Source organism: Phyllobates terribilis, unplaced genomic scaffold (assembly GCF_046119375.1).
Source record: "Phyllobates terribilis strain yellow unplaced genomic scaffold, ASM4611937v1 Scaffold_33__1_contigs__length_13283291, whole genome shotgun sequence".
Taxonomy (NCBI): domain Eukaryota; kingdom Metazoa; phylum Chordata; class Amphibia; order Anura; family Dendrobatidae; genus Phyllobates; species Phyllobates terribilis.
The window spans coordinates 5663626-5807804 of record NW_027362793.1 but is presented as its reverse complement, the minus strand read 5'-3'; positions in this window follow the sequence as shown (position 1 = coordinate 5807804).

Genomic DNA, 144179 nt, shown 5'->3' with positions numbered 1-144179 from the left:
GCTCTTGCTAAATCTTAGTAGTAATGAGGCACCTTCCTCTCAGACACACCAGGTGTTTATAAACCCAGGACAGGGAGCTAATTAGCCAGGTGAAGGTAGCCGCTGGGTCCTAGAGACAGCCAGCCTCTAAGAAGATGTCTGTGATGCCAAACATAGAGATCTCCTGCAACCAACTGCAGGGCGACTGTCACCTCTGACCAACCCGTGACACAAACAGTGTAATTAACAGTGTATTAATTAAACCCAATTGCAAAAATAAATATTTTTTATCCTAAAATACATACATTTATATAAAAAATATCATTTTAAAATAAATAAAAAAAATTGAAAATAAGATTCATTATGTTATAAGAAACCTAAAGGTAAAAAATACCATAAGTCTTAGCTTACCGATGAAATGATAAAATATGTGCTCACCATATTTGCCAGGATTGAATTTGTCTGCTTATATAGTTTATTATTGAAAAATATCTAGAATAATAAATGACAAAATGAATTAATCAAGTCCCTCCTGGAAACTTCCCTGAGGTTCTTATTAATCCAGAGTCTATTCTGTAAACATCATCTTTTATTTTTTACAATTTCGGTCATTATTTCTATATATCAAGAGATTTAACAATTAAATCTTATGGTCTCTTTTACAATATATATATATATCCTTCCTCTTGTGTTAGGGTCGTGACCGACCCGTTTTAGGTTTTAAATGCATACTAGTGTTGAGCGAGCACTAAAATGCTTGGGTGCTCGAAGCTCGGGCCGAGCTCACTGTGATACTCGGGTGCTCGACCCGAGCAACGAGCCCAATGTTAGTCTATGGGAGACCCGAACATTTTTGCGGCGGCTCCCCCGGCAGTCTGTAGAAAGCCTAAAAAGTGCCCAAAACAATAGTGACAGTGCTCAAATGACATGGGGACAGCATGGGGATCGCCCCTAGAAGAATTTCTGACCTCCAGGTCACTGCTGTCAACAACGTGGTCAGAGGTATTAAGCCACTTTTACAGGCTCACAATAAAACGTTCAAAAACTAAAGTGAAAGTGCTTTCCTGTGAAATATGTTAACCCCTTAACGACCATGGGTCTTTCTGTTTTTGTGTTTTCCTTTTTTGCTCCCTTTCTTCCCAGAGCCAGAACTTTTTTAATTTTCGTTCAATATGGCCATGTGAGGGCTTATTTTTTGCGGGACGAGTTGTACTTTTAAACACCATCACTGGTTTTACCATATCGTGTGCTGGAAAGTGGGAAAAAAATTCCAAGTGCAGTGAAACTGCAAAAAAAATGCAATTCCACAGTTGTTTTTTGGGTCCTTTTTTTACCACGTTCACAGATTGCTAAAACTGACCTGCCATCATTATTTTCCTGGTCGTTATGAGTTCATAGACACCAAACATGTATAGGTTCTTTTTTATTTAAGTGGTGAAAAAAAAATCCAAAGCTTGCTAAAAAAAACAAAAAAAATGACGCCATTTTCCGAGACCCTTAGCTTCTCCATTTTTCGGGATCTGGGGCCAGGTGAGGGCTTATTTTTTGCGTGCCGGGCTGACGTTTTTATTGATACCATTTTGGGGTAGATCCGATGTTTTGATCGCCCGTTATTGCATTTTATTGCAAAGTTGTAGCGACCAAAAAAACAATTCGAGCGTTTAAAATTTTTTTCTCATTACGCCGTTTACTGATTGTATTAATTCTTCTTTTATATTGATAGATCGGGCAATTCTGAACGCGGCGATACCAAATATGTGTATGTGTTTTTTTTTTTATATATATATATATTTTATTTTGAATGGGGCGAAAGGGGGGTGACTTAAACTTTTATATATTTTTTTATTTTTTTATTTTTTTAAAAACTTTTTTTTTACACTTTCTGCTTGCTTCTATAGTCTCCAGAGGAGACTAGAAGCAGCAGTTGTCTGATTGCTTCTACTGCATACAAGCGATGAGCAGATCGCTTGTATGCCTTAGTTGGGCAGCGAACGGTGACCTCTGCTGCTACCGTGTTCAGATGGGAATTTTTTTAAGAGTTCTTCAGCAAGGGCATTCTGGTACTGCTCCATTTTTGTAGACCTCTCCATCTCAGGAATAAGAGAGTGAAAGTTCTCCTTGTAGAGGGGGTCTAAAAGTGTCATCAACCAGTAATGACTGTCACCCAACATTTTGACAATGCGAGGGTCACGGTTAAGGCAGCGTAACATAAAGTCAGCCATGGGTGCCAGACTGGTAACGGGCAAGACTTCCCTGTCCTCACCAAGATGACGACTGATAGTGTTGAGCAATCACTAAAATGCTCGGGTGCTCGAAGCTCGGGCCGAGCTTACCGTGATACTCGGGTGCTCGACCCAAGCAACGAGCCCAATGTTAGTCTACGAGAGACCCGAGCATTTTTGCGGCAGCACACCCGGCAGTCTGTAGAAAGCCTAAAAAGTGCCCAAAACGATAGTGACAGTGCTCAAAAGACATGGGGGCAGCATGGGGATCGCCCCTGGAAGCATTTCTGACCCCCAGGTCACTGCTGTCAACAACGTGGTCAGAGGTATTAAGCCACTTTTGCGGGCTCACAATAAAACGTTCAAAAACGAAACTGAAACGGTTTTCCTGTGAAATATGTTAAGGAATTTACTTTCCAGGGTAAAAACTTCTGTATAAGGTAAAATAAATAACCAAAAACAAAAATACTCCTCCACACCTTGGGCTATGTTCACAAGTAGCATTTTTCATGCGTTTTTGCACTTTTGTATTGCTTTCAACCGTGACAAATGAGTTCACCGGGAAATGTCATTTTAACATTTTACAACCTTATCTGGCCATGTGCTGTGTGACACATGCATACAGTGCTGAAAAGACAAGGGATCAGCATGGGGAAGACCCCAGGAAGCATCTCTGACCCCCAGGTCACTGTCTAAAAGTGTGCCCATCAGAAGTGATCCTTGCCGCATCAGAAGATGCACACTTGCAACTATCCCCGTGCAAGTCCTTGTCCCAGGGCAGTGTTCAATTGTACCTCCCCCATTCCTTGCAATGCAAGCGAAAATATGCAGCCAACCACCCACCCACCCGCAGGCTGCAATACCATACTGCTAGCTTTCACTTGAAATGGGGCCTTTTAGTTTGGAGGAGGCCGAAGCTGGCCACTACCTCATGGCCGCTTCAGCAGCGAGGTATCCACACTCTGTCCCCAGCCGCCCGGCGGCCGGGTGTCCACGCTCGGTTCCCAGCCGCCAGGTGGCGGCCAGGTGTCCATACTCGGTCCCCAGCCGCCCTGATTTCAACTGTCACCTTCCCCCACACTTTTCTTAGCCTGGCCTGCTTTAGGGCAGCATTGGACGAGCCCACCAGAGAACCAGACTCCTCCGGTGGGCCCTGGCTTCTCCATCAGGGGAGTTGAGAGTGCCTAGGTGAGGAGCATGATGATGATGATAGAAGTTAGCATCTGCTTTGTTTTCTTGGAATGCAAGCGCATGTATGTAGTAGCGGCTAGGCCTGAGGTGGTCCGCGTTTTGGCGCATATCCTACCTCCTCCGAGGATTGCTGGATGTTTTCCTGCTACTATCCCAGTTCTATGACTACCGTTAAATCAAAGCTTCAAGTGATAAATGATGGATGAGGTGGTGGCAAAGGAGGAAGAGCAGGAGGAACAGGGACCATTCACATCAATATCAGGCCAGTCAACCACACATGTCTTGTAGGATATGTTTCTGTACCAAAAGGAGCGATTCAGCTACACAGTTATAAGGCATACAGTGAATGCAATGCCTACCAATAATTTCGAGGCACTCCAATGCCCCTTGGAAGTGACATGGAGGTCAGAGGGCCTTAACTAAACCGTTTTTTCCATTTATAGCAACTGGGTCTCCTGTACACTGTTGGCCTAAGCAGGGAATGGAAGGCTTTCCAAAAATTATTAGGAACTGCAATGCCTCTTACAAGAGCCATGTGTGGCACCTCAGGGGTCTGGTCACCACAGTAATAGAGATATTACGTCGGAGAGCAAGTGGGAGGTTTCCTGGTCAGGTTCCCTTAAACATGCAACATCCTCCTGCCCCAGTCCTGGGAGGGGAGAATTCTGCCCTTATAAACTGGATCTGGGGCGGGGTTGAGTGAGTCAGAGAACAGTCAGAGTCAGAGTGAGAGCAAGGGAAATTAACAGCAAGGAGCTCTGTAGGAGCTAGGAGCTAAAGACCAGGGGCTGGAAGCTGAGCAGAGCTCGCCCTGGCAGAAGACAATAGGAACCGGACACAGGAGTCCGAAGCTGTGAGGACTTATATATCCAGCAGCAGAAACCAGCCAGCAGGGGATTTCAGGTCCTCTGGCCATAGAAGCCCGGAGGCTCAGTCACAAGCAAGGGACCAGCACCGCCGTCGTGGAGCGGAGGCTAACAGAAGGCCCCAAGTCACCAGCCATACGGGTGAGCACTACACAGTACACTCAGGGACGTGGGCTACTTCTACCCGCTTACAGCAAGGTAGCCAGGAAGAGTGCAGACAGACGGGGAGGCCTACAACTCCACCTGGCCAGGGGAACTCCTGCTTGCTCACAGACTGACCAGGCCTCTTATGCTAGCCAGTACTCCCGGGAGGGTCTACCTTATAATCATCAGTAAAGACCCTGAACTGCACTGCAAAGACTCTGAGTCGTTCCTGCTGCGCTCGTGCACCATCACCCCCATCATCCACACTCACTGCCCTGAGGCTATACTCCTCCCGAGGGGAGTTATCCCATTCTATGCTGCGCACACAACACCAGCCTCAGCCTTCTGCCTCGCAGCGGTGGTACTCCCTGACCGCAATCCACGGGTGGCACAGTAGGACAATTAACCTCAAAACCTAAGAAAGACTGCCACTGGTTTGACCAGCCTGAGCCACGGGACCGGGTCACCGACACGGAGACTACAAACCCCAGAGACCCGGCACCGGGTATCCCACACAAGTGTACACACGACCCAGGGGGCGCGTCACATGCAGTACAGCATATTACAAACATAAGTCCCATTATTGGGGAGTGGGTGTCCCATAGTATTTGCTTATGCCTTGCAAGCAAAAGCTGCCAAAAATTGGGACGGAGCAACTTGCAATGCCCCTTACAAGAGCCATGCAGTACAGCATATTACAAACATAAGTCCCATTATCGGGGATTGGGTCACCCATAGTATTTGCTTATGCTTTCCCAGCAAAAGCTGCCAAAAATTAGGATGGAGCAACTTGCAATGCCCCTTACAAGAGCCATGCAGTACAGCATATTACAAACATAAGTCCCATTATTGGGGAGTGGGTGTCCCATAGTATTTGCTTATGCCTTGCAAGCAAAAGCTGCCAAAAATTAGGACGGAGCAACTTGCAATGCCCCTTACAAGAGCCATGCAGTACAGCATATTACAAACATAAGTCCCATTATTGGGGAGAGGGTCTCCCATAGTATTTGCTTATGCTTTCCCAGCAAAAGCTGCCAAAAATTAGGACGGAGCAACTTGCAATGCCCCTTACAAGAGCCATGCAGTACAGCATATTACAAACATAAGTCCCATTATTGGGGAGTGGGTGTCCCATAGTATTTGCTTATGCCTTGCAAGCAAAAGCTGCCAAAAATTAGGACGGAGCAACTTGCAATGCCCCTTACAAGAGCCATGCAGTACAGCATATTACAAACATAAGTCCCATTATTGGGGAGTGGGTCTCCCATAGTATTTGCTTATGCTTTCCCAGCAAAAGCTGCCAAAAATTAGGATGGAGCAACTTGCAATGCCCCTTACAAGAGCCATGCAGTGCAGCATATTACAAACATAAGTCCCATTATTGGGGAGTGGGTGTCCCATAGTATTTGCTTATGCCTTGCAAGCAAAAGCTGCCAAAAATTAGGATGGAGCAACTTGCAATGCCCCTTACAAGAGCCATGCAGTACAGCATATTACAAACATAAGTCCCATTATTGGGGAGTGGGTCTCCCATAGTATTTGCTTATGCTTTCCCAGCAAAAGCTGCCAAAAATTAGGACGGAGCAACTTGCAATGCCCCTTACAAGAGCCATGCAGTACAGCATATTACAAACATAAGTCCCATTATTGGGGAGTGGGTGTCCCATGGTATTTGCTTATGCTTTCCCAGCAAAAGCTGCCAAAAATTAGAACGGAGGAAGTTGCAATGCTGGCACCCTGGTGGTATAGTGGTGGTGGAGGCTGAGGATTAGGAGAAGAAGATTAAACAGCCGAAACGAGGAAGCGTATACCCATGTGTGGGTGTGAAGCTGTGCATGTGAATACACCTCCAGAAATAACACAGTGGATTTGACTTTATGTTACTCTGCTGTCATTTGGTGGTGATGAGAAGTCTGGCCCTATACAGCCCTTGTTCATTTTGATAAGGGCTAGCTTGTCAACATTGTCAGTTGACAGGCGAGTGCGCTTATCAGTTATAATTCCCCCAGCGGCACTAAAAACGCGCTCCGATAACATGCTAGCGGCAGGGCAGGCCAGGACCTCCAAGGCGTACAGAGTGAGTTCATTCCAAGTGTCCAGCTTGGATACCCAATAATTAAAAGGCACAGAGGAATCACGGAGGACACTGGTACGATCGGCAAGGTACTCCCTCACCATCTTTTGAAACTTTCCACTCCTTGTGAGAGTACCCCCCGCCTCAGGGCCTGTAAGCTGGGCGGGTGTCAGAAAACTGTCCCAGAACGTTGACAGTGTTCCCCTGCCTCTGCTGGATTGGAGTTGCATCTCTCTCGCCTGTACGCCTTGGTTGGGCAACGAACTGTGACCTCTGCCGCTAGCGTGTTCAGATGGGAATTTTTTTAAGAGTTCTGCAGCAAGGGCCTTCTGATATTGCCCCATTTTTGTAGACCTCTCCACCTCAGGAATACGAGAGTGAAAGTTCTCCTTGTAGCGGGGGTCTACAAGTGTCACCAACCTGTAATGACTGTCACCCAACATTTTGACAACGCGAGGGTCACGGTTAAGGCAGCGTAACAATAAGTCAGCCATGCGTGCCACACTGGTAATGGGCAAGATTTCCGTGTCCTCACCAAGATGACGACTGACCATGCTCTCCTCCTCCTCGTCCTCCAATTCCTCCTCCCCCCTGTCCTCAGGCCACCCACGCTGAACCGACGGTATGACACTTGTACAGGTACTACCGTCTACAACGCATGATAGCAGCTCCTGTTCTTCCTCCTCCTCCTCCTCCTCCTCTCCCTCATTGTCCCCCAATGCACGTTGGGATGAGATGAGGCTGGGCTGTGTGTAATCGCCCGCTACGGCTTCTTGATCCATCTCATCATACTCTGGCTGCAATGCCTCCTCTTTAATTCTCTGCAGAGAGCGTTGCAAAAGACAGACAAGTGGGATGCTGACACTAATGATGGCGTCATCGCCACTCACCATCTTGGTGGCCTCCTCAAAGTTTGTCAGGATGGTACATATGTCCGACATCCAGGTCCACTCCTGAGGTCTTATGTGTGGAGTCTGACCTGAATATCGATGGCCTTGTTGCAGCTGGTACTCAACAACTGCTCTCTTCTGCTCACAAATCCTTTGCAACATGTGGAGGGTAGAGTTCCAACGTGTGGGGACATCACACACCAGTCGGTGTGCCGGAAGCTGCAAACGCTGCTGCAACACAGCAAGGGCGGCGGAAGCTGTAGCCGACTTGCGAAAATGAGCTGACAGGCGGCGTACTTTCACGAGCAGATCTGGCAACTCGGGGTACGATCTAAGAAACCGCTGAACCACGAGGTTAAGCACATGAGCCAGGCATGGTACGTGTGTGATCTCACCTCGCCTCAGAGCCGCCACCAGGTTACGGCCATTGTCACACACGACCATGCCGGGATGTAGGTTCAGCGGTCTCAGCCACAGATCTGCCTGCTCTTTCACAGCTGTCCACAACTCACAAGCAGTGTGAGGTTTATCACCTAAGCTTATGAGTTTCAGCACAGCCTGTTGCCGCTTGGCGGAGGCAGTACTGCAATGCTTCCAGCTTGTAACTGATGTGGTGATATCTGACATGGAGGCTGAACATGAGGAGGAGGAGGAGGAGGAGGATGCGCAGGAGCTGTACACTGTGGGGGCAACTCTGACTGACATAGGGCCCGCAATCCTCGGTGTGGGGAGGATGTGTTCCGTCCCAAGGTCCGACTGGGTCCCGGCTTCCACTATGTTTACCCAGTGTGCCGTCAGAGAGATGTACCGTCCCTGGCCACAAGCACTTGTCCACGTGTCCGTTGTCAGGTGGACTCTCCCAGTAACTGCGTTGTTGAGGGCATGGCAGATGCTTTGGGACACGTGCTTGTGTAGTGCGGGGATGGCACACCGGGCAAAATAGTGTCGGCTCGGGACCGAGTACCGAGGGACAGCCACCGCCATAAGATTGCGGAAGGATTCCGTCTCCACCAGCCTAAAAGGCAGCATTTCCAATGCTAGCAGTCGTGAAATGTGCGAATTTAGGACTGTGGCCTGTGGGGCTTTAGCTGCGAATTTCCGCTTTCGTTCAAAGGTCTGGGATATGGACAATTGAACGCTGCGGTGGGACGTGGACGTGGACGTTGATGCTGTTTCTTGAGAAACTGCCATAACAAGTGAAGACTGAGAGGAGGGGGCATCTTTACATGCAGTATGGACAGGGGATTGCCTTGCACACACAACAGGGGGTTCTATTGCATGCACAACAGTGGAAGAAGCAGTGGTGACACCCGCTGACACTGGTCGTTGACCCTGGGTTTCACCCGACAAAGTCGGGTGCTTTGCTGCCATGTGCCTGATCATGCTTGTGGTGGTCAGGCTGGTAGTTTTGTCACCCCTGCTGATGCTGGCATGGCAGGTGGAACATATGGCCTTTTTGGGATTATCAGCAGAGTCTTTAAAAAAATTCCAGACTCTGGAAGACCTACCGCTTGTACTGGCAGCGTCCCTCGTGTTGGTGTTATGGGGAACGGTTGCCTGCCTTCTGTCTGCGGCCACCACACTGCTTCTTCCTGCCTGTTGGGGTACTCTGCCTCCCTCCCCCTGTGTGCTGCTGGCCTCACTCTGCATGTCCTCCTTCCACGTTGGGTCAGTTACTAGATCATCCACCACCTCCTCCTCTTCCACGTGCGCACCACGATCCTCCTCCTCACTTCCTGGCAATTGTGTCTCGTCATCGTCCACCTCTTGTATCAGATTGCCAACGTCGACTTCCAGTCGCCGTGGCTGTTCAAATATTTGGGCATCGCAACATGGGATCTCCTCTTCCACCACTTCAAGCGTATCAGGCGAGGGGCCCAAATATGGAAATGGACCAGTGAACAGCTCTTCAGAGTGTCCAAGTGTGGGATCACTTGCTGTCTGACGACACTCGGCATGGTGGGAGGAAGGAGCATCAGGGTGAGGAGGAGTATGCGGTCGAGACTCACGGCTACTAAGAGTTGACCATGTGGAAGACAGACCGGAGGTGGTGGTGCCCAGGTAACTGGAAGTATTGTCTGCTATCCAATTAATAACCTGTTCACACTGATCAGTTCTCAATACTGGTGTTGTTCTGTGCTTCCCTAGTAATTCGGTCAAGAAGTGGGAGCGAGAAGATGTGGCTGTTGGTTGTGGCACATTTTCACCTTGGCCACGGCCCCGTCCTCTGCACGAACCATCACCAGAACGTCCACTTCCACGTCCCTTGCCACGCGCCTTGCCCATTGTAAATGAAGTAAAATAGCTTACACTTGCACTATCAATGGAAAAAGGGTAATAAAGAGTAGATTAGAACCGTGGAAGAGGAAAACCACAGATATTGTTTACTGGGGTATACCACACTTTTTTAAATAGAGATATTTGCGGCTGAACAGTGAGCGACATACTCAAACTGCTTTTTTTTTAGATACCAAAGGCCCAAAACTGGATAGTACAGCGATTTGATCCGTGGAACTGCGAAACCACACTGGGATGTCGGGCCTACACAAGACTATTTTCAACAGATATATTTTTTTGTCACAACAGTCGGGAGACACTACTGTTTTTCTTTACGGAAAAAACTACCAAAACCTGAATAATAGAGATTTTTTACCGTGGGATGGTAAAACCACAGTTATTGTTTACTGGGGTATACCACACTTTTTTAAATAGAGATATTTGCGGCTGAACAGTGAGCGACACACTCAAACTGTTTTTTTTAGATACAAATGGCCCAAAAGTGGATAATACAGAGGTTTGAACCGTGAAACTGCAAAGCCACACTTGTATTTCTCGGGCCTACACCAGACTATTTTCAACAGATATATTGTGTCTGAACAATCAGGAGACACTATTTATTTTTTACGGCAAAAAATGCCAAAATCAGGATAATAGAGATGTTTTACCGTGGAACAGCAAAACCACAGTTATAATTTACTGGTGTATACCAGACTTTTTTGAATATATATATATTTGCGGCTGTACAGTGAGCGACACACTCAAACTGTTTTTTTTAGATACAAATGGCCCAAAAGTGGATAATACGGAGGTTTGAACCGTGGAACTGCAAAACCACACTTGTATTTCTCGGGCCTACACCAGACTATTTTCAACAGATATATTTGTGTCTGAACATTCAGGAGACACAATTTATTTTTTACGGCAAAAAATGCCAAAAGCAGGATAATAGAGATTTTTTACTGTGGAACAGAAAAACCACAGTTATAATTTACTGGTGTATACCAGGCTTTTTAAAATATATATATATTTGCGGCTGAACAGTGAGCGACACACTCAAACTGTTTTTTTTAGATACAAATGGCCCAAAAGTGGATAATACAGAGGTTTGTACCGTGGAACTGCAAAACCACACTAGTATTTCTCGGGCCTACACCAGACTATTTTCAACAGATATATTTGTGTCTGAAAAATCAGGGAGACACTATTATTTTTTTTTTTACAGCAAAAAATGCAAAAAGCAGGATAATAGAGATTTTTTACCGTGGAACAGCAAAAGCACACTTCTGTCTCTCTGGCCTACACCAGACTATTTTCAACAGATATATTTGTGTCTGAAAAATCAGGGAGGCACTATTATTATTTTTATACAGCAAAAAATGCCAAAAACAGGATAATAGAGATGTTTTACCGTGGAACATCAAAACCACAGTAATAATTTACTGGTGTATACCAGACTTTTTTAAATATATATATTTGCGGCTGAACAGTGAGCGACACACTCAAACTGTTTTTTTTAGATACAAATGGCCCATAGAACTGCAAAACCACACTTCTATTTCTCTGGCCTACACCAGACTATTTTCAATGGATACAGTATATTTGTGTCTGAAAAATCAGAGGCACACTTTTTTTTTTGGGGGGGTGGGGGGGACACCAAAAGGTTAATAAGATGGGTATTTGTACATTGTGAAGGAGGAAAAAAAAAGAGGATTTAGATAAAAAAAAGGATTTTTCCTGGCCCCCGGGACCTGGAGCTAAGTCCAGCAATTTCAGCAACAGGAGCAGCACACAGGACTGTAATGCAGCGTTTGCTGGTATAACCACTGCGTCTCCTATACAGCCTGCCTGCCTTATATACCTGGGATGGATATTAGTCCTGAGAAGGACTGTTTGTTTGATCTGGCAGCCTTTACAGACCCTACACTAACTATTTTGCAGGATATATCTCTCCCTAAATCAGCAGCGCTGTCCCTACACTGTCTGATCCGGAGCGACTGTGTCCAAGATGGCGGCGCCCGGTTTTAAATACTCGAGGTGACGCTGTGCGGCCAGCCAATCACTGTAATGCCCACAAACAACATGGCTGCGGCATTACAGTGACTGGCTGGCAATCCCTGCATGTTCATTGGCTCTGTAAAGAGCACCAAACATGCAGGGCGGAGACCCGAGCTCCCGCCCGAGTAACCCGGAAATGCTCGGTGCTCGCCGAACATCCCGAGTAGCGTGATGCTCGGGCGAGTACCGAGCAGTGTCGAGCATGTTCGTTCAACACTAATGCATACAAATTCTGCATACATTTGTTTATTGCATCAAAACTTTTTGACTTTTTCAGGGTTTATTTTTAAACAAAATATAATAAATAAAGCTATTTTACTAAATTGTAAAAATGCTCTTATTAAAATTATAACATTTGTGCTGTTCGGGTCAATTTCGACCCAGGTCTAATATAAGAGTAAAAAAACAATAATAAGTCCAAAACTGAACTCATAAACACAATATAAACCAACAGCCCCCAGCCAGCTGTACCTCCAACAACTTGAGTTAGGGACATGTCCAGGCATGTATGGCCAAATCAGCTTAGAGTTGGTACTTTGCAGAGTATGCATCTCCAGTTTACACATGCAACAATGAGGAGAAGATTTGATGTAAGCCAAATTCTGGATTATATCTTAAATGATAATGAATCAGAGGACACACAGCAGCAAACTGATACAGATGAACAGGTTTCTGAGGAGGAAGATGATGTGGAGTATCAACCGGAAGACACAGACAGTTCTGATGAGGAGGTCACTGGTGCTGAAGCTGCTCCCGCTGAAAGATTCAAATCCAAAAGTGGCAAGATCAGTTGGAGCTCAGTACCTCCAGATGTACATGGCAGGGCCGATACTGCAAATGTCATAAAAATGACCCCTGGGATCACAAGGTTTGCTGTGACAAGAGTAAGTGACATCAAGTCATGTTTTGATCTGTTTATGCCATTGTCAATAAAAAAGTTGCTATGACAAACCTTGAAGGAAAAAAATGTCCACGGCAACATGTGGAATGACCTTCATGATGATGTCCTGGATGGCTACATTGGTGTTCTTCTCCTTGCTGGAGTGTACAAATCCTGCAATGAGGCCACTGATAGTCTCTGGGACGCATCGACAGGCAGGAATATTTTCCGGGCAACAATGTTACTTCAAAATTTTCAAATGATATCAAGAGTCCTCAGATTTGACAACAGAGACACCAGAACAAAATCTGACAAACTTGCTCCCATCAGGGATGTTTGGGAGAAATGGGTGCAGCTCCTTCCACTGATGTTCAACCCAGGGCCAGAGGTGACAGTAGACGAACGTATTCTCCCTTTCCGCGGAAAATGCCTCTTCCGGCAATACATGCCAAGTAAGCCAGGCAAATACAGCATAAAAATTTGGGCAGCCTGTGATGCAAAAACTAGCTATGCATGGAATCTATAGATTTACACAGGCAAGTCTGCAAGCGGCATTTCTGAAAAAAACCAAGGAAAGCGTGTAGTCCTCGATATGACTACTGGACTGCAGGGTCACAACATTACTTGTGACAATTTTTTTACCAGCTATGACCTTGGACAAGAACTTCTCAGGAGGAAAATCACCATGGTGGGCACAGTGAAAAAAAACAAACCTGAGCTGCCCACTGAATTGTTGTAGATGAAGGACAGGGCTCCACTTTCTTCAAAGTTTGTTTTTACAGACACCACCACTGCTGTTTCATACTGCCCCAAAAAACGACGGAATGTGGTACTGATGTCCACACTTCACAAAGATGCAGCTGTGTCATCAGGAAGTGACAAAGCCCAGAATCATCCTGGACTATAACAAAAACAAAGGAGGAGTGGACAACCTGGACAAGCTGACTGCCACCTACACTTGCCAGCGAATGACTAGGAGAAGGCCAATGGTTGTATTTTACAACATCCTTGATGTGTCAGCATGCAATTCATTTGTGTTGTGGACTCACATTCACCAAGGATGGAATTCAAAGAAAAAACACAAGCGAAGGATGTTTCTTGAGGAACTAGGAAGATCCCTTGTCAAGGCGCACATTGACCAAAGGGAACGAGTGCCCCCAGACCCAGCCGCTGCAGCCTTGGTCCGACAACTCCAGAGCTCAACAAGTGCTTCGTCCACACCCACAGCAACACAAAGAGCATCATCACCAGCATCCTCCTCAACCAGGCCTGCCTCAACATCAACCACAACAGCCACAACCCCAGTGAGACCACCTGATTCTAAAAGAAAGAGGTGTCAGGTCTGCCCTAGCAATAAGGACAGAAAGACAAACACATCGTGCTTCGGCTGCAAAAAATACCTCTTCAAAGAACACACAAAAAGTGTCACTTTTTGCCACACATGCATCTGTGGCACCCCAGGGGTCTGGTTTCCACAGTAATGTAATGTTATGTCTGAGAGCAGGTGGGAGGTCCTTTGGTCAGGGATCCTGTGCATGCCACACCTCCTGCCCAGTCTTGGGAGGGGAAGAACTTCCCCTATATAAACCCGGGGCTGAAGCAGGGTTAGGAGTCAAGGAGAGTAGAGACAAAAAACAGTCACAGGAAGAAACAGCAGAAGCTCAGTGGGAGCAATACTACTACAAGTCAGGGGCTGGCAGCTGCAGAGCTCGCCCTGACTGAGAAGCTTTCTTACCGGACCCGGCGTCCGAGGCTGTGGGGACTAACTCTTACCCAGCAGCAGAAGCCGACCGGCAGGGGATTTCAGGTCCTCAGGCCCAGAAACCTGAAGGCACGGTCACACGCGTGGGACCAGCGCCGCCATCGTGGAGCGGAAGCCATTAGAAGGCCCCGAGTCACCGGCCATACGGGTGAGCACCACACGGTACACTCAGGGACGTGGGCTACTTATATCCGCTTCTAGCAAGGTAGCCAGAGGAGTACAGTCAGTTTGGGAGGCCTACAACTCCGCCTGGCCAGGGGAGATCCCATCTGCTCAAGGACTGACCAGGCCCCGTTCGCTAGCAAGTACTCCGGGAGGGTCTATCGTTGTTACCAGTAAAGACCCTGAATTACACCGCACCGTCTCTGAGTGGTTCCTGCTACCCTCATCTTCCACGTCGGCTGCCCTGAGGCCATACCCCTCCCGTTGGGGGTTATACTATCACGCTGCACAATTCTACACCGGCCTCAGCGGTCTGCCCTGCAGCGGCAGCTCCATAGCTGCAAATCAACGGGTGGCGTAGTCGACACTCAAATAACATCTATCAAGACTGCCACACACTGAGTTGACTCCTTGGGCACGGACCGGGTCCCCGCCACTCGGAGACTACAACCCTCATCTGATCCGGTTCCGGGTAAGCCCCCGTGCGCGACACAGCAGGCCCAGGGGCGCGTCACATCTAAATACTAATGCATCTAAAAACTAGTACTTGATTTCTGTTGATTTGCTTGATTGATTGTTGTTTGTTTGTTTGTTTGACCTAGAAAAGCTACTTTTTATTATTATTGCTATTAATGTTAATATAATTTTCATCTTTTATTTGTATTAAAGTTCTATAAAAAAAAAAATCTGTTTTTTTGCCTTTTTCATAAAGTAGTTAGATATGGGTCAAAATTGACCCGTAACACCATAGATGTTACTAGAGTTAATAATATAAAATATATATATGTATACTTTTTTTTACATTTAAGAAATGTGTTCTAAAACCCTTCAGTAATAGTCAGGTAATATAACAAACTTTTTTAAGTTTATATTATTCTCTTGAGGTTCATTTGACAATATTTTTATATTGAAAATGAAGGGTATGCTCTCAAATGAAAGGCCCAGGGGGCCACAACAAAAATATTAAAATCAATCCTTCCATGGATGAGAAACCCTAACAAGGTAACTAGGAGGTAAGAAACAAATTGGATCATAAATAACTGTTTTTAGGGTATCCTAGGGGTGATTTAAGACACGGGTCAAAACTGATCCGTTAACATAAGAAAGAGTAACAGAAAGCTAACACAGAGGAAGGATATATATATAAATATATATATATATATATATATATAAAAAGGGTATATACTGAAGACAGCACCATTTAACAATTACTCACTAATGGGTGCCAAGCCTCCAAGCGGTCTGTCCAAACTGCTGCATATCAAAAAGGTATATCTGAAACACTCCAAACATTTTTTAGAAAAAATGAACTTTATTGAGCCCAAACGGCAACGTTTTGGATCATAGAACCTTTTTCAAGCAGAGTTCAAGTGCAAATAACATAATATATATAGTTACAAATAGTGATTACAATCAATTTATATAAAACAATAATTTTTCCATTGAAAGTGCAAAGTTCATATCCTGACTAGTGTTGAGCGATACCTTCCGATATCGAGAAATATCGAATCGGATTGTATCGGATCGATACCCCAAAAATATCAGATATCGCCGATTCCGATACCGGAAACCAATGCAAGTCAATGGGACACAAATATCGGAATGAAAATAAACCCTTTCTTTCCTTGTAGGTTAATTCTACATGAAGGAAAACAACTAAGAATAATGTAGAATGTATTGGGGGAGGTGGGGGAGACAATAAAGGCATAGAGGTTTAGCCCAATCAAATGGAATAGCAGGAATTAATATTTTTTTAAGACATTCTGAGTAGAGATGAGCGTTGTTCGACTCGAACTGTTCGCCAATCTCAAATTCGAGCTGTTTTGGGCGGTGTTCGAGCCGTTCAGCGAACACAAACGATTTGAAAAAAATTCGGCTGTTCGAGGTTATGTTCGATAACTGTTCGTGCACCAAAATCATAACGGAATTTTTTCTCAGTAATGATGAAAATTAATGTTAATACGCAGTTTGAGTGTACAGCGGGGCGGGGGGAGGGGCAGGGGATGGATCTCTGCAGGAATAATGAAGATCTCCATTTTTTTTTCTCTTTCCCGCATTTACAGTGGGGAGGTGCAATCTGTCAGCCTATCAACAGAGCACACACGGAGCGAACTGCTTTTTTTCACACAAGCAAGGGCATGTGTCATTGGCAGTGTATGTCACATGTCCTTGCCCTATAAGACCAAGCCATTTTCCCCGTCGCCACCATTTTCTCACTGCTGCAGCTGCGTGTTAGACTGTTGCTGTGTGCGCTATACCTTGATAATTTAAAGCCAATTTTCGCACAAATCTACAGATAGCTTGGAAGTAGGGAATAGTTGTGATTGCAGTCCTTTTAAGGACTAGGTTACAGCATTTCCTACGACTTTTATCAGGCAGGTCTGTGCTCTTAAATAGATAGGTTGGGAGTAAAGACTAATTGTAATTGCAGTCCTTTTCAGGACTAAGTTACATCAGTTCCTATCAGTTTTTGCCAGGCAGGTCTGTGCCAGTGCTGTGCAAGTTTTTTTCACAGCATTTAGCTAAATCTAGCAAAGATAATCCTTTTAGGCCTATTTCAGAGTGTGTTTGTCAGTGGAGTAGCCTATCTGTGTTGCAAGCTACACCACCTGTGTATAGAATACCAATTTTTTACTGCACCTAGTGAAGTAAAACTTTTTGGCATAGCATCATTCTATTAGACAATCTATACTGACCTCCATCAGGTTGCAAATTGAATATAATTTTTTTCTGCATCTAGCTCTGAAAAAATATTTGGGCTTCTAGCAGTGTGTGGGACTTGTTCTATTAGTCCATCTATACTGACCTCCATCAGGTTGCAAATTGAATATAATTTTTTTATGCATCTAGCTCTGAAAAAATATTAGGGGTTCTAGCAGTGTGTGGGACTTGTTCTATTAGTCCATCTATACAGACCTCCATCAGGTTGCAACTTAAAAATAATTTTTATCTGTATCTAGCTCTGAAAAAATATTTGGGCTTCTAGCAGTGTGTGGGACTTGGTCTATTAGTCCATCTATACTGACCTCCATCAGGTTGCAAATTAAAAATAATTTTTATCTGCATCTAGCTCTGAAAAAATATTTGGGCTTCTAGCAGTGTGTGGGACTTGTTCTATTAGTCCATCTATACTGACCTCCATCAGGTTGCAAATTGAATATAATTTTTTTCTGCATCTAGCTCTGAAAAAATATTTGGGCTTTTAGCAGTGTGTGGGACTTGTTCTATTAGTCCATCTATGCTGACCTCCATCAGGTTGCAAATTAAATATAATTTTTTTCTGCATCTAGCTCTGAAAAAATATTTGGGCTTCTAGCAGTGTGTGGGACTTGGTCTATTAGTCCATCTATACTGACCTCCATCAGGTTGCAAATTGAATATAATTTTTTTCTGCATCTAGCTCTGAAAAAATATTTGGGCTTCTAACAGTGTGTGGGACTTGGTCTATTAGTCCATCTATACTGACCTCCATCAGGTTGCAAATTAAAAATAATTTTTATCTGCATCTAGCTCTGAAAAAATATTTGGGCTTCTAGCAGTGTGTGGAACTTGTTCTATTAGTTCATCTATACTGAACTCCATCAGGTTGCAAATTGAATATAATTTTTTTCTGCATCTAACCCAGACAATAGTTTAGGCCTAATACCACAGTTTGGCCACTCAGCTCTGCTCGGTTCCCATCCATTGTTTTTTTGTGCAAACAACTCCAGAGTTGTGAATTAGTTAACCACCAAAATGAGTGGAAAAAGGCCTGCTGCTGGTGGAAAGGGGAATAGGCGTGTTGGGAAGGGGAAAAAAGGTTGTGTCCGTGGGGTAGGTGTTAAAGCAACAGTAACATCTGCAGAAGAAAGACCATCTTCCAGCCAAACTAAAATGTCTACTTCTTTTAGCAGACAATGTGATAAGATCCCTTTCTTACGGCCTCGCCAATCACTACAAATTCCAGATGAGGCGCAAAAACAGCAGGTGCTTCAACGGATATCAAGTGCTCCTTTAAGTGGGCTCTCCTCCACATCAACTTCAACATCACAAATACTCCAGTCCTCAGAGGTGTCACCCCAATCGCACTTGCTTCCTCACAGCTCCCAAATCTCCAGCTGCCCGTCTGAGTATGAGGTAGAACAGATGGTTGAGTCTGCAGAGCTGTTTACTCATATTATAGCCTGGGAATCAGAGGTCGGCTCCAGCACTTCTGTGAATCCAGACGAGGAAATGATCTGCACTGATGCCCAGAATCTTTATGAGTCGGATCCAGGACCAGACGCAGAAGGTTCTGACCATAATGTAGACCCTCATTCCCAAACTGTAACTCCTGTTGGTGGAGACAATGAGGAAGACGCTGATGAGACTCAAATACCTGATTGGAGCGTCAACTTTAGTTTTTTGGCAGGGAAGGAACAGGTTGGCTCTGAGGACGACGGGTGTGATAATACACAGGGTGATGATGATAAGGATGGAGATCCCACTTACTGTCAACCCACAGTCAGCCAAGAGATGAGGTCAGCAGAGGAGGTGGAGGAGGATGCTAGTGACGATGAGGTCAGGTTGCGCCTTCCTGGACAGAGACGTAGTACTGGAAGCACGTCAACAACTGCATCCTCAAACACAACTCTGCCTCTGACCACAAGTCGTGGTGGCTCTTCAGGTCGCATGGGTGCTAAGCCTTGCATAGCCTGGGCATTTTTTCAGATCGATAAAGATGACCCAACTCATGTTATCTGTATCATTTGTCAACAAAAGCTAAGTAGAGGCCAAAAAATACATAGTTTGAGTACTTCATGCATGAACCGGCACATGGACATGAAGCATAAGTTGCAGTGGGAAGCTCACTGTGCTACAATGCGGCCTAGCCGGCCGGGCCAACCACCGTCTGCCACATCTTGTGCATCCGCGGCCTCTTCATCCTCTGTGACTGGGGGGACAGCCGTCACACCTGTTTTGGAATGCAGACCTGCCACCACTTTACCCGCCAGCGTGATTGGCAGGTCATCATTTTCTTTGGAGGTGGTAACACCAGCTGGTGTTGAGCGCTATCCGACATCGATAGCACCACCTTTGGATCAAGGCAACCCAACATGTCCGCCTGCATCTTCCTCACAGACCGGCAGTTTGCCGGGGACACCCTTATCAACCCTGTCTAAGCACAACAGCCAGCCCTCGGTCCCTCAGATGTGGACAAGTAAAAGACCATTTCCTCCTAGCCATGAGAAAGCTAAGAGGTTGAATTTCACCATCTGCAAGCTCTTGGCTACAGAAATGCTGCCTTTCCACCTGGTGGACACAGAGGATTTTCGAGACCTTATGTCCGTCGCAGTGCCCCAGTACCAGATGCCCAGTCGGCACTACTTCTCAAAGAAAGGTGTGCCTGCGCTCCACCAGCATGTCGCACACAACATCACCGCTTCTTTGAGAAACTCTGTGTGTGACAGGGTGCATTTCACCACAGACACTTGGATGATTAGGCATGGACAGGGGCGTTACATGTCGCTGACTGGACACTGGGTAACTATGGTGAAAGCAGGACAAGGGGCTTCTGTCCAAGTCTTGCCGTCCCCACGAGTTGTGCATCAATCCTCTTTATCTCAAAGTTCCTCCACTGCTTCTGCCTCTTCAACCTCCTCTCGGTCCTCCACCTGCACCCAAAGCCTGTCTGGTCATGTCACAAGCTTTCTAACTGCGCAGAAGGGATCCTGCACACCTCCTTACTATGCTGGCAGAAGGGCTCAACGTCATCAGACGGTTTTTACTTTGAAATGTCTGGGAAATGTGAGTCACACAGCTGAGGAGTTGTGGGCAGCTCTGGAGAACCAATTTCATGAATGGTTGTCTCCACTGGACCTGAAACCAGGGAAGGCCGTGTGCGACAATGCTGCAAACCAGGTTGCGGCCCTTCGCCGGGGTAATGACACACACGTGCCTTGTATGGCTCACGTGTTGAACCTGGTTGTCCAGAAATTTTTAGCCCACTATCCCGGACTAGATGGCCTTCTGCAGAGGGCACGGTCGCTGTGTGCTCACTTCCGCCGTTCGCATCCCGCAGCTCAGCGACTTACATCTCTACAGAAGTCGGGCCTGCCACTTCACCGGCTAAAATGCGATGTGCCTACCCAGTGGAATTAAACTCTGCACATGTTGCAGCGACTGTGGCAGCACTGACAAGCCCTGGTACAATACGTTCTGACGTATAGCCTGGGCCAACGAGATCCAGAGGTTGGGCAAATCACGCTGGAGGAGTGGTCTCAGATCAGGGACCTATGCACCCTTCTGCACAGTTTTGAAATGGCAACGAAGATGTTTAGTGCTGACGATGCCATTATCAGCATGACTATTCCGGTGATTTACATGCTGGAGCACATGTTAAACAGAATTCGGAGTCAGGTGGTGGCACAAGAGGAGGTGGAGGAAGTAGAGGAGGAGGAGTTGTATGCGGAAGGGCTAACATCTGCAAGGTCCAGACGGTCGGCAGCACCAAGGCGGCAGGCATTTGAGGGTGGGGGAGATGGTTTTACCAGGGTGCATGGCAGCAGCCAAACTAGTGAGGAAGGTGCAGGAGCCCAGGAAGAAGTGGAGGACGAACTGATGGAAGACTCATCAGATGAGGGAGACCTTGATCACATTTCTGTTGTGGGAGGTTGGGGGGAGAGGACAGAGGAAGGAAGCATGATTGTTACCTCGTCACCAACACAACAGGGACTTGGTGCTCCTGGAAGCGCAAGACACATGAGTGCCGTCTTGCTGCAAAACCTGCAACATGACCCTCGAATTGTGAGAATTAGAAATAATTCTGACTACTGGGTTGCCAAACTGTTAGATCCCCGGTACAAAAGTAAATTTGCAGAAATTATTCCTGCCATAGAAAGGGATGCACGCATGCAGGAGTATCAGCAGAGACTGTTGCAGAATCTTACATGTTCTTTTCCACAAAACATCAGTGGTGCACGTAGTGAATCTCACCGTTCCAACTTGCCAACCGTGGGACCGTCGAGTGTTCAGCACTCAAACCGTAACAGATCCGAAATGACTTTTCTACCCCTGTGTCATCCTGGGGAGAGTAAAAGCTTGATGATTGGTTCAAATCACCTCACCAACCGTTTTAAGCTTTGAAATTACTAATCATGTTTATCTGTATCTTCGCTGGAAAATTATTTGGGCTTTGTAGCAGTGTGCAGTAATGATTCTATTAGGCCATCTATACTAAGCTCCACCAGATTTAAAATTACTAATTATGTTTATCTGTATCTTGGCTGGAAAATTATTTGGGCTTTGTAGCAGTGTGCAGTAATGATTCTATTAGGCCATCTATGCTAAGCTCCCCCAGATTTAAAATTACTAATCATGTTTATCTGTATCTTGGCTGGAAAATTATTTGGGCTTTGTAGCAGTGTGCAGTAATGATTCTATTAGTCCATCTATACTAAGCTCCACCAGATTTAAAATTAATAATAATTTTTAGCTGCATCTAGCCCGGAAAATAATTTTGGGGCCTCTAGATGCGCAAGACACATGAGTGCCTTCTTGCTGCACTACCTGCAACATGACCCTCAGATTGTCAGAATTCGAAGTAATCCTGACTACAGGGTTGCCACACTCTTTGATCCCCCACACTCTTCGATCAACCTTTTCATTTTAATAAAGAACAAAAAAATGGTCATTTTTGAAATTATAAGCATTAGCAGCTTATTAGAAACTGAAATCAAACAGTTTTCAACTCAAAACTTTATTCTAGGTGATGTTACATTTGCACATAGGACCCCTTGTTCGAAAGGAGCTTCAGAACTCTCTCATCCATTGAATTTGTCAGGTTTTGGATGGTTTCTGCTTCAATTGTTTTGCATGAGGACAGAATACCCTCCCAGAGCTGTGGCTTAGATGTAAACTGCCTCCCGCCATGATAGACACTCCTTTTGATGATGCTCCAGAGGTTCTCAATGGGGTTGAGGTCAGGGGAGCATGGGGGTCACACCATAAGTTTGTCCCCTTTTATGCCCATATCAGCCCGAGATGCAGATGTGTTATGTGCAGCATGAGACGGTTCCGTTTCTGCTTGTGTGCAGTGGATAGAGGAGGTCGACAGGATGGCTTACGCACAGCTGCAAACCCCTGAAGGACCCTGCATCTTATTGTTCGGGGGACGTTAGAGGCACCAGCAGCTTCAAAAACTTGTCTGCTGCTATGACAAGGCTTTTTTGCTGCTGCTCTTTTAACCTGACGTAATTGCCTGTAGGAAAGAGTCCTCAATTTGCCCTTATCAGCACGCACACATGTGTACTGTGAATCAGCTACATACTTCTTGATTGCCAAGACACTTCATCCTGATCATCGCATAATGTTGATTGTAGTCATGCCTTGACCTAAACACTCCACAATTTGTTGCTTCTCAGCAGCCGACTCATCCTTTTTCTTTCCCATTTTGGCAGAAATGTAGGCTGCTTAATAATGTGGGACAGCCTTCTTAAGTAGTCTTGTCTTTCATTGGACACACCTGCCAAACTAATTAGCACAGGTGTCTGCAATTGCTTACAGTGATATAAAGAGCCCTGACACACATCACCATCAATGAGTTTAACTGACAAACAAACAAATTCTTCCCTTATCACTCCTAAACACTTTTTGCATAATAATTTGGAACACAGTGTACATGTGCTTTTCCACAAAACACCAGTGGTTCACGTAGTGAATCTTACAGTTCTAACTTGCCAACCATGGTCTGTATGGAGTTGTTCAATAAAGGGCCCAAAATTAAGATAACATAGACGGGAGAGGTCTCTATGAATAGGAATTCCTAAGTATTTGATACCCTGTGAGGGCCAGGCAAAGGGAAATTTGGACTGGATGGAATCCTGTATGGATTTGGGGAGGGAGACATCGAGGGCCTCAGACTTCGCTGCATTGATTTTAAAATTTGACCATGCAACAAAGTGATCTATTTCAGCCATAACAGCAGGGATGGATATATGTGATTGAGTGATATATACTAGGACATCATCAGCAAATGCAGAGCACTTGTACTCGGTGCCTCCCACCTCAATCCACCTAATATTGGGGTTATGGCGAATTGATGAGAGCAGGTGCTCCGTCACTAGGATGTTTAAGAAAGGGGACAGAGGACATCCCGGCCTTGTCCCACTGGTGATTGTGAAAGGTGATGAAAATGTTCTGACGCACCCCCTGGGCCTTGGGACACCCGGAGCCGGACCCTTTTTGGTGGATGCTGGTGGTTGTAGTCTCCGTGGCGGCGACCCGGTTCCGTGGCTCAGGGCGGTCAAACCAGTGGCAGAACTATTTATGTGGTATTGATGTTTAAATGTCCGACTTCACCACCCATGGATTGCGGTCAGTGTGAACCGCCGCTGCAGGGCAGACTGCTGAGGCTGGTGTTGTGGGTGCAGCAGAGCGTAGCATAACTCCCCACGGGAGGAGTATAGCCTCAGGGCAGTGTATGCGGAGGATGGGGGTGATGATGCAGGGCAGCAGCAGTAATAACACGGAGTCAGTGATGCAGTCCAGGGCCTTTACTCACAGTTCTTATTATCCAGACCACTTCTGCAGGTAACGGCTGCCCACGTCGTTTTTGCTCACCAGGTGAGGGGCTCAGACAACTCCCAGATAAATTTGGAGCGCTTCACAGGACCCCCTTTGTGTGTCCTTTGTCTGGCCTTTCTTACCAACCCTTCTGTCCGGCTGCCTCGGGCCTCCTCTTGGTAAATTTGGCGCCAGGATCCCTGACCCTTTGTGGTGCCTTCCTAGCGGGTGTAGCGAGGGGCTGCGCCACATAAAATGTCACAGCCTCCGGTTTCTAGCTGAGGGTCGTTTCCCGCCTCCACTAGTTTCGGGGACCGGTTTCCCCCTTTGCCCTGACCCCTCCACGCAGGTGGATTCGGGCGTGCGGTGGCAACTCGCCCATCCGCACCCCTGGGATCCCTTCGTTCCTCGTTCCTGGAGCCTTCTCCGCTCCTCTTCCTTCCTTCTCCCTCTTCCAGGCCTGGGCCTCTGTTACTAGGCCCGCCTCCGGAGCAGAGCTCATGCAGAGCCCCTTGCTCCCTGCCACTTCTGCTCAGACGTCTCTGCACTGAACTAAGATGGTGCCCACCTTTTATACTCCCTTCTCAATGCACCCAGGAACTGCTTCCTCCCTGCTCCTGCACTACAGGGTTCCCCTTCCTCAGTGTTCCCTCCCCCCACTCCAGCCAGGGAAAAGGACTGTCGTGCCCATCTCAGGGGCATATTGGTCGCCCTGCCCCACGGCAATGTGGTGTAATGCATGCAGGTGTCGGGTCCTGATCCACACTCCATCCTTACCTGAGAGTGAGATATCACACCTCTGGGTGAGGAGCAATACCTCTGTAGCAACCGAGCCCTCAGGGTGCTACAGTTCCATTTATCTTCAGCCTAGGTGACGTATTGCGATACAGGGCCGTGATTTTGGCTATAAAAGGGTCCCCTAGACCCCTACCCCAAGCTTTTTAAGAGAATAATATATGGCATGCCAGGAGACTCTATGGAATGCTTTCTCAGCATCCAACGAGAGTATCTAATTACAAATTTTTAACTGCCTCTATCCCAGGAAATTCTTTGTGCCTAGTAGCAGTGTCTGCTAGTCAGCGGATTATCCCGGCTCTTAAGCAAGCTACACCACCTGTAGTTTGGACACTTAATTTTTTCAAAGGAATTGCTTCGAGACCACGGGATGCTCAGTGAAGAGCATCAGGAGGCACCCCAAGGCATAGGGGCTGGGACTGGCGGTAGGACGCCTTGCGGTGAACAGCTGAGCTCGATCCTCATAAAAGCTTTTTAACTGCAGCAGCTTTAGTGGATGCTACTGGAGCTGGAATTACTCGGCTGCTGGCATGAGACTTCCCCTCCAATAGATCCTTGTAAAAGGATTTAAAGTGTATTCATTCAAATTAGAGAGACAATTTAAATTAAAAAGGTTAGAGCTGCCTCCACCACAGGGGGGCTCGCTCGACCCACCAGAGGGCAGGCACCAGTATTGGGAGAGGGGGGCTGGTCGTCAGGGTCCACCGCGGCTCTGGCACAAACCCTGCGACACGGAGGTGGCACGGGCAGGAACGGACTGGCCGTGTCGGCTTCTAACTTTTTGGATTTTAGAAGGGCATGACATGCCTATATCTGTGTCTCCCCCTCCTTTTACTCCTCTACCTCTTTTCTTTTCGCATGACTATATGTACTTGTCACTTTTCCATGTGTTAGTTATTTCTTCTGAGCAGTTTGTCAGCTTTTGGACACCTTTGAAGGTGTTTTCTATGTGTTTCTATGTGTTTTTGTTTGCCTGCCATTGGTTTTAACGGTGTTCGAAGGTGTTCAACGAACAGTTCGACGAACAGTTCGGCGAACACACGGGTATTCGACGAACCAAACCGAACTCGAACACTACGGGGGTGGCTCAACACTAGTTCTGAGTTACAAAAATATTGACTATGTTAATTTTTTTTATATTTTGTCAGATATTTATGTTTTACTACTTCCATGCTCTTCACCTTCTTTTTTACTTCTCCCACACTGTCTCCTTCATCATCCTCAGCATCAGCATCTTTTTCATCAACTTCTTCTTCTCCTTCTTCATCTTCTTCTTCTTCACCTTCTGTATTATTCTTTTTTTTTTACATTTTTCATATTCAACTATTATACTTCTTCATATTCTACTCCTTCATCTTCTTCATATTCTTCTTCTTCATCATATTCTTGTTTGTGACAGGCATTCCTGTAGTTGTTATCTATAAAAGTTTGAAGATTACACCTTTCGTTCTACCTGCCACAAAAGATTTACAACAGGATTTGTCCGCGTTCAGTTTGGCCTGCAGCAGCAGGTCTTTTCCAGGGGCACCACGAGTAGGAACTGACTTACCCCCATAGACTGCTTAGTCTTCTTCTGCTTATAATTTAGATAATATCTTTTGCTCTGATTTTTAGTCTTATGCTTAATGTTCTTCCGCTTTTTGTTCTGCAGCTTTTTGTTCTTCTGCTTCTTGGTTTTAAGTCTCTTGTTCTTCTGTATATTGGTGGTTGTCTTCTTGTTCTTTGTCCTCTTGGTCATCTTCTTCAGGGTCATCTTCTTGGTCTTCTTCGGGGTGGTCTTCAGGGTCATCGTCTTCGGGGTCCTCGTCTTCTTCGGGGTGGTCTTCAGGGTCCTCGTTTTCAGGGTTGTCATCTTCGGGGTCCTCGTCTTCTTCAGGGTGGTCTTAAGGGTCATTGTCTTCAGGGTCGTCGTCTTCGGGGTCCTTGTCTTCTTCGGGGTCCTTGTCTTCTTCAGGGTCCTTGTCTTCAGGGTCCTCGTCTTCGGGGTCGTTGTCTTCGGGGTCCTCTTCTTCTTCGGGGTGGTCTTCATGGTCCTTGTCTTCAGGGTCATCGTCTTCATGGTCCTTGTTTTCTTCAGGGTGGTCTTCAGGGTCATCATCTTCAGGGTCGTCATCAGGGAGATCCAGAGTGATTACCAGAACCATTTCAAAAAGCTTGAACTTGGAAATGTAGCAGAAGGTACAAGAAGGATGAGGAACTGCCGAGAACCAGCTGACGGTACTGGAACCCAGATGGGTAGCAGAAGGTACAAGAGCCAATTTAACTACCAAGGACCAGCTGACGGTACTGGAACTCGTTTACTAAGCAGGAGGTACCTGTGCCAGAAAGCAATACCAATGACAAGCAGACGTTGGTGGAACTTTGATACCGAAAAGGAGGCACCTAAGCCAAAGGCACTGCCGAGAACCAGCTGACGGTACTGGAACCCGGATGGGTAGCAGAAGGTACAAGACCAAATGGAACTACCGAGAACCAGCTGACGGTACTGGAACCCGGATGGGTGGCAGAAGGTACAAGAGCCAATGGAACTACCGAGGACCAGCTGATGGTACTGGAACTCGGTTACTAAGCAGGAGGTACCTGTGCCAGAAAGCACTACCAAGGACCAGCAGACGTTGGTGGAACTTGGATACCTAGTAGGAGGCACCTAAGCCAAAGGCACTGCCGAGAACTAGCTGACGGTACTGGAACCTGGATGGGTAGCAGAAGGTACAAGAGCAAATGGAACTACCGAGGACCAGCTGACGGTACTGGAACTCAGTTACTAAGCAGGAGGTACCTGTGCCAGTAAGCACTACCAAGGACCAGCATACGTTGGTGGAACTTGGATATCGAGAAGGAGGCACCTAAGCCAAAGGCAGTGCCGAGAACCAGCTGATGGTACTGGAACTCGGATGGGTAGCAGAAGGTACCCATGAAAAAAAAAAGTTGCAAGGCCGCGAGCCAGCCTGAGTTACCGAAACCCACAGTCCTACAGGGTTTATATGTCCTATTGGCACTATAGAACCAGCCTTCATTGCCAGATCCCGCAGCCCACATAGGAGTCACCTAAGCTGCAGGCACCATAGAGTTGGCTAACCCGACCGCAACACGACAGGACAACGTATTGGAGGCAAAGTGACGTTGACACTACCCGGAAACAGCTGGTGTGCTGGAACCATGCTGGGCAGGAGGGAGTATCCGTGCCAAAGACACTGCCGGGAAACAGCTGACGGTACTGGAACCTGGATGGCTAGCAGAAAGTACAAGAGCAAATGGAACTACCGAGAACCAGCTGATGGTACTGGAACCCGGTTGGGTAGCAGAAGGTACAAGAGCCAATGGAACTACCGAGGACCAGCTGATGGTACTGGAACTCGGTTACTAAGCAGGAGGTACCTGTGCCAGAAAGCAAAACCAAGGACCAGCAGACGTTGGTGGAACTTGGATACCGAGAAGCAGGCACCTAAGCCAAAGGCACTGCCGAGAGCCAGCTGATGGTACTGGAACCCGGATGGGTAGCAGAAGGTACAAGAGCAAATGGAACTACCGAGAACCAGCTGACGGTACTGGAACCAGGGTGGGTAGCAGAAGGTACAAGAGCCAATGGAACTACCGAGGACCAGCTGAGGGTACTGGAACTCGGATGTGTAGCAGAAGGTACCCATGAAAAAAAAAGTTGCAAGGCCGCGAGCCGGCCTGAGTTACCGAAACCCACAGTCCTACAGGGGGTTCTTGTCCTATTGGCACTATGGAACCAGCCTTTATTGCCAGATCCTGCAGCCCACATAGGAGTCATCTAAGCTGCAGGCACCATAGAGTCGGCTAACCCGACTGCAGCACTACAGGACAACGTGTTGGAGGCAAAGTGACGTTGACACTACCCACAAACAGCTGGCATGCTGGAACCAGGCTGTGCAGGAGGGAGTACCTGTGCCAAAGACACTGCCGGGAAACAGCTGATGGTGCTGGAACCCGGGTGGGTAACAGAAGGTGCAAGAGCAAATGGAACTACCGAGAACCAGCTGACGGTACTGGAACCCGGATGGGTAGCAGAAGGTACAAGAGCCAATGGAACTAGCGAGGACCAGCTGACGGTACTGGAACTCATTTACTAAGCAGGAGGTACATGTGCCAGAAAGCACTACCAAGGACCAGCAGACGTTGGTGGAACATGGATACCGAGAAGGAGGCACCTAAGCAAAAGGCACTGCTGAGAACCAGCTGACGGTACTGGAACTCGGATGGGTAGCAGATGGTACCCATGAAAAAAAAGTTGCAAGGCCGCGAGCCGGCCTGAGTTACCAAAACCCACTGTCCTACAGGGGGTGCATGTCCTATTGGCACTATGGAACCAGCCTTCATTGCCAGATCCCGCAGCCCACATAGGAGTCACCTAAGCTGCAGGCACCATAGAGTCAGCTAACCCGACCGCAACACGATAGGACAACGTATTGGAGGCAAAGTGACGTTGACACTACCCGGAAACAGCTGGTGTGCTGGAACCAGGCTGGGCATGAGGTAGTACCCCTGCCAAAGACACTGCTGGGAAACAGTTGGCGGGGTTGTAACCCAGGATAAATACTGAGAAAAGAGTGGAGCTAGAGGTGTAATTAGAGCAAGTTTTAAATCTGTAGTACAGTGGATGTGGACACAGCAGGAGAATTTGCCAGACACACAGATGGGGATCAGCTGACGTTACTGAACTCCAATAACATGGCAGCAAGCGTTGACCGTGCAGACAGGACTTCTGAGCAGCAACTGGCGGTGTTGGAGCTCAGGGATAATACTGAAAACAGAGAGGAGCCAGAGGTGTAATTGGAGCAAGTTTTAAATCTGTAGTGATAGTGTGAATGTGGACAGAGCAGGAGAAATTGCCGGACACACAGCAGGGGAACAGCTGACGTTGCTGAACCCCAATAACACTGTAGCAAGCGTTGACTGTGCAGACGGCACTTCTGAGCAGCAACTGGCAGTGTTGGAGCTCAGAGTAAATACTGAAAACAGAGGAGCCAGAGGTGTAATTGGAGCAAGTTTTAAATTAGTAGTAGAGTGGATGTGGACAGAGCAGGAGAATTTGCCGGACACACATTAGGGGTAGAGATGAGCGTTGTTCTACTCGAACTGTTCGCCAATCTCAAATTCGAGCTGTTTTGGGCGGTGTTCGAGCCGTTCGGCGAACACGAACAATTTGAGAAAAATTCGGCTGTTCGAGGTTATGTTCGATAACTGTTCGTGCACCAAAATCATAACTGGATTTTTTCTCAGTAATGATGAAAATTAATGTTAATACGCAGTTTGAGTGTACAGCGGGGTGGGGGGAGGGGCAGGGGATGTATCTCTGCAGGAACAATGAAGATCTCCATTTTTTTTTCTCTTTCCCGCATTTGCAGTGGGGAGGTGCAATCTGTCAGCCTATCAGCAGCGCACACACGGAGTGAAGTGCTTTTTTTCACACAAGCAAGGGCATGTGTCATTGGCAGTGTATGTCACATGTCCTTGCCCTATAAGACCAAGCCATTTTCCCCGTCGCCACCATTTTCTCACTGCTGCAGCTGCGTGTTAGACGGCACCGCTGTTGCTGTGTGCGCTATACCTTGTTAATTTCAAGCCAATTTTCGCACAAATATACAGATAGCTTGGGAGTAGGGAATAGTTGTGATTGCAGTCCTTTTAAGGACTAGGTTACAGCATTTCCTACGACTTTTATCAGGGAGGTCTGTGCTCTTAAATAGATAGGTTGTGGGAGTAAAGACTAATTGTAATTGGAGTCCTTTTCAGGACTAGGTTACATCAGTTCCTATCAGTTTTTGCCAGGCAGGTCTGTGCCAGTGCTGTGCAAGTTTTTTTCACAGCATTTGGCTGAATCTAGCAAAGCTAATCCTTTTTGGCCTATTGCAGAGTGTGTTAGTCAGTGGAGTAGCCTATCTGTGTTGCAAGATATACCACCTGTGTATAGAATACCAATTTTTTTACTGCACCTAGTGAAGTAAAATCTTTTGGGCATAGCATCATTCTATTAGTCCATCTATACTGACCTCCATCAGGTTGCAAATTAAAACTAATTTTTATCTGCATCTACAGTACCTCTGAAAAAATATTTGGGCTTCTACCTGTGTGTGGGACTTGTTGTATTAGTCCATCTATACTGACCTCCATCAGGTTGCAAACTGAATATATTTTTTTCCTGCATCTACCTCTGAAAAAATATTGGGCTTCTAGCTGTGTGTGGGTCTTGTTCTATTAATCCATCTATACTGACCTCCATTAGGTTGCAAACTGAATATAATTTTTTTCTGCATCTAGCTCTGAAAAAATATTTGGCCTTCTAGTAGTGTGTCGGACTTTCTCTATTAGTCCATCTATACTGACCTCCATCAGGTTGCAAACTGAATATAATTTTTTTCTGCATCTAGCTCTGAAAAAATATTTGGCCTTCTAGTAGTGTGTCGGACTTTCTCTATTAGTCCATCTATACTGACCTCCATCAGGTTGCAAATTAAAACTAATTTTTATCTGCATCTACAGTACCTCTGAAAAAATATTTGGGCTTCTAGCTGTGTGTGGGACTTGTTGTATTAGTCCATCTATACTGATCTCCATCAGGTTGCAAACTGAATATATTTTTCTCTGCATCTACCTCTGAAAAAATATTGGGCTTCTAGCTGTGTGTGGGACTTGTTGTATTAGTCCATCTATACTGACCTCCATCAGGTTGCAAACTGAATATATTTTTTTCTGCATCTACCTCTGAAAAATTATTGGGCTTCTAGCTGTGTGTGGGACTTGTTGTATTAGTCCATCTATACAGACCTCCATCAGGTTGCAAACTGAATATATTTTTTTCTGCATCTACCTCTGAAAAAATATTTGGCCTTCTAGTAGTGTGTCGGACTTTCTCTATTAGTCCATCTATACTGACCTCCATCAGGTTGCAAACTGAATATATTTTTTTCTGCATCTACCTCTGAAAAAATATTTGGCCTTCTAGTAGTGTGTCGGACTTTCTCTATTAGTCCATCTATACTGACCTCCATCAGGTTGCAAATTAAAACTAATTTTTATCTGCATCTACAGTACCTCTGAAAAAATATTTGGGCTTCTAGCTGTGTGTGGGACTTGTTGTATTAGTCCATCTATACTGACCTCCATCAGGTTGCAAACTGAATATATTTTTTTCCTGCATCTACCTCTGAAAAAATATTGGGCTTCTAGCTGTGTGTGGGTCTTGTTCTATTAATCCATCTATACTGACCTCCATCAGGTTGCAAATTCAAAATAATTTTTTTCTGCATCTAACCCAGCCAATAGTTTTGGCCTAATACCACAGTTTGGCCACTCAGCTCTGCTCGGTTACCATCCATTGTTTTTTTGTGCAAACAACTCCAGAGTTGTGAATTAGTTAACCACCAAAATGAGTGGAAAAAGGCCTGCTGCTGGTGGAAAGGGGAATAGGCGTGTTGGGAAGGGGAAAAAAGGTTGTGTCCGTGGGGTAGGTGTTAAAGCAACAGTAACATCTGCAGAAGAAAGACCATCTTCCAGCCAAACTAAAATGTCTACTTCTTTTAGCGGACAATGTGATAAGATCCCTTTCTTACGGCCACGCCAATCGCTACAAATTCCAGATGAGGCACAAAAACAGCAGGTGCTTCAACGGATATCAAGTGCTCCTTTAAGTGGGCTCTCCTCCACATCAACTTCAACATCACAAATACTCCAGTCCTCAAAGTTGTCACCCAAATCGCACTTGTTTTCTCACAGCTCCCAAATCTCCAGCTGCCCGTCTGAGTATGAGGTAGAACAGATGGTTGAATCTGCAGAGCTGTTTACTCATACTATAGCCTGGGAATCAGAGGTCGACTCCAGTGCTTCTGTGAATCCAGATGAGGAAATGATCTGCACTGATGCCCAGAATCTTTATGAGTCGGATCCAGGACCAGACGCAGAAGGTTCTGACCATAATGTAGACCCTCATTCCCAAACTGTAACTCCTGTTGGTGGAGACAATGAGGAAGACGATGATAAGACTCAAATACCTGATTGGAGCGACGACTTTAGTTTTTTGTCAGGGCAGGAACAGGTTGGCTCTGAGGACGACGGGTGTGATAACGCACAGGGTGATGATGATGAGGTCGGAGATCCCTCTTACTGTCAACCCACAGTCAGCCAAGAGATGAGGTCAGCAGAGGAGGTGGAGGAAGATGCTAGTGATGACGAGGTCAGGTTGCGCCTTCCTGGACAGAGACGCAGTACTGGAAGCACGTCAACAACTGCATCCTCAAACACAACTCTGCCTCTCACCACAAGTCGTGGTGGCTCTTCAGGTCGCATGGGTGCTAAGCCTTGCATAGCCTGGGCATTTTTTCAGATCGATAAAGATGACCCAACTCGTGTTATCTGTAACATTTGTCAGCAAAAGCTAAGTAGAGGCCAAAAAATACATAGTTTGAGTACTTCATGCATGAACCGGCACATGGATATGAAGCATAAGTTGCAGTGGGAAGCTCAGTATGCTACAATGCGGCCTAGCTGGCCGAGCCACCCACCGTCTGCCATATCTTGTGCATCCGCGGCCTCTTCATCCTCTGTGACTGGGGGGACAGCAGTCACACCTGTTTTGGGGCGCAGACCTGCCACCTCTTTCCCCGCAACAGCCAGCGTGATTGGCAGGTCATCATTTTCTTTGGAGGTGGTAACACCAGCTGGTGTTGAGCGCTGTCCGACATCGATAGCACCACCTTTGGATGAAGGCAACCTAAAATGTCCGCCTGCATCTTCCTCACAGACCGGCAGTTTGCCGGGGACACCCTTATCAACCCCATCTAAGCACAATAGCCAGCCCTCGGTCCCTCAGATGTGGACAAGTAAAAGACCATTTCCTCCTAGCCATGAGAAAGCTAAGAGGTTGAATTTCACCATCTGCAAGCTCTTGGCTACAGAAATGCTGCCTTTCCGCCTGGTGGACACAGAGGATTTTCGAGACCTTATGTCCGTCGCAGTGCCCCAGTACCAGATGCCCAGTCGGCACTACTTCTCAAAGAAAGGTGTGCCTGCGCTCCACCAGCATGTCGCACATAACATCACAGTTTCTTTGAGAAACTCTGTGTGTGACAGGGTGCATTTCACCACAGACACTTGGACGAGTAGGCATGGACAGGGGCGTTACATGTCGCTGACTGGGCACTGGGTAACTATGGTGACAGCAGGACAAGGGGCTGCTGTCCAAGTCTTGCCGTCCCCACGAGTTGTGCGTCAATCCTCTTTATGTCAAAGTTCCTCCACTGCTTCTGCCTCCTCAACCTCCTCTCGGTCTTCCACCTGCACCCAAAGCCTGTCTGGTCATGCCACAAGCTTTCTAACTGCGCAGAAGGGATCCTGCACACCTCCTTACTATGCTGGCAGTAGGGCTCAACGTCATCAGGCGGTTTTTACATTGAAATGTCTGGGAAATGTGAGTCACACAGCTGAGGAGTTGTGGTCAGCTCTGGAGAACCAATTTCATGAATGGTTGTCTCCACTGGACCTGAAACCAGGGAAGGCCGTGTGCGACAATGCTGCAAACCTGGGTGCGGCCCTTCGCTGGGGCAATGTCACACACATGCCTTGTATGGCTCACGTGTTGAACCTGGTTGTCCAGCAATTTTTAGCCCACTATCCCAGACTAGATGGCCTTCTGCAGAGGGCACGGTCGCTGTGTGCTCACTTCCGCCGTTCGCATCCCGCAGCTCAGCGACTTACATCTCTACAGAAGTCGTTGGCCTGCCACTTCACCGGCTAAAATGCGATGTGCCTACCCGGTGGAATTCAACTCTGCACATGTTGCAGCGACTGTGGCAGCACCGACAAGCCCTGGTGCAATACGTTCTGACGTATAGCCTGGGCCAACGAGATTCAGAGGTGGGGCAAATCACGCTGGAGGAGTGGTCTCAGATCAGGGACCTATGCACCCTTCTGCACAGTTTTGAAATGGCGACGAAGATGTTTAGTGCTGACGATGCCATTATCAGCATGACTATTCCGGTGATTTACATGCTGGAGCACATGTTAAACAGAATTCGGAGTCAGGTGGTGGCACAAGAGGAGGTGGAGGAAGTAGAGGAGGAGGAGTTGTATTCGGAAGGGCTAACATCTGCAAGGTCCAGACGGTCGGCAGCACCAAGGCGGCAGGCATGTGAGGGTGGGGGAGATGGTTTTACCAGGGCACATGGTAGCAGCCAAACTAGTGAGGAAGGTGCAGGAGCCCAGGAAGAAGTGGAGGACGAACTGATGGAAGACTCATCAGATGAGGGAGACCTTGATCACATTTCTGTTGTGCGAGGTTGGGGGGAGAGGACAGAGGAAGGAAGCATGATTGTTACCTCGCCACCAACACAGCAGGGACTTGGTGCTCCTGGATGCGCAACACACATGAGTGCCTTCTTGCTGCACTACCTGCAACATGACCCTCGAATTGTGAGAATTAGAAATAATCCTGACTACTGGGTTGCCACACTGTTAGATCCCCGGTACAAAAGTAAATTTGCAGAAATTATTCCTGCCATAGAAAGGGATGCACGCATGCAGGAGTATCAGCAGAGACTGTTGCAGAATCTTACATGTGCTTTTCCACAAAATACCAGTGGTGCACGTAGTGAATCTCACAGTTCCAACTTGCCAACCGTGGGACCGTCAAGTGTTCAGCACTCAAACCGTAACAGAACCACAGTATCTGCTGGTAACATCAATTTTGCGGAATCATTTCACCACTTTTTTAGCCCATCCTTTGCAAGGCCACAGGAGACAAGAAGTCTGACACATAGTCAACGCCTAGAGACGATGGTACAGGAGTATCTCCAAGTAAACATTGAAGCCACGACTGTTTCACTGGACCCTTGCTCTTTTTGGTCTTCCAATCTGGATAAATGGCCGGAGCTAGCCACTTACGCCTTGGAGATCTTGTCATGCCCCACAGCCAGCGTTCTGTCTGAACGTGTGTTCAGCGCTGCTGTTGGTATGCTGACAGATAAGCGCACGCGGCTCTCCACTGATAATGTAGACAGACTCACGTTCATAAAGATGAACAAATCATGGATCCGAAACGACTTTTCTACCCCTGTGTCATCCTGGGGAGAGTAAAAGCTTGATGATTGGTTAAAATCACCCTACCAACCGTTTTAAGCTTTCAAATTACTAATCATGTTTATCTGTATCTTGACTGGAAAATAATTTGGGCTTTGTAGCAGTGTGCAGCACTGATCCTATTAGGCCATCTATACTAAAGCTTCACCAGATTTAAAATTAAAAATAATTTTTAGCTGCATCTAGCCCGGAAAATAATTTTGGGGCTCCGAGATGCGCAAGGCACATAAGTGCAGCATGACCTACCTGCAGCATGACCCTCATATTGTCAGAATTCGAAGTAATCATGACTACTGGGTTGCCACACTCTTAGATCCCCCAAACTTTTCGATCAACCTTTTCATTTTAATAAAGACCAAAAAAATGGTCATTTTTGAAATTATAAGCATTAGCAGGTTGTTAGAAACTGAAATCAAACAGTTTTCAGCTCAAAACTTTATTCTAGGTGATGTTACATTTTCACATAGGACCCCTTGTTCGAAAGGAGCTTCTGAACTCTCTCGTCCATTGAATTTGTCAGGTTTAGGATGGTTTCTGCTTCAATTGTTTTGCATGAGGACAGAATACCCTCCCAGAGCTGTTGCTTAGATGTGAACTGCCTCCCGCCATCATAGACACTCCTTTTAATGATGCTCCAAAGGTTCTGAATGGGGTAGAGGTCAGGGGAGCATGGGGGTCACACCATAAGTTTGTCCCCTTTTATGCCCATATCAGCCAGAGATGCAGATGTTTTATGTGCAGCATGAGATGGTGCATTATCATGCAGAAAAATGATCTTGCTGTGAAATACACGGTTCTTCTTATTGAACCATGGCAGGAAGTGCTGTTTGAGAAAATCCACATACATTATGGAGTTCATCTTTAGCGCCTTCAGGGATCCTAAAGGGGCCGACAATCTCTCTCCCCATGATTCCAGCCCAAAACATTACTCCACCTCCTCCTTGTTGGCGCTGTAGCCGTATTTGCGTGGGGTGTCCATCAACCAGCCATCCTCCACTCCATCCATCTGGACCATCGAGCGCTGCACGGCACTCATCCGTGAACAAAACAGTTTTGAAATCAGTCTTCATGTAATGTTTGGCCCACTGGAGCCATTTCTGCTTGTGTGAAGTGGATAGAGGAGGTCGACAGGATGGCGCATGCACAGCTGCAAACCTCTGAAGGACCCTGCATCTTGTTGTTCGGGGGACGTTGGAGGCACAAGCAGCTTCAAAAACTTGTCTGCTGCTATGACAAGGCTTTTTTGCCGCTGCTCTTTCAACCTGACGTAATTGCCTGTAGGAAAGAGTCCTCAATTTGCCCTTATCAGCACGCACACGTGTGTACTGTGAATCAGCTACATACTTCTTGATTGCCAAGACACTTCATCCTGATCATCGCACAATGTTGATTGTAGTCATGCCTTGACCTAAACACTCCACAATTTGTTGCTTCTCAGCAGCCGACACATCCTTTTTCTTTCCCATTTTGGCAGAAAATGTAGGCTGCTTAATAATGTGAGAGAGCCTTCTTAAGTAGTCTTGCCTTTCATTGGACACACCTGCCAAACTAATTAGCACAGGTGTCTGCAATTGCTTACAGTGATATAAAGAGCCCTGACACACATCACCATCAATGAGTTTAACTGACAAACAAACAAATTCTTCCCTTATCACTCCTAAACACTTTTTGCATAATAATTTGGAACGCAGTGTACATGTGCTTTTCCACAAAACACCAGTGGTTCACGTAGTGAATCTTACAGTTCTAACTTGCCAACCGTGGTCTGTATGGAGTTGTTCAATAAAGGGCCCAAAATTAAGATAACATAGATGGGAGAGGTCTCTATGTATAGGAATTCCTAAGTATTTGATACCCTGTGAGGGCCAGGCAAAGGGAAAGTTGGACTGGATGGAATCCTATATGGATTTGGGGAGGGAGACATCGAGGGCCTCAGACTTCGCTGCATTGATTTTAAAATTTGACCATGTAACAAAGTGATCTATTTCAGCCATAACAGCATGGATGGATATATGTGATTGAGTGATATATACTAGGACATCATCAGCAAATAGAGAGCACTTGTACTCGGTGCCTCCCACCTCAATCCACCTAATATTGGGGTTATGGCGAATTGATGAGAGCAGGTGCTCCATCACTAGGATGTATAAGAGAGGGGACAGAGGACATCACTGCCTTGTCCCATTTGTGATTGTGAAAGGTGATGAAAATGTTCTGACGCACCCCCTGGGCCTTGGGACACCCGGAGCCGGACCCTTTTTGGTGGATGCTGGTGGTTGTAGTCTTCGTGGCGGCGACCCGTTTCCGTGGCTCAGGGCGGTCAAACCAGTGGCGGAACTATTTATGTGGTTTTGATGTTTAAATGTCCGACTACGCCACCCGTGGATTGCGGTCAGAGTGAACCGCCGCTACAGGGCAGACCGCTGAGGCTGGTGTTGTGGGTGCAGCAGAGCGTAGCATAACTCCCCACGGGAGGAGTATAGCCTCAGGGCAGTGTATGCGGAGGATGGGGGTGATGGTGCAGGGCAGCAGCAGTAACGACACGGAGTCAGTGATGCAGTTCAGGGCCTTTACTCACAGTTCTTATTATCCAGACCACGTCTGCAGGTAACGGCTGCCCACGTCGTACTGTGCTCACCAGGTGAGGGGCTCAGACAACTCCCAGATAACTTTGGAGCACTTCACAGGACCCCCTTTGTGTGTCCTTTGTCTGGCCTTTCTTACCAACACTTCTGTCCGGCTGCCTCGGGCCTCCTCTTCGTAAACTTGACGCCAGTTTCCCTGACCCTATGTGGTGCCTTCCTAGCGGGTGTAGCGAGGGGCTGCGCCACATAAAATGTCAGAGCCTCCGGTTTCTAGCTGAGGGTCGTTTCCTGCCTCCACTAATTCGGGGACCGGTCTCCCCCTTTGGCCTGACCCCTCCACGCAGGTGGATTCGGGCGTGCGGTGGCGACTCGCCCGTCCGCACCCCTGGGATCCCTTCATTCCTCGTTCCTGGAGCCTTCTCCGCTCCTCTTCCTTCCTTCTCCCTCTTCCAGGCCTGGGCCTCTGTTACTAGGCCCGCCTCCGGAGCAGAGCTCATGCAGATCCCCTGCTCCCTGCCACTTCTGCTCAGACTTCTCTGCACTGAACTAAGATGGTGCCCACCTTTTATACTCCCTTCTCAATGCACCCAGGAACTGCTTCCTCCTTGCTCCTGCACTACAGGGTTCCCCTTCCTCAGTGTTCCCTCCCCCCACTCCAGCCAGGGACAGGGACTGTCGTGCCCATCTCAGGGGCATATTGGTCGCCCTGCCCCACGGCAATGTGGTGTAATGCATGCAGGTGTCGGGTCCTGATCCACACTCCATCCTTACCTGAGAGTGAGATATCACACCTCTGGGTGAGGTGCAATACGTCTGTAGCAACCGAGCCCTCAGGGTGCTACAGTTCCATTTATCTTCAGCCTAGGTGACGTATTGCGATACAGGGCCGTGATTTTGGCTATAAAAGGGTCCCCTAGACCCCTACCCCAAGCATTTTAAGAGAATCATATATGGCGTGCCAGGAGACTCTATGGAATGCTTTCTCAGCATCCAACGAGAGTATCTAATTACAAATTTTTAGCTGCATCTAGCCCAGGAAATACTTTGTGCCTAGTAGCAGTGTCTGCTAGTCAGCGGATTATCCCGGCTGTTAAGCAAGCTGCACCACCTGTAGTTTAGACACTTAATTTTTTCAAAGGAAATGCTTCGGGACCATGGGATACTTAGTGAAGAGCATCAGGAGGCACCCCAAGGCAAAGGGGCTGGGACTGGCAGTAGGATGCCTTGCAGTGGACAGCCGAGCTCGATCCTTATAAAAGCTTTTTAACTGCAGCAGCTTTAGTGGACGCTACTGGAGCTGGAATTACCGCGGCTGCTGGCATGAGACTTGCCCTCCAATAGATCCTTGTAAATGGATTTAAAGTGTATTCATTCAAATTAGAGAGACAATTTAAATTAAAAAGCTTAGAGCTGCCTCCACCACAGGGGGGCTCGCTCGACCCACCAGCGGACAGGCACCAGTATTGGGAGAGGGGGGCTGGCCGTCAGGGTTCACCACGGCTCTGGCACAAACCCGGCGACACGGAGGTGGCACGGGCAGGAGCGGACTGGCCGTGTCGGCTTCTCACTTTTTGGATTTTAGAAGGGCATGACATGCCTATATCTGTGTCTCCCCCTCCTTTTACTCCTCCACCTCTTTTATTTTCGCATGACTATATGTACTTGTCACTTTTCCATGTGTTAGTTATGTCTTCTGAGCAGTTTGTCAGCTTTTGGACACCTTTGAAGGTGTTTTCTATGTGTTTCTATGTGTTTTTGTTTGCCTGCCATTGGTTTGAACGGTGTTCGAAGGTGTTCGATGAACAGTTCGATGAACAGTTCGGCGAACACACGGGTGTTCGACGAACCGAACCGAACTCGAACACTACGGGGGTGGCTCAACACTAATTAGGGGATCAGCTGACGTTACTGAACCCCAATAACATGGCAGCAAGTGTTAACTGTGCAGACGGCACTTCTGAGCAGCAACTGGCGGTGTTGGAGCTCAGGGTAAATACTGAAAAAAGAGGAGCCAGAGGCGTAATTGGAGCAAGTTTTAAATCTGTAGTACAGTGGATGTGGAAAGAGCAGGAGAATTTGCCGGACACCCAGCAGGGGATCAGCTGATGTTACTGAACTCCAATAACACTGGAGCAAGTGTTCACTGTGCAGACGGCACTTCTGAGCAGCAACTGGCGGTGTTGGAGCTCAGGGATTACAGTTCAGGTGGTAGAAACATGAACACAACAGGAGACCTGGATACTGTTGCCAACCAATTATTTATTCTGGAAGAGGACTGGCAAATTCATGCGAGATATAGGCCTTGTTCATTTTCAGCAAAGTAAGCCGGTCAACGTTATCGGAGGATAGGCGCATGCGACGTTCTGTTAGTACACCACCTGCGGCACTAAAGACGCGTTCCGATAATACACTAGCAGCAGGGCAAGCCAGCACCTCCAATGCATACTGGCTAAGCTCTGGCCATATATCCAGCTTAGAGACCCAAAACTTGAAGGGGGAAGAGCAGTCTGGGAGTACACTGAGAGGGCAAGACATGTAGTCTGTCACCATCTGACGGAAACGTTGCCTCCTGCTGACTGGAGCCGTCTGTGATGGTGTAGACATTTGTGGTGGCGAGGACACAAAACTTTGCCACATTTGGGCCATACTGGTCTTGCCTTGTGCTGGGCCCTGCTTCTGCTCCCTCTTTGTGCAGAGCTTCCTCCACTGCCTCGACGCACTGAGCTTCGTGGTAAAGCACTAGCAGCACTGCTCTCGGTTGGAATGGAGAACATGATGGAATGCACCAGTGCGTCTTGGTACTCCCGCATTTTACGCTCCCGGTTCAACAGTGTTATGAGGCTTTGTAAGTTGTCCCGGTAGCAACGATCTAGGAGGGTGGACACCCAATAATCAGCCGTGTTGAGAATGTGGGTGATGCGGCGGTCATTTCTCAGTCACTGCAGCATGAAATCAACCATGTGCTGCAGACTTCCAACTGGCCAAGAAATGCTGTCCCCAGCTTGAGGCATGATCTCTGCCTGCTCTGCATCACCCCACCCTCGCTCTAGATACTGACTACTAGAGCATTGTGTACCTCCCTCCTCTGGACAGATGTCTTCCTCCTCCACTGACTCCTCCTCATCCTCCTTACAAAGTGTCCCCTGCCTAGGCCTTTGTGAGGAACCACGTTGCACAGACTGTACAGAAGCAGATGGCATTTGTGACTCCTCATGCTCCACCTCTTCCAAAACCTCCTCCCTTAGTGCTTGCAGTGTTTTTTCAAGCAGGCAGATAAGGGGGATAGTCATGCTGACTAGTGCCTCATAAGCACTCGTCATCCGCGTGGAATAATCAAAGGCACGCAAACCGTGGCAAATGTCCTTCATAGAGGCCCACTCAGTGGTGGTGAAGTGTGAACGGCGCGCACTGCGTCTTGTTTGCGCCTGCTGCAGCTGGTACTCCATTACTGCTGCCTGCTCCTCACACAACCTCTCCAACATATGTAACGTTGAATTCCACCTGGTGGGTAGGTCACATATGATGCGATGTTCCGGAAGACGTAATCGGCGCTTCAGAGCTGCAATGCGCGATCTTGCATTGCTGGAATGCCGCAAGTGAGCGCACTCTATGCGGACCTTGTGCAGCAGTGCATCAAGATCCGGATAGTCCCTCAAAAAACTCTGCACGACCAAGTTGAGCACATGTGCCAGACATGGGATGTGAGTGAGGTTGCCTAGACCCAGAGCTGCCACCAGATTTCGGCCATTGTCACACACTACCATGCCTGGCTGGAGATTCGCTGGCACAAACCACACGTCGCTCTGCTGCTTGATGGCATTCCAGAGCTCCTGCGCTGTGTGGCTTCGATTCCCCAAAGAAATTAATTTTAATATGGCCTGTTGACCTTTGGCCACAGCTGTGCTCATATCGGTCACCATAACAGGTAACCGTTCACGGGTCGATGTGGAGGTAGACCGTGACGGCTCCTGCAGTGCTGATTCAGAGGAACTGGAGTATGAGGAGGAGTCAATGTGTACAGACTGGATTCCTGCAATCCTTGGAGTTGGCAGAACACGTACAGCACGACTCTCAAGATCTGTACCCGGCTCCTCAACATTTACCCAATGGGCAGTGAGGGAAAGGTATCATCCCTGTCCATGCTTACTGGTCCACGCATCGGTGGTCAGGTGGACCTTGCTACTGACGGCGTTTTGTAGTGCATGTTTAATTTTTCCCTCCACATGCTGTTGCAGGGCAGGGACGGCTTGCCTGTTGAAATAAAAGCGGCTGGGCACGTTGTATTGTGGGACTGCCAATGCCATAAAGTTACGGAAGGTGTCAGTCTCCACTAGCCTGAATGATAGCATTTTAAGGGCCAGTAGTTTTGCAATGCCAGCATTCAGAGCCTGTGCTCGGGGGTGGTTTGCCGAGTATGGGCGCCTTTTCTCCCATGCCTGTGCTAACGATGGCTGTAGACTGGCCTGGGAGTGTGAGGATGACAGGGAACGTGGTGCTGTGGGTGGAATGACACTGTGTCTCTGTATAAGTGTCAGAGGTTCTTCCATGGCGATTCTGTGAGGAAGCCGAACCAGCTGTGTATGAGCTGGAGGAAGAGGCTACAACACGAGCTGAAGAGGTGGTAGGTGGCGCTGTAAGTTGGCCTAGGTCTTCAGTGTGTCTTAGTAACTCCAGCACGTGCTTGGTCCGCACATGTTTCCACGTATTTGTGGTATTGAGGTTGCTGACACTTTTCCCTCTTTTCACCTTCTGATTACACAGCTTGCATTTGACAAAGCAAATGTCATCTGCAACTGTGTCAAAAAAGGACCAGGCACTGCAAGTCTTGGGAGTGCCTGCTTTGGTTTTTGGAAGAGTCATGCTCTTAATGGGTGCCGAAGTGGAGGCTATAGGCAACCAAGTCTGCCCCCTCCCTCTCCCTCCTTTTTGGGCCATTCGGGGAATCTCTTCCTCAGAGCTGCTCCCACCACCTTCCTGTCCCTCACGCCATGATGGGTCAAGGACCTCATCATCTACACCTCCCTCTTCAAACAACTGCTTCTCCTGGGTAGTCTCGACAGCACAGTACGCACCAGAAAGTGGCACCTGAGTCTCATCATCAGATGCGTACTGAGGTGTGCTGCTGACCATAGGCACTGGCCCACCCGCCTCTTCAGATTCAGAGACACAAAACGGTTGCGCATCACTGCATACTACTTCTTCTTCAAATTCTCGAATTTTGCTTGGCTGGCCCCCTCTTTCCAAGCCAAGGGATTCAGAGAACAGAAGTAGAGATGGCTCCTGTCCAGGGCTCTCTGACTGCCTGGGCAATTTGGCAGATGGTGAAGAGACAGATGGGTGCTCTTCAGTGCTCAGGACCTGAGAGGATCTGGAACTAATTGAAGTAGATGCGTTAGCTGTCATCCATCCGACAATGGCTTCAATTTGGTCCTCCCGCAGCAGTGGGGTATGGCTAGCTGCTACAAAGCTGCGCATAAAGGACTGTTCCCTGGTAAAACTGGGGGATGCTGAGTCACTGGTGCCAGCAGCAGGCACAGAATCCCCACGTCCTCTCCCTGCAGGCACAGAATCCTCACGTCCTCTCCCTGCAGAAACTCCACACCCACGACCACGACCACATGCCTTACTCCCTGCCTTCTTAATCTTGGTAAACTGATAAAGATAGGCAGAAAAGTACTAAGGGATTAGTGTGCTTATTCCTGAACAGCTGCTAACAGGTATAAGAAACACTAATTTTATAAAGTGTGGACTAAACTTTAATATGAGCTAATGTGGCCTACACAACTGTAAAGTGGAGTGTTTGGTCAACTTTATTTAGGTTTTTTTTGTCACCAAAAGACACTGGATGTGCCTAAGGATGTAATACCGATAGTATCACAAACTTTTTGTAGCTATTACAATGCAGGAAGGTAACCTACAATGCAATAGATGAGGCTACAAAAAATAAGCTAATACTAATCTGGCTGGGGCTGCAGGGCTCAAGGCTGCAGAAAGGCTCCTCTATCTACTCCTATATAGTGTTTAGAACCAATGTAGCTGGATACAGATGGAACCACCACACTAATAGGAGAAATCAGGAAAAATGAACAATTAGCAAATAAGGACAATGTATGAGGCAGTGACGCACGCTGAGTGCACTACAACCAGACGTGGCTGAAGCACACACTACAGCGTGAGCTGCACTCACACACAGAGACCTTGCAGACAGCGGTGAACAGTACAGATGCAGAGCACTGTGCACTAGCGCTGCAAGACAAAATTTAACTTCTCTATCTACTCCTATATAGTGTGTTTGGAACCAATCTAGCTGGATACGGATGGAACCACCACACTAATAGGAGAAATCAGGAAAAATTATCAATTATAAAAAAAGGACAATGTATGAGGCAGTGACCCACGCTGAGCGCACTACAACCAGATGTGGCTGAAGCACACACTACAGCGTGAGCTGCACTCACACACCGAGACCTTGCAGACAGCGGTGAACAGCACAGAGAACTGTGCACTAGCGCTGCAAGGCACAGCGGTTTATAAAGTAGCTTGGGTAAAGCAGAATAGAGCAAATAGGTAGCTAAAACTGTCCCTCAGAACAACAGCATCCTATCCCTAACTGAATTCACAGTAGAGTGAGCTCAAAATGGCGGCAGCGGCTTTTATAGTGCATCATGACATCATTTCAGCAGCCAATCACAGCCATGCCATTAGTTAACATGCCTACATGCCTAACAGGATGTGCCCACACTTCTTAGGTTCCTCATTGGCTGAATAAAATGAAAATGGCTCATTACATTATGGGAACTTCCGATTCTGGTATCCGATATTCTAAAAGTATCGGAACTAAGTATCGGAATTCCGATACCGTGAATATCGGCCGATACCCGATATTTCAGTATCGGAATGCTCAACACTAATCCTGACATAATTTACATATATAGTGATAATTTAAGAAAAAACATTATTTTCTTTCAATATTATAGTCCATAACTCTCATAAAGTGACAAGTGCTTTAATTAATAATTAATAGTGCCAGGTGTAAATTGTAAATTGTAAATACGAGGGTGCGACTCACCCAACAGCAACCATGCATAATCATGCTTCCTACTTCCTCCACGCTGTTCTCGGCGTCTCAGGTTTCGAAATGCGCGTGTCTCCCATGATGCCGCATTGTTTTATCACATGACCGGAGCAGACTATAGTCCGCCCACATCATGACATCACTGGGCATGCGCTTTGTACTCGCAACGCTACGGTCGCCATCTTTAAAACTGTCTTATACCACACGGAGGATTACCTTCAAATATACATAAAGTATGCGCATATTGAATATAACTCATCCTATCTTTTCCTTTATAACATAGATCCCACAAATACGCATATTCTTCATATCAATATTATCATTGACTCCATTCCACTTAAGAATCTTAATTAACATACAGTCATATGAAAAAGTTTGGGCACCCCTATTAATCTTAAGCTTAATGTTTTATAAAAAAATTGGTGTTTTTGCAACAGCTATTTCAGTTTGATATATGTAATAACTGTTGGACACAGTAATGTTTCTGCCTTGAAATGAGGTTTATTGTGCTAACAGAAAATGTGCAATCTGCATTCAAACAAAATTTGACCTGTGCATAAGTATGGGCACCCTTATCATTTTCTTGTTTTAAATACTCCTGCCTACTTTTTACTGACTTACTAAAGCACTTTTTTTGGTTTTGTAACCTCATTGAGCTTTGAACTTTATAGCCAGGTGTATGCAATCATGAGAAAAGCTACTTAAAGTGGCCACTTGCAAGTTGTTCTCCTGTTTGAATCTCCTCTGAAGAGTGGCATCATGGGCTCCTCAAAACAACTGTCAAATGATCTGAAAACAAAGATTATTCAACATAGTTGTTCAGGGGAAGGATACAAAAAGCTGTCTCAGAGATTTAACCTGTCAGTTTCCACTGTGAGGAACATAGTAAGGAAATGGAAGAACATAGGGACAGTTCTTGTTAAGGCCAGAAGTGTCAGGACAAGAAAAACATCAGAAAGGCAGAGAAGAAGAATGGTGAGATCAGTCAAGGACAATCCTCAGACCACCCCCAGAGAGCTGCAGCATCAACTTGCTGCAGATGGTGTCACTGTGCATCGGTCAACTATACAACGCACTTTGCACAAGGAGAAGCTGTATGGGAGAGTGATGCGAAAGAAGCCGTTTCTGCAAGGACGCCACAAACAGAGTCGGCTGAGGTATGCAAAAGCACATTTGAAGAAGCCTATTTCTTTTTGGAAGAAGGTCCTGTGGACTGATGAAACCAAGATTGAGTTGTTTGGTCATACAAAAAGGCGTTATGCATGGTGGCAAAAAAACACAGCATTCCAAGAAAAACACTTGCTACCCACAGTAAAATTTGGTGGAGGTTCCATCATGCTTTGGGGCTGTGTGGTCAATGCCGGCACTGGGAATCTTGTTAAAGTTGAGGGACGCATGGATTCCTCTCAGTATCAGCAGATTCTTGGCAATAGTGTTCAAGAATCAGTGATAAAGTTGAAGTTACGCAGTGGATGGATCTTTCAGCAAGACAATGATCCAAAACACCGCTCCTAATCTACTCAGGCATTCATGCAGAGGAACAATTACAATGTTCTGGAATGGCCATCCCAGTCCCCAGACCTGAATATCATTGAACATCTGTGGGATCATTTGAAGAGGGTTGTCCATGCTCGGCGACCATCAAACTTAACTGAACTGGAATTGTTTTGTAAAGAGGAATGGTCAAAAATACCTTCATCCAGGATCCAGGAACTCATTAAAAGCTACAGGAAGCGACTAGAGGCTGTTATTTTTGCAAAAGGAGGATCTACTAAATATTAATGTCACTTTTCTGGTGAGGTGCCCATACTTATGCACCTGTCAAATTTTGTTTGAATGCAGATTGCACATTTTCTGTTAGTACAATAAACATCATTTCAAGGCAGAAACATTACTGTATCCAACAGTTATTACATATATCAAACTGAAATAGCTGTTGCAAAAACACCAATTTTTATAAAACATTAAGCTTAAGATTAATAGGGGTGCCCAAACTTTTTCATATGACTGTATATCATTCTAAGGACGGTGTCCATGAAACAATTCCTATGTTCATAGTCATAAATGAACAAAGAGATAATACATCAATACTTAACCGATATACCCTTCCATGGAATTCCCTATCTCTAGGTTCATCCATGGAGTGAGATTATATGGCCAGAAGAGGAACCTTTTTCAGATCCCTACCTCTTTCCCAATCTCAGGTGATATTTGGGATACATTATAATTTAATTCTCTCTATATGTAGGAATAATATTATACACAATGAAGGAATATATATATCCTCATTTAGTGGAGACATTAATATTTTCAACTACTATCCATATACAATGTACAAAGAAAAATATTATCCACTCCTAGAGGAGATTTTCCCCTTCTTTATATGCATGTTGCTGTAAGTTGAGTCGCCTCCATATAATTTCATAGTGTAAATGAGTGATCTGAGTGATCTGCAAGAAATAAAAAAATCCAAATATAAATAAATTAAAATACAAGATTATATTAAAAAAACTCCAAGTTCCATATACTGCATTGTTGTCAAAGCAGAATCCTCAGGTGATTCCTACTGTGTTGAATTCAACATTCAATCCATTTGGTTTTAATGTATTTAAATTGTGGATCCACTCAAGTTCTTTTCTCTTTAACAATCGTATTCTATCACCACCCCGTCTTTGCATAAGAACCGTATCTATAATCCTAAACCTTAATTGTGTCACAGTATGTCCCACCTCCACAAAATGCTTTGATACGGGTAAATCCATCCTCTTTTTCCTTTTGGAATGTCTATGATTATTAATGCGAGTTTTAAAGTCGCACGTAGTTTCTCCTATGTACCAAAGTAAACATGGGCACTCTAACAGATATATTATATGATCGGAGTCACATGTAAAAAAATTGTTTGATATTGTATCTTTCTGAGTCTTTGGATGAACAAACTGATCATCTTTTAACATATACGGGCAACTGACACATGAAAGGCATGGATAACAGCCCTTTCTCCCCCTACCAGTAATGAATGTCTGAGTCATAGTTTTGATGGGACCAATATCTGAATGTATTAATACATCTTTAATGTTCTTATTTCATCTATAAGGAAAAAGAGGAGGATTTTTAAATTCCGGCACATTCGGTAAACATCTATTTAACATTTTCCAATGACTCCTGACTATATCTGCCACCTATTCACTTTCTTCACCAAATGTTGATACCATAGGTATTCTATCATCTTTATTCATTTTAGTCATTGTTTTCAAGGTAGTATCCCTACTTAGCTCATTAGCTTTTTTCTCTTGTTTACTCAAGAGTTTTTAGGGATATCCTCTCATCCTAAATTTTTTTTGTTAATTTCTGTGTACTATTATGCAAGCCATCTTCACTACTCTCTATTCTTTTAATTCTTAGGTATTGACTAAAACGTAATGATTCTATCATACGTCTCGGATGGTGGCTATTATATCTCAGGAAATCATTCCGATCCATTGGTTTGACAAAAAGAAAGGTCAATAGTTTTCCATTTTCCTGTTTGATAAGAACGTCCAAAAATTGAATTGATTTGCATAAGCTTACCAGTGTGAATTTAATTATTGTGTGGTGGCGATACATAGACATGTCTTCTTCCTCTGGACAGGCACACAGGAAGAACTAGGGGACTTCTATGGGTACTTGAACCAGATTGAAAGGACTATTAAATTCACACTGGTAAGCTCATGCAAATCAATTCAATTTTTGGACGTTCTTATCAAACTAACGGATCAGAATGATTTCCTGAGATATAATAGCAACCATCCGAGACATATGATAGAATCGTTACGAATTTAAAAATCCTCCTCTTTTTCCTTATAGAAGAAATAAGAGCATTAAAGATGTATTAATACATTCAGATATTGGTCCCTTCAAAACTAGGACTCAGAAATTCATTACTGGTAGGGGGAGAAAGGGCTGTTATCCATGCCTTTCATGTGTCAATTGCCCGTATATGTTAATATTATTCCTACATATAGAGAGAATTAAATTAGAATGTATCCCAAATATCACCTGAGATTGGGAAAAGTTACGGATCCGGGTGGTGGAACCTCTGTGCTGCGAAGCAAGGAGGGACCCAGAGGGGCGTAACTAAGTATCAACTTGGAACGACCCAGGTTGTACGGCGGCTAACGACTATATGACCTGGGAGGGACCGAGCAGAGGGATCAGGTGCTACTCTGGGGACGAACTTGTAAGAGAGCAGGTGGCTCCCACGGGTCAAATGGCAGGGACTGACCGGAATTGCTGACAGGCTCAGCAGGCAGGCTGGCGAGCAGAAGCCTCCAGGTAGGCTATCAGGTAAACATGGCAGGTGACGGCAGAAGTCTCTAGGCAGGTGGTCACGGCAAGTGACGGCGGAAGTCTCTAGGCAGGTGGTCACGGCAAGTGACGGCAAGAGCCTCCGGGTAGGCATGGTTGGTAATAAGCGGGTAACAGGCAGGTAACAGGCAGGGGCACACAGGTGAGCGGGCCAGCAGGCACGGCAGGTAACAGGCAGGTAACAGGCAGGTGCTCCCAGGTGAGCAGGCGGGCAGGCACGGCAGGTGACAGGCAGGTAACAGGCAGTTAACAGGCTGGCGGGCAGGACTGGTAGTCAGGCTAGCAGCGGGACCTGAGGGCTGAAGCAGAGGTCAGAAACACTGTGCAACAACTTTTGCTCTGGCACCTCCATTTTGGAGGAGGTGCCTTATATATGGGAGGGCCCTCGGCTATTGGCCGGGGACTCCTTAGGATGGTGCGCGCGGCTCCTTTAACAGGGAGGGAGCACGCGCGTGCCCTAAGCACAGTGCCCGGGGAGCTGCACGCTCTGGCAGCAGGAAGAGGAGCGCTGGAGAACGCAGAGCGGGGAGCACGGGGAGCGAGGAGGTGAGTGGGACAGTGTCTCTGCCTGGCATGGGGCAGAGACGCTGATGCTGCAGTACCCCCCCCCCCTTATGCCCCCTCTTTTTTAGGCCAGAAAGGAATTTTTCAAGGAGAAGCGGGGCATGAATGTTCTCCCTGGGTTCCCAATAGTGTTGAGCCACCCCCGTAGTGTTCGAGTTCGGTTCGGTTCGTCGAACACCCGTGTGTTCGCCGAACTGTTCGTCGAACTGTTCGTCGAACACCTTCGAACACCGTTAAAACCAATGGCAGGCAAACAAAAACACATAGAAACACATAGAAAACACCTTCAAAGGTGTCCAAAAGCTGACAAACTGCTCAGAAGACACAACTAACACATGGAAAAGTGACAAGTACATATAGTCATGCGAAAAGAAAAGAGGTGGAGGAGTAAAAGGAGGGGGAGACACAGATATAGGCATGTCATGCCCTTCTAAAATCCAAAAAGTGAGAAGCCGACACGTTCAGTCCGCTCCTGCCCATGCCACCTCCGTGTCGCCGGGTTTGTGCCAGAGCCGCGGTGAACCCTGATGGCCAGCCCCCCTCTCCCAATACTGGTGCCTGTCCGCTGGTGGGTCGAGCGAGCCCCCCTGTGGTGGAGGCAGCTCTAAGCTTTTTAATTTAAATTGTCTCTCTAATTTGAATAAATACACTTTAAATCCATTTACAAGGATCTATTGGAGGGCAAGTCTCATGCCAGCAGCCGCGTAATTCCAGCTCCAGTAGCGTCCACTAAAGCTGCTGCAGTTAAAAAGCTTTCATAAGGATCGAGCTCGGCTGTCCACCGCAAGGCATCCTACTGCCAGTCCGAGCCCCTATGCCTTGGGGTGCCTCCTGATGCTCTTCACTGAGTATCCCGTGGTCCCGAAGCATTTCCTTTGAAAAAATGAAGTGTCCAAACTACAGGTGGTGTAGCTTGCTTAACAGCCGCGATAATCCGCTGACTAGCAGACCCTGCTACTAGGCACAAAGTATTTCCTGGGCTAGATGCAGTTAAAAATTTGTAATTAGATACTCTCGTTGGATGCTGAGAAAGCATTCCATAGAGTCTCCTGGCACGCCATATATGATTCTCTTAAAAAGCTTGGGGTAGGGGTCTAGGGGACCCTTTTATAGCCAAAATCACGGCCCTGTATCGCAATACGTCACCTAGGCTGAAGATAAATGGAACTGTAGCACCCTGAGGGCTCGGTTGCTACAGAGGTATTGCACCTCACCCAGAGGTGTGATATCTCACTCTCAGGTAAGGATGTAGTGTGGATCAGGACCCGACACCTGCATGCATTACACCACATTGCCGTGGGGCAGGGCGACCAATATGCCCCTGAGATGGGCACGACAGTCCCTGTCCCTGGCTGGAGTGGGGGGAGGGAACACTGAGGAAGGGGAACCCTGTAGTGCAGGAGCAGGGAGGAAGCAGTTCCTGGGTACATTGAGAAGGGAGTATAAAAGGTGGGCACCATCTTAGTTCAGTGCAGAGAAGTCTGAGCAGAAGTGGCAGGGAGCAGGGGCTCTGCATGAGCTCTGCTCTGGAGGCGGGCCTAGTAACAGAGGCCTAGGCCTGGAAGAGGGAGAAGGAAGGAAGAGGAGCGGAGAAGGCTCCAGGAACGAGGAACGAAGGGATCTCAGGGGTGCGGACGGGCGAGTCGCCACCGCACGCCCGAATCCACCTGCATGGAGGGGTCAGGCCAAAGGGGGAGACCGGTCCCCGAAACTAGTAGAGGCAGGAAACGACCCTCAGCTAGAAACAGGAGGCTGTGACATTTTATGTGGCGCAGCCCCTCGCTACACCCGCTAGGAAGGCACCACATAGGGTCAGGGAAACTGGCGCCAAGTTTACCAAGAGGAGGCCCGAGGCAGCCAGACAGAAGGGTTGGTAAGAAAGGCCAGACAAAGGACACACAAAGGGGGTCCTGTGAAGCACTCCAAAGTTATCTGGGAGTTGTCTGAGCCCCTCACCTGGTGAGCACAGTACGACGTGGGCAGCCGTTACCTGTAGACGTGGTCTGGATAATAAGAACTGTGAGTAAAGGCCCTGGACTGCATCACTGACTCCGTGTCATTACTGCTGCAGCCCTGCACCATCACCCCCATCCTCCGCATACACTGCCCTGAGGCTATACTACTCCCGTGGGGAGTTATGCTACGCTCTGCTGCACCCACAACACCAGCCTCAGCGGTCTGCCCTGGAGCGGCGGTTCACTCTGACCGCAATCCACGGGTGGCGTAGTCGGACATTTAAACATCAAAAACACATAAATAGTTCCGCCACTGGTTTGATCGCCCTGAGCCACGGAACCGGGTTGCCGCCACGGAGAGTACAACCACCAGCATCCACCAAAAAGGGTCCGGCTCCGGGTGTCCCAAGGCCCAGGGGGCGCGTCAGAACATTTTCATCACCTTTCACAATCACCAATGGGACAAGGCAGGGTTGTTCTCTGTCCCCTCTCTTATACATCCTAGTGATGGAGCACCTGCTCTCATCAATTCGCCATAACCCCAATATTAGGTGGATTGAGGTGGGAGGCACCGAGTACAAGTGCTCTCTATTTGCTGATGATGTCCTAGTATATATCACTCAATCACATATATCCATCCATGCTGTTATGGCTGAAATAGATCACTTTGTTACATGGTCAAATTTTAAAATCAATGCAGCGAAGTCTGAGGCCCTCGATGTCTCCCTCCCCAAATCCATATAGGATTCCATCCAGTCCAACTTTCCCTTTGCCTGGCCCTCACAGGGTATCAAATACTTAGGAATTCCTATTCATAGAGACCTCTCCCATCTATGTTATCTTAATTTTGGGCCCTTTATTGAACAACTCCATACAGACCACGGTTGGCAAGTTAGAACTGTAAGATTCACTACATGAACCACTGGTGTTTTGTGGAAAAGCACATGTACACTGTGTTCCAAATTATTATGCAAAAAGTGTTTAGGAGTGATAAGGGAAGAATTTGTTTGTTTGTCAGTTAAACTCATTGATGGTGATGTGTGTCAGGGCTCTTTATATCACTGTAAGCAATTGCAGACACCTGTGCTAATTAGTTTGGCAGGTGTGTCCAATGAAAGGCAAGACTACTTAAGAAGGCTGTCTCACATTATTAAGCAGCCTACATTTTCTGCCAAAATGGGAAAGAAAAAGGATGTGTCGGCTGCTGAGAAGCAACAAATTGTGGAGTGTTTAGGTCAAGGCATGACTACAATCAACATTGTGCGATGATCAGGATGAAGTGTCTTGGCAATCAAGAAGTATGTAGCTGATTCACAGTACACACGTGTGCGTGCTGATAAGGGAAAATTGAGGACTCTTTCCTACAGGCAATTACGTCAGGTTGAAAGAGCAGCGGCAAAAAAGCCTTGTCATAGCAGCAGACAAGTTTTTGAAGCTGCTTGTGCCTCCAACGTCCCCCGAACAACAAGATGCAGGGTCCTTCAGAGGTTTGCAGCTGTGTATACGCCATCCTGTCGACCTCCTCTATCCACTTCACACAAGCAGAAACGGCTCCAGTGGACCAAACATTACATGAAGACTGATTTCAAAACTGTTTTGTTCACGGATGAGTGCCGTGCAGCGCTCGATGGTCCAGATGGATGGAGTGGAGGATGGCTGATTGATGGACACCCCACGCAAACACGGCTACAGCGCCAACAAGGAGGAGGTGGAGTAATGTTTTGGGCTGGAATCATGGGGAGAGAGATTGTTGGCCCCTTTAGGATCCCTGAAGGCGCTAAAGATGAACTCCATAATGTATGTGGATTTTCTCAAACAGCACTTCCTGCCATGGTTCAAGAAGAAGAACCGTGTATTTCACAGCAAGATCATTTTTCTGCATGATAATGCACCATCTCATGCTGCACATAAAACATCTGCATCTCTGGCTGATATGGGCAGAAAAGGGGACAAACTTATGGTGTGACCCCCATGCTCCCCTGACCTCTACCCCATTCAGAACCTTTGGAGCATCATTAAAAGGAGTGTCTATGATGGCAGGAGGCAGTTCACATCTAAGCAACAGCTCTGGGAGGGTATTCTGTCCTCATGCAAAACAATTGAAGCAGAAACCATCCAAAACCTGACAAATTCAATGGACGAGAGAGTTCAGAAGCTCCTTTCGAACAAGGGGTCCTATGTGAAAATGTAACATCACCTAGAATAAAGTTTTGAGTTGAAAACTGTTTGATTTCAGTTTCTAACAACCTGCTAATGCTTATAATTTCAAAAATGACCATTTTTTTGGTCTTTATTAAAATGAAAAGGTTGATCGAAAAGTTTGGGGGATCTAAGAGTGTGGCAACCCAGTAGTCATGATTACTTCGAATTGTGACAATATGAGGGTCATGCTGCAGGTAGTGCAGCAAGAAGGCACTTATGTGTCTTGCGCATCTCGGAGCCCCAAAATTATTTTCCGGGCTAGATGCAGCTAAAAATTATTATTAATTTTAAATCTGGTGAAGCTTTAGTATAGATGGCCTAATAGGATCAGTGCTGCACACTGCTACAAAGCCCAAATTATTTTCCAGTCAAGATACAGATAAACATGATTAGTAATTTGAAAGCTTAAAACGGTTGGTAGGGTGATTTTAACCAATCATCAAGCTTTTACTCTCCCCAGGATGACACAGGGGTAGAAAAGTCGTTTCGGATCCATGATTTGTTCATCTTTATGAACGTGAGTCTGTCTACATTATCAGTGGAGAGCCGCGTGCGCTTATCTGTCAGCACACCACCAGCAGCGCTGAACACACGTTCAGACAGATAAGATCTCCAAGGCGTAAGTGGCTAGCTCCGGCCATTTATCCAGATTGGAAGCCCAAAAAGAGCAAGGGTCCAGTGACACAGTCGTGGCTTCAATGTTTACTTGGAGATACTCCTGTACCATCGTCTCTAGGCGTTGAGTATGTGTCAAACTTCTTGTCTCCTGTGGCCTTGCAAAGGATGGGGTAAAAAAGTGGTGAAATGATTCTGCAAAATTGATGTTACCAGCAGATACTGTGGTTCTGTTATGGTTTGAGTGGTGAACACTTGACGGTCCCACGGTTGGCAAGTTGGAACTGTGAGATTCACTACGTGCACCACTGGTATTTTGTGGAAAAGCACATGTAAGATTCTGCAACAGTCTCTGCTGATACTCCTGCATGCGTGCATCCCTTTCTATGGCAGGAATAATTTCTGCAAATTTACTTTTGTACCGGGGATCTAACAGTGTGGCAACCCAGTAGTCAGGATTATTTCTAATTCTCACAATTCGAGGGTCATGTTGCAGGTAGTGCAGCAAGAAGGCACTCATGTGTGTTGCGCATCCAGGAGCACCAAGTCCCTGTTGTGTTGGTGGGGAGGTAACAATCATGCTTCCTTCCTCTGTCCTCTACCCCCAACCTCGCACAACAGAAATGTGATCAAGGTCTCCCTCATCTGATGAGTCTTCCATCAGTTCGTCCTCCACTTCTTCCTGGGCTCCTGCACCTTCCTCACTAGTTTGGCTGCTACCATGTGCCCTGGTAAAACCATCTCCCCCACCCTCACATGCCTGCCGCCTTGGTGCTGCCGACCGTCTGGACCTTGCAGATGTTAGCCCTTCCGCATACAACTCCTCCTCCTCTACTTCCTCCACCTCCTCTTGTGCCACCACCTGACTCCGAATTCTGTTTAACATGTGCTCCAGCATGTAAATCACCGGAATAGTCATGCTGATAATGGCATCGTCAGCACTAAACATCTTCGTCGCCATTTCAAAACTGTGCAGAAGGGTGCATAGGTCCCTGATCTGAGACCACTCCTCCAGCGTGATTTGCCCAACCTCTGGATCTCGTTGGCCCAGGCTATACGTCAGAACGTATTGCACCAGGGCTTGTCGGTGCTGCCACAGTCGCTGCAACATGTGCAGAGTTGAATTCCACCGGGTAGGCTCATCGCATTTTAGCCGGTGAAGTGGCAGGCCCAACGACTTCTGTAGAGATGTAAGTCGCTGAGCTGCGGGATGCGAACGGCGGAAGTGGGCACACAGCGACCGTGCCCTCTGCAGAAGGCCATCTAGTCTGGGATAGTGGGCTAAAAATTCAACACGTGAGCCATACAAGGCACGTGTGTGACATTGCCCCGGCGAAGGGCCGCACCCAGGTTTGCAGCATTGTCGCACACGGCCTTCCCTGGTTTCAGGTCCAGTGGAGACAACCATTCATGAAATTGGTTCTCCAGAGCTGACCACAACTCCTCAGCTGTGTGACTCACATTTCGCAGACATTTCAATGTAAAAACCGCCTGATGACGTTGAGCCCTACTGCCAGCATAGTAAGGAGGTGTGCAGGATACCTTCTGCGCAGTTAGAAAGCTTGTGGCATAACCAGACAGGCTTTGGGTGCAGGTGGAAGACCGAGAGGAGGTTGAGGAGGCAGAAGCAGTGGAGGAACTTTGACATAAAGAGGATTGACGCACAACTCGTGGGGACGGCAAGACTTGGACAGCAGCCCCTTGTCCTGCTGTCACCATAGTTACCCAGTGCCCAGTCAGCGACATGTAACGCCCCTGTCCATGCCTACTCGTCAAAGTGTCTGTGGTGAAATGCACCCTGTCACACACAGAGTTTCTCAAAGAAGCGGTGATGTTGTGTGCGACATGCTGGTGGAGCGCAGGCACACCTTTCTTTGAGAAGTAGTGCCGACTGGGCATCTGGTACTGGGGCACTGCGACGGACATAAGGTCTCGAAAATCCTCTGTGTCCACCAGGCGGAAAGGCAGCATTTCTGTAGCCAAGAACTTGCAGATGGTGAAATTCAACCTCTTAGCTTTCTCATGGCTAGGAGGAAATGGTCTTTTACTTGTCCACATCTGAGGGACCGAGGGCTGGCTATTGTGCTTAGACGGGGTTGATAAGGGTGTCCCCGGCAAACTGCCGGTCTGTGAGGAAGATGCAGGCGGACATGTTAGGTTGCCTTGATCCAAAGGTGGTGCTATCGATGTCGGACAGCGCTCAACACCAGCTGGTGTTACCACCTCCAAAGAAAATGATGACCTGCCAATCACGCTGGCTGTTGCGGGTAAAGAGGTGGCAGGTCTGCGCCCCAAAACAGGTGTGACTGCTGTCCCCCCAGTCACAGAGGATGAAGAGGCCGCGGATGCACAAGATATGGCAGACGGCGGTTGGCCCGGCCGGCTAGGCCGCATTGTAGCACACTGAGCTTCCCACTGCAACTTATGCTTCATGTCCATGTGCCGGTTCATGCATGAAGTACTCAAACTATGTATTTTTTGGCCTCTACTTAGCTTTTGCTGACAAATGTTACAGATAACACGAGTTGGGTCATCTTTATCGATCTGAAAAAATGCCCAGGCTATGCAAGGCTTAGCACCCATGCGACCTGAAGAGCCACCACGACTTGTGGTGAGAGGCAGAGTTGTGTTTGAGGATGCAGTTGTTGACGTGCTTCCAGTACTACGTCTCTGTCCAGGAAGGCGCAACCTGACCTCGTCGTCACTAGCATCTTCCTCCACCTCCTCTGCTGACCTCATCTCTTGGCTGACTGTGGGTTGACAGTAAGTGGGATCTCCAACCTCATCATCATCACCCTGTGCGTTATCACACCCGTCGTCCTCAGAGCCAACCTGTTCCTGCCCTGACAAAAAACTAAAGTTGTTGCTCCAATCAGGTATTTGAGTCTTATCATCGTCTTCCTCATTGTCTCCACCATCAGGAGTTACAGTTTGGGAATGAGGGTCTACATTATGGTCAGAACCTTCTGCGTCTGGTCCTGGATCCGACTCATAAAGATTCTGGGCATCAGTGCAGATCATTTCCTCGTCTGGATTCACAGAAGCGCTGGAGTCGACCTCTGATTCCCAGGCTATAGTATAAGTAAACAGCTCTGCAGACTCAACCATCTGTTCTACCTCATACTCAGACGGGCAGCTGGAGATTTGGGAGCTGTGAGGAAGCAAGTGCGATTGGGGTGACACCTTTGAGGACTGGAGTATTTGTGATGTTGAAGTTGATGTGGAGGAGAGCCCACTTAAAGGAGCACTGGATATCCGTTGAAGCACCTGCTGTTTTTGTGCCTCATCTGGAATTTGTAGCGATTGGCGTTGCCGTAAGAAAGGGATCTTATCACATTGTCCACTAAAAGAAGTAGACATTTTAGTTTGGCTGGAAGATGGTCTTTCTTCTGCAGATGTTACTGTTGCTTTAACACCTACCCCACGGACACAACCTTTTTTCCCCTTCCCAACACGCCTATTCCCCTTTCCACCAGCAGCAGGCCTTTTTCCACTCATTTTGGTGGTTAACTAATTAACAACTCTGGAGTTGTTTGCACAAAAAAACAATGGATGGGAACCAAGCAGAGCTGAGTGGCCAAACTGTGGTATTAGGAAAAAACTATTGGTAGGGTTAGATGCAGAAAAAAATTATATTCATTTTGCAACCTGATGGAGGTCATTATAGATGGACTAATAGAGAAAGTCCCACACACTGCTAGAAGGCCAAATATTTTTTCAGAGCTAGATGCAGATAAAAATTATTTTTAATTTGCAACCTGATGGAGGTCAGTATAGATGGACTAATAGAGAAAGTCCCACACACTGCTAGAAGGCCAAATATTTTTTCAGAGCTAGATGCAGATAAAAATTATTTTTAATTTGCAACCTGATGGAGGTCAGTATAGATGGACTAATAGAGAAAGTCCCACACACTGCTAGAAGGCCAAATATTTTTTCAGAGGTAGATGCAGAAAAAAATATATTCAGTTTGCAACCTGATGGAGGTCTGTATAGATGGATTAATAGAACAAGTCCCACACACAGCTAGAAGCCCAATATTTTTTCAGAGGTAGATGCAGAAAAAAATATATTCAGTTTGCAACCTGATGGAGGTCTGTATAGATGGATTAATAGAACAAGTCCCACACACAGCTAGAAGCCCAATATTTTTTCAGAGGTAGATGCAGAAAAAAATATATTCAGTTTGCAACCTGATGGAGGTCTGTATAGATGAATTAATAGAACAAGTCCCACACACAGTTAGAAGCCCAATATTTTTTCAGAGGTAGATGCAGAAAAAAATATATTCAGTTTGCAACCTGATGGAGGTCAGTATAGATGGACTAATACAACAAGTCCCACACACAGCTAGAAGCCAAATATTTTTTCAGAGGTAGATGCAGAAAAAAATATATTCAGTTTGCAACCTGATGGAGGTCTGTATAGATGGATTAATAGAACAAGTCCCACACACAGCTAGAAGCCCAATATTTTTTCAGAGGTAGATGCAGAAAAAAATATATTCAGTTTGCAACCTGATGGAGGTCAGTATAGATGGACTAATACAACAAGTCCCACACACAGCTAGAAGCCCAATATTTTTTCAGGGGTAGATGCAGAAAAAAATATATTCAGTTTGCAACCTGATGGAGGTCTGTATAGATGGATTAATAGAACAAGTCCCACACACAGCTAGAAGCCCAATATTTTTTCAGAGGTAGATGCAGAAAAAAATATATTCAGTTTGCAACCTGATGGAGGTCAGTATAGATGGACTAATACAACAAGTCCCACACACAGCTAGAAGCCCAATATTTTTTCAGAGGTAGATGCAGAAAAAAATATATTCAGTTTGCAACCTGATGGAGGTCTGTATAGATGGACTAATACAACAAGTCCCACACACAGCTAGAAGCCCAATATTTTTTCAGAGGTAGATGCAGAAAAAAATATATTCAGTTTGCAACCTGATGGAGGTCAGTATAGATGGACTAATACAACAAGTCCCACACACAGCTAGAAGCCCAATATTTTTTCAGAGGTAGATGCAGAAAAAAATATATTCAGTTTGCAACCTGATGGAGGTCTCTATAGATGGATTAATAGAACAAGTCCCACACACAGCTAGAAGCCCAATATTTTTTCAGAGGTAGATGCAGAAAAAAATATATTCAGTTTGCAAACTGATGGAGGTCTCTATAGATGGATTAATAGAACAAGTCCCACACACAGCTAGAAGCCCAATATTTTTTCAGAGGTAGATGAAGAAAAAAATATATGCAGTTTGCAACCTGATGGAGGTCAGTATAGATGGACTAATACAACAAGTCCCACACACAGCTAGAAGCCCAATATTTTTTCAGAGCTAGATGCAGAAAAAAATTATATTCAATTTGCAACCTGATGGAGGTCAGTATAGATGGACTAATAGAATGATGCTATGCCCAAAAGATTTTACTTCACTAGGTGCAGTAAAAAAAATGGTATTCTATACACAGGTGGTATATCTTGCAACACAGGTAGGCTACTCCACTGACTAACACACTCTGAAATAGGCCAAAAAGGATTAGCTTTGCTAGATTCAGCCAAATGCTGTGAAAAAAACTTGCACAGTACTGGCACAGACCTGCCAGGCAAAAACTGATAGGAACTGATGTAACCTAGTCCTGAAAAGGACTCCAATTACAATTAGTCTTTACTCCCACAATCTATCTATTTAAGAGCACAGACCTGCCTGATAAAAGTCGTAGGAAATGCTGTAACCTAGTCCTTAAAAGGACTGCAATCACAACTATTCCCTACTCCCAAGCTATCTGTAGATTTGTGCGAAAATTGGCTTGAAATTAACAAGGTATAGCGCACACAGCAACAGCGGTGCCGTCTAACACGCAGCTGCAGCAGTGAGAAAATGGTGGCGACGGGGAAAATGGCTTGGTCTTATAGGGCAAGGACATGTGACATACACTGCCAATGACACATGCCCTTGCTTGTGTGAAAAAAAGCACTTCGCTCCGTGTGTGCGCTGCTGATAGGCTGACAGATTGCACCTCCCCACTGTAAATGCGGGAAAGAGAAAAAAAAAATGGAGATCTTCATTGTTCCTGCAGAGATCCATCCCCTGCCCCACCCCCCACCCCGCTGTACACTCAAACTGCGTATTAACATTAATTTTCATCATTACTGAGAAAAAATCCAGTTATGATTTTGGTGCACGAACAGTTATCGAACATAACCTCGAACAGCCGAATTTTTCTCAAATTGTTCGTGTTCGCTGAACGGCTCGAACACCGCCCAAAACAGCTCGAATTTGAGATTGGCGAACAGTTCGAGTAGAACAACGCTCATCTCTAGTTCCCAAGTTCTCTCCTCTGGGCCAAACCCCTTCCAATCCACTAAAAAAAGGGTCTTTCCTCTTACCCTCTTACTGGCCAGAATGTTCTCTACCTCAAAAACGTCCTCAGTGGCAACCAGAGCAGGGGGAGTACCTGGATTGTTGGAAAAAGAGTTAAACACAACTGGTTTGAGGAGAGATACATGGAAGGAGTTGGGAATCTGTAAGGTGCCCGTGAGTTTTAACTTGTAGGCCACTGGGTTGATTTGTTTGAGAACTTCAAATGGACCGATGAAACGAGGACCCAACTTATAGGAGGGTATCTTGAGTCGGACATGTTTGGAAGAGAGCCAGACTTTATCTCCCGGGCGGAATTGAGGCGGATCCAGACGTCTCTTGTCAGCATGTTTCTTCATCCGCTCGGAGGACAGACGAAGTGAGGACCTAGTATTTTCCCAAATGGTGGAGAATTTGCTGACAAGAGCCTCCACTGCAGGGATGTCTACCGAGACGGAGATGGGAAACGGAATCCGGGGAAGTTGACCATAGACCACGAAGAACGGGGATTTAGAAGTAGATTCGCTCTCATGGTTGTTGTAGGAGAACTCGGCCCATGGTAGGAGCTTCACCCAATTGGTATGGTGAGCGTTAACAAAGTGCCGGAGGTAGCTGGTAAGGATTTGGTTGATACGCTCCACTTGGCCATTGGACTGTGGATGGTAGGCGGAGGAGAAATCGAGGGTGACATCCAGTAGTTTACAGGTAGATCTCCAGAAACGTGAGGTGAACTGAACCCCTCGATCTGACACAATGTGGAGGGGTAGGCCATGGAGATGGAAGATATGAAGGAAGAAATCCTTGGCCAGCTTCGATGCAGACTGGAGACCAGGCAGAGGCATGAAGTGGGCCATTTTAGAAAAGCGGTCGGCGACCACCCAAATGACAGTACAAACGGCAGAAACAGGGAGATCAGTGATAAAGTCCATGGCAATATTCTGCCATGGGGCAGCAGGTACGGGAAGAGGCAGGAGGCGACCGGCTGGAAGATGTCTAGGAACTTTGTTGCGGGCACAGGACGAACAGGCCGAGACGAAGTCTACCACATCCTTGCGCAGGGTAGGCCACCAGTAATGCCGGAAAATGAGCAGGAAGGTCTTCTTTTGGGCAGCATGGCTGGCTAGTTTAGATGAATGACCCCAGTGAAGAACCTTCTCACGATCTGGTACTCCTACAAACGTCTTACCGGGTGGAAGATGAGTCAGATCCAAGGGGGCCACATTTATCACTTTGGAGGGGTCGATGATGTGCATAGGCTCCTCTTCTTGATCGGAGGACAGGAAGGATCGGGACAAGGCGTCGGCTTTGACATTCTTGTCCGCCGGGCGGAAATGTAGGATAAAGTTGAAGCGGGCGAAGAATAAAGACCACCGGGCCTGACGCGGATTGAGTCTTTGGGCATTCTGGAGATATGCCAGGTTTTTGTGATCTGTATAGATGATCACTGGGCATAGAGCCCCTTCAAGCAGGTAACGCCACTCCTACAGCTCCAATTTAACGGCTAACAGTTCTCGGTCTCCTATGGAGTAGTTGCGCTCAGACGAGGAGAAGAGTTTGGAGAAGTAGCTGCAGGTTACCATTCTCACAGATGAAGATCTTTTGGTGAGCACCGCTCCGGCTCCGGAGGAGGAAGCATCAACCTCCAGGAAGAACTGTTTGTTGCAGTCCGGACGGTGCAGCACAGGGGAAGAGGAGAAGGCTTGCTTTAAGGAAAGGAAGGTCTCCTCAGCTTCGGGCCACCATTCCTTGGGATTTACTCCCTTACGGGTGAGCGCAGAAATGGGAGCAGTCCGGGAAGAGAAGAGCGGGATGAAGAGACGATAGTAGTTGGTGAAGCCCAGGAATCGCTGAATCGCCTTCAACCCCTTTAGACGGGGCCACTTTAGGACAGCAGAGAGCTTCTGATCCATTTGTAGACCTGTCTGGGAGATAACATAGCCCAGGAATGGAAGAGAGGTCTGCTCGAAGAGGCACTTCTCAAATTTTGTATAGAGGTGATTCTGCCTGAGCCTAAGCAGGACCTGACGAACATCCCTCCGGTGTGTATTAAGGTCCGGAGAGAAGACCAAGATGTCGTCCAGGTACACTACCACGCAAGAATATAGAAGGTCACGGAAGATGTCGTTGACTTATTCTTGGAAGACGGCGGGAGCATTGCAGAGACGAAAGGGCATCACACGGTATTCATAGTGACCGTCTCGGGTATTGAATGCTGTCTTCCACTCGTCTCCTTGACGGATCCGGACCAGGTTATACGCCCCACAAAGATCTAGCTTGGTAAAGATCCTAGCTCCCCTAAGACGGTCAAACAACTCGGAGATAAGCGGCAGGGGGTATTTTTTTTTTACCGTGATTTGGTTGAGTCCTCTATAATCAATACAGGGGCGTAATGAACCATCTGTCTTCTTGACGAAGAAGAATCCGGCTCCAGCCGGAGAGGTAGATTGCCGGATGCATCCCCTGGCCAGATTCTCCTCGATGTACTCCGACATGGCCCGGGTCTCGGCCGACGACAATGGGTAAATGCGCCCACGGGGTGGAGTGGCACCGGGTACCAGGTCGATCGGGCAATCATATGGCCTATGAGGTGGCAGTGTCTCGGCTTCCTTTTTACCAAATACATCTGCATAGGAGCAGTAAGGTGCCGGTAGACCGGGTAAATTAGCCGGGGTAGGTGGAGGTTGAGCCGATGAACTGGAACCAGGCGGATCTTATGGCAATCCTGCCCCCAACGGAGTACTTCACCAGATTACCAGTTCTGCACGGGTTCATGTCTCTGAAGCCAGGGTAGACCTAGCAGTAGGGGGTGAGAGAGACCAGATAGCACATGGAAGGAGATTCTCTCAGAGTGCAGCATTCCCACCTGCAGGGTTATAGAGTCTGTGATGAGCAGGATGGTTACCGGAAGGAGTCTTCCATCCACGGAGGCGACTGCCAAAGGTTCAGCCAGAGGTTTGGTGGGAATCCGATATCTCTCTACCAGGGACTGGGAAATGAGATTTCCAGCAGCTCCAGAATCCTGGTGAGCAATTTCAAAGTGACGGTTCTCTCCCCAGGAGATAGAGACAGACAAAGTCAGGGATGGAGAGGGCTTACTTTTGCCTAGGACGACCTCTCCGAGCGGTCCTAGACACTGGAGATTCCCGGCCTCTCCAGGCAGGAACGGATGAATTGCTCCTACTGCCACAATAGAAACAGCTCCCCTCGGCTCGGCGTGACTCTTGGCGAGATTTGACCATCTTGGTCTGGTCGATCTGCATACGTTCGGGCGAATGCGCCCGGGGAATGGCTGGTTGACAGGCAGGTCTCTAGAAAGTAGGAGCAAGGTGAGGAAACTTTCTCTCCCGTTTAGTCTCCTTAGCTCGTTCCTGGAAATGGATGTCGATCCGGGTAGCGAGTGACACCAGCTCATCCAAGGTGGCAGGAATGTCCCGGCCGGCTAACTTGTCCTTAATCCGACCGGAAAGGCCCTCCCAGAAGGTAGACACCAGGGCCTCATTGCCCCAGGTCAGCTCAGAAGCAAGGGTACGGAAGCGTATGGCATACTGGGCCACGGTGAGACTCCCTTGGCGGAGACGGAGCAATGAGGAGGCAGTAGAAATTCTTCGCCCTTGCTCATCGAAGACCTTTCGGAAGGCAGAGAGGAAAGCCAGAAGATCAGACACCAGGGAATCCCCTGTCTCCTATAGGGGGTTGAGCCGTGCCAGTGCTTCCCCGGTGAGGTGAGACATGATGAATGCCACATTGGCCCGGTCGGAGGGAAATTGATGTGCCAAAAGTTCAAAGTGCAGCGTGCACTGGTATAGGAAGCCCCGACATGGGACGGGGTCACCTCCAAAATTAGGAGGCACAGAAAGCCAGGGACCTGGGCTGGATGCCGTGGTATTGGTGGGCAGCGGTGCTGCCGGAGCGGGAGTCGCACGACTCGAGGCGGACACAGGTGGGACAGACAGCGTGTCCAGACGGGAGTTGACATTCCGCAGATAGTTCAGGATGGTTTCCTGTTGGGTTCTCTGACGAGAGACCTCCTGGTACTGGTCAGAAAGTGAGGGGGCTTGGGGGCCACCGGGTTCCATGGCCTGAGCAAACTGTTACGGATCCGGGTGGTGGAACCTCTGTGCTGCGAAGCAAGGAGGAACCCAGAGGGGCGTAACTAAGTATTAACTAGGACCGACCCATGTCATACGGCGGCTAACGACTCCGTGACCTGGGAGGGACTGAGCAGAGGGACCAGGTGCTACTCTGGGGACGACCTTGTAAGAGAGCAGGTGGCTCCCACGGGTCAAATGGCAGGTACTGACCGGAATTGCAGACGGGCTCAGCAGGCAGGCTGGTAAGCAGAAGCCTCCAGGTAGGCTATCAGGTAAACACGGCAGGTGATGGCAGAAGTCTCTAGGCAGGTGGTCACCGCAAGTGACGGCGGAAGTCTCTAGGCAGGTGGTCACGGCAAGTGACGGCAGGAGCCTCCGGGTAGGCATGGTTGGTAATAAGCGGGTAACTGGCAGGTAACAGGCAGGGGCACACAGGTGAGCGGGCCGGCAGGCACGGCAGGTAACAGGCAGGTAACAGGCAGGTGCTCCCAGGTGAGCAGGCTGGCAGGCACGGCAGGTGACAGGCAGGTAACAGGCAGGTAACAGGCAGGTAACAGGCTGGCGGGCAGGACTGGTAGTCAGGCTAGGAGCGGGACCTGAGGGCTGAAGCAGAGGTCAGAAACACTGTGCAACAACTTTTGCTCGGGCACCTCCATTTTGGAGGAGGTGCCTTATATATGGGATGGCCCTCGGCTATTGGCCGGGGACTCCTTAGAATGGTGTGCGCGGCTCCTTTAACAGGGAGGGAGCACGTGCGTGCCCTAAGCACAGTGCCCGGGGAGCTACACGCGCTGGCAGCAGGAAGAGGAGCGCTGGAGAACGCAGAGCGGGGAGCACGGGGAGCGAGGAGGTGAGTGGGACAGTGTCTCTGCCTGGCATGGGGCAGAGACGCCGATGCTGCAGTACCCCCCCCCCTTATGCCCCCTCTTTTTTAGGCCAGAAAGGAATTTTTCAAGGAGAAGCGGGGCATGAATGTTCTCCCTGGGTTCCCAAGTTCTCTCCTCTGGGCCAAACCCCTTCCAATCCACTAAAAAAAGGGTCTTTCCCCTTACCCTCTTACTTACCAGAATGTTCTCTACCTCAAAAACGTCCTCAGTGGCAACCGGAGCAGGGGGAGTACCTGGAATGTTGGAAAAAGAGTTAAACACAACTGGTTTGAGGAGAGATACATGGAAGGAGTTGGGAATCTGTAAGGTGCCCGGGAGTTTTAACTTGTAGGCCACTGGGTTGATTTGTTTGAGAACTTCAAATGGACCGATGAACCGAGGACCCAACTTATAGGAGGGTATCTTGAGTCGGACATGTTTGGAAGAGAGCCAGACTTTATCTCCCGGGCGGAATTGAGGCGGATCCAGACGTCTCTTGTCAGCATGTTTCTTCATCCGCTCGGAGGACAGACGAAGTGCGGACCTAGTATTTTCCCAAATGGTGGAGAATTCGCTGACAAGAGCCTCCACTGAAGGGTTGTCTACCGAGACGGAGATGGGAAACGGAATCCGGGGAAGTTGACCATAGACCACGAAGAACGGGGATTTAGAAGTAGATTCGCTCTCATGGTTGTTGTAGGAGAACTCGGCCCATGGTAGGAGCTTCACCCAATTGGTATGGTGAGCGTTAACAAAGTGCCGGAGGTAGCTGGTAAGGATTTGGTTGATACGCTCCACTTGGCCATTGGACTGTGGATGGTAGGCGGAGGAGAAATCGAGGGTGACATCCAGTAGTTTACAGGTAGATCTCCAGAAACGTGAGGTGAACTGAACCCCTCGATCTGACACAATGTGGAGGGGTAGGCCATGGAGATGGAAGATATGAAGGAAGAAATCCTTGGCCAGCTTCGATGCAGACTGGAGACCAGGCAGAGGCATGAAGTGGGCCATTTTAGAAAAGCGGTCGGCGACCACCCAAATGACAGTACAACCGGCAGAAACAGGGAGATCAGTGATAAAGTCCATGGCAATATTCTGCCACGGGGCAGCAGGTACGGGAAGAGGCAGGAGGCGACCGGCTGGAAGATGTCTAGGAACTTTGTTGCGGGCACAGGACGAACGGGCCGAGACGAAGTCTACCACATCCTTGCGCAGGGTAGGCCACCAGTAATGCCGGAAAATTAGCAGGAAGGTCTTCTTTTGGGCAGCATGGCTGGCTAGTTTAGATGAATGACCCCAGTGAAGAACCTTCTCACGATCTGGTACTCCTACAAACGTCTTACCGGGTGGAAGATGAGTCAGATCCAAGGGGGCCACATTTATCACTTTGGAGGGGTCGATGATGTGCATAGGCTCCTCTTCTTGATCGGAGGACAGGAAGGATCGGGACAAGGCGTCGGCTTTGACATTCTTGTCAGCCGGGCGGAAATGTAGGATAAAGTTGAAGCGGGCGAAGAATAAAGACCACCGGGCCTGACGCGGATTGAGTGTTTGGGCATTCTGGAGATATGCCAGGTTTTTGTGATCTGTATAGATGATCACAGGGCATAGAGCCCCTTCAAGCAGGTAACGCCACTCCTACAGCTCCAATTTAACGGTTAACAGTTCTCAGTCTCCTATGGAGTAGTTGCGCTCAGACGAGGAGAAGAGTTTGGAGAAGTAGCCGCAGGTTACCATTCTCCCAGATGAAGATCTTTTGGTGAGCACCGCTCCGGCTCCGGAGGAGGAAGCATCAACCTCCAGGAAGAACTGTTTGTTGCAGTCCGGACGGTGCAGCACAGGGGCAGAGGAGAAGGCTTGCTTTAAGGAAAGGAAGGTCTCCTCAGCTTCGGGCCACCATTCCTTGGGATTTACTCCCTTACGGGTGAGCGCAGAAATGGGAGCAGTCTGGGAAGAGAAGAGCGGGATGAAGAGACGATAGTAGTTGGCGAAGCCTAGGAATCGCTGAATCGCCTTCAACCCCTTCAGACGGGGCCACTTTAGGACAGCAGAGAGCTTCTGATCCATTTGTAGACCTGTCTGGGAGATAACATAGCCCAGGAATGGTCTGCTCGTAGAGGCACTTCTCAAATTTTGTATAGAGGTGATTCTGCCTGAGCCTAAGCAGGACCTGACGAACATCCCTCCGGTGTGTATTAAGGTCCGGAGAGAAGACCAAGATGTCGTCCAGGTACACTACCATGCAAGAATATAGAAGGTCACGGAAGATGTCGTTGACTTATTCTTGGAAGACGGCGGGAGCATTGCAGAGACCAAAGGGCATCACACGGTATTCATAGTGACCGTCTCGGGTATTGAATGCTGTCTTCCACTCGTCTCCTTGACGGATCCGGAGCAGGTTATACGCCCCACGAAGATCTAGCTTGGTAAAGATCCTAGCTCCCCTAAGACGGTCAAACAACTCGGAGATAAGCGGCAGGGGGTATTTTTTTTTTACCGTGATTTGGATGAGTCCTCTATAATCAATACAGGGGCGTAATGAACCATCTGTCTTCTTGACGAAGAAGAATCCGGCTCCAGCCGGAGAGGTAGATTGCCGGATGCATCCCCTGGCCAGATTCTCCTCGATGTACTCCGACATGGCCCGGGTCTCGGCCAACGACAATGGGTAAATGCGCCCACGGGGTGGAGTGGCACCAGTTACCAGGTCGATCGGACAATCATATGGCCTATGAGGTGGCAGTGTCTCGGCTTCCTTTTTACCAAAGACATCTGCATAGGACCAGTAAGGTGCCGGTAGACCGGGTAAATTAGCCGGGGTAGGTGGAGGTTGAGCCGATGAACTGGAACCAGGCAGATCTTATGGCAATCCTGCCCCCAACGGAGTACTTCACCAGATTGCCAGTTCTGCACGGGTTCATGTCTCTGAAGCCAGGGTAGACCTAGCAGTAGGGGGTGAGAGAGACCAGATAGCACATGGAAGGAGATTCTCTCAGAGTGCAGCATTCCCACCTGCAGGGTTATAGATTCTGTGATGAGCAGGATGGTTACCGGAAGGAGTCTTCCATCCACGGAGGCGACTGCCAACGGTTCAGCCAGAGGTTTGGTGGGAATCCGATATCTCTCTACCAGGGACTGGGAAATGAGATTTCCAGCAGCTCCAGAATCCTGGTGAGCAATTTCAAAGTGACGGTTCTCTCCCCAGGAGATAGAGACAGACAAAGTCAGGGATGGAGAGGGCTTACTTTTGCCTAGGACGACCTCTCCGAGCGGTCCTAGACACTGGAGTTTCCCGGCCTCTCCAGGCAGGAACGGATGAAGTGCTCCTACTGCCACAATAGAAACAGCTCCCCTCGGCTCGGCGTGACTCTTGGCGAGATTTGACCATCTTGGTCTGGTCGATCTGCATACGTTCGGGCGAATGCGCCCGGGGAATGGATGGTTGAGAGGCAGGTCTCTAGAAAGTAGGAGCAAGGCGAGGAAACTTTCTCTCCCGGCTAGTCTCCTTAGCTCGTTCCTGGAAACGGATATCGATCCGGGTAGCGAGTGACACCAGCTCATCCAAGGTGGCAGGAATGTCCCGGCCGGCTAACTTGTCCTTAATCCAACCGGAAAGGCCCTCCCAGAAGGTAGACACCAGGGCCTCATTGCCCCAGGTCAGCTCAGAAGCAAGGGTACGGAAGCGTATGGCATACTGGGCCACGGTGAGACTCCATTGGCGGAGACGGAGCAATGAGGAGGCAGTAGAAATTCTTCGTCCTTGCTCATCGAAGACCTTTCGGAAGGCAGAGAGGAAAGCCAGAAGATCAGACACCAGAGAATCCCCTGTCTCCCATAGGGGGTTGAGCCGTGCCAGTGCTTCCCCGGTGAGGTGAGACATGATGAATGCCACATTGGCCCTGTCGGAGGGAAATTGATGTGCCAAAAGTTCAAAGTGCAGCGTGCACTGGTATAGTAAGCCCTGACATGGGACTGGGTCACCTCCAAAATGAGGAGGCACAGAAAGCCAGGGACCTGGGCTGGATGCCGTGGTATTGGTGGGCAGCGGTGCTGCCGGAGCGGGAGTCGCACGACTCGAGGCGGACACAGGTGGGACAGACAGGGTGTCCAGACGGGAGTTGACATTCCGCAGATAGTTCAGGATGGTTTCCTGTTGGGTTCTCTGACGAGAGACCTCCTGGTACTGGTCAGAAAGTGAGGGGGCTTGGGGGCCACCGGGTTCCATGGCCTGAGCAAACTGTTACAGATCCGGGTGGTGGAACCTCTGTGCTGCGAAGCAAGGAGGGACCCAGAGGGGCGTAACTAAGTATTAACTAGGACTGACCCATGTCGTACGGCGGCTAACGACTCCGTGACCTGGGAGGGACTGAGCAGAGGGACCAGGTGCTACTCTGGGGACGACCTTGTAAGAGAGCAGGTGGCTCCCACGGGTTAAATGGCAGGGACTGACCGGAATTGCAGACGGGCTCAGCAGGCAGGCTGGTGAGCAGAAGCCTCCAGGTAGGCTATCAGGTAAACACGGCAGGTGACGGCAAAAGTCTCTAGGCAGGTGGTCACGGCAAGTGACGGCAGTAGTCTCTAGGCAGGTGGTCACTGCAAGTGACGGCAGGAGCCTCCGGGTAGGCTCGGTAGGTAATAAGCGGGTAACTGGCAGGTAACAGGCAGGTGCTCCCAGGTGAGCGGGACGGCAGGCACGGCAGGTAACAGGCAGGTAACAGGCAGGTAACAGGCTGGTGGGCAGGACTGGTAGTCAGGCTAGCAGCAGGACCTGAGGGCTGAAGCAGAGGTCAGAAACACTGTGCAACAACTTTTGCTCGGACACCTCTATTTTGGAGGAGGTGCCTTATATATGGGAGGGCCCTTGGCTATTGACCGGGGACTCCTTAGGACGGCGCGTGCGGCCCATTTGAGAGGGAGGGAGCATGTGCGTGCCCTAAGCACAGTGCCCGGGGAGCTGCGCGTTCCGGCAGCAGGAAGAGGAGCGCTGGAGAACGCAGAGCGGGTAGCGCGGGGAGCGAGGAGGTGAGTGGGACGGCATCTCTGCCTGGCAGGGGGCAGAGACGCCGATACTATAGGAAAGAGGTAGGGATCTGAAAAAGGTTCCTCTTCTGGCCATATAATCTCACTGCATGGATAAACCTAGAGATAAGGAATTCCATGGAAGGCTATATCGATTAAGTATTGATGTATTATCTCTTTGTTCATTTATGACTATGAACATAGGAATTGTTTCATGGACACCGTCCTTAGAATGATATATGTTAATTAAGATTCTTAAGTGGAATGGAGTCAATGATAATATTGATATGAAGAATATGCATATTTGTGGGATCTATGTTATAAAGGCAAAGATAGGATGAGTTATATTGATTATGCGCATACTTTATGTATATTTGAAGGTAATCCTCCGTGTGGTATAAGACAGCATTAAAGATGGCGACCGTAGCGTTGCGAGCACAAAGCGCATGCCCAGTGATGTCATGATGTGGGCGGACTAAAGTCTGCTCCGGTCAAGTGATAAAACAATGCGGGCATCATGGGAGACATGCGCATTTCGAAACCTGAGATGCCGAGAACAGCTTGGAGGAAGTAGGAAGCATGATTATGCATGGTTGCTGTTGGGTGAGTCGCACCCTCGTATTTACAATTTACAATTTACACCTGGCACTATTAATTATTAATTAAAGCACTTGTCACTTTATGAGAGTTATGGACTATAATATTGAAAGAAAATAATGTTTTTTCTAAAATTATCACTATATATGTAAATTATGTCAGGATATGAACTTGCACTTTCAATGGAAAAATTGTTTTATATAAATTGATTGTAATCATGTATATATGTATATATATATACAGTACAGACCAAAAGTTTGCACACACTTTCTCATTTAAAGATTTTTCTGTAATTTCATGACTTTGAAAATTGGACATTCACACTGCAGGCATCAAAACTATGAATTAACACATGTGGAATTATATACGTCACAAAAAAGTGTGAAACAACTGAAAATATGTCTTATATTCTAGGTTCTTCAAAGTAGCCACCTTTTGCTTTGATGACTGCTTTGCACACTCTTGGCATTCTCTTGATGAGCTTCAAGAGGTAGTCACCGGAAATGGTTTTCACTTAACAGGTGTGCCCTGTCAGGTTTAATATGTAGGATTTCTTGCCTTATAAATGAGTTTGGGACCATCAGTTGTGTTGTGCAGAAGTTAGGTAGATACACAGCTGATAGTCCTACTGAATAGACTGTTAGAATTTCTATTATAGCAAGAAAAAAGCAGCTAAGTAAAGAAAAATGAGTGGCCATCATTACTTTAGGAAATGAAGGTCAGTCAGTCCGAAAAATTGGGCAAACTTTGAAAGTGTCCCCAAGTGAAAATGCAAAAACCATCAAGCGCTACAAAGAAGCTGGCTCACATGAGGACCGCCCCAGGAAAGAAAGACCAAGAGTCACCTCTGCTTCTGAGGATAAGTTTATCTGAGTCACCAGCCTCAGAAATCGCAGGTTAACAGCAGCTCAGATTAGAGACCAGGTCAATGCCACACAGAGTTCTAGCAACAGACACATCTCTACAACAACTGTTAAGAGGAGACTTTGTGCAGCAGGCCTTCATGGTAAAATAGCTGCTAGGAAACCACTGCTAAGGACAGGCAACAAGCAGAAAAGACTTGTTTGGGCTAAAGAACACAAGGAATGGACATTAGACCAGTGGAAATCTGTGCTTTGGTCTGATGAGTCCAAATTTGAGATCTTTGGTTCCAACCACCGTGTCTTTGTGCGAAGCAGAAAAGGTGAACGGATGGACTCTACATGCCTGGTTCCCACCGTGAAGCATGGAGGAGGAGGTGTGATGGTGTGGGGGTGCTTTGCTGGTGACACTGTCGGGGATTTATTCAAAATTGAAGTCATACGGAACCAGCATGGCTACCACAGCATCTTGCAGCGGCATGCTATTCCATCCGATTTGCGTTAAGTTGGACCATCATTTATTTTTCAACAGGACAATGACCCCAAACACACCTCCAGGCTGTGTAAGGGCTATTTGCCCAAGTGAGAGAGTGATGGGGAGCTACGCCAGATGACCTGGCCTCCACAGTCACCAGACCTGAACCCAATCGAGATGGTTTGGGGTGAGCTGGACCGCAGAGTGAAGGCAAAAGGGCCAACAAGTGCTAAGCATCTCTGGGAACTCCTTCAAGATTGTTGGAAGACTATTTCCGGTGACTACCTCTTGAAGCTCATCAAGAGAATGCCAAGAGTGTGCAAAGCAGTCATCAAAGCAAAAGGTGGCTACTTTGAAGAACCTAGAATATAAGACATATTTTCAGTTGTTTCACACTTTTTTGCTAAGTATATGATTCCACATGTGTTAATTCATAGTTTTGATGCCTTCAGTGTGAATGTACAATTTTCATAGTCTTGAAAATATAGAAAAATCTTTAAATGAGAAGGTGTGTCCAAACTTTTGGTCTGTACTATATATATAGAGTTATATGTATCATCATGGAGATGAGTGGACGGTGCATGAAATCAAACTATTGCATACACTCTTCATATGCCGGTCCAGGGAGGCCATGTTGTGTTCCGCAGTATAAGCCATCAGTAGAAGGATTCTGTCAGTAGGATCAACCCACCTAATCCGTCTATATGGGCACGTAGGTCATAGGAAGCTGAATAATATGATATCCTGATATCTATGATCTGATGTTTTATTCCAGAGAAATCCACATTTTTCTTAACAAGTAAATGAGCTGTTAAGATCTATGAGTATTAAATAGATCTCCCTGAGACTCCACCTCCAGTGCTTATTTTATATGAAAGAGGGCATTACCAGTATGAGACATGTAATGACTGACAGTCTGCTCTCCTGATCTACATGTCTAACACTGGCAACGCTCCCATACATTTAAAATAAGCTCTGAAGTCAGATTCTCGAGGAGATCTATGTCCTGCCCATAGATCTTAACAGCTTATTTACATATAAAAAATATGGAATAAAATATTGGATTGCAGATATCAAGATATCATTTTATTCAGTTTCCTATGATCTACATTCCCATATTGTTGGCTTAGGAGGGTTGAACCTACTGACAGATTCCCTTTAATGCAGAGGAGTATGTAAGAGGATGAAAGTGCACTGCAACCACCCTCTTACCAATTAGGGTGCTATTTTTATGCTGAGCATATTGGACTGTACTGCACCTAAGGAGAAAGCCACTGCATGGACAAGTGACTGAGATGTAGATTAGGATTCAAGTGGGCACTGTGGGGGCTAGGGTGCAAAGAAAAAGAGGTCAACTATTGTGGAGAGCAGTAACAAATACCAGTGTGAGAGTGATCTCCATTAGAACCTGAGACAGAGTAGATGTAATGCCCAGTAACGACGCAACCTCAGGCTCAGCAGGAAAGGTGGAGAGATCAGAGACTGTAGACACTTGTGGAGAAGTTCTGCTCTTGGGTAACTTTAGAAGTATAAGTGCCTCTATATCGGATATCTTTTAATAGAGTGAAAGTGAAAAAAGTAGATTGACGTTTCAGAGTACAGTAGCTGTATGAAGAAGCAATTCCAGAGTGGAAAAGCAACTTCGTAGTTTTTATTTTTATGGGTTTCGTGCTTGCACAGACCTCTTTATAAAAAACAAACTACAACGCACAATCAGTATTACAGGGAAAAGGGGGTTAAAACCTGAGGAAAATGCACCAACACTTAAAAAAAGGGAACCACCTACCTGGGAGTTAACATATAGTTAAGACTGTAAAAAGACTAATATTGGTATAAAAGTCAAAAGATATAGTTATTAAGACATAAAACATGACAGGAAGGAAACAATTACGCTTAAGATCAATATGTACAGTGGATACAGAAAGTATTCAAACCCCTTTAAATTTTTCACTCTTTCTTTCATTGCAGCCATTTGGTAAATTCTAAAAAGTTATTTTTTTTTCTCATTAAAGTCCACTCTGCACCCCATCTTGACTGAAAAAAAACAGAAATGTAGAAATTTTTGCAAATTTATTAAAAAAGAAAAACTGAAATATCACATGGTCATAAGTATTCAGACCCTTTGCTCAGTATTGAGTAGAAGCACTTTTTGAGCTAGTACAGCCATGAGTCTTCTTGGGAATGATGCAACAATTTTTTCACACCTGGATTGGGGATCCTCTGCCTTTCTTCCTTGCAGATCCTCTTCAGTTCTGTCAGGTTGGACGGAGAACGTTGGTGGACAGCCATTTTCAGGTCTCTCCAGAGCTGCTCAATTGGGTTAAGGTCAGGTCTCTGGCTGGGCCCATCAAGAATGGTCACAGAGATGTTCTGAAGCCACTCCTTTGTTCTTTTAGCTGTGTGCTCTGGATCATTGTGTTGTTGGAAGGTGAACCTTTGGCCAAGTCTGAGGTCCAGATCACTCTGGAAGAAGTTTTCATCCAGGATATCTATGTACTTGGCTGCATTCATGTTTCCTTCCATTGCAACCAGTCGCCCTGTCCCTGCAGCTGAAAAACACCCCCATAGCATGATGCTGCCACCATCATGTTTCACTGTTGGGATTGTATTGGGCAGGTGATGAGCAGTGACTGGTTTTCTCCACACATACCGCTTAGAATTATCTCCAAAAAGTTCTATCTTCATCTCATCATGACGCGCCCCCTGGGCCAGTGTTGTTTGGGGGATACCCGGAGCCGGATCAGATGGGGGTTGTAGTCTCCGAGTGGCAGTGACCCGGTCCGTGCCCAGGGTGTCAAGCTCAGTGTGTGGCAGTCCTACAGATGTTGCTGGATGTTCTTTAATGTCGACTACGCCACCCGTTGATTTGCGGTCACTACGGCCGCCGCTGCAGCAGGGTCCGCTGAGGCTGGTGGTGTGTGCGCAGCTCAGGTAGTATAACCCCCAACGGGAGGGGTATAGCCTCAGGGGGTCAGTTGCAGAGGATGGTGGTTGTGGAGGTGCAGTGAGAGTGGTAATAAGACTCCGAGTCGGCTTGTGCAGTTCAGGGTTTTACTTACTGCTTTTGTGTTGGTCACTCCGGCCTTGAGTGACCACCCAAGCCGTGCTGCGTCCACCAGGTCCTGGACTCGGCCAACCCCCAGGTGATTCTGGAGCGTGGTCCTGAGCTCCCTTTCTGACTTGTCCTTCTCTCTGGCCTTCCCCACCAGGGATCCACCTAAGTCCAGCTCCCTCGGGCCTCTTGTTGGTAAACCCTTGTCTCTGGGTTCCCTGACCCTATTCTTGGTGTGCCTTCCGGGTGGATTTAGTGGGTGGTCGTGGCAGATCCTGCCCATGACCTCCGGTCTCTGGCTAAGGATTAGGGCCCTCCACCAGCTTGGGATCCGGTACCCTTGTGCCAACTCTTCACCCTCTGGTCTAATTTTGGGTTCTTGGAGTTCCCTCTTCTCCCCCTCTGGGTCCTTCCTTCTCCTCTCTCTCTCTCTCTTGGCCTTGGAGCTGGCTGAGCTGCTCTGCTTCTCTGACTCAACTCTGACAGACTGACCAAACCTCTACAAAAGACCCTGTTCTAAGATGGTTCCCACCTTATATACTCCCTCTATGTGTGAGCTCAGGTGACCAGCACCCAATGAGCTCCTAGCATTACCCAGACTGCTCCCCCTATCTGCCCCTACACTACTGGGATGTTCCACCCCCCTCCCACTCCAGCCAGGGACAGACACTGTCGTACCTGCACATTTCTCTAGTGGGAGTACCATTGGTCTGTCCCCCGGAAATGGGATGTATGTAGTGCATGCAGCCTACTGAGCTCAGTTCCACACTCCATCCTTACCCGGGAGTGGAATACCACACCTCTGGCTTGAGGTGTAATACCCCTGTAGCAGCCGAATCCTCAGGGTGCTACATTCCCCCCTGGTAAATCACAGCACGTCCTCGGGCTGTAAGATACAAAAACATCCAAAACATACAATTTTTTTTTTTTCCATAAACATAAACATATAAAACATCACATAAAACTTTTCATAAAAACTCTTCATAAATAACGTCCTTGTAAACACTCTTGCTCCTCCGGCCACGGTGCAGCTTGTGACCGGGAAAAGCGCGACAGTCTCTTTAAGAAAAACAACAGTTTACTATAAAACCGGTAGGGGGCGCCTTAGGAAGCGCAACTATATACAAGGGGAATATGGCCGCTCTCAGTCCTCGGCCAGGTAATGGGAATAGGGACACATGGTTTAACAGTTCACTCTTGTCCCAACGGGGACTTATTTAAAGCAGCAACTGTTCACTGTACCCCGATAGGTAACTATTTACAGTCTCTTTACCGTACTTTAACGACGGCGTCCTCCTGCTCCTTCTTTGGATTTAGACCCGTCCGGGTCCTCCTGCTCCTCCTCACACCGCAGCTCCTCCTCCGTCAGGCGATGTACATGGAGGGCGTAGGGTCCTTTGGCACACTTGTGCCGGGTGAAGGTGACCTCGTCCCCTACGTACAGGTCACGACCTCTGTGTCCCTCCGGCAGATGGCTTTCTACGTCTCTGCGTGTGACAAAGACGTCGCCGGGGGTATGATGGTCTTTTATGAAGCCCCACCCATGCTGCAGGTTGAATTTAATCACAGTCCCGGTGGTACGGGGACCATGAGCTGCACGGGGGTTCCTCCTGGTCCGGCTCTTCTGCTCCGCGCTCCTTATCTGTGCTTGCCGTTCCCGGACCCGCCTCTCTCTCCGCTCCTTCTCGAAGACCTCGAGCTGCTGGCGGCAGCACTCTGCACGCTCCGCTGCGGCCGCCCGAGTCTCCTGAGTGAACCCCATGAGGTCTCCTCCGGTGGGGTCCCACTCAAACTGTGCCTCCTCTAGCGGGGGCTGGGTCCTCCTGACGGGCTTCGGAACCGGAATCAGGGGTTCATCTAGGGGTCTTTCTTTCCGGAGTCGGGGATGGTGAAACTCCGGTGGCCATATGAAGGGCTGCCCATCCGGGCACGTATGCTGGGCGAACAGGTCCTCACCCAGGTGCGGTACTTTAGGTGTTATGGGCGCTGTGGTTGTAGCGGCGCCCGGGTTGATCAGGCCTTGCGACCAGGCTTGGGGCACGCTAAAGGAAAAGGGCACCGTAAGAACGGCGGCGCCCGTGGTTACTCGGCCCTGCGACCAGTCTGGTAGCTCCGCGGAGGTAGGGGGCGCTGTTGGAATGGTGGCGCCCGGGGGTACTAGGCCTTGCAACCAGGTCGATGGTATTTCCTGCTTTGCCGCGCTCAGGGTCGAAGCGCGTGACGTCACAGGGGTCGCGGCCGCGGTTTCCGGTTGAGGCCTAGTCTGCGGCGGTGACGATGCAGCGACGGGCACGGCAGGGGGAATTTCGGGCTCTGCGACGGGGAGCTGGGGCAGGCACGCGGTTTCCCGGCTCGGGGTAGAGACGTCCCCTTTACCTGCCTCCATTCGTTCAGCTCCCTTCTCGGCGCCGTCTCCGGCCTTGAGTCCTCCTGCACCATCCTCAGAGGCGGTCTGTCTCCTCGTCTCGGGTGGCGTGCTCCGCTGATGGGTTTCGGTCCGCTGGGCCATCTCTTGGCTCCACTCCGCCAACGTCTCTCGCTGCACCCGGGCCATCCTCCGTGCGAGGCCCTCCAGCGCAGTCTGTGCACACTCCCGGTCTCGGGGGAGCTGTGCCAGGACCTCCACTAGGCCTAGTGGGGTTGTGGCTTGTAGCAGGCTCCTGACCACTGGGTCGGTGCTGCCTGACTCTCCCTCCATCTCCGGGTAGGCTCTCTCTGGACTCCTCTCCAGACCTCTTGTCTCCGGGTGCGCTCTCTCCAGACTGCTCCAGGCGACACCCATCTTTGCTCTCTTGTTCTGTCTCCGCCCACATTGAGGGTGGTCCCGGGGCAACTTTGTGATTGTCAGTTCCAGGGGCAGTTCTCTTACGCTGATGGACACTTCCAGCATCACAGTCTCTGTTGGTGGGGGCGGTTTCCGCTTTTGGCGCCATTCTTCGACCTGGCCCACGATGGGAGGTGGCCTTTTGCCACCCTCTGGCACGCCCATAATGGCGTCCGCTCTTCCAAGGCGGGAAATCTTTGGAAATGGCGGGAATCGTCTCCCAGTGGCGGGAAACTCCATGGATGGCGGGAAAAAGCTGTAAATGGCGGACAACTGGCGGGAAACGACCTGTGATGGGGTCCGTTGGCGGGGACCCTCCGGAACCGGCGGGAGACTTCTTTTTAAGGTAACGGTGAACTTTTCTTCAGGCACGCAGTACCCGGTTGTTGCGGGCACGTAATCCTGCCGACTACGCCAAAGTTGACGCGCCCCCTGGGCCAGTGTTGTTTGGGGGATACCCGGAGCCGGATCAGATGGGGGTTGTAGTCTCCGAGTGGCGGTGACCCGGTCCGTGCCCAGGGTGTCAAGCTCAGTGTGTGGCAGTCCTACAGATGTTGCTGGATGTTCTTTAATGTCGACTACGCCACCCGTTGATTTGCGGTCACTACGGCCGCCGCTGCAGCAGGGTCCGCTGAGGCTGGTGGTGTGTGTGCAGCTCAGGTAGTATAACCCCCAACGGGAGGGGTATAGCCTCAGGGGGTCAGTTGCAGAGGATGGTGGTTGTGGAGGTGCAGTGAGAGTGGTAATAAGACTCCGAGTCGGCTTGTGCAGTTCACGGTTTTACTTACTGCTTTTGTGTTGGTCACTCCGGCCTTGAGTGACCACCCAAGCCGTGCTGCGTCCACCAGGTCCTGGACTCGGCCAACCCCCAGGTGATTCTGGAGCGTGGTCCTGAGCTCCCTTTCTGACTTGTCCTTCTCTCTGGCCTTCCCCACCAGGGATCCACCTAAGTCCGGCTCCCTCGGGCCTCTTGTTGGTAAACCCTTGTCTCTGGGTTCCCTGACCCTATTCTTGGTGTGCCTTCCGGGTGGATTTAGTGGGTGGTCGTGGCAGATCCTGCCCACGACCTCCGGTCTCTGGCTAAGGATTAGGGCCCTCCACCAGCTTGGGATCCGGTACCCTTGTGCCAACTCTTCACCCTCTGGTCTAATTTTGGGTTCTTGGAGTTCCCTCTTCTCCCCCTCTGGGTCCTTCCTTCTCCTCTCTCTCTCTCTCTTGGCCTTGGAGCTGGCTGAGCTGCTCTGCTTCTCTGACTCAACTCTGACAGACTGACCAAACCTCTACAAAAGACCCTGTTCTAAGATGGTTCCCACCTTATATACTCCCTCTATGTGTGAGCTCAGGTGACCAGCACCCAATGAGCTCCTAGCATTACCCAGACTGCTCCCCCTATCTGCCCCTACACTACTGGGATGTTCCACCCCCCTCCCACTCCAGCCAGGGACAGACACTGTCGTACCTGCACATTTCTCTAGTGGGAGTACCATTGGTCTGTCCCCCGGAAATGGGATGTATGTAGTGCATGCAGCCTACTGAGCTCAGTTCCACACTCCATCCTTACCCGGGAGTGGAATACCACACCTCTGGCTTGAGGTGTAATACCCCTGTAGCAGCCGAATCCTCAGGGTGCTACAATCAGACCAGAGAATCTTATTTCTCATAGTCTGGGAGTCCTTCATCTGTTTTTGAGCAAACTCTATGCAGGCTTTCATATGTCTTGCACTGAGGAGACGTTTCCGCCGGGCCACTGTGCCATAAAGGCCCGACTGGTGGAAGGCTGCAGTGAACTTTGTGGAACTTTCTCCCATCTTACTGAACCCCCCAAGACACCTATCCATCAAAATAAATGGCTGCTTACTCTCCCCTGTCCCACAAGCTTGCTGCCCACGGGATGCTCTGTCCTTTAAACCACATATCCAAGTCCTTTTCACCTCTTTCTGACTCAAAAATATCTCCCGGATCCATACATTCCTTAACTAAGAACACTAGTGCATGTTCTCATTATCTCCTGCCTTGACTAATGCAACCTCCTGCCCTGTGGTCTCCCTTCTAACACTCTTGCACTCCTCCAAGCTATCCTAAATTCTGCTGCCTGACTAATCTTCTTGTCCCCCTGCTATTTCCTGGCCTATCCTCTCTGCCAATCCCTTCACTAGCTCCCCATTACCCAGAGACTCGAGTTCAAATGTGTAACCATGACTTACAAAGCCATCCACAACCTGTCTCCTCCATATATCTGTGACCTAGTTTCCCGGTATTTACATGCATTCAACCTCCTATCCTCACAGGATCTCCAGCTCTACTCCCCTCTCATCTCCTCTTCCCACAATCACATGCAAGATTTCTACCGTGCATCCTCCCTACTCTGGAACTCTCTACCACAACATGTCAGACTCTCGCCTACTGTGGGAACCTTTAAAAGGAACCTGAAGACCTACCTCTTCCGACAAGCCTACAACCCGCAGTTACCTTCACTTCACCATACCGCTGCACGACCAGCTCTACTTTCACCTACCATATTCTCACCCATCCCCTGTAGACTGTGAGCCCTCACAGGCAGGGTCCTCACTACTCCTGTACCTGTCGGTGACTTGCATTGTTCTTGATTATTGTACTTGTTTTATATTATGATTACCTCATCTCACTTGTAAAGTGCCAGAGAATGGATGGCGCTATTATAATAATAATAAATAATAATATTAATAAAAACAACTTTCTCTGCAATGCTATGTGGAGCTGCAGCTAAATACCAATGTTTTTAAATGTGATTTTGTCTGCTATTCAGCATTATTGTTGCTTCAGTACCTACAAATGCTGAGAGGATTCGGTTAAGAATTTACAGTAGATAAATAAGGTTTAATATTAGAGCATAGCATGTAAATTGGAATGTGGAATTGTATTCTACTCGAATTTTACAAAAATCTGCATTTTGTCTTTTGTAGGTTTTGTTTCTTTTTTGCTAGTGTGAACATGCTCCTATTTCTTGCATGTCTACCATCTTAGACCTCAGTTCACATTGCCTGGTTTTTTGTCTTGTTTGCATTCTGTGCAATTTAAGGGTGTGGCATCCCCTTTGTTGAGCTGATTGGTATATATGTAGCTTACCACGGGCCTGGGTGGTCTGGAGTTGGGACCCGGTCCTATTTGTCTACCCTTTTATATGCATTACTTCAACTTTGATATACAGTAAGGTTTTTAATATAGGCAGTATAGGTACCGTCCCAATTTAGGGTCACCTTGCCGCTGGTGGGACGGCTTGTATACTTTTTTTGATCAAAAATAGTTCACTAAGTACCCTATATTTATTATGCAACTTTGCTTTATATTTATATATAATGATGGTAGGGTATGAGATATATTTTTGTCTTTTGTCTTTTGTAGGTTTTGTTTCTTTTTTGCTAGTGTGAACATGCTCCTATTTCTTGCATGTCTACCATCTTAGACCTCAGTTCACATTGCCTGGTTTTTTGTCTTGTTTGCATTCTGTGCAATTTAAGGGTGTGGCATCCCCTTTGTTGAGCTGACTGGTATATATGTAGCTTACCACGGGCCTGGGTGGTCTGGAGTTGGGACCCGGTCCTATTTGTCTACCCTTTTATATGCATTACTTCAACTTTGATATACAGTAAGGTTTTTAATATAGGCAGTATAGGTACCGTCCCAATTTAGGGTCACCTTGCCACTGGTGGGACGGCTTGTATACTTTTTTTGATCAAAAATAGTTCACTAAGTACCCTATATTTATTATGCAACTTTGCTTTACATTTATATATAATGATGGTAGGGTATGAGATATATTTTTGTCTTTTGTCTTTTGTAGGTTTTGTTTCTTTTTTGCTAGTGTGAACATGCTCCTATTTCTTGCATGTCTACCATCTTAGACCTCAGTTCACATTGCCTGGTTTTTTAAAAATCTGCATTTGCCAAAATACAGATTGTTTTGTAGTTCATGTCCTTTGACAATCAGCAAAATGATGGTCATCTCTCCATTTTTCTAAACCATACAGGTCTATCAAAAGTAAAAAAAAATACTTATACTTATTAGAGATTAGTTAATACTTTTGAATAAAATTGAATTCTACTCGATTATTCCAAAAATCAGACCTTGCTATTTTTCTGAAACACAGAAGGCTGTTAGGCCGGTACGCAGGAGAAGGGCTTTCTTGCGGCGTCCGGCCAGGCCCTTTCCTGCTGGTCAGTAATTGTCAGCATTTAGGTTCTGTTCTAGGGATTCTAAGTGTGGTTTCTGCACTTCTACTCATGTGCCGCTAAGCCACGAACCCCCTTGTGGTCATGTGCCGCTAAGTCATGCCCCCTTGTGGGCATGTACCACTAAGCCATGCCTCTTACAGTCATTTGCCACTAAGCCACACCCCCTGATGTCTGGTAAAGCGTGGTTGGTTGTCCTGGGGGGCTGGGGCTGTCTCTAGTGTATTTAAGGGCTCCGTGGCTCCGCCCTGGTGCCTAGTCTATCTCTTTCTAACCTGGAGTGAGGTCTCTGGCAGTAAATGCAGTGTGTGAGAGTCATTGTCACGGGTTCCTGCTGAAAACTCCCTAGTCATCCTAGCCATCAATTAGGGCTAGGGGAATGCTGTGAGCAGCACTCTCTACCGTGTCGGTTCACCGGTTGGTGTCAGCTCCACGGAGGCATCCTTGCTACCGATCCAGCATTCCAGGGTCCGCCATTGTATGTGTGGTCAAACTGCTGCTTTTACACCCTTGTGTTGGGTGCTGCAGAGATCCTACTCTTCTTTAGGAACTTAGGTTCCAGGCCTTTCCTGGCCTGCAGCTATCTGCAGCTCTATACGCCGCCATCTAGTGCTCAGGCATTTCATGCTGCCAAATCCTTCCTGCTCTGCAAAGCGGTGTCTTGCAGTGCAGAAGTTTATTAGTTTGGTTTCTGGAGTGTTGCTAACTCTCAGCATTGTACCTTGTTTAGTTACTACTTGTGTGTGCACTTAAAACATTAGTTTATTTCTTTCTCTGTGCTTAGCTGAACATTCCTCTGGGACTCAGCTACTGCAGCTCCTCTGCAGTCTGGTGGACCATGACGTGTCCTTTAAGTTTTATTTTATTTTATTAAAGGACATGACAGCATAACAAATGCCATCAAAATGTAAAAAAACCCCAACCTTATTCTCACCTTTCGGGCCGCTCTGCTCCTTAACGTCACCTGTCCATTCCTCATTATATCTTTGTATCAGTAACTAGGCCCGGGAGGGTTCTTGGGATGTGTCCTCAAAGGACGTGGCACAAGCCATGATCTCATACATCTTGTAATGGACCAAGACTTTGTGGGCACAAGCACAGAACTCTCGTAGGCCCAGCAAACCCGGAAGCCACCTTGGATTTCAGCACTGATGGGTTGTGGCGAGAAGTGGAGAGAATAGAGAAATGAATATAAGGTTTATTTTAGTTTTTAATATTTTGATAGCCTTCTATGGTTCATAAAAATCGCGTCCAGCAATCGTCATTTTCCTAAATCTGTGAGGCACAAGTTACCAAAAATCCACAGATTTGGAGATTTGTTTTTTTTGTAAAATTTGAGCAAAATTCATTCACATTTATTTCTCATCTTTATAAAAGGGAAGAATCATCACCATGGCCTAATTTGTGAAGCCACCTGGAGCTACAAATAAAAAAAACAAGCAAAAAAACCCCCAATGCAATATTTTTCAGCATCTGTTATCTTGATAAAATTGATCCACAAGCAATTTTGTAGTAGACTCATTGATTCCAGAATGATATGTCGGAAACACTAAAACAGTGGAGAACATTTGCCTCTTGTGCAATTGTTATAATTTAGCTTTAAAAAAATAAATGAATGAATCTACAATTACCGTAAGACAAAATCTTAAAAGATGAAACTTAGTAAATCATTACAAGGGGACCCAACAGACATAAATTCTCAGATGTAATCATACACATATTTTGTTATCAAGGGCAAAACTATAAATATATGAGCATTGGGTCAAGATTGTCGCAGCACAATATAAGTCTCCTCTTGTTCCAGTTGAGAATTTTACATCAGCACAATCTGTGTTACTAGACTGGTAAGTCAAGCAGACATTGAAATATTTACTTAAAATCAAATTTCATGATTCTTTATAACAGCTCAGAAAATTAATTTTATTAATGGAAATAAATCTTTTAAGACATGATCAATATTAAACTTAGTGTTCAGTAAATTTAAAGGCAGAATATTATATTCAGACAATTATTTATTGGTGTGTCGATTCACTTAAAGTGATTGATCTGCATTTTTGAAAAATATATTCTAACAATAAAACAAAAACTACATATCATCTCCACGACACCTTCTAGTGCCACCTGTAAAGTCTCCTTGGGATATTATCATGAATGCAAACATGAAATGAATTCAAATGTTCACCTAAAATTGACATTTAAAAATTTGCAAGTGATGGGAATAATTTTTGGAATATATGTTTACTAAAAAAATATTTATAGAACTAACGGAGCTTCAGATTTCATTTTTACCATTTTATGCATGTGCAGAAATGATGAACTAAAAGTTTCCCAAGGGGTTGAGAACATCACACTCATATTCAAGCCTTTAAGCTCTGCTAAATTACAGAAATAACAGAAATAATTTAGCATTTTTTAAGTACATTTCATATTTTATAGTGTTGTTCCCTGAGATGAGCTCAAATTATATAATAATAATAATAATAATTTTTATTTTTATAGCGCCAACATGTTCCGTAGCACTTTACAAATTTTAGGGGGGACTTATACAGACAATACAGAATAAGCATATCTCATATCGAAAGGAGTGAGGGCCCTGCTCGCAAGCTTACAGTCAATGAGGAAATGGGGGAGACACAAAAGGTAGAATGTACATATATTGTATAATGCAGCCTTAATATACTAAATAGGATAAATAATACATGGACTGGTCGCCTGCCAGTATGTGCACAGTCCTGACTGAGGCTGTTAAGTGCATGGCTGGTATGAACCTGAAATTGAAGAAGATTTTAATATGGGGGAAAACTGGGACGGACAACTGGGATGTACTGATAGTGTGTGGAGGCGATACGCCAGTCTAAAGAAATGGGTTTTTAGCATCCTCTTGAAACTGTGGGTATTGGGAATTAATCGAACTGTCCTGGATAGTGCATTGCAAAGAATTGGCGCAGCACGCAAGAAATCTTGGAGAAGGGAGTGGGATATTATTTTATTAACAACAATAAAAGCTGACTTTGTACTTGTATAATTTTTTATATTATATTGTATTTTTAATGATTTAGAAAATTTATAAAAGTTCTACAAGACTAAAAACTTGAAGGCTTATTCTGAGCCTATGGTCACAAAACAGTATTATCTCTCATCCAAGAAGATGGGGCCGGTCTGGTCAGAGTTTGATGAGATTGTGATCATAGTGTGATTCGATTTTCACAGATGAGAAGATGGAAAAAAAATTTTCTCCAAATTCTCCATTCTGTTAGTCTGTGAAAATTGGACCGCACCCAGATGTCATCCGAGTGTGGTCTGATTTTTTCCACAGACTCATTATTTTCCATGAAAACATATCGGATGAAATCAAGCATGCAGAAATTTTTCCTCAAACAGGCAATGTCCAAGGAATTAATCGAACATGTGATCATATCATAAAATAACATTGGTCCATGTGTGATTCGATGTTTTGTCAAATAGCATCAGGACCAAAAAACGGGCGTCTGAACGGGCTCCTGTACTTCAGACAGACCATCCATTTTAGATAAGTAGAGGGTTGACTAGTCCTTGGTAAACAATGTATGCACAATGTAGTTTTCCCACACAAAAATACAACAAAAATATCAGGAAAAATATTGCAAAATGTAGTATTTTTCTCAAAACACTGTGTAAAGAGACTCCTAGACTAAAATTGAACATACAGTTTTTGATGTAGTTTTTTGAGCCCAAGCTCAAGAAGCTGATCCAAAAAGAAGAAAGAGTAGATAGAAAAGATGTGTATCAGGATTCCAAAATGTGAACTTTTGAATTAGCATAAAGTTCCAAATATTCTCAGTTTTCCAAAAAGTTAAACAAGACTTGTTTTATTATTTTTCAATGTGTTTAACAAATTAACTATTTTTTTCCTTTAAAAAATGTTTTAAAAGTTATGTACAATTTCTGAACTAATATTACATATATTTCCACTCTCCATCTCAATATTCCTTACTTTAAAAATGAAAAATACTAAATATTTCTATATACAAGTATTATTAGTCTATGTAAAGGTGAAACCAGAAGTTTCCATACACTATATAAAAAGACACATCTGCATGTTTTTCTCAATATCTGACATGAAATCAAAATAAACCTTTCCTGTTTTAGGACAATTAGTATTACCATAATGTTTAATAATTGCCAAATGACAGAATAATGAGAGAGAGAGAATGTTTTAAGGCATTTTTATTACTTACTGCAAAGTCAAAAGTTTCCATACATTTCATTAGTATTTGGTACCATTGCCCTTAAACTGAATGACTTGGGTGAAATGTTTGGGATATCCTTCCACAAGCTTCTCACAATAGTTGGTCGGAATTTGGGCCCATTTCTCCTGACAAAACTGGTGGAACAGATCCAGGTTTGTCGGTCGCCTTGCTCGCAGCCTTTTCAGCTTTGCCCATAAATTGTCAATAGGATTGAGATCAGGGCTTTGTGATGGCAACTCCAAAACATTGAATTTTTTACCCTTAAGCCACTGTGTTACCATTTTGGCAGTATGCTTCAGGTCATTGTCCATTTAGAAGACCCATTATCGCCCAAACTCTAACTTCCTGGCATATGTCTTGAGATTCAGTATTGCCATATAATCTTCTTTTCTCATGATGCCATCTGTGTTGTGTAGTGCACCAGTCCATCCTGCAGCAAAACAACCCCACAACATGATGTTGCCACCCCCATGTTTCACAGTTGGGATTGGCTTCCAAGCTTCTCCCATTTTCCTCGGTCATTATGCCGGAAAAGTTAAATTTTAGTTTCATCAGACCACAGGACATGTCTCCAAAAAGTAAGGTCTTTGTTCCTGTGTGCATTTGCAAACATTAATCTGGCTTTTTTACGTTTCTTTTGGAGTAATGGCTTCTTCCTGGCAGAGTGGCCTTTCAACCCATGTTGATACAGTACTCGTTTCACTGTGGATATTGACACAATCTTACCAGCTTCCACCATCATCTTCACAAGGTCTTTTGCTTTTGTCCTTGGGTTGATATGCACATGTCGGACCAAAGCACGTTCATCTGTGGGACACAGAACCCGTCTCCTTCCTGGGCATTTTGATGGCTGGGCATTCCCATCTTGTTTGTACTTGCTGATAATTGTTTGTACAGATGAACAAGGCACCTTCAGGTATCTTGAAATTGTACCCAAGGATGAGACCGACTTGTGCATGTCCATAATTCTCTTCCTGATATGTTGGCTGATTTTCTTAGACTTTCCCATGATGCTACACAAAACACAAAGAAGCCATGTGTTTCAGGTGTGCATTAAAATACATCCACAGGTGTGTCTCTAATTAACTCAGGTGTTGCCAAAAATCAGAAACCTCCAAACACATGACATCATCATATGGGCAGTCCAGAATTATTTAATGGCAAAGTAATCTTAGTGTATGTAAACTTTTGACTTTGCAGTAAGTAATAAAAATGCATTAAAACATTCTCTCTCTCTCATTATTCTGGCATTTGGCAATATTAAACAATAAGGTAATCCTAATTGACCTAAAACAGCAAAGGTTTATTCTAATTTCATGTAAAACAAAGAAAGGGTGGGGGGGGAGAAGCGCTGTGCCTGTGTGAACCCGATAGATTATAAACTGGCTGTGCAAATAATGGTAGGCTGCTCACCTTTAGGGGGTTGTGCACACCGCACAACCCAGGATCACGTGGACGGTGACGTCATCAAGGTCCTGGTTCCAGCGAGCGCATACAGTTCCCTGCAGCTCCGAGCCACAAGTCCCCTCGGGGAATGCAGAAAATGTACAGATAGATTGTGGTCAAATTCGGGCGCCAGGAACTGGAAAAAAGCGACTGGAAAGATATGTAAAAGAAAACGAACCTCTTTATTCGACAATGTTAAGCCCACAACGCGTTTCTGCAGCGATCTGCTGCCTTCATCAGGTGGAATTACAAGGAAAAAGTTAAATTAGGGCACTTTTTATACAAAAAGGAGGAATTCAGTGGGAGGATTTAAAAAAATCAATCAATTTACCTTAACCCCTTGATTACCGTTCACCAAAAAAACAGTGTGAATTAGCAATCAAGAGAACCAAAAGGCCCTATAAAAACCAACAATGATACATTAAAAATCTACTAATAACAACATCAAATAAGACGATGATAACAATCATGATAAAATATAATAATAATACTCAATCACAAAAATAATTAAAAATGTTAAAAAAGTAATAAAAGAACTCATTAATAAATCATGCATGTAAGATCCTGACAACTTCACTTATTTCTAATGCAGAGAGTACACATGCATCATCTGCAAACGTTGTCAATTGCTAAATTTAACCATTCAGGATATAATGTACCTAATTTGAAGATCCAAAAATTCTCTCTCTTCATAAGGTATTTATACCGATTCACCATATTTTCAGAAATTTGTTCCAAAATTGTCACTCTCAGATCACTAGGATCCTTCTGGTGAGCAGTCAAAAAATGTTTGGATACACTGTGCTGTAAATAACCATTCTTGATATTGGAACAATGTTTATTGAGGCGGGCATGCATTCTTTGTATAGTCCGGCCCACATATTGCAAACCACATCCACATTGTAGCATGTAGATCACGTAATCAGAATGGCAAACCACCCTACAAGAAATATAAAATTTCTCATGATTGTTATCATCATCTTATTTGATGTTGTTATTAGTAGATATTTAATGTATCATTGTTGGTTTTTATAGGGCCTTTTGGTTCTCTTGATTGCTAATTCACACTGTTTTTTTGGTGAACAGTAATCAAGGGGTTAAGGTAAATTGATTGATTTTTTAAATCCTCTTACTGAATTCCTCCTTTTTGTATAAAAAGTGCCCTAATTTACCTTTTTCCTTGTAATTCCACCTGATGAAGGCAGCAGATCGCTGCAGAAACGCGTTGTGGGCATAACATTGTCGAATAAAGAGGTTCGTTTTCTTTTACATATCCTTCCAGTCGTTTTTTTCCAGTTCCTGGCGCCCGAATTTGACCACAATCTATCTGTACATTTTCTGCATTCTCCGAGGGGACTTGTGGCTCGGAGCTGCAGGGAACTCTATGCGCTCGCTGGAGCCAGGACCTTGATGACGTCACCATCCACGTGATCCGTACCCGGTACCACGTGATCGGCAGCAGACAGCGGTCATCAGAGGCTACGCACCATAGCGGCAGCAACTACCTTGTACACCAGAGGCTTCTATACCTGGGTTGTGCGGTGTGCACAACCCCCTAAAGGTGAGCAGCCTACCATTATTTGCACAGCCAGTTTATAATCTATGGGGTTCACACAGGCACAGCGCTTCTCCCCCCCACCCTTTCTTTGTTTTACATGCTTACACATCCTGTATGTGTGAAGTTGCAACTTCCAGGACAAGCTGCAGTCTTGTGTGCCTGATATTCCCCGTATGTGATATTCTTGGGCACTGAATCTCACATTACACCTCAAGAAGCTTCTAGCAACTAAGGCCTCATCTTCATGGTTGTGGTCACTTCCACAGACTTGGTATGATTTCATTTGATCATATATGGACTATATAGACGGACATTAATCATATTCTGCTTTTTGAATATTCTTATGCTTTAACATCAGTGTATTTTTTGCACAATTTTTATATTTTCTCCCTTTTTTTTTAACCCGGCAGTTTATACTGATCCCCATATAACACTTGTGTTTGTTCACACACATCAGGTTGGCTAACACGGATTATCTACTCAATGGGGAAACCAGGAGGGAGAGGCTCATGTTGGCGGCCATTAACACCCCAAATAGTCTCCATACAGATGGAGCCCCAATCACACATAATGATAATTTGACCGAGGCAGATAAAAGGTGCATGTATGATTTGTTTCTGGAGTTCGAAAATACATCTAAGATCGAAATTTCAAGTAAATTAGATATATTGTTTCTTAAACAATATATACTAAGCAGAATTACACCCAGGGGTTTAAGGGTGAAGGTACCATCCTCTTTTCCCCAAGATAAAGATTTTACTAAACAGTGGGATGAATATCTCATTGATTGTTCAATGAATCTCATGAAGCTCCTGATTGAGAAAAGAACAGCCTTGGCTAATAAGGCCGTTGGTGATATGTGCTGTTTGAGGAATAGCTTAGAATCGTTTTCCCGGTATAGGGATTTTCAGTATTTTGATCCCATTCTTAAACGCAGGCTGTTGAAGTTTGAAGATGATATTATTAGGAAAAAAGGGACCAAATATTTGAGAGATAAAATGGAGAACTCCACACCTCTTGATCCCATGACTATATCTCCAGTGTGTAATGTCACAAGGGAAGCAGATATATCATAGAATCATAGAATGGTAGAGTTGGAAGGGACCTCCTGGGTCATCTGGTCCAACCCCCTGCTCAAAGCAGGATTCACTAAATCATCTCAGACAGATGTCTGTCCAGCCTCTGTTTGAAGACATCCATTGAAGGGGAACTCACCACCTCTCGTGGCAGCCTGTTCCACTCATTAATCACCCTAACTGTCAAAAAGTTTTTTCTAATATCTAATCTGTGTCTCCTCCAATTTAGTTTCATCCCATTGCTTCTAGTCTTTCCTTGTGCAAATGAGAATAAAGATGATCCTTCTACAATGTGACAGCCCTTGACATATTTGTAGACAGCTATTAAGTCTCCTCTCAGTCTTCTTTTTTGCAAGCTAAACATTCCCAAATCCTGCAACCGTTCCTCATAGGACATAGTTTGCAGACCAGTCACCATTCTGGTCGCTCTTCTCTGAACTTGCTCCAGTTTGTCGATGTCTTTTTTAAAATGTGGTGCCCAAAACTGTATATATGTAATAAATTAGAGGACAAACAGGAAAGGGGACTAATATCCGGTTCATCTAGTGCTTTTAAAACAAAGGTACAAAGGGACAATTATGATAAACATAAGAAGACACTGCGTGGTAAGAATGTGGTTTCAACCAAGGCCATGGAAACCCTTACCTCATTAGGAACAATACCAGCTAAACATGGTACACAGGATATTAACCACACAACACAAGTGATTGCTTTGTTAAATTCTCAGACTCTATCTCCTGTTTTTGAGTGTAATGTCAATCTAGGTAACCCAGGAGACCCCCTGAGTATGGGTAATGCACCCTTGTCACTCTCAGGAGTAACCAACCCAGAGCTACATGATATTAATGTCCTATGTAACCTTGCTAATAAACTCAATATCCCCACCCCAGATGAGAATAGAGTAAATATCACATGTGATATACATGGAGCCACACATAATTCCATGGAATCAGTGGCTTCATTACATGTGAGTAACACTGCTCTCTTAACCATGGAACCTGGAATGGGCTTGAATATGGGTCCTATACCAAGTTACCAACATGTACCAGGTAATACTAACATCGAAGGAGTCCCCCTATTTCTTACGATTCATCCCACTTCACAAGATTGTAATATGGCATCAGGGCCAGATATGAGTCAGGAGCTTTTTGAATCAGGATGTAGTAACACTCAAGTGGTTGAGTCCATTGGGGAAATTGCTTCCACTCCTATGGGCACACCATTATTAGAGGTTAAGAATTCTGCTTTATCCATATCTGTACCCATGTCTGAGACAGCTAATACAGCAGTGGGACTTTTACCACCACCAGGCCAGGTCAGGCCACTATCAGTAATGAAAGACTCCAAGATCACACAATTTTTTCGGGTGGCACCGGGGCGCCACCCGAAAAGAAAAAGAGGACACGTGGATGTAGAGGAGGTAGAGGAGTCAGAGGAGTCTCTGACAAACACTGCCAAATCAGAGTCCACAGTGACAAAGAAAACAAAAGTATAGGTGATTTAGGACCCAATTTAAAAATTTCGGAAACTATTGACTTGAGAACCCTTGGGATATTCAATCTTTCAAGCCATGAATTAACAGAAGGCGAGATTTCCTTGTTAGCGAAGGGACTATCACTTTGCCCAGATGCTGATTTGAATAGTTTTGATCTATATTTAGATCTGAATGAATTCTTTCAGAAACTGACCATCAAGCGGCATTTTTTGATAGAAGAACGTGTTAAGAAATTGCCAGCCCCCACCTCATCTACAGGATCCTCCAGGTCACCTGATGAGGAGGTAATCCTGTCTGACCATTATAAACATATGACAGTTAGGGGTGGTTCTAGTAAGTTCTATCCGATGCACCATAAAGGTTCACATATAGAATCCTTCCAACAGCTGGTACTCAGAGATTTACGTTCAATTGAACGATGTGATAAGTCGGACAATCTAAGAAAAGGTGAAAGGAAAGCCATACAGTCCTTGAGAAGTAATAATAACATTATAATCAAAAGTGCCGATAAAGGAGGTGGGGTTGTGGTCATGGACAGATCTTGGTATCAGAACGAGGGTCTCAGGATATTGAGTGATGACCAATATTATGAAAAATTGGATAGTGATCCCTCTATCTCTATTTTTGTAAGTTATAATTACCTGATTAAGGAGGGTCATGAGAAATGCATTTTGAATAGGACTGAAAAGAAATTCTTAGATATCCCCAGTTATCGGATTCCTGTTTTTTATTTCCTACCTAAGCTGCACAAGGATCCATGTTATCAACCTGGGCGTCATATCTGGGATCAATTCTATCACGTCCAACCTTTCCCACTTCATTGACCTAATCCTCCAGAAATATGTGTGTGAATTGGAGTCATATCTCAAAGACTCCACTTCCTTGATTACCATAATAAGGAGCCTACCGTCTGTAAAAAATTGTATTCTCATCACAGCAGACGTTACGGCTCTCTATAGTAACATCGCCCATGACTTGGGAATAGGAGCAGTACGTCATTACTTGATGAAGGATAATAGCATCCCCCTTTTCCAAAAAGAATTCATTTTAAAATCAATATAATTAATATTAAATAATAATGTATTTATGTTTGAAGACAATTTCTATAAGCAAATAAAGGGCTGTGCCATGGGGACGAGGGTAGCTCCCAGCTACGCGAATCTCTTTATGGGACTTTTTGAATCCTTGTTTATCACGTCCTCACCCTTAGCCCAGGCTCATATTTTACTCTATCGCCGTTACATTGATGACTTGATTTTTATTTGGGAGGGTACAGAGAAATCAGTCAGGGATTTCTTTTTTTCCTTGGACCAGAACCCATGGGGTCTTAAGTTTTCCGTATCCATGTCATATAGTTCCATACAGTTCCTTGACCTTATGTTGAAACTGGATGACATGGGAATTTTTTCACGTCCACTCATTTCAAAACTGTGGACGTGAATAGCTATCTCAGATTTGACAGTGGCCACCTTCCTAGGTGGATTAAGAACATTCCGTATGGCCAGTTTTGGCGAATACGAAAAAACTGCACACATAATGGTGACTTTGTCCATGAGGCTGATGTTCTTCAAAAAAGATTTTTCAGGAAGGGATACCCCAAGAAACTGATTAGAGATGCGTATAAAAGAACTAAGCTGCTCAAACAAGAATCATGTTTGGCACAGGTCTCTGAACGGGAATGTGAGAACACAAGCACACGATTTAGAGATTGGAGTCTAGTGACCACTTTCAATAAATCTAGAATGAACATACAGAAATTGATAAATCGGTATTTGTGTGTCTTGTTGGGTGACCCGATCCTACATAAGCACCTACCATTTAAGCCTAGGATTATTTATAGAAAAAATCGGAATCTAAAGTCCTTCATATCACCCAGCAATACGACGCTGAAACCTATAACTAGTGTTGAGCCACCCCCGTAGTGTTCGAGTTCGGTTCGGTTCGTCGAACACCCGTGTGTTCGCCGAACTCTTCGTCGAACTGTTCGTCGAACACCTTCGAACACCGTTAAAACCAATGGCAGGCAAACAAAAACACATAGAAACACATAGAAAACACCTTCAAAGGTGTCCAAAAGCTGACAAACTGCTCAGAAGACATAACTAACACATGGAAAAGTGACAAGTACATATAGTCATGCGAAAATAAAAGAGGTGGAGGAGTAAAAGGAGGGGGAGACACAGATATAGGCATGTCATGCCCTTCTAAAATCCAAAAAGTGAGAAGCCGACACGGCCAGTCCGCTCCTGCCCGTGCCACCTCCGTGTCGCCGGGTTTGTGCCAGAGCCGCGGTGAACCCTGACGGCCAGCCCCCCTCTCCCAATACTGGTGCCTGTCCGCTGGTGGGTCGAGCGAGCCCCCCTGTGGTGGAGGCAGCTCTAAGCTTTTTAATTTAAATTGTCTCTCTAATTTGAATGAATACACTTTAAATCCATTTACAAGGATCTATTGGAGGGCAAGTCTCATGCCAGCAGCCGCGGTAATTCCAGCTCCAGTAGCATCCACTAAAGCTGCTGCAGTTAAAAAGCTTTTATAAGGATCGAGCTCGGCTGTCCACCGCAAGGCATCCTACTGCCAGTCCCAGCCCCTATGCCTTGGGGTGCCTCCTGATGCTCTTCACTAAGTATCCCATGGTCCCGAAGCATTTCCTTTGAAAAAATTAAGTGTCTAAACTACAGGTGTTGTAGCTTGCTTAACAGCCGGGATAATCTGCTGACTAGCAGACACTGCTACTAGGCACAAAGTATTTCCTGGGCTAGATGCAGTTAAAAATTTGTAATTAGATACTCTCGTTGGATGCTGAGAAAGCATTCCATAGAGTCTCCTGGCACGCCATATATGATTCTCTTAAAAAGCTTGGGGTAGGGGTCTAGGGGACCCTTTTATAGCCAAAATCACGGCCCTGTATCGCAATACGTCACCTAGGCTGAAGATAAATGGAACTGTAGCACCCTGAGGGTTCGGTTGCTACAGACGTATTGCACCTCACCCAGAGGTGTGATATCTCACTCTCAGGTAAGGATGGAGTGTGGATCAGGACCCGACACCTGCATGCATTACACCACATTGCCGTGGGGCAGGGCGACCAATATGCCCCTGAGATGGGCACGACAGTCCCTGTCCCTGGCTGGAGTGGGGGGAGGGAACACTGAGGAAGGGGAACCCTGTAGTGCAGGAGCAGGGAGGAAGCAGTTCCTGGGTGCATTGAGAAGGGAGTATAAAAGGTGGGCACCATCTTAGTTCAGTGCAGAGAAGTCTGAGCAGAAGTGGCAGGGAGCAGGGGCTCTGCATGAGCTCTGCTCCGGAGGCGGGCCTAGTAACTGAGGCCCAGGCCTGGAAGAGGGAGAAGGAAGGAAGAGGAGCGGAGAAGGCTCCAGGAACGAGGAATGAAGGGATCCCAGGGTTGCGGACGGGCGAGTCGCCACCGCACGCCCGAATCCACCTGCGTGGAGGGGTCAGGCCAAAGGGGGAGACCGGTCCCCGAACTAGTGGAGGCAGGAAACGACCCTCAGCTAGAAATCGGAGGCTCTGACATTTTATGTGGCGCAGCCCCTCGCTACACCCGCTAGGAAGGCACCACATAGGGTCAGGGAAACTGGCGCCAAGTTTACCAAGAGGAGGCCCGAGGCAGCCGGACAGAAGTGTTGGTAAGAAAGGCCAGACAAAGGACACACAAAGGGGGTCCTGTGAACTGCTCCAAAGTTATCTGGGAGTTGTCTGAGCCCCTCACCTGGTGAGCACAGTACGACGTGGGCAGCCGTTACCTGCAGACGTGGTCTGGATAATAAGAACTGAGAGTAAAGGCCCTGAACTGCATCACTGACTCCGTGTCGTTACTGCTGCTGCACTGCACCATCACCCCCATCCTCCGCATACACTGCCCTGAGGCTATACTCCTCCCGTGGGGAGTTATGCTACGCTCTGCTGCACCCACAACACCAGCCTCAGCGGTCTGCCCTGTAGCGGCGGTTCACTCTGACCGCAATCCACGGGTGGCGTAGTCGGACATTTAAACATCAAAACCACATAAATAGTTCCGCCACTGTTTTGACCGCCCTGAGCCACGGAACCGGGTCGCCGCCACGAAGACTACAACCACCAGCATCCACCAAAAAGGGTCCGGCTCCGGGTGTCCCAAGGCCCAGGGGGTGCGTCAGAACATTTTCATCACCTTTCACAATCACCAATGGGACAAGGCAGGGATGTCCTCTGTCCCCTCTCTTATACATCCTAGTGACGGAGCACCTGCTCTCATCAATTCGCCATAACCCCAATATTAGGTGGATTGAGGTGGGAGGCACCGAGTACAAGTGCTCTCTATTTGCTGATGATGTCCTAGTATATATCACTCAATCACATATATCCATCCCTGCTGTTATGGCTGAAATAGATCACTTTGTTACATGGTAAAATTTTAAAATCAATGCAGCGAAGTCTGAGGCCCTCGATGTCTCCCTCCCCAAATCCATATATGATTCCATCCAATCCAACTTTCCCTTTGCCTGGCCCTCACAGGGTATCAAATACTTAGGAATTCCTATTCATAGAGACCTCTCCCATCTATGTTATCTTAATTTTGGGCCCTTTATTGAACAATTCCATACAGACCACGGTTGGCAAGTTAGAACTGTAAGATTCATTACGTGAACCACTGGTGTTTTGTGGAAAAGCACATGTACACTGCGTTCCAAATTATTATGCAAAAAGTGTTTAGGAGTGATAAGGGAAGAATTTGTTTGTTTGTCAGTTAAACTCATTGATGGTGATGTGTGTCAGGGCTCTTTATATCACTGTAAGCAATTGCAGACACCTGTGCTAATTAGTTTGGCAGGTGTGTCCAATGAAAGGCAAGACTACTTAAGAAGGCTCTCTCACATTATTAAGCAGCGTACATTTTCTGCCAAAATGGGAAAGAAAAAGGATGTGTCGGCTGCTGAGAAGCAACAAATTGTGGAGTGTTTAGGTCAAGGCATGACTACAATCAACATTGTGCGATGATCAGGATGAAGTGTCTTGGCAATCAAGAAGTATGTAGCTGATTCACAGTACACACGTGTGCGTGCTGATAAGGGCAAATTGAGGACTCTTTCCTACAGGCAATTACGTCAGGTTGAAAGAGCAGCGGCAAAAAAGCCTTGTCATAGCAGCAGACAAGTTTTTGAAGCTGCTTGTGCCTCCAACGTCCCCCGAACAACAAGATACAGGGTCCTTCAGAGGTTTGCAGCTGTGCATACGCCATCCTGTCGACCTCCTCTATCCACTTCACACAAGCAGAAACGGCTCCAGTGGGCCAAACATTACATGAAGACTGATTTCAAAACTGTTTTGTTCACGGATGAGTGCCGTGCAGCGCTCGATGGTCCAGATGGATGGAGTGGAGGATGGCTGGTTGATGGACACCCCACGCAAACACGGCTACAGCGCCAAAAAGGAGGAGGTGGAGTAATGTTTTGGGCTGGAATCATGGGGAGAGAGATTGTCGGCCCCTTTAGGATCCCTGAAGGCGCTAAAGATGATCTCCATAATGTATGTGGATTTTCTCAAACAGCACTTCCTGCCATGGTTCAAGAAGAAGAACCGTGTATTTCACAGCAAGATCATTTTTCTGCATGATAATGCACCATCTCATGCTGCACATAAAACATCTGCATCTCTGGCTGATATGGGCATAAAAGGGGACAAACTTATGGTGTGACCCCCATGCTCCCCTGACCTCTACCCCATTCAGAACCTTTGGAGCATCATTAAAAGGAGTGTCTATGATGGCGGGAGGCAGTTCACATCTAAGCAACAGCTCTGGGAGGGTATTCTGTCCTCATGCAAAACAATTGAAGCAGAAACCATCCAAAACCTGACAAATTCAATGGACGAGAGAGTTCAGTAGCTCCTTTCGAACAAGGGGTCCTATGTGAAAATGTAACATCACCTAGAATAAAGTTTTGAGTTGAAAACTGTTTGATTTCAGTTTCTAACAACGTGCTAATGCTTATAATTTCAAAAATGACCATTTTTTTGGTCTTTATTAAAATGAAAAGGTTGATCGAAAAGTTTGGGGGATCTAAGAGTGTGGCAACCCAGTAGTCATGATTACTTCGAATTTTGACAATATGAGGGTCATGCTGCAGGTAGTGCCGAAAGAAGGCACTTATGTGTCTTGCGCATCTCGGAGCCCCAAAATTATTTTCCGGGCTAGATGCAGCTAAAAATTATTTTTAATTTTAAATCTGGTGGAGCTTATTATAGATGGCCTAATAGGATCAGTGCTGCACACTGCTACAAAGCCCAAATTATTTTCCAGTCAAGATACAGATAAACATGATTAGTAATTTGAAAGCTTAAAACGGTTGTTAGGGTGATTTTAACCAATCATCAAGCTTTTACTCTCCTCAGGATGACACAGGGGTAGAAAAGTCGTTTCGGATCCATGATTTGTTCATCTTTATGAACGTGAGTCTGTCTACATTATCAGTGGAGAGCCGCGTGCGCTTATCTGTCAGCACACCACCAGCAGCGCTGAACACACGTTCAGACAGAACGCTGGCTGCGGGGCATGACAAGATCTCCAAGGCGTAAGTGGCTAGCTCCGGCCATTTATCCAGATTGGAAGCCGAAAAAGAGCAAGGGTCCAGTGACACAGTCGTGGCTTCAATGTTTACTTGGAGATACTCCTGTACCATCGTCTCTAGGCGTTGACTATGTGTCAGACTTCTTGTCTCCTGTGGCCTTGCAAAGGATGGGCTAAAAAAGTGGTGAAATGATTCCGCAAAATTGATGTTACCAGCAGATACTGTGGTTCTGTTACGGTTTGAGTGCTGAACACTTGACGGTCCCACGGTTGGCAAGTTGGAACTGTGAGATTCACTACGTGCACCACTGGTGTTTTGTGGAAAAGCACATGTAAGATTCTGCAACAGTCTCTGCTGATACTCCTGCATGCGTGCATCCCTTTCTATGGCAGGAATAATTTCGGAAAATTTACTTTTGTACCGGGGATCTAACAGTGTGGCAACCCAGTAGTCAGGATTATTTCTAATTCTCACAATTCGAGGGTCATGTTGCAGGTAGTGCAGCAAGAAGGCACTCATGTGTGTTGCGCATCCAGGAGCACCAAGTCCCTGTTGTGTTGGTGGCGAGGTAACAATCATGCTTCCTTCCTCTGTCCTCTCCCCCTAACCTCGCACAACAGAAATGTGATCAAGGTCTCCCTCATCTGATGAGTCTTCCATCAGTTCGTCCTCCACTTCTTCCTGGGCTCCTGCACCTTCCTCACTAGTTTGGCTGCTACCATGCGCCCTGGTAAAACCATCTCCCCCACCCTCACATGCCTGCCGCCTTGGTGCTGCCGACCGTCTGGACCTTGCAGATGTTAGCCCTTCCGCATACAACTCCTCCTCCTCTACTTCCTCCACCTCCTCTTGTGCCACCACCTGACTCCGAATTCTGTTTAACATGTGCTCCAGCATGTAAATCACCGGAATAGTCATGCTGATAATGGCATCATCAGCACTAAACATCTTCGTCGCCATTTCAAAACTGTGCAGAAGGGTGCATAGGTCCCTGATCTGAGACCACTCCTCCAGCGTGATTTGCCCCACCTCTGGATCTCGTTGGCCCAGGCTATACGTCAGAACGTATTGCACCAGGGCTTGTCGGTGCTGCCACAGTCGCTGCAACATGTGCAGAGTTGAATTCCACCAGGTAGGCACATCGCATTTTAGCCGGTGAAGTGGCAGGCCCAACGACTTCTGTAGAGATGTAAGTCGCTGAGCTGCGGGATGCGAACGGCGGAAGTGAGCACACAGCGACCGTGCCCTCTGCAGAAGGCCATCTAGTCTGGGATAGTGGGCTAAAAATTGCTGGACAACCAGGTTCAACACGTGAGCCATACAAGGCACGTGTGTGACATTGCCCCGGCGAAGGGCCGCACCCAGGTTTGCAGCATTGTCGCAAACGGCCTTCCCTGGTTTCAGGTCCAGTGGAGACAGCCATTCATGAAATTGGTTCTCCAGAGCTGACCACAACTCCTCAGCTGTGTGACTCACATTTCCCAGACATTTCAATGTAAAAACCGCCTGATGACGTTGAGCCCTACTGCCAGCATAGTAAGGAGGTGTGCAGGATCCCTTCTGCGCAGTTAGAAAGCTTGTGGCATGACCAGACAGGCTTTGGGTGCAGGTGGAAGACCGAGAGGAGGTTGAGGAGGCAGAAGCAGTGGAGGAACTTTGACATAAAGAGGATTGACGCACAACTCGTGGGGACGGCAAGACTCGGACAGCAGCCCCTTGTCCTGCTGTCACCATAGTTACCCAGTGCCCAGTCAGCGACATGTAACGCCCCTGTCCATGCCTACTCGTCCAAGTGTCTGTGGTGAAATGCACCCTGTCACACACAGAGTTTCTCAAAGAAGCGGTGATGTTGTGTGCGACATGCTGGTGGAGCGCAGGCACACCTTTCTTTGAGAAGTAGTGCCGACTGGGCATCTGGTACTGGGGCACTGCGACGGACATAAGGTCTCGAAATTCCTCTGTGTCCACCAGGCAGAAAGGCAGCATTTCTGTAGCCAAGAGCTTGCAGATGGTGAAATTCAACCTCTTAGCTTTCTCATGGCTAGGAGGAAATGGTCTTTTACTTGTCCACATCTGAGGGACCGAGGGCTGGCTATTGTGCTTAGACGGGGTTGATAAGGGTGTCCCCGGCAAACTGCCGGTCTGTGAGGAAGATGCAGGCGGACATGTTAGGTTGCCTTGATCCAAAGGTGGTGCTATCGATGTCGGACAGCGCTCAACACCAGCTGGTGTTACCACCTCCAAAGAAAATGATGACCTGCCAATCACGCTGGCTGTTGCGGGTAAAGAGGTGGCAGGTCTGCGCCCCAAAACAGGTGTGACTGCTGTCCCCCCAGTCACAGAGGATGAAGAGGCCGCGGATGCACAAGATATGGCAGACGGTGGTTGGCCCGGCCGGCTAGGCCGCATTGTAGCACACTGAGCTTCCCACTGCAACTTATGCTTCATGTCCATGTGCCGGTTCATGCATGAAGTACTCAAACTATGTATTTTTTGGCCTCTACTTAGCTTTTGCTGACAAATGTTACAGATAACACGAGTTGGGTCATCTTTATCGATCTGAAAAAATGCCCAGGCTATGCAAGGCTTAGCACCCATGCGACCTGAAGAGCCACCACGACTTGTGGTGAGAGGCAGAGTTGTGTTTGAGGATGCAGTTGTTCACGTGCTTCCAGTACTACGTCTCTGTCCAGGAAGGCGCAACCTGACCTCTTCGTCACTAGCATCTTCCTCCACCTCCTCTGCTGACCTCATCTCTTGGCTGACTGTGGGTTGACAGTAAGTAGGATCTCCAACCTCATCATCATCACCCTGTGTGTTATCACACCCGTCGTCCTCAGAGCCAACCTGTTCCTGCCCTGACAAAAAACTAAAGTTGTCGCTCCAATCAGGTATTTGAGTCTTGTCATCGTCTTCCTCATTGTCTCCACCAACAGGAGTTACAGTTTGGGAATGAGGGTCTACATTATGGTCAGAACCTTCTGCGTTTGGTCCTGGATCCGACTCATAAAGATTCTGGGCATCAGTGCAGATCATTTCCTCGTCTGGATTCACAGAAGCGCTGGAGTCGACCTCTGATTCCCAGGCTATAGTATGAGTAAACAGCTCTGCAGACTCAACCATCTGTTCTACCTCATACTCAGACGGGCAGCTGGAGATTTGGGAGCTGTGAGGAAGCAAGTGCGATTTGGGTGACACGTTTGAGGACTGGAGTCAGGGCCGACGTCAGCACCCGGCGCACCCGGGCAAATGCCGGGGCCCTGAGCAGGCAGAGGGGCCCACTGGCGGTCGCGCACCCCGCTGGGCTATGGGCGGAGGAGATTGGTGTCAGCGCCCGCCCTTCTCCGCCGCTTGCTCAGGGCCCCGGCAGCCCGATACTTACCTCTCCCCGTGCCTCCGCAGATCAGCTGTCTTCCTGCTCTGCGCTCCCTGTGACGTCTCAGGTCAGAGGGCGCGGTGACGTCTTTACACCGCGCCCTCCCCTGAGCCGTCACAGGGAGCGCTGAGTGGGACAACGCCGACAACGCTGGAGTTCGGAGCCGAGCAGCGAGCGGCGGTCAGCAGGCAGCAGGCAGCGGGCAGCAGGTAGCAGGTGAGGAGAAGGGAGGTGAGTATTTGATTTTTTTTTTTTTTTATGTATGGAGGCATGGGGCATTATAAAGAGGGGAGGGGGGGGCATCCTGCATGGGGCATTATAAGGTGGGGAACAGCCTGCATGGGGCATTATAAAGAGGGGGGGATTCCTGCTTGGGGCATTATAATGAGGAGGGGTGACAGCCTGCATGGGGCATTATAAGGTGGGGACCAGCCTGCATGGGGCATTATAAGGTGGGGAACAGCCTGCACGGGGCATTATAAAGAGAGGGGGGGCATCCTGCATGGGGCATTATAAAGAGGAGGGGTGACAGCCTGCATGGGGCATTATAAGGTGGAGAACAGCCTGCATGGGGCATTATAAAGAGGGGGGGATTCCTGCTTGGGGCATTATAATGAGGAGGGGTGACAGCCTGCATGGGGCATTATAAGGTGGGGACAAGCCTGCATGGGGCATTATAAGGTGGGGAACAGCCTGCACGGGGCATTATAAAGAGATGGGGGAACATCCTGCATGGGGAAGTATAAAGAGGAGGGGTGACAGCCTGCATGGGGCAGTATAAAGAGGAGGGGTGACAGCCTGCATGGGGCATTATAAAGAGGAGGGGTGACAGCCTGCATGGGGCATTATAAGGTGGGGAACAGCCTGCATGGGGCATTATAAAGAGGGGGGGATTCCTGCTTGGGGCATTATAATGAGGAGGGGTGACAGCCTGCATGGGGCAGTATAAAGAGGAGGGGTGACAGCCTGCATGGGGCATTATAAGGTGGGGAACAGCCTGCATGGGGCATTATAAGGTGGGGAACAGCCTGCACGGGGCATTATAAAGAGTGGGGGGGACATCCTGCATGGGGCATTATAAAGAGGAGGGGTGACAGCCTGCATGGGGCAGTATAAAGAGGAGGGGTGACAGCCTGCATGGAGCATTATAAAGAGGAGGGGTGACAGCCTGCATGGGGCATTATAAAGAGGGGGGGCAGCCTGTATGGGGCATTATGTGGGGGGTAACAGCCTGCATGGAGCATTAAAAGGGGGGTGCCTGTATGGGGCATTATGTGGGGGGGAACAGCCTGCATGGAGCATTAAAAGGGGGGGCCTGTATGGGGCATTATTTGGGGGGTAACAGCCTGCATGGAGCATTATAAGGGGGGGGCAGCCTGTATGGGGCATTATGTGGGGGGTAACAGCCTGCATGGAGCATTAAAAGGGAGGGGCCTGTATGGTGCATTATGTGGGGGGTAACAGCCTGCATGGAGCATTATAAGGGGGGGACAGCCTGTATGGGGCATTATGTGGGGGGTAACAGCCTGCATGCAGCATTATATGGGGACCGGTATCCTGTATGGAGCGTTATATGGGGGCCAGTATCCTGTATGGAGCGTTATATGGGGGCCAGTATTCTGTATGGAGCCTTATATGGGGGCCAGTATTCCGTATGGAGCCTTATATGGAAGCCAGTATTCCGTATGGAGCCTTATATGGGGGCCAGTATTCCATATGGAGCCTTATATAGGGGCCAGTATTCCGTATGGGGCCTTATATGGGGGCCAGTATTCCGTATGGAGCCTTATATGGGGGCCAGTATTCCGTATGGAGCCTTATATGGGGGCCAGTATTCTGCATGGAGCCTTATATGGGGGTCAGTATTCCGCATGGAGCCTTATATGGGGGTCAGTATTCCGCATGGAGCCTTATATGGGGGTCAGTATTCCGCATGGAGCCTTATATGGGGGTCAGTATTCGCATGGAGCCTTATATGGGGGTCAGTATTCCGCATGGAGCCTTATATGGGGGTCAGTATTCCGCATGGAGCCTTATATGGGGGTCAGTATTCCGCATGGGGCCTTATATGGGGGCCAGTATTCCGTATGGGGTCTTTTATGGGGGCCAGTATTCCGTATGGGGTCTTATATGGGGGCCAGTATTCCGTATGGGGTCTTATATGGGGGCCAGTATTCCGTATGGGGTCTTATATGGGGGCCAGTATTCCGTATGGGGTCTTATATGGGGGCCAGTATTCCGTATGGGGCCTTATATGGGGGCCATTATTCCGTATGGGGCCTTATATGGGGGCCAGTATTCCGTATGGGGCCTTATATGGGGGCCAGTATTCCGTATGGGGTCTTATATGGGGGCCAGTATTCCGTATGGCGTCTTATATGGGGGCAAGTATTCCGTATGGGGCCTTATATGGGGGCCAGTATTCCGTATGAAGCGTTATATGGGGGGCAGTATTCCGTATGGGCGTTATATGGGGACCAGTATTCCGTATGGAGCCTTATATGGGGGCCACTATTCTGTGTGGAGCGATTCACCGGTTTCTGAGCTATTGTGGAATTTACAATAGATATCACTCATGAAGTGAAATCTTTGCATTGTACTATATATATATATTTCTCCGCCGTATCTCTGCATCATGAATCGTGGTATGTGTTAAAGGGGCCCACTGAGACTCTTTCGCCCGGGGCCCAGAAAAACCTGGAGCCGGCCCTGACTGGAGTATTTGTGATGTTGAAGTTGATGTGGAGGAGAGCCCACTTAAAGCAGCACTTGATATCCGTTGAAGCACCTGCTGTTTTTGTGCCTCATCTGGAATTTGTAGCGATTGGCGTGGCCGTAAGAAAGGGATCTTATCACATTGTCCGCTAAAAGAAGTAGACATTTTAGTTTGGCTGGAAGATGGTCTTTCTTCTGCAGATGTTACTGTTGCTTTAACACCTACCCCACGGACACAACCTTTTTTCCCCTTCCCAACACGCCTTTTCCCCTTTCCACCAGCAGCAGGCCTTTTTCCACTCATTTTGGTGGTTAACTAATTCACAACTCTGGAGTTGTTTGCACAAAAAAACAATGGATGGTAACCGAGCAGAGCTGAGTGGCCAAACTGTGGTATTAGGCCAAAACTATTGGCTGGGTTAGATGCAAAAAAAAATTATATTCAATTTGCAACCTGATGGAGGTCAGTATAGATGGACTAATACAACAAGTCCCACACACAGCTAGAAGCCCAATATTTTTTCAGAGGTAGATGCAGAAAAAAATATATTCAGTTTGCAACCTGATGGAGGTCAGTATAGATGGACTAATACAACAAGTCCCACACACAGCTAGAAGCCCAAATATTTTTTCAGAGGTACTGTAGATACAGATAAAAATTATTTTTAATTTGCAACCTGATGGAGGTCAGTATAGATGGACTAACAGAGAAAGTCCCACACACTGCTAGAAGGCCAAATATTTTTTCAGAGCTAGATGCAGAAAAAAATTATATTCAGTTTGCAACCTGATGGAGGTCTGTATAGATGGATTAATAGAACAAGACCCACACACAGCTAGAAGCCCAATATTTTTTCAGAGGTAGATGCAGAAAAAAATATATTCAGTTTGCAACCTGATGGAGGTCTGTATAGATGGATTAATAGAACAAGACCCACACACAGCTAGAAGCCCAATATTTTTTCAGAGGTAGATGCAGAAAAAAATATATTCAGTTTGCAACCTGATGGAGGTCAGTATAGATGGACTAACAGAGAAAGTCCCACACACTACTAGAAGGCCAAATATTTTTTCAGAGCTAGATGCAGAAAAAAATTATATTCAGTTTGCAACCTGATGGAGGTCTGTATAGATGGATTAATAGAACAAGACCCACACACAGCTAGAAGCCCAATATTTTTTCAGAGGTAGATGCAGAAAAAAATATATTCAGTTTGCAACCTGATGGAGGTCAGTATAGATGGACTAATACAACAAGTCCCACACACAGCTAGAAGCCCAATATTTTTTCAGAGGTAGATGCAGAAAAAAATATATTCAGTTTGCAACCTGATGGAGGTCAGTATAGGTGGACTAATAGAACAAGTCCCACACACTGCTAGAAGGCCAAATATTTTTTCAGAGCTAGATGCAGAAAAAAATTAGATTCAGTTTGCAACCTGATGGACTAATAGAATGATGCTATGGCCAAAAGATTTTACTTCACTAGGTGCAGTAAAAAAATTGGTATTCTATACACAGGTGGTATATCTTGCAACACAGATAGGCTACTCCACTGACTAACACACTCTGCAATAGGCCAAAAAGGATTAGCTTTGCTAGATTCAGCCAAATGCTGTGAAAAAAACTTGCACAGCACTGGCACAGACCTGCCTGGCAAAAACTGATAGGAACTGATGTAACCTAGTCCTGAAAAGGACTCCAATTACAATTAGTCTTTACTCCCACAACCTATCTATTTAAGAGCACAGACCTGCCTGATAAAAGTCGTAGGAAATGCTGTAACCTAGTCCTTAAAAGGACTGCAATCACAACTATTCCCTACTCCCAAGCTATCTGTATATTTGTGCGAAAATTGGCTTGAAATTAACAAGGTATAGCGCACTCAGCAACAGCGGTGCCGTCTAACACGCAGCTGCAGCAGTGAGAAAATGGTGGCGACGGGGAAAATGGCTTGGTCTTATAGGGCAAGGACATGTGACATACACTGCCAATGACACATGCCCTTGCTTGTGTGAAAAAAAGCACTTCGCTCTCTGTGTGCGCTGCTGATAGGCTGACAGATTGCACCTCCCCACTGTAAATGCGGGAAAGAGAAAAAAAAATGGAGATCTTCATTGTTCCTGCAGAGATCCATCCCCTGCCCCTCCCCCCACCCCGCTGTACACTCAAACTGCGTATTAACATTAATTTTCATCATTACTGAGAAAAAATCCAGTTATGATTTTGGTGCACGAACAGTTATCGAACATAACCTCGAACAGCCGAATTTTTCTCAAATTGTTCGTGTTCGCCGAACGGCTCGAACACCGCCCAAAACAGCTTGAATTTGAGATTGGCGAACAGTTCGAGTAGAACAACGCTCATCTCTACCTATAACCTCAACACGAAAATACGAGAAACAAAAACAGGAAGAAATAGGCTGTTTTGCCTGCGGATACCCTGGATGTTTATGTTGTAGGGCTATCACCAATGGTGCCACCTTTTTTACCTCACAGACCACGGGGGAGCAATTTTATATTTCTTGTAGGGTGGATTGCCATTCTGATTACGTGATCTACATGCTACAATGTGGATGTGGTTTGCAATATGTGGGCCGGACTATACAAAGAATGCATGCCCGCCTCAATAAACATTGTTCCAATATCAAGAATGGTTATTTACAGCACAGTGTATCCAAACATTTTTTGACTACTCACCAGAAGGATCCTAGTGATCTGAGAGTGACAATTTTGGAACAAATTTCTGAAAATATGGTGAATCGGTATAAATACCTTATGAAGAGAGAGAATTTTTGGATCTTCAAATTAGGTACATTGTATCCTGAAGGATTAAATTTAGCGATTGACAACATTTACAGATGATGCATGTGTACTCTCTGCATTAGAAATAAGTGAAGTTGTCAGGATCTTACATGAATGATTTAATAATGAGTTCTTTTATTACTTTTTTAACATTTTTAATTAATTTTGTGATTGAGTATTATTATTATATTTTAGCATAATTGTTATCATCGTCTTATTTGATGTTGTTATTAGTAGATTTTTAATGTATCATTGTTGGTTTTTATAGGGCTTTTGGTTCTCTTGATTGCTAATTCACACTGTTTTTTTGGTGAACAGTAATCAAGGGGTTAAGGTAAAGTGATTGATTTTTTTAAATCCTCCCACTGAATTCCTCCTTTTTGTATAAAAAGCGCCCTAATTTACCTTTTTCCTTGTAATTTACCTGATGAAGGCAGCAGATCGCTGCAGAAACGCGTTGTGGGCATAACATTGTCGAATAAAGAGGTTCGTTTTCTTTTACATATCCTTCCAGTCATTTTTTTATAGTTCCTGGCGCCCGAGTTTGAGTACAATCTAGCTGTACATATTCTAATTTCATGTCAGATAGTGGGAAAAAAATGCATATGTGTCTTTTTATAGAGTGTAAGAAACTTCTGATTTCAACTGTATATATCTGGATTCCACTATCTATTGTCTTGAGTTTCTATGGCACAATGGCTATTAATATGGTTCATAATTAGTGATTAGCGAGCACTAAAATGATCGGGTACTCGTTGCTCGGGTCGAGCAAATTGGAATGCTCGAGGGCTCGGTCCGAGTAACAAGCCCAATGTAAGTCTATGAAAAACTCAAGCATTTTTCCGGCGGACCCCCCCGGCCTAGAAATTGCCCAAATCGATGGGAACAGTGCTCAAATGACATGGGAACAGCATGGGGAAGACCCCTGGAAGCATTTCTAACTCACAGGTCACTGCTGTCAACAATGTCAGAGGTATTACGCCACTTTTACGAACTCACAATAAAACATACAAAAATGAAACCAAAATGGATTTTCCTGGGAAATGTGTTAAGGAAAATCCTTTCCAGGATAATGACTTGTATATAAGGCAAAACAAATCTGCAAAAACAAAAATGCTCCTCCACATCTTGGGCTATAATCACACGTAGCATTTTTGATGCGTTTTTGCACTTTTGCATTGCTTCCAACCATGACAAATGCATTCACTGGGAAATGTCATTTTAACATTTTGAAACCTTATCTGGCCATGTGGTGTGTGACACATCATCAGACACATCCTGTTTCATTTATGAAGGAGGGATTGTGAAAGTCACAAACACTATTTCTACAGCCTTACTATTCTTAAAGGGCCAGCAGTCGACTATGCTTTGTTGTTCCCATTATTAAAGAGTGGGTCTCCTATACCGTTATTGCGTATGCAGTGATTGCAAGGTCTGCCAAAAATTTGGACCCAACCCACTACCCATTTTAAGAGACATTGAGGAGGGTCTCAGAAAAAAAAAATTCCAATTTAAAAGAGTAGGTCTCCTATAGTGGTAATGCCCATGCTGTGACTGCGAGGGCTGCCAAAATTTGGGAAAAAAACACTAACAATTTAAACACACACAAAGCAGGGCCACAGTAAAGACATGTTCCCATTAGAAAGGAGAGGGTCTGCTATACAGTTATAGGGTATGCAGTGAGTCCAACGACTGCCAAAATTTAGGAAAAACCCCATTAACAATTTAAAGACACATAGAGCAGGGCCACAGAAATGACATGTTCTCATTAGAAAGGAAAGAGTCGCTATCCAGTTATAGGGAATTCAGTGAATTCAATGGCTGCAAAAATTTAGGGAAAACCATACTAACAATTTAAAGACACATGGAGCTGGGCTACAGTAATGAGTTGGACATGTTCCCAGTTAAAAAGAGTGGGTCTCCCATACTGTTTGCCTATGGAGTGAATTCAATGGCTGCCAAAATGTGGAGGAACTCCAATTTCCCTTACAAGAGAAATAGAGGTCGGAGGGCCTCATGAAAACAATGTTCCCATTTTTAGGAAGTGGGCCTACCATACTGTTTGCTTATGCAGTGAATGCAGCGGCTGCCAAAAATTTGTAGGAACTCCAATGCCCCTTGCAAGAGATGTAGAGGTTGGAGTGCCTCCTGTAAACAATGTTCCCATTATTAGGAAGTGGGTCTCCCATACTGTTGCCTATGCAGTGAATGCAGCGGCCGCCAAAAATTTAGAGGAACTCCAATATCCCTTGCAAGAGACGTAGATATGGTGATATGGTAGATATGGTGGTGAAATGGAGGAGAATGTGGAGGATGAGGATGAGGAGAAGGAGGAGGACAAGAGCAAATAGACAAAATCAGGAAGCGTATACCCATATCTGAGTGTGAACACAGAGGTGCATGGGAAAAGAATTAGGTCTCCTCCAAAAAATACATTGTTTTTGAGTTTATGTTACGCTGCTATCATTCGGTGATGTTGAGAAGTCTGGCCCAATCCAGCCCTTGTTCATTTTTATAAGAGTCAGCCTGTCAGCATTGTCAGTTGACAGGCGGATGCGCTTATCAGTTACAATTCCACCAGCGGCACTAAAAACCCGCTCTGATAAAAAGCTGGCTGCAGGGCAGGACAGGACCTCCAAGGCATAGAGAGACAGTTCATTCCACGTATTCTGCTTGGATACCCAATAATTATAAGGCACAGAGGAATCACGGAGGACATTGTTACGGTCGGCAAGGTACTCCCTCACTATCTTCTGAAACTTTTCCCGTCTTGTGAGAGTACCCCACGCCTCAGGGCCTGTGCGATGGGAGGGTCTGAGAAAACTGTCTCAGAACTTTGTCAATGTTCCCCGGCCTCTGCTGGATTGCATTTGTGTCTCTCTCTCTTGTACTCCTTGGTTGTCCAACGTACTGTGACCTCTGCCGCCAGTGTTTTCAGGTGAGAATTTTTTAAATAATTCCACAACAAGAGTATTCTCGTACTGCACCATTTTATTAGGCCTATCCTGCAAGGGAATATGAGTCAGAAAGTTCTCCTTGTAGTGTGGGTCTAGAAGTATCACCAACCAGTAATGACTGTCACCCAAAATTTGTAAAATGCAAGTGTCACGGGAAAGGCAGTGTAACATAAACTAATTGATGTGTGCCAGGCTGCTAATAGGCAAGACTTCTGTGTCCTCACTAATGTTGAGCCACCCCCGTAGTGTTCGAGTTCAGTTCGGTTCGTCGAACACCCGTATGTTCGCCGAACTGTTCATCGAACACCTTCGAACACCGTTAAAACCAATGGCAGGCAAACAAAAACACATAGAAACACATAGAAAACACATAGAAAATACTTCAAATGTGTCCAAAAGCTGAAAAACTGCTCAGAAGACACAGCTAACACATGGAAAAGTAACAAGTACATATAGTCATGCGAAAAGAAAAGAGTTGGAGGAGTAAAAGGAGGGGGAAACACAGATATAGGCATGTCATGCCCTTCTAAAATCAAGAAAGGCTGGAGTAAAAATCTAAAATCAGCCTACCAACACCCAGACGTCGTGACAAGAAAATTAAAAAAAGAAATGTCATTAGGTAGAATGGCGGTTCCATTCAGAACACTTTCCTTACAAGACGTAGTGGTATCCCCGTTCTGAGTTGTGCCAAAAACGGAACCCAATACATTTAAACGAATCCACCATTTGTCATATCCAAGGTGCAGGTCAGTAAACGACAACATCAATGCGGAACCAAGTACAGTAGTATATACTGTACATCCTTTGACAAGGCAATCAGGCGGATCAAGAAGTTGGGAAGAGTCACCCTAATGGCAAAAACAGACATTGATGCAGCGTTCCGGTTACTTACTACCAGTGCCTCCGAATAGTGTCCACCTATTGGGCTGCTTCTGGGAAGGAGCATACCATATAGATCCTGCTCACTATTTGAGGCATTTAGTTGCTTCCTCGAATGGGTTGTAATGGATGTTTCTAAGGGGGCATATATTATCCATTACCTCGACAACTTCTTTTGCCTGGGCCCAAAAGATTCGCCACAGTGTGAATATATGCGGTAGTCCACCTGTGAGAAGGAGAGAGCTGGAGGGAGAGCGGACACCACAGAGCCGAGGGGTTAGATGGAGAACAGAAGAAGGAAAGATGGAGAGTGAGGTAAGGGAGTACAGTGGAAGGCCGACCTGAGCTCCCCCATGTTCCTGCTGGGCGGGGAACAGCCTTGGGAAGAAAAGCCGCTTGCGCATCCCTTTGAGGTTACGGGTGCGAGCGGGCAGAGGGACCACGCTAGAGTGCCAAGCCGACACGGCCAGTCTGTTCCTGCCCGTGCGACCTCCGTGTCGCCGGGTCTGTGCCAGAGCCATAGTGGACCCTGACTGCCAGCCCCCCTCTCCCAATACTGTTGCCTGTCCGCTGGTGGGTCGAGCCCCTCCGCGGTTGGAGGGGAGTAACATCTGCAGGTGAAAGACCATCTTCCAGCCAAACTAAGATGTCTACTTCTTTTCGTGGACAATGTGATAAGATCCCTTTCTTATGGACATGCCCATCGCTGCAAATTCCAGATGAGGCACAAAAACAGCAGGTGCTTCAATGGATATCAAGTGCTCCTTCAAGTGGGCTCTCCTCCACCTCAACTTCAACATCACAAATACTCCAGTCCTCAGAGGTGTCAGCCCAATCGCACTTGCTTCCTAACAGCTCCCAAGTCTCCAGCTGCCCATCTGAGTATGGGGTAACACAGATGGTTGAGTCTGCACAGCTGTTTACTCATACTATAGCCTGTGAAATGGAGGTCTACTCCAGAGCTTCTGTTAATCCAGATGAGGAAATGATCTGCACTGATGCCCAGAATCTTTATGAGTCGGATCCAGGACCAGATGAAGAATGTTCTGAGCATAATGTAGACCCTCGTTCCCAAACTGTAACTCCTGTTATTGGAGACAATGGTGAAGACGATGATGAGACTCAAATACCTGATTGGAGTGACAACTTGACTTTTCGGTCAGGGCAGGAAGAGGTTGGCTCTGAGGACGACGGGTGTGAGAACACACAGGGTGATGATGACGAGGTTGGAGATCCCACTTACTGTCAACCCACAGTCAGCCAGTCAATGAGGTCAGCAGAGGAGGTGGAGGAGGATGCTATTGACGATGAGGTTAGGTTGCACCTTCCTGGACAGAGACGGAGTACTGGAAGCACGTCAACAACTGCATCCTCAACCACAACTCTGCCTCTGACCACAAGTCGTGGTGGCTCTTCAGGTTGCAAGGGCTCTAAGCCTTGCATAGCGTGGGCATTTTTTCAGATTGATAAGGATGACCCAACTCATGTTATGTGTAATATTTGTCACCTAAAGTTAAGTAAAGGCCAAAAAATCCATAGTTTGAGTACTTCATGCATGAACCGTCACATGGATATGAAGAATAAGTTGCAGTGGGAAGCTCACTGTTCTACAATGCGGCCTAGCGGGCCGGGACAACGATCATCTGCCCCATCTTGTGCATCCGCGGCCTCTTCATCCTCTGTGACTGTGGAGACACCAGTCACACATGTTTTTGGATGCAGACCTGCCACCTCTTTACCCACAACACCCAGTGTGATTGGCAGGTCATCATTTCATTTGGAAGTGGAAACACCAGCTGGTGTTGAGCGCTCTCCGACATCAAGGCAACCTAACTTTTCCGCCTGCATCTTCCTCACAGACCTGCAGTTTGCCGGGGACACCCTACTCAACCCTATCAAAGCACAAAAGCCAGCCCTCGGTCCCTCAGATGTGGACAAGTAAAAGACCATTTCCTCCTTGCCATGACAAAGCTAAGAGGTTGAATTTCACCATCTGCAAGCTGTTGGCTACAGAAATGCTGCCTTTCCGCCTGGTGGACACAGAGGATTTTCGAGACCTTATGTCTGTCGCAATGCCCCAGTACCATATGCCCAGTCAGCTCTACTACTCAAAGAAAGGTGTGCCTGCGCTACACCAGCATGTCGCACACAACAACACCGCTTCTTTGAGAAACTGTGTGTGTAACAGGGTGCATTTCACCATGGACACATGGACAAGCAGGCATGGACAGGGACGTTACATGTCGCTGACTTGGCACTGGGTAACTATGGTGACAGCAGGACAAGGGGCTGCTGTCCAAGTCTTGCACTCCCCACGAGTTGTGTGCCAATCCTCTTTATCCAGAAGTTCCTCCACTGCTTCTGCCTCCTCAACCTCCTCTCGGTCCTCCACCTGCACCCAAAGCCTGTCTGGTAATGCCACCCGCTTTCTAACTGCGCAGAAGGAATCCTGCACACCTCCTTACTTTGCTGGCAGCAGGGCTCAATGGCATCAGGCGGTGTTTACTTTGAAATGTCTGGGAAATGTGAGTCACACAGCTGAGGAGTTGTGGTCAGCTCTGGAGACCCAGTTTCATGAATGGTTGTCTCCACTGGACCTGCAACCAGGGAAGGCCGTGTGCGACAATGCTGCAAACCTGAGTGTGGCCCTTCGCTGGGGCAACATCACACACGTGCCTTGTATGGCTCACGTGTTGAACCTGGTTGTCCAGCAATTTTTAGCCCACTATCTCGGACTACATGGCTTTCTGAAGAGGGCACGGTTGCTGTGTGCTGACTTCAGCCGTTCGCATCCGGCAGCTCAACGACTTACATCTCTACAGAAGTCGTGGGCCTGCCAGTTCACCGGCTGAAATGCGATGTGCCGACATGGTGGAAATAAACTCTGCACATGTTGCAGCGACTGTGGCAGCACCGACAATCCCTGGTGCAATACGTTCTGACGTATAGCCTGGGCCAACGAGATCCAGAGGTGGGGCAAATCACGCTGGAGGAGTGGTCTCAGATCAGGGACCTATGCACCCTTCTGCACAGTTTTGAAATGGTGAAGAAGATATTTAGTGCTGACGATGCCATTATCAGCATGACTATTCCGGTGATTTACATGCTGGAGCACACGTTAAACAGAATTCGGAGTCAGGTGGTGGGACAAGAGGAGGTGGAGGAAGTAGAGGAGGAGTCGTATGCGGAAGGAATAACATCTCCAAGGTTCAGACGGTCGGCAGCACCAAGGCAGCAAGAATGGGAGGGTGGGGGAGAGGGATTAACCAGGGCGCATGGTAGCAGTCAAACTGTTGAGGAAGGTGCAGCAGCCACGGAAGAAGTGGAGGACGAACTGGCGATGGGCATGGAAGACTCATCAGATGAGGTAGACCTTGATCACATTTCTGTTGTGCGAGGTTGGGAGGAGAGGGCAGAGGAAGGAAGCATGATTCTTACCTCACTACCAACACAACAAGGATTTGGTCCTCCTGGATGCGCAAGACACATGAGTGCCTTCTTGCTGCACTACCTGCAACATGACCCTTGTATTGTCAGAATTTGAAGTAATCCCGACTACTGGGTTGCCACACTCTTAGATCCCCGGTACAAAAGTAAATTTGCCGAAATAATTCCTGCCATAGAAAGGGATTCACGCATGCAGGAGTATCAGCAGAGGCTGTTGCAGAATCTTACATGTGCTTTTCCACAAAACACCAGTGGTGCATGTAGTGATATCTCACAGTTCTAACTTGCCAACCTTGGGACTGTAGAGTCTTCATCACTCAAACCGTAACAGTAGCACAGTATCTGCTGGAAACAGCAATTTTGTGGAATCGTTTCACCACTTTTTTAGACCATCCTTTGCAAGGCCACAGGAGACAAGAAGTCTGACACATAGTCACCGCCTAGACAGGATGGTACAGGAGTATCTCCAAGTGAACATCGAATCCATGACTGTGTCACTGGACCCTTGCTCATTTTGGGCTTCTAATCTGGAAAAATGTCCGGAGCTCGCCACTCACGCCTTGGAGATCTTGTCATGCCCTGCAGCAAGCGTTCTGTCTGAACGTGTGTTCAGAGCTGCTGGTGGTGTGCTGACAGATAAGCGCACGCGGCTGTCCACTGAGAATGTAGACAGACTCACATTCATAAAGATGAACAAATCCTGGATCCGCATGGGCTTTTCTACCCCTGTGTCAACCTGGGGAGACTAAAAGCTTGAGGATTTGGTAAAATCACCTCACCAACCGTTTTAAGCAACTCTGGGGCAATTGATGCCACTTAAGTGGTGTCTGTGCCACAATTTTTGGAAAAAATGGAGACTCTTTTTGGAGTCCCCTTGCTGTGTTTTACGTGACGTTGGCATCGTCAATTCCAGGTGGGTTGGGTCGCCCCCCCCCCTTTTAACCGTAAGAAACTACTTACACTATGGCTTGGGGTAACACAGATGGTTGAGTCTGAAGAGCTGTTTACTCAGAGATCTGCTCCAAAGCTTCAGTGTCTGCTAGTCAGCATAGTAGCCCAGCTCTGAAGCAATTTTTAACTGCATCTAGCCTAGGCAGACTGTGGGGACCCCCAACCAAACCCACCCGCTCAGCCCCCCTACCACCCCCCTTTACTTGACAATACAATAATGTAACTCTTACAACTGGATGGGTGAGGATCGGTCACAGCTTTATTAACTCTTTATACTCATTCCATTAGAAAGGAATTTTATTTCTAAAATAATTCAGCTTGTTGCAGCATGCCCTGTGTCTCCACACCGGCAAGTTGGCCAACAAGTGTAACTCTCCAACATGTCCTTTCTATTTCCAGGCCACGGAGGATCCTGCGTACTCGTATGCAGGACTCTGACCCCCATCCATCACTCTTAACGCTTGTTCCACTCCGTCCTGGAGTCCTGACAGGAAAATGTCCAAGTGAACACCGTCGGGACGTATGAGGCCTGCTTTATCTCCTTCCAGTTGTCGGTGTCGTATCACTACACCGCCTCTGTCTCTACTAAATTTTGCACTCCGAATATTTATTAGCCGCCTTATCCGTTCGATGGCCGTGATGTCTTGCGCACCTTGCCATACCACTATCGGCACAATCTTTGACCATACTATAGTTAATTTTGTGAAAAATTCTCTGAAGCGCTCAGTGTCTAGTTTCATTATTTCCATTAGTTATGCGCTCTTGTGATGACCTAGGTCATTTCCCCCGGCCTGTATAACTAAGATGACCGGACTTCTTGCCTCTCTCCCTACCTTGATTACCTCCATTAGTACCTGTGGCCATTGCAGGTCTCTAATACCTCTCCAGTTGAAATATGTGTTATGAAACTCTAATTTCCTTCCTCCTGGGCGGACTTTCTCCCTTTTTTCTGCCCAATATATATACGAGTGGCCTATCACCCACACTGTTGGCTTAGCGTCACCTGTAAAAGAAACAAACCATGTTAGGATAACAAGTCCGGTCTTATGTTTCTCGCCAAACATGTGGATCGCCATCTCCCTATCCTCTGAACTTTCGTTTCTGACAGTCCTGCTCTTGCTTCTTCCGTGGCCGCGCCTATGCAGAATGAGTGTGTCCTGTAATCTTTGGGGTGGTTCCCTTCCAATGTTAGGCATTTATTAAATATAGCTTGGAACTGGTATATTGATAATGGCGTTCCATCAATGTGTGATAGGAAGAAATTACTTTGTGATCTGATGGTTATATATGTTTTTACTATTGTTTCCCGACTCAATGTACCGTTTGTGGGTTGTAGCAGTACCCAAGTGCCCCTGCCCGCTGGAACTGTTTTCGATTTGCATATGCGTAGACGTATTGCATTATTGGCTATGACTACGTCCTGGTGTAATAAGCCTCCACTAGTGGTAATTTTGGATTGAGGGACTAATTCGCTTATACATAGCGCCCCGAAGAAGGCAATCATAAATGCAGTAGACAGTAGTGGTGCTTCAATTTGTGAGTGTCATGTTAATGGTGTTAGGGATGGGACGTCTACACTCCTGACTTCGGTGACCCCTTTTCCACCCTTTTATAGATTGTCTGATGATGAATCTCTTTGTCACATCTCCCCAATTCAGTAGTTGGAAGTGAAATGCTACTCCGGTCAGACACCGCTGCGCTGACGCCCCTGATATGCCCCTCATCATTAGCTGGTGGAGAAATTCCATGGTGACTTGTAATCTGGCTTGTACACATTGGTCAACCCGTCTGTCTGCTACTATTTGTGTCCACTCTTCCCATGCCTTACCATATGCTTGCCACGTCGACGGGGCAACTGACGCTCTTATTAATGGCATCAACTATTCGCCACTAGATCCCATAGGGAGAGTGGACAACTGTTGCCCGATCGGTGGGCGTTGGGGAGGAGCTCTGTGAAAATCTGCCAATTGAATCGTGATAAAGCATTAGCAGCAGCTTCAGACCCCTCAGCATCATGGCTAGCACGGACCCATACATTGTCTTTTAGGCACAGGAATGCAGGATGATGCCATCTTATTAATGCAGTGCGCTAGGCTGGTGTTTTTTGTTATGAAGCATATATTTTTGTTATCCAGGCTCGCGTCCCATATTTCTATTGCTACCACTATTGGGAGGAAAAATTATTTTCCGGGCTAGATGCAGCTAAAAATTATTATTAATTTCAAAGCTGGTGGAGCTTGGTATAAATGGCCTAATAGAATGAGTACCACACACTGCTAATATGCCCAAAATTATTTTACAGGCAAGATGCAGCTAAAAATTATTAGTAATTTGAAAGCTGGTGGAGCTTAGTAAAGATGGCCTAATAGAATGAGTACCACACACTTCTACTATGCCCAAAATTATTTTCCAGGCAAGATGCACCTAAAAATTATTATTAATTTCAAAGTTGGTGAAGCTTGGTATAGATGGCCAAATGCAATGAGTACCACACACTGCTACTATGCCCAAAATTATTTTCCGGGCTCGATGCAGCTAAAAATTATTATTAATTTCAAAGCTGGTGGTGCTTGGTATAGATGGCCTAATACAATGAGTTCCACACACTAATAATATGCCCAAAATTATTTTACAGGCAAGATGCAGCTAAAAATTATTAGTAATTTCAAAACTGGTGGAGCTTAGCAAAGATGGCCTAATAGAATGAGTACTACACACTGCTACTATGCCCAAAATTATTTTCCAGGCAAGATGCAGCTAAAAATTATTAGTAATTAGAAAGCTGGTGGAGCTTAGTATAGATGGCCTAATAGAATGAGTACCACACACTGCTACTGAGCCCAAAATTATTTTACAGACAAGATGCAGCTAAAAATTATTAGTAATTTGAAAGCTGGTGGAGCTTAGTATAGATGGCCTAATAGAATGAGTACCACACACTGCTACAGGCCCAAAATTATTTTCCAGGCAAGATGCAGCTAAAAATTATTAGTAATTTGAAAGCTGGTGGAACTTAGTATATATCGCCTAATAGAATGAATACCACACACTGCTAATATGCCCAAAATTATTTTACAGGCAAGATGCAGCTAAAAATTATTAGTAATTTGAAAGCTGGTGGAGCTTAGTAAAGATGGCCTAATAGAATGAGTACCACACACTTCTAATATACCCAAAATTATTTTAAAGGCAAGATGCAGCTAAAAATTGTTAGTAATTTGAAAGCTGGTGGAGCTTGGTATAGTTGGCCTAATAGAATGAGCACCACACACTGCTACTATGCCCAAAATTATTTTCCAGGCAAGATGCACCTAAAAATTATTATTAATTTCTAAGTTGGTGGAGCTTGGTATAGATGGCCAAATGCAATGAGTACCACACACTGCTACTATGCCCAAAATTATTTTCCGGGCTCGATGCAGCTAAAAATTATTATTAATTTCAAAGCTGGTGGTGCTTGGTATAGATGGCCTAATACAATGAGTACCACACACTAATAATATGCCCAAAATTATTTTACAGCCAAGATGTAGCTAAAAATTATTATTAATTTCAAAGCTGCTGGAGCTTGGCATAGATGGTCTTATGCAATGAGTACCACACACTACTACAGTGCCCAAAATTATTTTCCAGGCAAGATGCAGCTAAAAATTATTATTAATTTCAAAACTGGTGGAGCTTGGTATAGATGGCCTAATACAATGAGTACCACACACTGCTACTATGCCACAAATTATTTTACAGTCAAGATGCAGCTAAAAATTCTTAGTAATTTGAAAGCTGGTGAAGCTTAGTATAGATGGCCTAATAGAATGAGTACCACACACTGCTAATATGCCCAAAATAGTTTTACAGGCAAGATGCAGCTAAAAATTATTAGTAATTTGAAAGCTAGTGGAGCTTAGTAAAGATGGCCTAATAGAATGAGTACCATACACTTCTAATATGCCCAAAATTATTTTAAAGGCAAGATGCAGCTAAAAATTATTAGTAATTTGAAAGCTGGTGGATCTTGGTATAGATGGCCTAATAGAATGAGTACCACACACTGCTACTATGCCCAAAATTATTTTACAGGCAAGATGCAGCTAAAAATTATTAGTAATTTGAAAGCTGGTGGAGCTTGGTATAGATGGCCAAATGCAATGAGTACCACACACTGCTACTATGCCCAAAATTATTTTCCGGGCTCAATGCAGCTAAAAATTATTATTAATTTCAAAGCTGGTGGAGCTTGGTATAGATGGCCTAATAGATTGAGTACCACACACTGCTACAGGCCCAAAAGATTTTACTTGGCTTGATGTAGTAAAAAAATTGTATTACATACACAGGTGGTGTAGCTTGCTACACAGATAAGCTACTCCACTGACTAACACACACTGCAAGAGGCCCAAAAGGATTTTCTTAGCTAGATTTAGCCAAATGCTGTGAAATACACTTGCACAGCACTAAAACAGACCTGCCTGGCAAAAAGTGATAGGAACTGATGTAACCTAGCCCTCAAAAGGGCTGGAATTACAACTAGTCACTACTCCCAACCTATCTGTCGATTTAAGAGCACAGACCTACCTGCTGAAAGTGCTAGGAACTGCTGTAACCTAGCCCTCAAAAGGGCTGCAATTACAGTACAAACTGTCCCTACTCCCTAAACCTTTCTGTCTATTTAAGAGAAAATTCGCTTGCAATTCAGTTACACAATATAGCGCTAACAGCAGCAGCAGTGCCGTCTAACACTCAGCTGCAGCAGTGAGAAAATGGTGGTGACGGGGAAAATGACTGGGTATTATAGGGCAAGGACATGTGACATACAAAGTCAATGACACATGCCCTTGCTTGTGTGAAAAAAAGCACTTCGCTCCGTGTGTGCGCTGCTGATAGGCTGACAGACTGCACCTCCCCACTGTAAATGCGGGAAAGAGAAAAAAAAATGGAGATCTTCATTATTTATGCAGAGATCCATCCCATGCCCCTCCCCCCGCCCCGCTGTACACTCAAACTGTGTATTAACCCTAGAACGCGCAACCATAGAAATCTACACTTTCACATACCTGGGGCCTTTTAGCCCTGTGTGCAAATAACATGGAGTAACTCAAATAGAAATACTTTTCAAAGTTTATTTGAGATGTGAATATTTCAAAACATTATAATTATGTGCATAAAACAAAATAAAGTAATATATATATATAACAATTTTTTTGTCTAAAAGTTTTTTATAAAAAAGTTGTAGTAAACATGGTGCAGTTACATTTCTTTTCAAAACCTTTCCTTTTCAACTTTACTGATTACTCCAACAATTTTCACATATTTTTTCGGAAGAATGTTCCTTGCAGACATTTTGTCCACAAGTAGTACAGAAACGCTCAGATTTCCTTTCCGTCTTTGCTGGACAAATATGACAGCGCTTTCTTTTTTTTTCTCTTGACTCTGGATGTTCCTGAAAATGTATACGACATCAGATCACAGCTTCCGTAATTTGCCTTGGCAAGCATTTCGTGTTGCTTCGCTCCATCATGGTAGGCATCAAAAGTTCTTGGCACAGTTCCGTCAAGAATAGACGTCTCTTGTCGTTCCTCTTGGCATGGAATTCTGGATCAGTTTCACTATAAACAATATAGCTATTGAGGGCTGACACATCAAGGATATTATAAAAAATGACTACAGGCCAATGTTTTGTCTGCCTCTTGCACGAATACTCTCCAATCATTTCATCCATCTTGTCCACACCTCCTTTTGTTTTATTATAATGCAGTACGATTTCAGGTTTCTGTTTCCTGTCATCGGTATCAATACTTCCATCATGATGCATTGTACTCAGTAATACTCTTTCTTTGCTTTATAAGATATCATTGTCGCTTGATTGCAGAAACCAAAGACACGCTCATAAAGTGGTCGCTTGGGATTGTGCTTCATGATTGGATGAATTTCGTTGCGGTTTGGCCTCATAGTACCAACAAGTGTGAGTTTTTTCTGATGCAAAACAGTTATTGAACATAACCTCGAACAGCCGGATTTTATTCAAATCGTTCGGGTTCGTCGAACGGCTCGAACACCGCCCAAAACAGCTCGAATTTGAGATTGGCGAACAGTTCGATTCGAACACCGCTCATCTCTAGTCCTCACCAAGAGGATGACTGACCATGCTCTCCTCCTCATCTTCCTCCTCCTCCTTCCTGTCCTTAGCCCATCCATGCTGAACAGACGGTATGACAGTTGTGTGGGTAGTACCACCTATAGCGCAGGAAACTAACCCCTGTTCTTCTTCCTCCTCCTCTTCCTCATTGTCACCCAATTCCTGTTGGGATGAGATGAGGTTGGGCTGTGTGGAATCACCCTTTATGGTTCCTTGCTCCATCTCATCGTGCTCCGCCTGCAATGCATCCTCTTTAATTGTGAGCAGAGAGCATTTCAGAAGACAGAGAAGGGGTATGGTGACGCTAATTATGGCGTCATCGCTGCTCACCACCTTGGTGGAGTCCTAAAAGTTTTAGAGGATGGTACATATGTCTGACATCCATGTCCACTCCTGAGGTCTTATGTGTGGAGTCTGAACTGAATGCCAAAGGCCTTGTTGATGCTGGTAGTCAACAACTGCCCTCTTCTGCTCACAAATCCTTCTCAACATCTGCAAAGTAGAGTTCCAACACGTGGGGATAATGCAGATCAGTCAGTGAGCTGGAAGCTGTAAACGCTGCTGAAGCATGGCAAAGATGACGGAAGCTGTAGCTGATTTTCTAAAATGCACACACAATGGGCGTACTTTGAAAAGCAGATCCAGCAGATCCAGGTGGGTTTTAAGTAACTGCTGAACCACTTGGTTAAGCACATGGGCCGGGCATGGTACGTGTGTGAGCTTACCTCGCCTCAAAGCCACCACTAGGTTCCGGCCATTGTCACACACGACCATGCCTGGCTGTAGGGTCAGCAGTGTCAGCCACAGATCTTCCTGCTCTTTCACAGCTGTACACAACTCTTCAGTGTTGTGCGGTTTGTGACCTAAGCATATTAGCTTCAGCACAGCCTGTTGCCACTTTGCCGAGGCAGTGCTGCAGTGCTTCCAGCTTGCGACTGATGTGGTAATTTCGGAGATGGAGGCTAAAGAGGAGGCGGAGGTGCAGGAGCTGTAGAATGTTGGGGCAACCCTGGATGACCAAGGGCCTGCAATCCTCGGCAGGACGTGTTCCGTCCCAAGGTCCGACTGGGTCCCGGCTTCCACTATATTAACCTAGTGTGCCATCAGCGAGATTTACCGTCCCTGGTCACAAACACTTGTCCACGTGTCCGTGGTAAGGTGGACTTTCCCAGTAACTGCGTTGTTGAGGGCATGGCTAATGCTGTGGGACACGTGCTTGTTTAATGCGGGGACAGCACATCAGGAGAAATAGTGGTGGCTGGGGACCAAGTACGGAGGGACGGCCGCCGCCATCAGGTTGCAGAAAGCTTCTGTCTCCACGAGCCTAAAAGGCAACATTTCAAGCGCAAGCATTTGCAAAATGTGTGAATTCAGTACTGTGTGGCATGTGGGGCATTGTCTGCGTATTTGCGCTTGTGTTCCCAGGACTTAGATAGGAAAAACTGAACGCTGCGCTGGGACAAGGACATGGACGAGCTTGCTGATGGTGCTAGTTGAGAGTGTGCAACGACACGTGCACGGCAGGAGACATATATGCCTGTGCCATGGACAGGGAATTGGCGTACACGCGCAACAGTGTAGCAAGCAGTGGTGTCGCCCGCAGACACTGTTTCTGGACCTTTGGGTTCGGCCCACTTAGTCAGGTGCTTTGCTGCATGTGCCTGATCATGCTGGTGGTGGTCAGTCTGCTAGTTTTGCTACCCCTGCTGATGCTGACTTGGCAGGTGGTGCAAATGGCCTTTTTGGGGTTATCGGCAGAGTCTTTAATAAACAACCAGACTCGAGAAGACCTAACAGTTGTATTGGCAACTTCCGTCGTGTTGGTGTTATGAGGAACGCTTTCCCACCTTGTGTCTGCGGCCACCACACTGCTTCTTCGTGCCTGTTGTGGTGCTATGCCTCCCTCCCCCTGTGTGCTGCTGTCTTCGCTCTGTATGCCCCCCTGCCAGGTTGTATAAGTTATTATAGCATCCACCACCTCGTCTTCCACTTCGGCACCCTGGTCCTCCTCCTAACTTTCTAGCAATTGTGTCTCATCATCATCATCCACCTCTTGCGACAATAATTGCACTTTTTCACCGTTGCTTTTGAGTGACCATGGCTGCTCCAATATTTGGGCATCGCTACATGCTTTCTCCTCTTGACTTGCTTGAAGCTGGCCAGGTGAGAGGCCCGAATCTACAAGTGGAAAAGTGAACAGCTCTCCTGAGTGTCCCAGTGTGGGATCAGTTGTCTATGAGCACTCGGCGTGGTAGGAGGAAGGAGGATCAAGGTGAGGAATATGCGGTCCAGCCTCACGGCTACTGAGACTTGACCATGTGGAAGGCAGGGTGGTGGGGGTGGCAAAGTGACTGGAAGCATTATCTGCTATCCAACCAACAACCTTTTGACAATGCTCTGGGTTCAATAGTGGTGTACTGCAGTCCCCTAGTAACTGTGACAGGAAGGTCGAGCGACAAGATGTGTGAATTTGTTGTGGCACAATTTCAGCTTGCCCATGGCCTCGGCCTCTTCATGCGCCATCACCATCACGTCCACTTCCCCATCCCTTGCCACGCACCTTGCCCATTTTAAATGGAGGACAATATTTTCCACGTTCACGAGAAATAGCTGATTTTGGAACGCTGTTATATGTGATATGTCTGACAGAGAACCACGGTTTTAAATAGCAGGCCTGTAATTTATTAATATTATTTTACACGGGACCTAGCGTGAATAGCTTGACCTACACACAGCAACGAAATAAAAATGGAAGAAATGGCTGATTTTGGAACACTGGTATAGGTGATATGTCTGACAGGGAGCCACGTTTTTAAAAAGCAGGCCTTTTACTAATATTATTCTAAACAAAGACCTATTGTGAATAGCTTGACCAACACACTGCAACGAAATTGAAGACAGAAATGGCTGATTTTGGAACAGTCTTATAAGTGATATGTCTTACAGAGAACCACGCTTTTAAATAGCACGCCTGTAATTTACTAATACTATTCTTCACAGACACCTATTGTGAATAGTGTTGAGCCACCCCCGTAGTGTTCGGTTCGGTTCGGTTCGTCGAACACCGGGATGTTCGAGGAACTGTTCGTCGAACTGTTCGTCGAACACCTTAGAACACCGTCGAACACCGTTAAAACCAATGGCAGGCAAACAAAAACACATAGAAACACATAGAAAACACCTGCAAAGGTGTCCAAAAGCTGACAAACTGCTCAGAAGACACTCTCTTTAAAAAAGCCGGCCGGCAAATTCAGCAGCGGCATACACCGGTACCGACAATTTAGACAAGAAGGAATAGAGCATCACACATAGATTAGATAGATAGAAACATGTCAGTCACACATATAAGAAGCACAGGGACAGTGTTGGTTACTGCACTTGTCATTTAGTGTAAAGGATTTATTAAAAAAAATATTAGTGTTTTCATGCACCGTCTCTTTAAAAAAGCCGGCCGGCAATTCAGCATCTGTACCCGACAATTTAGAACAGAAAGAATAGAGCTTCACACATAGATTAGATAGATAGAAACATGTCAGTCACATATATAATAAGTACAGTGATAGTGTTGCTTACTGTACTTGTCATTTAGTGTAAAGGATTTATTTAAAAAAATAATAGTGTTTTCATGCACCGTCTCTTTAAAAAAGCCGGCCGGCAATTCAGCAGCGGTACCCGACAATTTAGAACAGAAAGATAGAGCATCACACATAGATTAGATAGATAGAAACATGTCAGTCACATATATATGAAGTACAGTGATAGTGTTGGTTACTGTACTTGTCATTTAGTATTAAAATAAAGGATTTATTATTAAAAAAATTGGCGTGGGGTTCCCCTTAATTTTAGGCTCTAGCGGAGGTTAAGCAGACGGCTGGGGCAGATGTTTGAAGCCTGGGAAGGGGGTAATACCCACGGAGCTTCCCAGGCTACTAATATCAGCCCCCAGCTGAATACATAGCCTTTACTAGCTATTAAAATGGGGGACCCCCCAAAAGAAATGACGTGGGGTCCCCCCTAATTTAATAGCTAGCAAAGGCTAGGCAGACAGCTGGGGGCTGATATTAATAGCCCAGGAAGGGAGCCATGAATATTGGCCCCCTCCCAGGCTAGAAACACCAGCCGTCAGCCGCCCCAGAAATGGCGCATTCATAGGATGCGCCAATTCTGGCACTTAGCCTCGCTCTTCCGCGCTGCCCTGGTGCGGTGGCAGGGGGTAATAGTGGTGGGGTTGATGTCAGCTTATAATGCCAGCTGACATCAAGCCCAGGTTAGTAATGGAGAGGCATCTATAAGACACCCCCATTACTAACCCCATAGTCAAAGTTAAAAAAAACACAAACACCCAGAATAAAGTCCTTTGATTGAAATAAAGACACAATCCTTTATTGTTCTAAATTAAACCATACATACCATCACGCCCATTCCAGCTGAAGCCAACGATCTCCTGCAATAAAAGAAAAATAATAAAGCAACATCATCCTTACCTTTCCATGGTTCCCACGACAGCTTCAGCTCTGCTACATCGAGATGACAGGCTGGACCGCAGCAGAACGCTGCCATCCAGCCTGTCATCCCGCAGACACTGAGAAGCGCAGGCTTGCTTGCGCTGCTCAGCGTCTCTCTGTGACGACGTCCAGATGAGCCGAGTTCATGTCCAATGAACTCGGCTCACCTCATGCACGTCACTGACAGCGTGGGAAAATTCTCACGCTGAAGCGCTGATTGCAGGAGAATTTTCCCACGCTGTCAGTGACGTTCAGGAGGTGAGCTGAGTTCATTGGACATGAGCTCACCTCATGCACATCACTGACAGCGTGGGAGAATTCTCCTGCACTCAGCACTTCAGCGTGAGAATTTTCCCACGCTGTCAGTGACGTGCATGAGGTGAGACGAGGTCATTGGACATGACCTCGGCTCATCTGGATGCCGTCACAGCGAGACAGTGAGGAGCGCAAGCATGCCTGCGCTTCTCAGTGTCTGCGGGATGACAGACTGGATGGCAGCGTTCTGCTGCGGTCCAGCCAGTCATCTCGATGTAGCAGAGCTGAAGCTGTCGTGAGAACCATGGAAAGGTAAGGATGAGGTTGGTTTATTATTTTTCTTTTATTGCAGGAGATCGTTGGCTTCAGCTGGAATGGGTGTGACGGTAAGTATGGTTTAATTTAGAACAATAAAGAATTGTGTCTTTATTTCAATTAAAGGACTTTATTCTGGGTGTTGTGTTTTTTTTAAATACTTTACTAGAAATTCATGGCGGTCATGTCTAATACTGGCGTGACCCCATGAATTTTGGGCTTGGGGCCAGCTGATAAAACCAAGCTGGCCCTAACCCCTTTATTACCCAGTGAGCCACCGCACCAGGGCCCTGGATGAGTTGGGTACAGCGCCAGAAGATGGCGCTTCTATGAACGTGCCATTTTCCGGGGTGGCTGCGGACTGCAATTTGTAGCGGGGGGGGGGCCCAGAAAGCTTGGGCCTCCCTGCGCTGCAGATTCCAGCCCCCAGCTGCCTAGTTGTACCTGGCTGGACACAAAAATAGGGCGAAGCCCCAAGTACTTTTTTTTTAATTATTTCATGAAATTCATGAAATAATTAAGAAAAAAAGGCCTTCCCTATATTGTTGTGTCCGGCCAGGTACAAATAGGCAGCTGGTGGTTGGGGGCAGCCCGTTCCTGCCTGCTGTACCTGGCTGGACACAAATATAGTGCGAAGCCCCACTTCAATTTTTTTAAATTATTTCAGGAAATTCATGAAATAATTTAAAAAAAATTTACGTGTGGCTTCGCACTATATTTGTGTCCAGCCAGGTACAGCAGGCAGGAACGGGCTGCCCCCAACCACCAGCTGCCTATTTGTACCTGACCGGACACAACAATATAGGGAAGCCCTTTTTTTCTTAATTATTTCATGAAATAATTTAAAGAAAATTGACGTGGGGCTTCGCCCTGTTTTTGTGTCCAGCCAGGTACAACTAGGCAGCTGGGGGCTGGAATCCGCAGCGCAGGGAGGCCCAAGCTTTCTGGGCCACCCCCGCTGCAAATTGCAGTCCGCAGCCACCCCGGAAAATGGCGCGTTCATAGAAGCGCCATCTTCTGGCGCTGTACCCAACTCATCCAGGGCCCTGATGCGGTGGCTCACTGGGTAATAAAGGGGTTAGGGCCAGCTTGGCATTATCAGCTGGCCCTAAGCCCGAAATTCATGGGGTCACGCCAATATTAGACATGACCACCATGAATTTCTAGTAAATAATTTAAAAAAAACACGACACCCAGAAAAAAGTCCTTTAATTGAAATAAACACACAATTCTTTATTGTTCTAAATTAAACCATACTTACCATCACACCCATTCCAGCTGAAGCCAACGATCTCCTGAAATAAAAGAAAAATAATAAAGCAACATCATCCTTACCTTTCCATGGTTCCCATGACAGCTTCAGCTCTGCTACATCGAGATGACAGGCTGGACCGCAGCAGAACGCTGCCATCCAGCCTGTCATCCCGCAGACACTGAGAAGCGCAGGCTTGCTTGCGCTCCACAGTGTCTCTCTGTGAGGGCATCCAGATGAGCCGAGTTAATGTCCAATGAACTCGGCTCACCTCATGCACGTCACTGACAGCGTGGGAAAATTCTCCTGCACTCAGCGCTTCAGCGTGGGAGAATTCTCACACTGAAGCGCTGAGTGCAGGAGAATTCTCCCACGCTGTCAGTGACATGCAGGAGGTGAGCTGAGTTCATTGGACATGAGCTCACCTTATGCACGTCACTGACAGCGTGGGAGAATTCTCCTGCACTCACCGCTTCAGCGTGAGAATTTTCCCACGCTGTCAGTGACGTGCATGAGGTGAGCCGAGTTCATTGGACATGAACTCGGCTCATCTGGATGTCGTCACAGAGAGACGCTGAGCAGCGCAAGCAAGCCTGCGCTTCTCAGTGTCTGCAGGATGAGAGGCTGGATGGCAGCGTTCTGCTGCGGTCCAGCCTGTCATCTCGATGTAGCAGAGCTGAAGCTGTCGTGGGAACCATGGAAAGGTAAGGATGAGGTTGCTTTATTATTTTTCTTTTATTGCAGGAGATCGTTGGCTTCAGCTGGAATGGGCGTGACGGTAAGTATGGTTTAATTTAGAGCAATAAAGGATTGTGTCTTTATTTCAATTAAAGGACTTTATTCTGGGTGTTTGTGTTTTTTTTAACTTTGACTATGGGGTTAGTAATGGGGGTGTCTTATAGACGCCTCTCCATTACTAACCTGGGCTTGATGTCAGCTGGCATTATAAGCTGACATCAACCCCAACCCTATTAGCCCCTGCCACCGCACCAGGGCAGCGTGGAAGAGCGAGGCTAAGTGCCAGAATTGGCGCATCCTATGAATGCGCCATTTCTGGGGCGGCTGACGGCTGGTGTTTCTAGCCTGGGAGGGGGCCAATATTCATGGCTCCCTTCCTGGGCTATTAATATCAGCCCCCAGCTGTCTGCCTAGCCTTTGCTAGCTATTAAATTAGGGGGGACCCCACGTCATTTTTTTTGGGGGGTCCCCCATTTTAATAGCTAGTAAAGGCTATGTATTCAGCTGGGGGCTGATATTAGTAGCCTGGGAAGCTCCGTGGGTATTACCCCCTTCCCAGGCTTCAAACATCTGCCCCAGCCGTCTGCTTAACCTCCGCTAGAGCCTAAAATTAAGGGGAACCCCACGCCAATTTTTTTAATAATAAATCCTTTATTTTAATACTAAATGACAAGTACAGTAACCAACACTATCACTGTACTTCATATATATGTGACTGACATGTTTCTATCTATCTAATCTATGTGTGAAGCTCTATTCTGTCTGTTATAAATTGTCGGGTACCGCTGCTGAATTGCCGGCCGGCTTTTTTAAAGAGACGGTGCATGAAAACAATATTATTTTTTTTGATAAATCCTTTACGCTAAATGACAAGTACAGTAAGCAGCACTGTCACTGTACTTCATATATATGTGACTGACATGTTTCTATCTATCTAATCTATGTGTGATTCTCTATTCTTTCTATTCTAAATTGTCGGGTACCGCTGCTGAATTGCCGGCCGGCTTTTTTAAAGAGACAGTGCATGAAAACACTATTATTTTTTTTGATAAATCCTTTACGCTAAATGACAAGTACAGTAAGCAGCACTTTCACTGTACTTCGTATATATGTGGCTGACATGTTTATATCTATCTAATCTATGTGTGAAGCTCTATTCTTTCGGTTCTAAATTGTCGGGTACAGGTGTATGCCGCTGCTGAATTGCCGGCTTTTCATGTTTCACTGTTGGCACTGTTCCCATCGATTTGGGCAATCACTGTAATGCCACAACCACCATGGCTGTGGCATTACAGTGAGTGGCAGACAATCCCTGAATGATTGGTGCTCTAAATAGCGCCAGACATGCAGGACACGCTTTTGGTGCACGAACAGTTATCGAACATAACCTCGAACAGCCGAATTTTTTGCAAATCGTTCGGGTTCGTCGAACAACTCGAACACCGCCCAAAACAGCTCGAATTTGAGATTGGCGAACAGTTCTAGTCGAACACCGCTCATCTCTAATTGTGAATATCTTGACCGACAAACTGCAACAGAATGGAACAGGAGGCCAATATTTTCCACGTTCAGTTCAAATTTCTGGATTTTTATCGCTGAAATATGGAACAGATCTGGCTGTATTCTGTAGTGCTAAGAAGCAAATGGAGCAGAAAAATGGTCTTCTCTGGATTGCTGTTTAAGCAAATGACCAGGATTAAGATTAAAAAAAATTCCCCTAGCCCCTGATATCTGGGGCTATGTCTACAAATATTTGTAATTATTACAGCAGCAGCAGACAGGACGTTCAATGGACCCTCTTGTGCTGTTTCATACACTGCAGTCTGCCACATACACTGCCTGCCTGCCTAAGACTGATTATATGCAGCTGGATTAGCTCTCAGAAGGACTGTTAGTTCAGATGGAAATATATATATATATATATATTGTAAGGCAGCGCTAGTCATCATATTGGGGGATACTCGCTGCACCGGGTCAATTAAAGCACACCAGCCACGTTTTCAGTTTTCACACTTCAGCAGTTTATTGCACTTCATAACTGCTTATCACACAGTTCATCTTAGTGGCTCACCGGCATATTACACACATAGCATTCGGGAGCCTTTCCAGCGACAGACACGTCCACTTGGCTCCAGTTACAGCCCTCAGCTAGACAACAACAAAAATGTCCATATAACGCAGTGTTTTTTTTACCTTTGGCGGTTTTCAGCTGCTTCAGGTTTATTCTGCCACCACTGTGGCGTTACAGCTTCCCAGATGGGGGTCTCCAGCCCTCGTACCATCCAAGGCTACTGGTATGCTTACACAGCCAACATCCAGCCTCTGCCTTTCAGGCTCTTGCCTTCCAAGCCTCTGGCCCTCCAAGGCTACTGAGATCGCTTACACAGCTAAGGATCAAGCCTCCGTCTTTCAGGCTCCACCAGGCTTCAATAGGCCTCACTAGGCCTCTAAATCTAGCGGTGTCCCACACGGGAACAGGCCTCATGCCTTACACACTTTGTGTCAAGACTACCAGGGTTTATATATCCCGTAGTACACACCCGCAGGACCTGTACTGATGTCACAGTCATGTGATCAGACATTCTGTGTGCACAGGACCTATACTATGTCACAGTCATGTGACCAGTCACCTGAGGGGGAGGTACATGGTCAGCCCAAAACACATCCTGGACCATAACAGTAATGCCAAGCAAGCTGCTGCATTACTATATATATATATGTATATATATATATATATATACAGTACAGACCAAAAGTTTGGACACACCTTCACATTTAAAGATTTTTCTGCATTCTCTTGACTATGAAATTTGTACGTTCACACTGAAAGCATCAAAAATATGAATTAACACATGCGGAATTATATACTTAACAAAAAAGTGTGAAACAACTGAAAATATGTCTTATATTCTAGGTTCTTCAAAGTAGCCACCTTTTGCTTTGATGACTGCTTTGCACACTCTTGGCATTCTCTTGATGAGCTTCAAGAGGTAGTCACCGGAAATGGTCTTCCAACAATCTTGAAGGAGTTCCCAGAGATGCTTAGCACTTGTTGGCCCTTTTGCCTTCACTCTGCGGTCCAGCTCACCCCAAACCATCTCGATTGGGTTCAGGTCTGGTGACTGTGGAGGCCAGGTCATCTGGCTTAGCACCCCATCACTCTCCCTCTTGGTCAAATAGCCCTTACACAGCCTGGAGGTGTGTTTGGGGTCATTGTCCTGTTGAAAAATAAATGATGGTCCAACTAAACGCAAACCGGATGGAATAGCATGCCGCTTCAAGATGCTGTGGTAGCCATGCTGGTTCAGTATGCCTTCAATTTTGAATAAATCCCCAACAATGTCACCAGCAAAGCACCCCCACAACATCACACCTCCTCCTCCATACTTCACGGTGGGAACCAGGCATGTAGAGTCCATCCGTTAACCTTTTCTGCATCGCACAAAGACACGGTGGTTGGAAACAAAGATCTCAAATTTGGACTCATCAGACCAAAGCACAGATTTCCACTGGTCTAATGTCCATTCCTTGTGTTCTTTAGCCCAAACAAGTCTCTTCTGCTTGCTGCCTGTCCTTAGCAGTGGTTTCCTAGCAGCTATTTTACCATGAAGGTCTGCTGCACAAAGTCTCCTCTTAACAGTTGTTGAAGACATGTGTCTGCTGCTAGAACTCTGTGTGGCATTGACCTGGTCTCTAATCTGAGCTGCTGTTAACCTGCGATTTCTGAGGCTGGTGACTCGGATAAACTTATCCTCAGAAGCAGAGGTGACTCTTGGTCTTCTTTTCCTGGGGCGGTCCTCATGTGAGCCAGTTTCTTTGTAGCGCTTGATGGTTTTTGCAACTGCACTTGGGGACACTTTCTAAGTTTTCCCCATTTTTCGGACTGACTGACCTTCATTTCTTAAAGTAATGATGGCAACTCATTTTTCTTTACTTAGCTGCTTTTTTCTTGCCATAATACAAATTCTAACAGTCTATTCAGTAGGACTATCAGCTGTGTATCCACCAGACTTCTGCACAACACAACTGATGGTCCCAAACCCATTTATAAGGCAAAAAATCCCACTTATTAAACCTGACAGGGCCCACCTGTGAAGTGAAAACCATTTCCGGTGACTACCACTTGAAGCTCACCAAGAGAATGCCAAGAGTGTGCAAAGCAGTCATCAAAGCAAAAGGTGGCTACTTTGAAGAACCTAGAATATAAGACATATTTTCAGTTGTTTCACACTTTTTTGTTAAGTATGTAATTCCACATGTGTTAATTCATAGATTTGATGCCTTCAGTGTGAATGTACAATTTTCACAGTCATGAAAATACAGAAAAATCTTTAAATGAGAAGGTGTGTCCAAACTTTTGGTCTGTACTGTATATATATATATAGTACAGACCAAAAGTTTGGACACACCTTATCATTTAAAGATTTTTCTGTATTTTCATGACTATGAAAATTGTACATTCACACTGAAGGCATCAAAACTATGAATTAAAACATGTGGAATTATATACTTGACAAAAAATTGTGAAACAACTGAAAATATGTCTTATTTTCTAGGTTCTTCATAGTAGCCACCTTTTGCTTTGATGACTGCTTTGCACACTCTTGGCATTTTCTTGATAAGCAAGAGGTAGTCACCGGAAATAGTCTTCCAACAATCTTCAAAGAGTTCCCAGAGATGCTTAGCACTTGTTGGCCCTTTTGTCTTCACTCTGTGGTCCAGCTCACCCCAAAACATCTCGATTGGGTTCAGCTCTGGTGACTGTGGAGGCCAGGTCATCTGGAGTAGCAGCCCATCACTCTCCTTCTTGGTCAAATAGCCCTTACACAGCCTGGAGGTGTGTTTAAAGTCATTGTCCTGTTGAAAAATAAATGATGGTCCAACTAAACGCAAACCGGATGGAATAGCATGCCGCTGCAAGATGTTGTGGTAGTCATGCTGGTTCAGTATGCCTTCAATTTTGAATAAATTCCCAACAGTGTCACCAGCAAAGCCCCCCCACACCATCACACCTCCTCCTCCATGCTTCAGGGTGGGAACCAGGCATGTAGAGTCCATCCGTTCACCTTTTCTGCTTCGCACAAAGACACGGTGGTTGGAACCAAAGATCTCAAATTTGGACTCATCAGACCAAAGCACAGATTTCCACTGGTCTAATGTCCATTCCTTGTGTTCTTTAGCCCAAACAAGTCTCTTCTGCTTGTTGCCTATCCTTAACAGTGGTTTCCTAGCAGCTATTTTACCATGAAGGCCTGCTGCACAAAGTCTCCTCTTAACAGTTGTTGTAGAGATGTGTCTGCTGCTAGAACTCTGTGTGACATTGACCTGGTCTCTAATCTGAGCTGCTGTTAACCTGAGATTTCTGAGGCTGGTGACTCGGATAAACTTATCCTCAGAAGCAGAGGTGACTCTTGGTCTTCCTTTCCAGGGCGATCCTCAAGTGAGCCAGTTTCTTTGTAGCGCTTGATGGTTTTTGCAACTGCACTTGCGGACACTTTCAAAGTTTTCCCAATTTTTTACACTGACTGACCTTCATTTCTTAAAGTAATGATGGCCACTCGTTTTTCTTTACTTAGCTGCTTTTTTATTGCCATAATACAAATTCTAACAGTCTATTCAGTAGGACTATCAGCTGTGTATCCACCTGACTTCTGCACAACACAATTGATAGTCCCAACCCCATTTATAAGGAAAGAAATCCCACTTAATAAACCTGACAGGGCACACCTGTGAAGTGAAAACCATATTTGGTGACTACCTCTTGAAACTCATCAAGCGAATGCCAAGAGTGTGCAAAGCAGTCATCAAAGCAAAAGGTGGCTACTTTGAAGAAGCTAGAATATAAGACATATTTTCAGTTGTTGCACACTTTTTTGTTAAGTATATAATTCCACATGTGTTAATTCACAGTTTTGATGCCTTCAGTGTGAATGTACAATTTTCATAGTCATGAAAATACAGAAAAATCTTTAAATGAGAAGGTGTGTCCAAACTTTTGGTCTGTATTGTATATATATATATATATATATATATATATTTATATATATATATATTTATATATATATAGGTAGATAGATAGATAGATGTTGTGGAATACCTATACTAACAGGACATTCAATGGACCCTCTTGCACTATATGCACTGCAGTCTGCCACATACCCCGCCTGCCTGCCTAACTCTTGCTATCACAACTGAATATATGCAGCTGGATTAGTCCTCAGAAGGACTGTTAGTTCATATGGATATTATAGATATATTTTGTGGAATACCTATACTAACAATAAACAAGCAAATCTGTCCCTGACTAAGTAGCACCTCTCCCTACACTGCCTGATTCCGGAGTGACTGTGACGAGCTTAGCAGCGTCAGGTGTTATATAGACCTGATGATGCTGTGAGGCCAGCCAATCACTGTAATGCCACAACCAACATGGCTACGGAATCACAGTGCATGGCAGGCAATCCCTGCATGTTTATTGGCTCTTTAAAGAGCGCCAAACATGCAGGGAGGAGACCCGAGCTCCCGCCGAGCAACCCGGAAATAATCGCCGAGTGCTGAGCTTGTCGAGCACCGTGATGCTTGGGCGATTACCGAGCAGTGGTGAGCACCTTCGCTCATCACTATTCCTGATCTATCAAATTAAAATATTCTTGTGATTTATTATTATTATTATTATTATTATTATTATTTGTTTGCTGTTTTTTTAACTTTATGATCATTTGTGTTTTAATGAACAGGAATTTTAATACAATTGTTAATTGATGTTAAAATATTCCATTGTTTTTTGAGGGTTACAGCCTAAATTGCTTTCCTACATGGACTATCTGACGGAATCATGTATGATCTTATGTAAGACAGAAATTGACTTACTAAAAACAAAAACACAAATATATTTTTAATAAAAAATGCAGTAAAACATTTGCACTAGTTTGTTTATGTAGCATATAAAAGTATACTCAGAAACCTACTACAAATAAACCCAAATTGGGTGTGAAACTAATAAACCTTCAAGGAATGTCACTAAATGTTTGGATTAATGGGAAGACCAGCTGATCACCTTGATTACATCTTAATTTTCTAGTTGTCTAATTTATTGATATCTTCAACATATCACGTGTAACATCTACAACACATTTTGGGCTTTTTTATGGAGAAAATGCTATTGATAAATGAGACTTCTTTTAAATATTTTTATATTTTGCCATTTTCAGAAGATTCAAAGAATAATCCCTTCATTGCTACTTTTTTTTTCTTGATATATTTGGCCGGAATACTCATTAATTCCTCCATTATCACAGTCATATGTCTGGAAGTTCAATTACATAAACCAATGTATCTCTTTATGTGTAATTTATCCATTGTAGACATATTTTATACATCAGTCACGATTCCTAAATTATTGCACACTTTATTGTCTGGGAATCATTTTGTTTCCGTCTCACAATGTTACGCTCAGTTGTACTTTTTCTCAGTTTTGTTGATGGTAGAGGAAATTCTCCTCTTCATTATGGCTTATGACCGATATGTTGCTATCTGCCTCCCCTTACATTATCATCAGATCCTAAGTCGGAGAAATTGCATCCTGATAATTATTGGAAATTGGGCGGCCCCCTTTCTAAACTCTTTCATTTTTGTAACCTTGGTATATTTCATGTCCTCCTGTCACTCCAACGTCATTCACCAGTTCTTCTGTGATCCTAAAGCACTAACAAAGACCACCTGTACAGGAACGCAAATGTTGTTTGTTATAATAGGCATAGAAATTGTAATCTTAGTTTTTATCCCATTGTTGGGCACTCTTATTTCTTACGTTAACATTTTCATCATCATCTTCAAAATGAAATCAAAAGAAAAACGAATAAAAGCCTTCTCCACCTGCTCATCCCATGTCACCATCATCTCTATTTATTACGGGACATTGTTAATAGGGTATCTGATACCACCCTACTCTGATGTTCTGGAACTAGTCTTCAATACAGTATATACAAGTATCGTCCCCATGATAAACCCCATCATATACAGTCTACAGAATTCCAATGTAAAGTCCGCATTGCTGGGATTAGTAAAGTGAATTGGTTTTCTAAAGAAAAGAGAAAAAATTAAACACATGTGGATAAATAAAGGATTTGTCATATTGGATTTCCCCTTATTTCCTTTTCCCCCACAGAAACAACAGAAGCTCAACTAAAATGAGTATGTGTATGGGAGAGGCAGAAGAATATCTATCCGCTGAAAACAGCAAAAACAGTAGCAATAAAGAAGTTTTTCATTTGGGAGTTTGAACCTGTTTTCTTTTAAGCACTTTTTCAGTTTCTAAAATGGGTCAATAGATTCCAGAATTTAGCTTTTAATGGTAATCTATCAGCAGGTGTCATAGGTGTGTCAAAGGTGACAGACAGTCGCCATGCAGTTGGCTGTAGGAGATCTCTACATTTGGCATTACAGACATCTTCTTAGAGGCTGTCTCTTCGACCCAGCGGCTACCTCCCTCTGGCTAATTAATACCCTGCCTGGGAGTATAAATACCTGCTGTATTTCAGAGGGAGATGCTGGCAATATTCATTACTCTTAGTGAAGACTTCAGCAAGAGCAGTACTTCCTCCTCTCTGGTGTTTGAGGACTTGTGCGCAACTGTCTGGAGTCATCTATAAGCTAAGCAGTTTCCCCTGTTTGTCCTTCCTTTTTGTCTTTAGAGTTCAGTGGAGATCGACTAGTGCTCATCTCCTCCCTTCCCTAGCCTGAGTCTAATGCCAGGGAAAGACAAGATGGGCCACCATGCGGCGATTGGTTAAGAGCCAATATAGGGTTCTTAGTTAAGACAGGATGACACTAGACCACACTAGGAGGTCTCCACTCCCCACTTTCCCTAGTGTCTTGGCTCCCTTTCCCTCTTTCCTCTATGTTGCACGAAGTCTTTCCCACACCTTGCGTGACAGCAGGTTTTTGTTATGTAATCTGAGCGAACCATGATGTAGGAGCTGAGAGCTGGATTCCAGTGATGTGTCACTTGCTATGCTGTGTTGCTGTTTAATTCCTTTATGATCTATGATCTATGAATACATCATAGGTCGCCTCCCGATTTTTAGTACGGGTTTCAGCGATGAGCCTGCACCTTTTTGGGCACATGACAGCTGATCTGTATAGTTGACTTGTGTCCGCAACAGTCGCAGGTAGAATCATGATCCACCCACGGCTGTTAACATATTAAATGCCGCTGTCAATCTCTGACAGAGGCATTTAATATGTATGCGCCGGAAGCGCGTCACTAACTCCGCCCATCAGCAATCCAGTCACATGATCGTGGGTTTCGGAAGGGTTGACATGACAACTACGAGTCTGCAGGAGACCCCTGTGGTTAACATAGTAACTAGTGTTGAGCCACCCCCGTAGTGTTCGAGTTCAGTTCGGTTCGTCGAACACCCGTGTGTTCGCCGAACTGTTCGTCGAACTGTTCGTCGAACACCTTCGAACACCGTTAAAACCAATGGCAGGCAAACAAAAACACATAGAAACACATAGAAAACACCTTCAAAGGTGTCCAAAAGCTGACAAACTGCTCAGAAGACACAACTAACACATGGAAAAGTGACAAGTACATATAGTCATGCGAAAATAAAAGAGGTGGAGGAGTAAAAGGAGGGGGAGACACAGTTATAGGCATGTCATGCCCTTCTAAAATCCAAAAAGTGAGAAGCCAACACGGCCAGTCCGCTCCTGCCCGTGCCACCTCCGTGTCGTCGGGTTTGTGCCAGAGCCGCGGTGAACCCTGATGGCCAGCCCCCCTCTCCCAATACTGGTGCCTGTCCGCTGGTGGGTCGAGCGAGCCCCCCTGTGGTGGAGGCAGCTCTAAGCTATTTAATTTAAATTGTCTCTCTAATTTGAATGAATACACTTTAAATCCATTTACAAGGATCTATTGGAGGGCAAGTCTCATGCCAGCAGCCGCGTAATTCCAGCTCCAGTAGTGTCCACTAAAGCTGCTGCAGTTAAAAAGCTTTTATAAGGATCGAGCTCGGCTGTCCACCGCAAGGCATCCTACTGCCAGTCCCAGCCCCTATGCCTTGGGGTGCCTCCTGATGCTCTTCACTGAGTATCCCATGGTCCCGAAGAATTTCCTTTGAAAAAATTAAGTGTCTAAACTACAGGTGGTGTAGCTTGCTTAACAGCCGGGATAATCCGCTGACTAGCAGACACTGCTACTAGGCACAAAGTATTTCCTGGGCTAGATGCAGTTAAAAATTTGTAATTAGATACTCTCGTTGGATGCTGAGAAAGCATTCCATAGAGTCTCCTGGCACGCCATATATGATTCTCTTAAAAAGCTTGGGGTAGGGGTCTAGGGGACCCTTTTATAGCCAAAATCACGGCCCTGTATCGCAATACGTCACCTAGGCTGAAGATAAATGGAACTGTAGCACCCTGAGGGCTCGGTTGCTACAGACGTATTGCACCTCACCCAGAGGTGTGATATCTCACTCTCAGGTAAGGATGGAGTGTGGATCAGGACCCGACACCTGCATGCATTACACCACATTGCGGTGGGGCAGGGCGACCAATATGCCCCTGAGATGGGCATGACAGTCCCTGTCCCTGGCTGGAGTGGGGGGAGGGAACACTGAGGAAGGGGAACCCTGTAGTGCAGGAGCAGGGAGGAAGCAGTTCCTGGGTGCATTGAGAAGGGAGTATAAAAGGTGGGCACCATCTTAGTTCAGTGCAGAGAAGTCTGAGCAGAAGTGGCAGGGATCAGGGGCTCTGCATGAGCTCTGCTCCGGAGGTGGGCCTAGTAACAGAGGCCCAGGCCTGGAAGAGGGAGAAGGAAGGAAGAGGAGCGGAGAAGGCTCCAGGAACGAGGAATGAAGGGATCCCAGGGGTGCGGACGGGCGAGTCGCCACCGCACGCCCGAATCCACCTGCGTGGAGGGGTCAGGCCAAAGGGGAGACCGGTCCCCGAACTAGTGGAGGCAGGAAACGACCCTCAGCTAGAAACCGGAGGCTCTGACATTTTATGTGGCGCAGCCCCTCGCTACACCCGCTAGGAAGGCACCACATAGGGTCAGGGAAACTGGCGCCAAGTTTACCAAGAGGAGGCCCGAGGCAGCCGGACAGAAGGGTTGGTAAGAAAGGCCAGACAAAGGACACACAAAGGGGGTCCTGTGAAGTGCTCCAAAGTTATCTGGGAGTTGTCTGAGCCCCTCACCTGGTGAGCACAGTACGACGTGGGCAGCCGTTACCTGCAGACGTGGTCTGGATAATAAGAACTGTGAGTAAAGGCCCTGGACTGCATCACTGACTCCGTGTCATTACTGCTGCTGCCCTGCACCATCACCCCCATCCTCCACATACACTGCCCTGAGGCTATACTCCTCCCGTGGGGAGTTATGCTACGCTCTGCTGCACCCACAACACCAGCCTCAGCGGTCTGCCCTGTAGCGGCGGTTCACTCTGACCGCAATCCACGGGTGGCGTAGTCGGACATTTAAACATCAAAACCACATAAATAGTTCCGCCACTGGTTTGACCGCCCTGAGCCACGGAACCGGGTCGCCGCCACGAAGACTACAACCACCAGCATCCACCAAAAAGGGTCCGGCTCCGGGTATCCCAAGGCCCAAGGGGTGCGTCAGAACATTTTCATCACCTTTCACAATCACCAATGGGACAAGGCAGGGATGTCCTCTGTCCCCTCTCTTATACATCCTAGTGACGGAGCACCTGCTCTCATCAATTCGCCATAACCCCAATATTAGGTGGATTGAGGTGGGAGGCACCGAGTACAAGTGCTCTCTATTTGCTGATGATGTCCTAGTATATATCACTCAATCACATATATCCATCCATGCTGTTATGGCTGAAATAGATCACTTTGTTACATGGTCAAATTTTAAAATCAATGCAGCGAAGTCTGAGGCCCTCGATGTCTCCCTCCCCAAATCCATATAGGATTCCATCCAGTCCAACTTTCCCTTTGCCTGGCCCTCACAGGGTATCAAATACTTAGGAATTCCTATTCATAGAGACCTCTCCCATCTATGTTATCTTAATTTTGGGCCCTTTATTGAACAATTCCATACAGACCACGGTTGGCAAGTTAGAACTGTAAGATTCACTACGTGAACCGCTGGTGTTTTGTGGAAAAGCACATGTACACCGCGTTCCAAATTATTATGCAAAAAGTGTTTAGGAGTGATAAGGGAAGAATTTGTTTGTTTGTTAGTTAAACTCATTGATGGTGATGTGTGTCAGGGCTCTTTATATCACTGTAAGCAATTGCAGACACCTGTGCTAATTAGTTTGGCAGGTGTGTCCAATGAAAGGCAAGACTACTTAAGAAGGCTCTCTCACATTATTAAGCAGCCTACATTTTCTGCCAAAATGTGAAAGAAAAAGGATGTGTCGGCTGCTGAGAAGCAACAAATTGTGGAGTGTTTAGGTCAAGGCATGACTACAATCAACATTGTGCGATGATCAGGATGAAGTGTCTTGGCAATCAAGAAGTATGTAGCTGATTCACAGTACACACGTGTGCGTGCTGATAAGGGCAAATTGAGGACTCTTTCCTACAGGCAATTACGTCAGGTTGAAAGAGCAGCGGCAAAAAAGCCTTGTCATAGCAGCAGACAAGTTTTTGAAGCTGCTTGTGCCTCCAACGTCCCCCGAACAACAAGATGCAGGGTCCTTAAGAGTTTTGCAGCTGTGCATACGCCATCCTGTCGACCTCCTCTATCCACTTCACACAAGCAAAAACGGCTCCAGTGGGCCAAACATTACATGAAGACTGATTTCAAAACTGTTTTGTTCACGGATGAGTGCCGTGCAGCGCTCGATGGTCCAGATGGATGGAGTGGAGGATGGCTGGTTGATGGACACCCCACGCAAACACGGCTACAGCGCCAACAAGGAGGAGGTGGAGTAATGTTTTGGGCTGGAATCATGGGGAGAGAGATTGTCGGCCCCTTTAGGATCCCTGAAGGCGCTAAAGATGAACTCCATAATGTATGTGGATTTTCTCAAACAGCACTTCCTGCCATGGTTCAAGAAGAAGAACCGTGTATTTCACAGCAAGATCATTTTTCTGCATGATAATGCACCATCTCATGCTGCACATAAAACATCTGCATCTCTGGCTGATATGGGCATAAAAGGGGACAAACTTATGGTGTGACCCCCATGCTCCCCTGACCTCTACCCCATTCAGAACCTTTGGAGCATCATTAAAAGGAGTGTCTATGATGGCGGGAGGCAGTTCACATCTAAGCAACAGCTCTGGGAGGGTATTCTGTCCTCATGCAAAACAATTGAAGCAGAAACCATCCAAAACCTGACAAATTCAATGGACGAGAGAGTTCAGAAGCTCCTTTCGAACAAGGGGTCCTATGTGAAAATGTAACATCACCTAGAATAAAGTTTTGAGTTGAAAACTGTTTGATTTCAGTTTCTAACAACCTGCTAATGCTTATAATTTCAAAAATGACCATTTTTTTGGTCTTTATTAAAATGAAAAGGTTGATCGAAAAGTTTGGGGGATCTAAGAGTGTGGCAACCCAGTAGTAGTGTTGAGCCACCCCCGTAGTGTTCGGGTTCGGTTCGTCGAACACCGGGATGTTCGAGGAACTGTTCGTCGAACTGTTCGTCGAACACCTTAGAACACCGTCGAACACCGTTAAAACCAATGGCAGGCAAACAAAAACACATAGAAACACATAGAAAACACCTGCAAAGGTGTCCAAAAGCTGACAAACTGCTCAGAAGACACTCTCTTTAAAAAAGCCGGCTGGCAAATTCAGCAGCGGCATACACCGGTACCGACAATTTAGACAAGAAGGCATAGAGCATCACACATAGATTAGATAGATAGAAACAT